Raw genomic sequence first — 111,141 nt, 5'->3', positions numbered from 1 at the left:
AGTTAAGATGTTTAACAATATTTTAAAATTTATTTATCTTTTCAACATCGATTTTTTTGTATTTTCACAATTATTAGAATTTAATCTCAAAAAGATTTCTTCCACACAATCTGAAAAATTAAACCTTTTCTACAGATTCTGATTTTTCAAAAAATGTTAAAATACAAAATAGAAAGTGGCATTCCAGCCTAATTTTTTCCAAGCACTGGCTTATGAGTTTATATACAATAAAGTAACTCTTTGTAATATCTTTACAAACCAAATATTACTCTATAAAAATGTACTTAAAGAATATAAAGACTAGGTGCTAATTCTGACTTTTTAACTTCTAGTTGCCATTGATTCTGACTTTTTTAACTTGTAATAGACTTCCTCATCTCTATAAGCTGAAGCCAAGTCATGTTAAAATCGAGGGATGAGCATACGATCTGATTGTATAATAAGACTTGACATTCGTCTATTGAGTTGACCTTCAAGGGAAGTTATACATTTTGCTGAGTTAAGTTAGAACTTTTGTTTACACCAAGGCATGCTTTTCCTTGCAACCTCGAATTTGATCCATGATTGAGTACCTTTGCTGACTCTCCCATCTCTCACGAAAGAGACTTTTGTCAAACCGAAAAGGTTTTTCTGACATTTGGGTTGGAGACATCAATATTATGAAATTGGTATATGATCTGAACAATTGAAATCCAAATTTTTTGGTTCAAAGTGTGGATAAGAGGCAAGAAATTCAGAATTTTTTAACACGCGGTTTAGAAAACACTCAACCTTTCTCTCTCCCCCCCCCCCCCCCCCCCCCCACCCAAAGAGAATTCACTCTTTGGTATTTGTCAAACATGAAATTTGAACTCATCATTCAAATCTACAGTTTTATCAAATTGAATATATAATATACATCAAATAAATTCGTATTCTTTTTTTCAAGGAAACAAAGTTGTTTAGGTAATAAGAATATTGAACAAATGAAAGAAAAAAAATAGTATAAAACAATATACTAGAGCAATGCGTATTCTTGTCTCTCCTAAGAGTGATTTGAGAGGTGTGAAGTGTGATTACCATAAAACGGCTCCTCACTCTTTACAACGATTCAGTTTTTACTCAAGGGTTCACCTTTTTGATTTCATACTTAAGTAATTTGACCGTCGCCCTGCCATCTATGGATATTGACATTGGTGACGATTCAATTATACTTCAATTATGTGATTTTGAGATTGATTTCAAGGAAAGAGGAGTATTGTTCGCATTCCACTTCTGTTACAATATATTTTGTTTCAAAGTCTGGAGAATCCAGAGCCATCATCAATACTAGTTTGTAGGATAATGCGATATGCATTTTTGAATCTCTTCAAGATAGTGTTAGCCAAACATTGGATTTGCATTTGAGTGAAGTCGATTTCGCAAAAAAAAAACAAGAAGAGGAAGATAACATATATCACCAAGACAACATATATAGTTAACATTCCTTTTTTTATATAGTTTTTTTTTTCTCTAGTTTCAATCTCTCCGTATAGTAAATGTTGTTGTAATCATCTGTATTTTAATGGTTCTGAAAAAAAAAATGAAAAAAGACAAATAAAACAGAAGGTGTCATCTGAATCTGAAGACATAACGACACAGATTCCTCAGACTTCGTTGTCTTTCTCTTCTTGTAGGGTCCCTTTAACCCCCAATTATGTCTCTTCCCTCATTTGTCCTCATCAATTTTTATTTTATTTTATTGTTTTAATAATTCTAGACTTATTAATGGACAAAAACAAAATCATTTAAGAGTTTTGAGTGAAAAAAAAAACATCAGTGGATACAAAAAAACACTAAATTATTATGACCCAACTTATCATCAATTATTTTGTATTTTTTCTTGTCATCGATTATTGTCTTATCATCAATTATTTTGTATTTTTTCTTATCATCGATTATTGTTGAGAGCTACTCGACTAATTTACTTTTTCCAAATTTATTAATATTAAGATGCATTCAAATACAGATGTCACATTTAGGAGTCTCATTCCATAAATCATAACATTTGATGTCGACCAAAAAACAAAATTTAATATTCCTGAAAAAATCATACATAAAATAGTTTTGATATTGTAAAAAAAAAAGTGTAAAAAAAGAATATTTACCATTTTTATTGTTAAAAGGGACTAAAAATATTTTAATCAATCTTTATTTGAAACAAAAATAATAAACCAAGAGATTACCAAAAAAACAATAAATCTGTTTGACAGAAAACAAAAACAATAAATCTAAAGATATATATAAATGGAATCAGTTGGCCAATCATGTTTCAGCTTATAAGGATTTAACGTGGGAGACAAAGCAAGCCGTGATGATGATGCCACGTGTACAATTACTTTTACGACTAATGTGTTGACTGGTTCTCCCACTACTTCCCGTAAATGCTGTGGTTGTGGGTGGTAGCGGTTGCTAATGATTGGAACCAATCACATAAAACGTTTTTAATCGCTCCTAATCGTTTCCAACCGCTTCAAACCACTAAATTCCAAAAACTGCTTTCCGCAAGCATTTGTGGTTGCGGGCGATTGCGGTTGGATTTTTTTTTTTGATAAAAAACTTAAAAGAAATCAATAATAATGAAATTCTTTTGTGTTATATCTTCTATCTAACCATTTTACTCATTAAAAATGGGAGAAAATGAAGTACAGATACGATTACAGAGATTATAAAATTAACAATTAGAAGAAAATAATATTTCAATTAACAATAACCCAGAAAACTTGATGTAAATTTAATGACACATCGCACATAAGTTCAAAAAAATCTAAATAAATATAATAATTCATCAGAAATTTTTTAAAAATAAGATTATTTGTGAAAAATATTAATACAAATCACCAGTGACTCTTCTCAACTCTCACTTGACCATTCCTACCGATGCAACTACTGACCCATGATCTAAGAGAAAAGAGAAAAGATCTATGATCTAAAGCATATGTTTTGTCATTTATCAAATTACTTGATTAAATTTTTGGTGAAAAGCCAAATGCATAAAGGAATAAGTATTTCAATATGAAATTTATTTGTTTTTTAAATAATTATTTTAGTATTTTTTAAATAAATTTAAATTATAAATCAAGTTTAATTAAAATTTTTGTGTTTTTAAACATTTATATATTATATATCACATTTATTATGTTCCAACCGCTATTGCACCCGCTAGTCAACCAATCGTAAACCTCCTGCAAACACACAAATTTTAAACCACCAAACCAGTCGTTCAAAACACTTAATAACGCTTGAAATCGCAATCGTCCGTTTCTGCAATCTTCCGCAACCGCAATCGCAGCGTTTGAACCAGTCAGGCCCTAAGTTGTCTTTAGCTGTCACGAGCGTAAGTTAACGAGTTGTCAACAGTATGTGTTTTAAATGCGCGTCGGGCGCAATATAGTCTCTCGCTCTGTCCTTGTCGTTTGGGCCCAAACCCTTTTTTAGTTTTGGCCCACTTTTATCAGTAAGCCACTGTTGTTCTTTTCTATTTTTCCCAATGTTACAAAGATATTTTCGTCCACAATATCATCAAATTGCATGATTTGGTGAGATATAATAATGGTAAAAGTTTGGGATGGGCACTAGTTGGACGTTTAAAATGGGAGTAGCAGCCTCTAACAAAAATTAGCTAAATTTAAATTTAACTGAATAATTTAATAACTAAAGTTTGTTCTATGTTAAATAGTTACGAATGAAATTACTGCAAGTATCAAAATTATTAAACAGATTCATAAAAATATATATTAAAAAAGACTGGTCCAATATTATTAAGAATATATCAAAATTTATATTAAAAAAATTAGTACGAATATGTCCAAATTTATATTCTCTAAAAATTTGGCCACAAAATATGATCCGAAAATGTCATTTAAAGTTTTTAACTAAGAACACCTAAAGTTTTAATGACTAATATATATTTACTTGATGTCATTAGATTACATTCATTCTTTTTGTTGGAGTATTGATGTTTGTGTGACCTGAAAGTGATATATATATATATACTTGGTTATGTTCGTAAAAAACACTTGAGAGCATTTTTAAATAATTATCCATAATGTTATAATTGTATGACTTTGGATAATTTAGAGAAGACTAAACAAAATGTTAGCATACAATTATATATATGCCATTTTGAGAGCTATTTTGGATAATTTTAGAGGAGACTTTCCACAATATATATGCTATTTTGTTGGTGAACATACGCATCATGTTTTCTCTTTGCAGGTGAGGGAGAACAAATATCTCACGAGCACTATTCTTAAGATGTGGAACTAGAAAAAGCTTTGTGGTTACCATTTTGAATCTTAATCTCCTTTTTGACATAAATCTTTGATCTCCGATCCTATTCCCCTACAAAAAGCAAATTTACAATGTTTTAGCATAGGTTAATTAACTCGGGACAAGATCATTAAATATTATCTAACCACATCAAGTATATATAATATTTGGAAAAGAAATGGTTGGCACCTACGATTTTATATTTTATATTTCTATGTAAATCAAAATAACAAAAAACAGATGTCACGATTATGCACATGCAGTTCGTCTTATCTTTTCATATGCAAGTTATAGCTTAAATTCTTTGATTTGATATGTCTCTCTTGTTTTCATTAGCAAGAAAACATAATCCACGAAGGTTAATCATTTAGGGGATGGTTTTCCAATATATCCCAGTTTTATCACAAACATATACTTTTGTTTCTTATGGGATTTTGTTGACCAATAAAGGAATTGTGAGGATTTGGAAAAAGAGAAAAAAAAAGAAAAATATTAGGAGTTAATGGTAGATTTAAGCAGTTGACGGTGAAACATGGAAAGGGACGTTTGGGAGGTTTGGTTTGGTTGTCTGAGCGGTGACGCTTCTATTTGATTTGGAAGGTTTGGCGGACAGTGACACAACAACTTAACTACACCCATCTTCCCTTTTGTCACATCTCATGTCTTCCAACCATCTATCTCTCTCTCTCTCTCTAAATAAAAGATTGTTAGGAACTTTAGGATTGAAAACTGATCATACAGACATAATTAAACTGTTTGAAACATACAAATTACAATTATACAAATGACATCGGGTTCCCTAGCTTTGACGTATGCGTTATAGCAGCTAATAGACATGACATAACAATCCCAACATGAATGATGTTAAAAAAAAAAAAAAAAACAAATTTCTAACATGAATAGAACTCCAAATACTAATATGAAATTATAGATTTATATTTGTCTATATAGCATGTTATTTTCCATTAGAATAGTATGACTTCAACTTGGTTTAATAGTGACCAGAGGGTCACATAAATATATTTATATATAAAACTCAAAATGTCTAGTGTTTTATCTCCAAGACATGTACAAGTCAAACCTTCTGTAATATAATTTTTAAACACAATATCTTCATCTGATTTTGCATTATCCATTTATCCCTAAAGAAATTATTTACATTAGAATAAATCTTGAATGTGAAAGAGAAAACTATTTTTGTACGTGTGATAAAATTAAATTTTTTTTTTTTTTTTGTCGTCAATTAAATTTCTTTCTGCATAGACAACTTACAAAATAAGAAGGCTATTAAGTATAGTATATAGATCAGGAAAGCCAATGTTAATAGAGCTTGGGTAAAGTAGTTTCATATTTTTATGTATAAGAAAAGTTGAAGATAGGGTTAGCTAGGAGTCATAGGACCAATGGACCATTCTATAATCATAATGCAAGACAACCAACTAACACAATATTTAGTTATTTACCATTCTAATTTTGTGTTGCTTCTCTGTATCCATGTCAATTCCACATATTAAATATATATACATTTACATACATCTACATGAATATCACAGTGTGTGTGTTCGAGATAAGATGAAAAAGTATATGGCTGAAATACACACTTGAAAGACAAAGAAACTGTGTGTCATGTCGATGATTTTATGTTTTTTTTTTTTTTTTTTTTTCACAAGTCATGCATTAATTAATCCCTTTGTTTTCTTCCTCTCTCCTGGTCCATGTATTCTCTATTAACTATTTTTTGTTTGCTCCTATTTTCTTCAACCTTGTTTGCTCATTCTTTGACAATGAACTTACACAAATATTTATTTACAATTTTATGTTAGAATAGTCATGTGATTTTTCTCTTCAAACACAAGTCGACAAAAAGAATTAGTTACTTGGTTTCGTATAAGGTCAATAGAAGTTAATATAGTCCTATCTTTACCTTAAGTCGTCTGCATAGTGTTTATAGAGTTAAAAGAGTAAATTCATCACCTACATACCACCACTATTTCTTCTCGTACCTTTAAATACTACAATTAGGTATCAGCAGCAAGAAGAGAACTCATAATGAATATTTTCTCTGGTTAAATGTGACTTGCATTTGTAGTTTGGTGTTAGGTTTAAATATTTTAACTTTGAAGTAAAATGGACAACCTAATAAGAGGGAAATAAAGAAAACAGATATTCTAGATTTTGGGAAACTAATTTCTAGTGATAATCAAGTGAAAAAGACGACCAAAATTTTTTTGAACTGTTTTTTTAAAAAAGAAGCAAAAAAAAAAAAAAAGATTTACCATAAAACGTTAAAGAAAAAAAAAAGAAACAAGGACCAAAATACGGATGAGTTGGGTGATGTTCGTGTCAGATTATAATTGGACAATATTGACCCGACAAAACAATCGACGAGTACAATTAACTTCAACGAACTCATCACACACACTCCTAACTCCGATTCCCTTTTTAACAGCCGCGTTTTCATCTCTTGGGTCAACCCCCCCCCCTACCCCCCACGTACGTACGTTATTAATATTATATATACACTCTATATTCCTTATTTATGACGTCATTACCATAACTCACACTTTGAATGTTAAAGTTTCATTTTCTTTTCTTTGATTGATTTTTTGGAATAATCTTCGTTACTCCCCATCTAACTCAAATTTCGATTTAAGTTTTAAAATATTGGTTTTATACTACCATAAAATCTAAAGTTACCTATATATATATATATATGAGAACACCAAGAGTCAACTATATTTTTAAAATATGGAAAAAAACATTTTATTGTGATGAAAGGGTAACTTAGGGATATGCAATGCAATTATTTATTTTCCTTTTCTATTTTTTTTTAAAGTAATTATTTGCATGAGTTTAACATATCTCACTTTTTTTTAACTTTTTACCCCAGTGTAGTACTGTTTATTTTTACACCTAGCAGAATTTGTTTTACCATGGGTTTGACCTATCCCCTTTTTTTTTTACTACTATCGTGTAATGGAACCCATCTTTCACTAACGGACAAAAACAAAAGGAAAAATAAGTAAAAAGTGAAAAGCAGAAAGTAAAATTAGCTGATTAGTAAAATGGTATAACAGTAATGAAATATTGAAAAAACTTGTTGGTGTGACTCAAAATATCGCGGCTCGTGATACGATAAATTGCTAATATAACTTGTTCTTGGACCTGATTTACAAATGAAACAAACAAGTTAGTTGCAAGTTTTAATCAATAAACACACAAATTTTATATATTTTTATTAAATACTATATGTTGTTAATTGTTATTATATTTAAAATAAAATAAAAGAAGTATTTAAAGTTTGTGTTTGAGATAATCTCTCCGGTTTGTTTGGTTCTTGTTTCTTCTGTACACATCATTTACTAAAGAGAAGATAATAATTATTATTATAGTGGTCTTGTCCGTACCTGATTATAACCTCTCTCTCTCTACTTCTTCTACGATCTGATCGGCCATTAAAGCTTCTTTTTTTTTCACCCTTCACTATGAAGTGATAAACCAAAAAAAAAAAAGACGAAACTTTACTGTTTCCCTCTGCTAATTTAAATCCACAAATCTCTCTCTTTCTCTTTCTCTTTCTCTTTCACTTCGCTTTCTCTATTTCCCCTGAAACGGTTCTTGTCTCTCTCTGTTTCGTCTTCCTCTGTTTTTTTTTGAATCTTTTCATGTTCTTGTCTTGAGAAGAAAAAAACTTAATAAAGGATTGATCTTTCTTCTGAGGGGATAACATAACTTCGTCTCCTTCGATTGAATTTTAAAGAAGAGAGAGAGAGAGAGAGAGATGGAGCAAGAGAAAAGCTTGGATCCACAACTATGGCATGCTTGTGCAGGATCAATGGTTCAAATCCCTACAGTTAACTCAACTGTTTTCTACTTCGCTCAAGGCCACACAGAACACGCTCACGCTCCTCCTGATTTCCACGCGCCGCGCGTACCTCCTCTCATCCTCTGCCGCGTCGTCTCCGTCAAGTTCCTCGCCGACTCTGACACAGACGAAGTTTTCGCCAAAATCACGCTTTTGCCATTACCTGGAAACAACGACTTGGATCTAGACAACGACGCCGTTTTGTGTCTTACTCCTTCTTCTGACGGTAACGGTAACGTTAACGTTAACGAGAAGCCGGCGTCGTTCGCCAAAACGTTGACGCAGTCCGACGCTAACAACGGCGGCGGTTTCTCCGTTCCTCGTTACTGCGCCGAGACGATTTTCCCTCGGCTTGATTACACGGCGGAGCCGCCGGTTCAAACCGTTATTGCTAAAGATATCCACGGCGAGACTTGGAAATTCCGGCATATTTACAGAGGTACGCCTCGCCGTCATCTCTTAACCACCGGCTGGAGCACGTTCGTTAACCAGAAGAAACTAATCGCCGGCGATTCCATCGTTTTCCTCCGTTCTGAATCCGGAGACCTCTGCGTCGGAATCCGCCGGGCCAAACGCGGCGGAATCGGATCTAACGGTTTAGGATCCGACAGTCCTTACCCCGGATTCTCCGGTTTCCTCCGTGACGACGAGACGACAACAACAACGACGTCTAAGCTGATGATGATGAAACGCAACGGAGGAAACGACGGAAACGCGGCGTCTGCGGCTGCCGCAACTGCGGGGAGGGTAAGAGTAGAAGCAGTGGCGGAAGCGGTGGCGCGTGCAGCGTGTGGACAAGCGTTTGAGGCTGTTTACTACCCACGCGCTAGCACGCCTGAGTTTTGCGTTAAAGCAGCTGATGTGAGATCAGCAATGAGGATAAGATGGTGTAGTGGTATGCGTTTTAAAATGGCGTTTGAAACAGAGGACTCTTCAAGAATCAGTTGGTTCATGGGTACTGTCTCAGCTGTTCAAGTCGCTGATCCAATTCGTTGGCCTAATTCACCTTGGCGTCTCCTCCAGGTTAGCTTTAAAGTCAACCTCAAAGTCCCCTCTTCCTTTTTTTTTTTAACAAGAATCATCGTTTTAAGTGTTGGTTTTGTTATAATATAGGTAGCGTGGGACGAACCTGATTTGTTACAAAATGTGAAACGGGTTAGCCCGTGGTTAGTCGAATTAGTATCGAACATGCCTGCGATCCATTTATCTCCTTTCTCTCCAAGGAAGAAGATTAGGATTCCGCAGCCGTTCGAGTTCCCATTCGACGGTACCAAATTCCCAATATTCTCCCCGGGTGGCGAATCCATGTGTTATCTGTCAAACGACAACAACAACAACAATGCTCCTGCAGGGATACAGGGAGCCAGGCAAGCTCAACAACTCTTCGGATCACCATCTCCGTCTTTGTTGTCTGATCTCAATCTTAGTAGTTACTCCGGTAACAAGTTACAGTCTACAGCGATGTTTGTATCCGGTTTTAACCCGAGGCATCATTACGATAATTTAGTGTCCCGTCAGGGTAGGGGGGATACAGAGAATAGTAATAACATTTCGTGTTCTTTAACTATGGGGAATCCTGCTATGGTTCATCAGGACAAGAAGAAGTCTGGTGGTGGTTCGGTTAAGACTCATCAGTTTTTGTTGTTCGGTCAACCTATTTTAACCGAACAGCAAGTTATGAACCGGAAACGGTCTTTGGAAGAAGAGGCGCAAGCGCGGGAGGAGAAATGTTCGGTGGCTCGTGGATTAACATGCAATTATGGTTTCCAAGGACTTGAAACGGGTCATTGTAAAGTTTTCATGGAATCTGAGGATGTGGGACGCACGCTCGATCTCTCGGTTATTGGCTCGTACCAAGAATTGTACCGGAAATTAGCCGAGATGTTTCCTATCGAAGAGAGGTCGGATTTGTTGACTCATGTTGTGTACCGGGACTCAAATGGTGTTATAAAACGCATTGGAGAAGAACCTTTCAGGTAAAAAAATCTCAAAGAACTCGTTTCAGTTAACGGTTAGTTTTCGGTTTTTTCTTCATTGATTGAATTGTCGGTTTTAAAATGTAGTGATTTCATGAGAGCGACGAAACGGCTAACGATCAAGATGGATATTGGTGGCGACAACGTGAGAAAGTAAGTCTTTTTTCAAGCATATTTCGGCTTTGTTTATTATGTACCGATTGGAATACTGATTTCGGTTTGGTTTTGCGTAGGACGTGGATAACCGGAATCAGGAATGGTGAAAATGGTATAGACGCTTCAACAAAGACCGGTCCGCTCAGCATCTTCGCTTAAAGCATTGAAGAAACAGTGGCCTTTGTTTTGAACCTAAACTAAAGTTTATTTTGCTCTTTTTATTCTCTTTTTTATCTTTCCTATTTTAAATCCGTTTTTTTGGTCTTTTGTGTGTAACAAACTATTTCCAAGTTTTAAGAAATTCCTCTAATTGGTATTTGAATTTATTTGGTTGGGTTGTAAAATTGTATATGATAATCAAAGAGCCTGCCATATCATTTGTATGAAGAAGAGACTATATATATCATTATGAGTAAAATGTGTCAAATATGGTTCACTTCTAGATATTAAATTATTAAGCTTGCTTAATGGAAATTATTTTTCTATTGAATTGAGTTTTGTAGCTAACTTTTTTTTGAAATAATTTTTGGAAATAATTTTTGTCTTCTTAAGGTAACTTTTTTTGTGTGCTAGCTAGTGTTAGCTAAATTATTGTTCCCAAAGCTTCCCTTGGTTATTTATATATTATTCTCTTCGTTTCAATATAAGTATCGTTTAAAAAATTTCACACAGATTTAAAAGTAAATAAATATTAAATTTTATTCTTTATTAATATATGTATATTTTTTCATTGATCAATACATTAAATATTATGAATAAAACTGAATAATTTACTATATATGTATCTACATTAGAAATACAAACGACATTTATTTTGACTTATAAATTAAAATTTAATATGAAAAAGAGAAAATATTGTTTTACAAATTTTGTCACCAAGTAATTTAGACTAAGATATTTAAACGCAAATTTCTTGCGAAAAAATAAACAGATTAAACATAATTATTAATTGTACATGGGATCTACATGAATTTCATAATTTGGTCTCCTCCCTCAGTCCTCCATATTTAATTAGTTCAATGAATAGCAGAGGAAGATCTATTAAATATTCGGTTTAAGATAGCTTCAAGTGTACTTAAAGTTAGTTGCTTTGTAAATTAACCACACATATTTTATTCAACAGTGTCACACACACACACGTACGTTTATACAACTCTCTCTCTGCTGATAACAAGAAAAAATTGAATCTTTAAACATCGACGCAAACAGTAAAAAGGATTAAAATTCACAGTATAAAATGTTTTACGGACTACTGTTTTTGTTATTTTTACTCAAAGTTTACTTGGAAACTATTTACAAAATTATATCATCGCAATCTATCTTTTCTTAAGTTCATACTATTATTACCAAATCTTGATGGATGGCGAACCATAATGTATGTACTCTTCTTCTTTTGATCGTTATTAAAGCTCAATTTGACGAGACAACATAATTAGGAAAAATTAAAGAAAGGATTTGGGGATCTGAAATGCGGAAAACATGACAGCAAAAACTTGACTGTCTCGGTGAAGTTGTCGAAAAAGTCAAAGGAAAAGTCATCAGTTCGAAACTGAAGAACACAACATAATTTTAGCCACTAGGGGTCCCTCACATGACACTGTCCTAGGTCCATCTCACGTGCGGTCCCATTTCTGCCGCCGTTTTGGTGCTTGTGCCACCTTATAAATAAAAAAAACAGTCATTCGAGAATAATTCATAAAATACAGAAAGTGTCCTGTATATATATATACTGTCTGTATCGTTGTCAGTTCTCTCGATTTTTCACAGAACTTGAGAAGAGTCGTTGGGTAATATTCACAGACAAGCAGTGAAAAAACATAGCTAGATCACTTACGCGGTTGAAAACATATAATATGGCATCATAAATGGACTATAATTGAAAAAATATAAGTTTGACATTCTTATATTATCTTTTTGGTTTCCCTTGAATGAAAAGTACCTTTTCCACTTTCTGAATATCAAATGCTATTGTTTTTTTTCTTTTTCCACGGTAGGTGTTTTATATTTTATATTCATATACATATATTCGTCAAATTGTATATATGTTCGTGAGTGTTTATTGTTTAAAATAAATTGAAAAAAAAAATATTTCTAGTGACAGGAGAAAAAACACGAGCGAGTTTAAAGCATTTACCTATCATATACAAAATATGAGGGTCAAATTAGATCCTTAAATTCAGACATATAACTTAAAATAGATATATTTGAATAAGAGATACATCTAAATAATTATATATATAACACTACCTTTTGTTGTAGTTAAACACAAACAAAGAAAAAACCTCACTTTATTCATTTACTTTTAAGTTTAAAACCTATATCAGTTCATAATTATATCATCCATGATGAAGAAACCAATCCAACTCTCATTCACCGTTATGGTTATCTTCACCATTCTTGTGCTAGGTTTGTATTTATATTTATTATCTTTTTTTTTCTATATTACATATGTTCTTGTAGAAGAAAATAGTTGCAGGTATCAATCATATTCACTCTTTGAAGCACCAGTTAAATTATTGTATGTTTCAAACTTTATACCGCCTAGTCGGAATATGCTCAGACTGATTAGTGATATTTTAGACATTTTTATTAATATATCTCCATGAAAACGGATAAATTTCATTTCAAATACACAAATTAATACTATTTTTATATTTTATGCATATTATTGTAACATGAGTGGTGGCAAATGAGGGGCTAGGAAAGAAAAACCAATGTCATGAAGTTCTAAAGCAATCCAATTGTGTTGCCGCAGACTGTGAGACTATGTGTGTGAAGAAGAGGGCGAAAGGAGCGGGTTATTGCAGCCCTTCTAAGAAGTGTTTATGTTATTATAACTGCCCTTAATGATTTTCATTTACAATAACAAGAGATTTATAATAAAGTAGTAGAATAATAAGTCGGGTTATAGCCTAACGACTGTAGTAGAGATATCTTCTATTTTTCATATTTTTTATTACACGTTAATTATGTGGACAAAAAATCTGAAATTTATTAGATATCTCTCCTACATTATAAAAATTCACAAAAACTTATCTAATTTTTAACTAACTAAATGAAACGTAAAAAAAACTAAATACAAGAAAATATGAGAGTGATGATGTTAACATAATTAACGAAATTAGTTTGGTTCATAAATCATAAGATATAAGAGTAAAAAATTTGTTTAAAAAAAAAAAGGAAGAGAGAGCGAAAGAGACAGAGATCTTCGATAACGTTGCACAGACGTCGCGTTCGTGCGGTAGGACCCAACAAGACACGTGTGTTGTTTTGTTCGGAGCGGTCTTGTTGTTAAGTTGACGTGGCTGTTACGTGTGTTTAAGCGTGAATGTCTCCCTCCCCCCCCCAAGTTATTATGCCACGTGTATGGTTTGTTTCTATCGTCACTCCCGTGTGGATCGATCGGTCTAGATTCATTCCTCTCTTTTTTTTTTTCTTTTTCTAATCCACTTTTCATCAACAATATTTTTGGTCAACGATATTTTCCAAAGATTTTAATTTCTCGCTTTTTATGATTCCCTGCAAAATCTAAAGGGATTATGACGTTTTTAATAAATGAATTTATATAAATAAATAATACTCTAAGTAATTACAAGATTAATAAAAAAGACACAAACGATATAAATTTGTTCAACTGACAAAGATATAAATTTGTATAATCAGAAACAAGTATTATTTGCGATGTATGACGGGTTGGTATGATCTGACCAGTACTTTATGTAGGATTTAATGATGTTTTTTTCTTAGAAACCAACAACTAACCCAAACCAAAAAAATACGTACATGAATTAAAAAAAAAAAATTCAAGGATTCGTGACAGCAACATTATTTTGTGGAAAAAATACTTATGTAAAACCAACGAAAAAAAGAAAAAAAAAACTTGAGTTGAAACGAATTATTATGAGTGGGAATAAAAAGAATGCTAAATGATGTGGAAACAACAACTGACAATGTCATTAAAATCAACTATCCGAAAACTATTAGTATAAATCAAATGTTTTGTTATGTATAATACAAAAACCAAAGTGGGACGTTCTTCTTTTTTACCGATGATTTCTTAAATACAAGTTTTTTTTCTTTCTGGGTTTTTTATTTTTGAGAAGAAAAAAAAAAGAGAACAATGTAATTTTTTCCCTTCATTTAATGAATTTTGGATTGTTTACGCAGTTAGGACTGGTTGGTCCTGCTTAAAAACCATATCGCCTTTTGTATTTACCGGAAACAAAAAACATACATGAACGCTTTTCATGTTTGGAGAAATTAGATTAAAGTTGCTGACTTGTTAAAAAAAATGAGACTTCTAATTATTAGTGTAAATCGTAATTTGACAGGAGATTTGGTTTTATTTTCAAAAGTCTGTATTATAAGGAAATAAAATGAGTTGGGATTGAAAATGTCCAGATTTTTTTTATTGGACTGTTTTAGTTTTCTAGTTGACACCTATTGAAATAGAACATGAGATTAGAAAAATATATAACTTGGATTAGTGAACGAATATTCATTATCGGGTTTAACTGTTTCACCATCTAAGCATTCTTGATTTGGTCGGAAATTCTATTATGACAGGTGATGTACTTGGACAATCCAGATGTAGCGACATAGCAATAAAATTGTTCATGAAATTTTGTATATTTGCATTTAATGTGGGATATCAATATGTTTAAATGATCTCTATAATTATGTCAATGATCAACATTCGATATTAGAACTTTTAAAAAGATGTTTTCATGGTATATGAATAAGGTGTCGACAATATTATTTACTCTTCTAAAAAGAAAAGGTGTCGACAATATTGTTTACTCTTTCAATGAAGTTCTCAAGTCATTTTTTATTACCACTGATATATTGTTGATTTTCCAGGAAAACATTATTATGACACTAGACAATATATGCTATATAGATTAATAAAATAAATATGGCGTTTATAAATATTTATTTTTAATCTTCAAATGATTATATTTATATTCAATAATTTTTATTGATAAAAAATTTAAACTAAAATTCTGCACAAATAGATATAGCAAAGAAGTATTATCTTCAACAATATATATGTTGTATGAATTAAATTAGTTTAGTGTTTATATAGATTTATACTCAAAAGTTTGAATAATTATATTTAAGCTCAAGTATTTCTACTAACAGAAAATATTTTACATTAAAATCCCGCGCATGTGTGAATATAAATTCTAGTACATCATAATTTGTCTAGAAAACAATCAATTTTTAAGTCCAATCTATATAAACCTGACATCATGCATGAGCTCAATACATGACCCAATTTTGACATATCTGATGTTTTTCTTGATAATTCATATCATTTATCAACTTAATATTAATACTGAAAAAAATTATACTATCTCACTACGAATATGATGTTAATTTTATAAGCGTTTATAAGGTTTTTAATAAGGTTTATAAAAGGTTTATAGAAGTTTTTTTATAAGATTTTTATAAGAGTTTTATAAGATTTTTATAAGGTATTTACAAAGTTTTTATAAGGTTATTATAAGCCTTTTTAAAGGTTTCTACTTATAAAACTTTATAAATATCTTATAATTTTTTTAAATCGTTTAAAACCTTATAAAAAACTTATAAAAGCCTTGAAAATGTTTTTCGAATTTTTTTTGGCGGGTAAATATGTCAAAAAAAATTTTGGCAGAAAAATATTGTTTTTCATTTTATTAACTAAAATATTTTTCAAGTATAGGTAAAATGGTCATTAAAAATTAAAAGAGAATAAAAAATGACAAAAATGGTATTTTTGAAAAGAAGTATATTAAAAAGAGTATTTCGGACAAATTCTCAATATACTTTAATATGAAAAATCAAGATATGATAAATCTGTAGTTAGAAATATTTATAAAAGTTCATATATGTTAAAAACAGATTTAGATATCCATAATATTTCATGTGGCCAAATTGTTTATGTAACCTAAATAAAGTAAACTAACATAGATATCAATTAAAATTTTAAAACATTCGAAGTAAAAATATAGCTTTCTTGGAATCCTATTTATTGCTGCAAATAGAGAGTAAACTCTTTTTGTGCAATTTTTTTGGATTTAAACCAAGTTTAGCTGTTAATCATCTCCACCTAATGATCTCTCAACCTAACGCGTTTTAATGTTTTAGTTTCTGAAACTTCTTCTTCTCTTGTCTTCTCTCAGTCTCACTCTAAAATCAGATGGAGTCACACTTAATATATACTATAATTTTCTCTCTCTGTGAAACTATGCCTTACACGCAAGTTAGCACTGCCACTGCCCGTCTTCTGGGACACAAGGCGACCGCCTTTGTTTTAGCAGTTTTTGTTATATCGTTTTTAGGTATTCTAGTGTGGTTTTTGATACCAAGGTTCTGTAAGAGGGCTATGTACTGTATAAGAACTCCAGCCGGTTATGTCTGAAGACTTCGGTCGTATATTTGACACGGAATGCGCCATCTGTTTGGAGGATATCAACCCGAGAGGTGATCAACTTGGGCGCACCAGTTGCCGCCACGCCTTCCATATGCGGTGTATTAGCACTTGGAGTAAGCACTAATACTGTTGTTCCGTCTGCAGGCGCACGCAGCAGAAGCCATAAAGAAGAAGAAATAAACCTATTATATTGAATAAAATATAACATTCGCGATTTCTTAAATTTTCATAAGATGTTACTGGATTTAATTTATCTCTGACCGGGGGACATGCGTGCGTCACAATTTCAAGACCAAATCCGGTTTAGGCAAATTCCTTATGGATCCTTCTTATGAATGTATTGGATGGAATTGGAATATTGCTTTTATTTTATTTTATTAAGTTTACATAAACTGGATAATATGTTATAAGATAAATGGATTTTGTTCTTTTCTATAAATGAAAATCGTAACATTTTTAATTACAAATTGAATTAATTTCCTACCTATAATGTGAAATATTTTATAAGAATTGTGCTTCATTAGATGTAGAATTCCTATATGCACATAATATCAACTAAGCAAAGACCTAGTTAGTGCCAAATAAAATACAAACTATCAAAAGATAAAATAATTAACAGAACATACATATATATGTAAGGTTAATGCGATTACCACATTGCCCAACAAACCAAAAAAAAGGAACAAAAAAAAGAAAAGAAAAAGAAGAAGCAGCTTATAGAATAATATCCTAAACAATCATGTAAGTGATTTATAATTATTAATCTTTGTGTTTAAAACTAACATACTTTAAAATGTAACATTTGTTGAGAAAAAAATAAACTTTAGCATAAAATTTATGTAGTTTAGTCATTAAAATATAACTTTGAAAACAAATACTATTGTAGGAATAAATAAGAGTGTAGAGTAATTAGTTTATTTTTCTAAGCTTAAGAATTTCTGTATATGCATCTATTAAATGATACATATAAAAATATAATAATATCACTGATTATCGTACATTAAACTTGAAAAATGCAGCTTTCAAAAAATATCATCTACTATTTCACAAAGAAATATTTTTCTTAAGAAGAAAAGAGATTGGATTTTTGTTGTTTTTTTGGTATTTTTACATAGAGTAATGTTGTTTATTACCACCATCTAAAATAGTTAGCAAATATATCATAATTTGTCTAGAAAACAATCAAATTTTGAGCCCAATCTATATAAAACAGACATCATCCATGAGCTCAATACATGATCCAATTTTGACATATGTGAAGGTTTTCTTGATACAGTAGAACCTCTATAAATTAATACTCGATAAATTAATAATACCTATAAATTAATAAATTTCTTTGGTTCTAAGTTGGGACTAGTGTAATTTTAGACATTATTTGATAATATAATAAGATAATAACTTTTTTGAAAATCCTTTGTAAATATATGGTCCCATCAATAATAGAAATTAATAATTATATAAAATTATTTACATATATGTATATATATTCATATTTATTTTTAGTATAGTTCATTTTTAGTATATAAAAATCTTTGAGTGATATCTTTAAAGCATGATAATTGTTATTTTCTTTGTAATTGAATTTATAAAAATATTAGTTGTAACGATTAAATCTTATTTTTAATACTTTTTAATCAAATTAGGAAAGTCTCTTTATAAATTAATAATTATTAATTTATCGAGAAATTAAAACTTCTATATATTAATAGATTTTCATGGTCCCAACATTATTAATTTATAGAGGTTTTACTGTAATTAATATCATTTTTTTTGGTCAAACTAATTAATATCATTTATTAACTTAATATTAATACTGAAAAATGAAATTATACTATCACACTGCGGATATGACGTTGATTTTTTTATTTTTATTTTTTTTTAAAATAGTGTAAATAGTATTCACGATTTAATTTGTTCGCTAAATCATGTACGATGTATCCAATGGTTCGTCAGTCCTCAAATCTAATACCAAGATTACATCACCTAGTTTTATTATAGGTTTATAGCTTTATAATCTCTTAACAATTAGATACTTTTGTGGTCTACCACATTCATATATCTAGCTACTATCGTCACACGGACCAAATTATCTATTGATACGTAGTTTCCAGAAAAAAGAGTAATACATATATTGATACACAAGCTACATAATCTCAAACATATGTACTAATAACTAATTTTGTAGTGTAAAATGGTTAATTCACCTACATTCAAGTCTCCACATGTAGAAACACATATATTCAAACCACCTCGTGATATTCTCACTAGAAACCAATAGAAAAAGTTCGACGACAGTCGACACGTTTATCTGAATTGAACTCTAATATCATTTTGTAATGCGCGCACGAGCTTTCAGTACACACATACTCACCCCACGATCAATATCAAAGTTGAAAGTCTGATGGACGTTGACTAATATTGGAGGCCAAAAACAGAGTAGAGACAAAACATGAAAAACAGAGGACTTTTGAGAAGTGAAAAAATAATAACTGACATGTAGAGAAAAACCCTGTTCGACTAGAGATGGTGATTGGGTCATGGCCTTGTAAACAAAACAAAACAAAAACTGCTATGTTCAGTTTAGTTTGTGTGTGTGAGAGAGAGCGAGAGACAAAAAACAGTACGAGATTTTTGTATGGTCTTTTCTTTTTTTTCTTCACCTTTTATGTTTTTTACTCCAAAACTGTAACTTCTTGATCAACCCTCCAGAAATTTGAATCGTTGAACTCTGTCACACCCGAATTCTCCGCTTGGTTTTCGTTTTCTGGAACTTTCTGAACCATATTCCGCTTCAACGGTCCAGCTTCACCGACTATCCCTTCTTTTAAAGCTTGCTCCATTGCTTTCTCTGTTCCTTCTGGTTCCACTCCCACAAACTCCACATCCTCTTCGAAAAGTGCTCGCACTGCAGGAGCTGAAGGTGATTTGTGTCCTGAGCTGCTGCTGCTTCCAGATGAAGTTGATGTTGGAGAACCATTTGGAATAACCGGTTCGGTTTTGACATCTAGCATTGGTACATCGATGAATGGGTTCAGACTGGAGCTAGTGACTTGCATCTCAGATGCTTCATCGATGCTTGTTGGGTCTGATGGTGATAAATTGTCTGGAGAGATGTTCTTCGGTTTCTCGGTTAGGTTATCGTCTTCTTCTTCTTCTCCAACCAGGACTTCATCGTCACTGCTGCTGCTATTGTTGGCATTTGAGTTCTCATTCATGTTCACATCTTCAATCGCCGTGTTGCTGAACCTGTCATCTTGGAATGTGAACCAGTCCGAATTTGTGAGCAAGCTGCAGCAGGTAAAATGAGACATGATCAAGTCTTCGTTGAATAAAAACAGTAGTTCAGATGACTGAGCTAAAGAACAACCCATATGAGAACACTCAATAAACCCACCTTCCTTGATCATCTCCAAGTCTCAAGGATGAAATTACTACTTCAGCAGATTCATCGTTAAAGTATGCATCCTGCATATAATATGAAGAATAAGTCCACTATTTGAATACGGAAAAATACTTTCAGGCTTACACCTTATCACATACCATGAAATCATATTGTGAAAACCGATATAAAAAGTTTTCTTCGATATACAAAAAATAAAAGAGAAGAAGTGAATAAGACTTACACTATCATCTCTATCAAGGGCATTGAGAGCATTCTGATCCTGACACCAGAGAAGAAAAAAGGGTTAAATTGTTAAACTGGTGTCGAGTAAACCGTTTAAGAAATTCAAGAACTATTAGCAGTAAAATACCTCTTCATTATCCTCGTTTCCATAGATTCTGTAATTAAATGCTTGGTTCAAATTGTTTGCCAAAGCTGCAACATCGTAATCCCTGTCTTCCTCGTCGCTATCCCTTGTTCTATCTTGCAGTGTAGTTGGACGCCTGTATTTGACATTGGTTTAAGATCATATATCAACTCCCATTATATATAAAAAAATGTAAATTAACAGGTCTTCATCAGGCAGGAGAAAATTTGTGTTTTGGTTAGCATAGTGCAGAAGAAGAATAAGAAATTTCATCTACATCTATCATTATGAACCAATGCTTTACAGTGATGAAGGAGAAAAAATTGATCAAATTACCCGCATGCCCATCTGTATACATTCTCAACAGTGTTGCGCTCCTTCAGAACACCATTTCGCCATTCGTTCCATTCACTGTTTTCCTAATGATTTGATAGAGAAAAGTCTTGTTACCAACACACCAAAAGTAGAAAGGAGAGCACTCTTAATGCTAGACCCGTTATGCGTGCAGTTTGATGAATTTAATGTAAGAACAAATTACGGTACATAAGATTGTTTGGTTGTAATACCAACCTGAAGAGATGTCTTTATCAGGCCATTGCTATCACTCAACTGGATAAGTTTATTCCATAGTCTTGTGATATGTCCAACATATCCGGCCCGTGGTGGTTTTTTCCCAGTGGCAACTACGGTAGGCTACATCACAGAAGAAAAATGGCAGACATGTTTGTTTACCTAATGATCATCTGAACAAGAAGACTACAACTCTTAACTTGAGCTGATTTTGACATGATACAAAACCATATACTACTAATCAATAAAAGTCTTTGTAAGAAAAAGCGCAGATGGTATACCAGGTTACTGCCAGAAAGAACCGAGTCTTTGTCTGATGAAAGAATTTTGCTAATGAGATTGCATTCTCGAAGGATATGGTTAACCATAGTTTCGCTCTTGTTTTCCAAACAAGAAAGTATTATACTCTCCACTTGGTGATGGAGAGCATTATTGTATGGGTACCTTCATAAGTTGAAGTATTTAGCTAATTAACTTCTTAAGTAAACTAAAATCCAAATCAAGAGTTTAAAGTTTAGTAGAAGCTTACTCGAAAAATAGTTCAAGGATCCTTTTAATTGTTCCAGAGCTCGCTAATTCAGTTCCAGCAGCTTCATTTCCAGATTTTAACAGAACCGCAATGAATTCTACTATCTGGCAAAACGAGCAACAATTCAGCGTAAATATCCAAAAGATGTACAAATCACTTATCAGAAATGGGTAAGTTTAGGATCTGACCTTTAAACGATGCTTTCCAAGAGGTGGCCTCAGCTCTCCATACGTTGTAGGCAAGACTTTGCTGTCAGACGCTACACTGAGAAGCACAAGCAAATCACCTGCAGCAAAAGACATTAAATCTTGTTATATAAGGACAATGAAGACTGAGGAGTCTATCCTTGATTTAACAAAACTTGCAAGACATATTTCCTACATATCCAAGGAAGGCTAAGAAGGAATCCCAACAAACATGGAATTAATGAACTCCCAATTTCGCACTATCCACATAAATCAAAATGGAACAGACCAAATAGAGCAATAGAGTCATGGGTCAGCAGAAACTAAAAAAAATAATCACAAAAGGTATGCATTGCAATGTGATTGTTTCATGTGCATCCAGCACAAACTAAGATAAAAGTATGATCTTCTTGTTTCATGGAAGATTCCGTAGCACCAGAAACCAACTTACCGAGTTTAGGTAGCATAGCACCAATAGTCTCCTGGGTCACTGGGACAGGAGACTCAAACATATGTTGACTTCTAAAAGAATTGAAGAAAGGTGATGAAGCAGCAGATCTCCTCGGATCTAACAGAGAGATACACACAGTAAGTGAATGAACTAGGCCAGATTTTGAATGTGAATCTTCAATGGCATGACCAAATATCCTAGAAACGAAGCTGCAGAAGAAGATAGAGGTTTTGCCACATCAGACTATTGTATATATCCGCAGAAACCAGTGACACTCAAATATGAAAGCAAAGATTACAAACCCAGGGCTAGAGAGTTTTGAAGCTAGAGCTGAAGGTGCATTTCGAGTAATTGCACATAATGTTTCTGCTGCGTTTGCCTGAACCGCAGGAGGACTCTGATTCAAGTTACAAAGGTTGTCACTCAGAAATAAAGCCTCAAGACTTTTTTTTTTTTTTGGAATAACCTAAACTTTTACTACTTACAGATGGATTTAGTTTGTCCACGATCATTTCAAGTAAATCGCTATCAGCCAAGTATCGCATCACATCCGGAAAGTTGGGATAGACATTATCATCAGCCCCAACCAAGCGAACCAAAACCTACATAACATCACAATAAGTTTCTTTGAAAAGATGAGAACTGAAGTGACACAAAGCTGAACAGGATCTCAGACCACCATTTACCTCCATGATGGATGTTATTCCAATTAAATCAACCAACTGGCTAAACACATTTCCATGCCCCTGCAATTATTAAAAGCTATTAATATCTCAAAAAGCAATCCAGATTATGACAATGTAATCGATGGTAGTTGCATCAAATGGAATTTGTCATAAGCTAAACTGAACAATTTAGTCACACAAAAGATAATCCAAACGCTAATGCAAGAAAAGATAAAAAGAAAAGAAAATTGTTATCAGCCATTCTATGATAGTGGCAGCATTACTTACTTTTATATAGCTCATAAGTGCTGCAGTCTTTCTGATCATCAGACATATGACAACCTAAATCAAATAGAGACATGTAAGAACCTAAAAATCAGTTGGTCTTTACACACACTTCTTACTAGTAAAATAAGAGACCTTGCCGAAATAGCCTGCCAGCAATGCACTATGAGGACGATTCGGTTCCAAAAAGGAGAATAACAAATCCATCAGCTGCAAAATAAAATGAGACCACATCAAATGAGATCAACTACAGTGATAAGACTATAGCAAAAGGAAACACGATGATAGAAAATACCTTCTCATCCTCCACCAAAGTCTTAAAAATAACATCAATTTCACATGTAAATATCTCGCAAGAGATGAATGGAAACCTAAGTGAAGAAGAACCCATCAATAACTAAAGACCAAAAAAAAACGAAAGATTTGCCAGACAAGACAAAGTCTAGTCACAATAAAGGAAGAACATATTACTTGAAAGCACGTTTGCTATCAGCATCGTCTTGAGGCTCTTCAACAACATACCGCAGTAGTTGCTCCACTTGAGCTCTATCCCTTAGACTACAAACACCAATACTCCCAAATCAAAAAACTTTTCCAAGTAAAAAAAACATCACAACCAAACTATTGTATGAACAAAATATTACAAATTGATGAGTCGGCTATTCAAAGCTTTGCATTCTTGAATAATCTCTTCCTCATCAAGAAGCTCTTCCAATGTGAAACTGTCTTTGTCTAGTATCGACTCCACCTATACATATGTATATTAGCAAACAAAACCAATGAGCATCAACTCATGAATACTCCCAATATTATCACACGTTCACAACTTTAGCCTGTAGCGTCTACACTCGATTATAAAGTTTAAGTCTTTTTCCAATCAAACGCAATCAAAAAGATGATAATTGTCTAATCTACTTAAGAGCCATTTCCAAATATTTATAACAGAATCAAGAGAAGAAGAAAGAAATGAATCTGTTGAACTCACAGGAGACGAAGCAGAGAGAGAGGCGAGCTTCCAGAACATGGTGGAGAGTGAGAGAGAAGAAGAAGTAGAAGAACCCAATACGCTGTGGGAATCAAAGGATGAGGAGTGGCGATTTTTTTTGGGGTGGGAGCTCTCTGAAATCGATCAAATCAGTAGTCAATGGTGATGTGATGAAGAGGAGATCCAGAGAGAGAGAGAGAGAGAGAGAGAGAGAGAATGAGATCGGAGTTCTCAGATATTTTTTGAAAAATCGAGGCAGATTTTGCAAATTCTACAAAACTAAGGACATTTTATTTTAAAATATCTGAAATACTAAATAAAAAGGGTTTTAAATAATAATACGGGAAAGGAATTTTCCTATTTTATTTTGTCTACACTTTTTCTTAAATATGATCTAAAGAACAAATATTACATAGGTTTCGGGCTTTCGGGGGAAGCAATTTACTTGGAAACGAGGGCGAACTGTTAGTACGACGGTTGCAAAACGTCTTGATAGGGTGTTGTGTTGCCCACATGCTCGTTTGAAGTGGGCGGAAGCTTGTGTCACTCATCTTCCGTTCCTATCTTCTGATCATGTTCCATTGTACGTACAACTATCCCCGGAGATAGCAATGGACCCTCGCTGTAGACCCTTTCGTGTTTTGAGGCGGCTTGGATGAAACATGAAGGCTTCAAAGATCTATAATTCCGAGATTTTTCTTAGATTAACTTGCTAAGATTATATATGAATTTCTCTTATAAATTTAAACGCTAATTGGTTTTAATTAGTTGTTTAAATTATACACTAATTATGTGAGTTGATTTATTTAGATTTTGTGGTAGGTCTTAATTGTTTTTGCTTTTTATGTGTTAATAATATCTTTTAATATTTTTTAACTAGTGTAATGATTATCAATCTATTTGGCTCCAATTAATTTTGAATTCAATCTGTTTGGCTTCAAAGATTTTACATATCCTTATTCATATTTGAGTCACATTTCATTGTAATAATTTATAACTCTATGTCTATTTATTAAAATTGCTTCCCTTTTAATAGTATACTAGGGATTGGACCCGCACATACGTGCGGGGTTAATTTTAAAAGTACTAAGCAATGTTCAAGAAAGCGGTCTAGGAGGCCGCCTAGGCGCCGTCTAGGCGCTAGACGCTCAGTAGACGCCTAGATGACCGCCTAACCCGCTTAAAATTACATACATTTTATTTTAATATTTATTTTTGATTTTTAAATTACATATAATTAAATTATTATGTTTTATATCTATATACGTAATTATAAACATTTATATGTTGTTAATATAACTTAAATAAATGTATTTTTCTTACCGTTGTTTATAAATTTTTTATTTTTATAACATATATTTTAATATAATTATATATATATAATGTTTTATGTTGTAAACGCCTAAATCGCCTAAAAACCGTCTAGGCCCCGACTAAGCGTTCTAGGCGCTAGGCGTTGGGTCACCGCCCAGATACCGCCTAGCACTTTCTTGAACACTGGTACTAAGTTTGTAATTAGGTTTGGATTATGTGGAGTTACATTTGTAATTATGAATGTTAAAAATGTTATTAACATTCATAACCTAATTTTGTACCAATTTATTTTCAAACGAAAGAAGATGATTAGTATAGATATTCTGATGGTGTTGAGGTAAATAATGAAATCGTAGGAGAATTAGGTCAAGCGACTCTTGAAACAGCCAGCATCTGTTTGCTCAATTGTGGTCCTACTGGCTCTGAGGCTCTCGAGAATCTCGTACTTGGTGGAATCACAGACACATTGATACTAAAAGACCAATCTTTCTTCTCTCAATTCACTCTCGTTGTCGCAACTCAGGTACTCCTCTTTCTTTGAACTGCCCGATTTATGCGTCTATGATAAGTTCTTTAGGATTACAGAGCATTGCCTTATTTTTTATTTTCCATGTGTTGATTGTAGCTAGTGGAAGATTCAGTGGTGAAATTAGATAGAATCTTCAGGGAAGCAAATGTCCATAACAGCAACATTCCCTCGACTCGACTAGGGAAGAGAAAAACGAATTTAAGGTATCCTTACTTTTTGTTACTCAGCAAACAGTTAGTAAACTTTACTTGTCTTGTGATTTCTTGTATGTATTCTCTCATTCCTTGAAACATTAGGCTTTAGTTAAGTCCAAGATGATATCACCGGATGAAGATAACTACAGAGAAGCCATTGAAGCCGCTTTCAAAGTTTTTGCTCCTAGAGGAATCAATAAGTATATATCTCGTCTGGCATTGGTTGAATTAAACTTATCCTTTCTGTACTATAATAGATGCTAAAATATTGCAGTCGGTTGGACAACTGCAAAAACTGTAACAAGGATCTTATTTTCTTATAACTCTGTGATTAGTTTAGAGACTAATGGATAGCAATTAATTTTTGAATGAGTTTTATGCAGTCAGTTTCTGAATGAGTTCTTGAATAAGATATATCATATATGGTAGTTTCATTTTATGTACTTTGAGTTTGTGTTGAGTCTCTGATGAAGCTAAGACTTGACTGATTTTGTGACAACGAAACTAATTTGTTTGCTAAATATGTTCATTGACTTCATATCCAAGCTACTCAAGAGATGCTAAAACAAGCAAGAGGAGGACAACAGTTTCTGGCCATGTACTCAAGTGTTGTTGACGGAATAACAACCAATCCAGCAGCGATGGTTCTTCCATTGGATGATCACATGAAGTGGCGGACGTAGGTTGGAGACCCCCCCCTAAAAATAGTAAAATAAATTGTTTTGCATGTAAATTAATGAAGTGTCAATACAATAACATTCCTAACCATTCTATCCATCAACCTAGCATAACTCTATCCAAGGTTTCAATAACATAATCATACATATCCAACATCACACAAACGAGATCCTAGATCATTCATGAGGCTGGATTTGTGCATGGGGATCTCCACCCCATGAATATCCTGTTTTTTTCACACTGAGGGAGGAGGATTAGAAGTGAAAGTCTCTGACTTAGGCATGACGAAGAACATAGGTGACAACAGTTGGTGGAGCCGTAACACACCTTACTTAGGGTGTCGAGAATTCATGTCACCCGAGTCTGTTTCCGACGGAACTACCACGGAATCACATGACGTATGGGCAGTGGGCGTGTTAGTAAGAGCAATGCTATCACCAGTCGGAAGTCGTAAGAAGACATATTCGGCCAATGAAACAGTCATGGATTTTGTGAACATCATAACGGACCCAGAGGCCAAAGACTTCGTGAGCCAATGCCTTGTAACCGATCCCAAGAGACGCGAGACAGTTAGTAATTTGCTGCAGCATGGATTTTGTATTTAGTGAAGAACAGAACATGATGTCTTTTGTGAAGAGAGAAGGGTCCATATGTATCAGAAACTTTTTTTTTGGGACGAAATGTATTCCAAACTAAGGTGACGAAAATATGAAAGGGAAAAAAATAGTCTTATTCTAGAGAGACTTATTAAATAAAAGCTTATGTGTTAATTTAGGTAAAAAATTATATGTGGATCCCTTGTTATATTTGTAGAATTCCGGAGCAAAATCCGACACCAGAAACATAATAACCTGTTTACTGGAAATTATTTAGGAGTAGATAAGAATTGCTAGATAATAATATTCAACAAACTAACAACATCCAAATAAGGTTACGACATCTATAAATGTTCAAACATGTGTCTAGACTCTAGAATATCTTAAGTTAACATAGTAATTAATAAGAAATTAAAACCCTTTCGGGATCAGTTCAGTGGCTTGGCGTGACACAGAACAACCTTCAGGGTTTCAGTTTTACAAAACGCTTAATGAGAGAATCCAGGGATGAGGATGAAGAAAGCCTTTCTCACTAATTGTGCATAAATAAAAATTGGTCGAAACGGACATAAACGCTTTTGCCTTGATCAAAGCTAATAAACAGGGGTGATTCCAAGTAGGTGGAAGCATTTCCGCATGACTATGGTCGTTGCTTCACAAAGTAGGAGACGGCTTGTCTCCTCTTTTGAACCAATGACCTTCAAAAGTTCAAGAAAATGATGAATATAACGGTGTAGGGTTGATTAGGGTAAATAGAAAAGCAGGAATTTTGGGGATGCTCACCTGACAATTGTTGTAGAATCTGGAGTACTGTTCGGACAAGCCGTAGAGGTACTCGCTCAGCACGTGCGGTAACAGTTTGGTGCACGCTTCCTCAACCGTCTGCAAATCATGCACACATGGATTGCAATTGTTACTACGAAAACTAAGCCGAGTATGAAAGTAACACTATCTATAATCAGCGTGTGTTTTACCTCGGAAAACCGAAGCAGGTGAAGCCCCAGTGCCCGTTCGTCCGCATGATCAAATACTAGCTTTCCTGCCTGCAATCATAAAATAGGTTCTCAAACGGCGCAATACACAGACTCGGTAGGTGTTGACGTTATGAAAAACGTATAAATCAGCAGGTTTACAAGTCCAAGAAAATTAGTGTCTCGGTTTCCTAGAGGACGGACAGAAGACCAAAAGAGGAACAAACGATTAGAAGAATTAAGTGATTCGAGTTCATGCTGCTACAATACCGTTTTCAGTTCATCTATGTCTTTGCCAGACTTTCTGATGATTGAGCAGATCCGAGCATGGGCGTAAAGAAGGTAAACAGCTGTTTTTCCCTGCTCATGACATGTGATCAAATATTCAATAAGCATGTGCAGATGACTGCATAAACCAAATATGTCGACTAGCTGCCAAATTCCAGTACCTTGTCACGAAGCATTTGATCATAGCTGAAAGAATAACTTGTCAATCTGTTGTTCTTCAGGTCAGCAAACCTTGAAAGAAAAATATTAAACAACACCACAAGTTAGATGTACAATACACTATCACCACTCACCAGCAGTAGAATAGAGATGATACTTACTTCAGCGCACCGTATCCAACTGCCTCAGCTGTTTCGTCCAGCTCCTTGGGTGTCCATTCTTTGTCCTTGCCTAACCAGAGAGGAACATGTGAGGGATGAGTTAAGACCACGTAATAACAGAACAAGCTTATAGATTTCAACAAAATCCAGGTACACAAAGTAATATACCACGCTCTATAAGGGCCCTTTTACTGTAATACTTGGCCACATCCAGCAAACCAACTAGGCTAAATGTTTCAGCATAATGACTATTGAACCGCCGGCCATCACCTCCAAGGACTGCACCAAAACCAACATGGCTAGCTCTAGGGTAAGTTGTATCATTGGTTGGAAGCCATCCTGCTTTTCTGGCAGCCTGATCCAGAGTAATAGGAAAACCAGAGTCATGGCTGACATTTTCAATCAAGGCATAACATTTCACAAGTCGGCCAGATATTAAATGAAATTAATAAATTCATCAAACCTACTTTGAATAACTTAACAAAGTGCTCACGCTGGCCAGCATCTGTCACATAAATAATCCAATCGGCTTTCTCTTCATTAAGCCGATACCTGAGCCAGGCAGATTTTTGCATAATATGCAAGTTCAGATTGAAAGTACCGACAAAAAGAAAAAAGTCAAAATACGTGAGGAAGATATATAGATTAGTAATTTAACCCACCAAAGAGCAGCCATATCTGTGGTGCTATAGGTGAAACCGCCATCTCTCTTGACAAGCATGAGTGGGCTCTTAAAGTCATGGGCCAACATAGGGGAAAAAACGGGCCATACAACTTGTGTATATATAGATTACATGAATGTAAGTAAGATTAAATAAACATTAAAAGGGGGTATTGGTTTGACATTTAAATTCTTTTTAAATGACTTTAAAAGTTACGTAAAATATGTTGTTATTAAATCAAGATTTTTTAAAACTCTCTTAAAATTTGGTGTTATTAGTTATGGATTTGTAAAAAGTTATCTAAAGTTTTCATAAATCTAGTGTTATTGGATTAAGAGTTTTATCAAGTCATTAAAAGTTTTATGTTATTGAAGTAAAACAAAAGAATATTAGATTGTTAATGAATTCAACTATTATGTTATTGTTTTAGGATTCTATACTATTTTCTTCATAAACAAAATTCATGTAAACTCTCTAATTAAATAAATAGATTGTGAATCATAGTCCATGACTTTTTGTTGTTCTTTTGTAGAAAATGAAGAACAAGAGAGCAAAACAGAACCAGAAAAATTAACAGATCAAGAGAGGGCAAATCGAGTAATGATTCCTCCACCATCACCATGAACAGTCACGTATGATTCCTCCACCATCACCAATTCACCATCATCATCTCGTTAAGCTCATCAAACCAGGAGTGTATTATTTCGTAATTATTTAATTATGCTGGGATTACGTACAATAATTATTTACCTACTCCAAGGACGTGGATCCATTTTAGTTGATGAGTTTTCTCAAATTGCAAATTCATTAATTGGTAACATATTCACTAATTGGTATGATCTTTTAATCTGTGAAAAAACCTGCAACATATATAATAATGAAAAAACTTCTGGTAACAATGTTTTTTTGACAAAAGTGTTAAGTAAACAAAAGAATATTGTGCAAGATTTTTTTGCAAAAGTTTGAAAGATTTGATGAGAGATTTTACAAGATTAGTAAAACAAATCAGCAAGATTTTAAAACACTTTCTACACAATCTTTTAGAATCTTCATTTTAAAGTCATTTAAATTCTCTTTAAATCTCCAACCAATATTTTTTTCAATTAAGCTCAAACTGATATTGGTTTAGTTACGCATAAACATATATGGGTTTGTGTGTTTACCTTCGAACGAACTTATCAATAACGTATTCTTAGAAAAAGAACCAACCTCATAACCTAAAAACACAGGTCCAGCACCAAAGACCTACCTGAGACAAAGCTTATCAAAGTCGCGTATATGCACACAAAACGCTAAAGCTTAACCAAACAAAAGTTGGGTTCGTACAGCCGTACAGGGGATATCACAACTACATTACTTACCGAGCTTTGTTTATGCATCAAAGTATAAATTTTTTCACAAATTATATCACATGTTTGATATACGTTGCTAAATTGCTATATAATATAAATCATAGCCATTTGTGACAATTTTATTAGAATAAAGTATTAAATTTAAATAAAGAAAGGGAAAATTTACGTAATTTTATTGACTTTAGTCACACAGAAAAAAAAACCTTCAAAATATTAACCAGAAAAAAATTGTAGAAAGAAAAATAGAAAAAATAGTTTGGTAGTTGATTGATTAAGCTTTTTATAAATATATGGTTTAATTGTAATTAAGCTCGTGTGGTTAAGCAAGCCATTTCGTCAAGCTCGACATTTTAATTCCTTATCCTGATCAAGAGAGAGATGACTCACTCTTCTCCTCTTCTCTCCCATAAACCTTAAAAACCATTTTCACGATCTGCTTGCTTAGGGTTTCCCCCCTCTACGGCTCTACCCCAAATCTCCCATGGCTGCTTTCAATTTCTCCATCTCTTCTTGATTCTCTCTCAGGTAACTCAATTCTCTCAACTCGATCTGCGTGCTCTCTTTTTTTTTGGATCTCGTCTTCTCCTGCAACCAAATCTAGTTGAAATCAGTCCTTGGATTAGTTTTAAGTTATCGCGAAACTGTTGATTCGTTGCTTGATTCAGTGTACTGAGAATCTAAATTGTGGCTTAATTTGGTGAATTTGATGAATAATAATGCTCTACAGGTGAATAGGGTAAGAGTCTTAGATTTGTTGTGTGTTCATCATCATCATCAATTGGGGAAAGAGATAGAGAGAGAGAGAAATGTGTTGAGTTTGTGTGTTGGTGGAGGAAAGAGAGAGAGAGAGAGAACTTAAAGAAGGAAGAGAAAATGAATGTGAGCCATGCATCGGTTCATCCAGTGGAAGATCCTCCACCAGCAGCTACAGAAGTTGTTAACCCGCCGAGGGTGAGGATGGATGATATGGAAGGCATGCCTGGAACACTACTTGGACTTGCTCTTCGTTTCTTTCAGTTCTTGTTTGCTGCTGCTTCTCTCTCTGTTATGGCTACTACTAGTGATTTCCCTTCCGTTACCGCCTTTTGGTTAGTCCCTTTTTCTATCATCAACTTCATTCTGTTTTAGCATTTTGATGGGATGCCTATGAACTTGAATATGTTATTCCATTTTCCTAATGTGCAATACAAAATCGGGCGTCAGGTTTGGCGATGAAGTTTGTGAGTTTATTAATACCGTTAAGGCTGAATCAGTACCAAATTAATGCCTTTTTGATAGAAATTGTATAGGGTTTTTTTTAAGATTTGTGTCCAGTGATGTGAGATTGCTGCTAACTAGATGAGCTGTATTTGAGAAGTTTGAACGTTGGATGTAAAGCTTATGTATGTCTTGTTTTCATGCGGTCATCAGGTGTCTGTTGATAGTTACTTCCGTAAGTTTTTTCTTTACAGCGCTGGTGTAATTTACATGTGCTAGACAAATGAATGTGATTTTCACCTTAACTGGTCATGTAAAGCTTATATATGTCAAGTTTTCATGTGGTCACTGTAGTTGGTTAATTTGGTTATTAGATATTTTGGCGTCAGGTGTCTTCTGGTGCTGGTGTAATTTGCATGTGCGAGACAAATGAACGTTTGTAGTAGACACGATGCGATAACAATTTTGTTCAATTTATGGGATGTGATGGGTAGTGTATAGGTTTATATCTGTTTGCTTCATATGACTTAACTAAGTTCGGTGACTACTGACTAATGGCTTTTGCTGAAGATTTTTTATTGTATTTGGTGATTCAGCTACCTAGTTGCAGCTACTGGTCTGCAGAGCTTGTGGAGTCTTACACTAGCCATGGTTGACGTCTATGCTATTATGGTCAAACGTTCACTACAGAACCGTCGTCTTGTGAGCTTGTTTGCAATCGGTGATGGGGTAAGAGATTATCACACTCTATGAATCATTTAGCCTCTCAATCTATCAAAATTGTATGAGAAAAAAGATAGATAATAAGCGATTTGTTTCCGTTTAAAATGCAGGTTACATCGACGCTGACTTTTGCAGCGGCTTGTGCATCGGCAGGCATAACGGTTCTGATAGACAACGATCTAAATAGCTGCGGACAAAACCATTGTGTTCAGTTTGAAACATCAACAGCATTAGCCTTCATAAGCTGGTTTGCTGCTTTGCCCTCTTTTCTCTTCAACTTCTGGTCTCTTGCATCTCGTTGACACGACGCTGTTCAGCAAGATGCGTTTTCATGGTGTGTTTTTCAGTGTATAGTAACTGATTTTTCTTCTTCTTTCTTCGTTTTGGGGGTTGGAACCAACTTTCTTCAAACCCAATACTGGGAAACTGGGAATTGTTTTGTACTTGTAGAACCTTATTCATCTTGTTGTTGTACACTGACAAGATTCGGTCGGCTTTGTACTTTGATTGAAGAAATCGAAGTTCTCAAATGCTTCATCAAGCTCCTAGTACTTGGAGCATTATTAAATTCTGTTCCCTTGCAAAGTGATACATACAGCTCGTGTTTTAGCTTAATGGGTTTACACACTGAATGGTTAGTCAAAGAACTAACAGTATTGACACTGAGAACAGTTTTGAACTTTCTATGCAAATGGTCGAGGTTGCAAATTTGATTTTTTTTAAAACGGTCCACTATGTCATAGTTGTTTAAGACAAAAGAGCTTGATACTCCTGGACTGGAACGACGATAGGTAACAGATTTATAGAAAAGGACACAAACAAACTGAATAGGAAGCGAAACTGATACAAATTCTACAATGCAGAGATGGTCATGTTCCTCCTAAAACTCCCAATATAATACAAATCTTTCGGATTATCAAACTACTCGATCCACCGAGTATAATATCGAACGATGATTACTAATGTAACAATTTTCAGAAACCAACCTCAAAAAAAACTAAACCCAGAGACAGTCATCAAGACATCAGATTTTTAGATTCTCCAGTCGCTCTCTTGCTATCTCCGGTTCTCCTTTCAAATCTTTTAATTCTGCTCTCTCTGTTTCCTTCGCCGCTGCTTTCGCACTCTCTGAAATTGGTTTAAGACTGTAGTGCTCTCCTTCATCTCCAATTTCAAGAGTATCAGGCAAGACTGGAGTTCTCTCCTTTTCTTGCACCAAAGGCATCCGGGTTTCTCCTACATCAACTGTTGGCTTCACAGCGGTTTGGATATCCACTTTCCTAATTCTAATAGGTGGTGCAGAAGCAAAAACGGGCACTGAGGTTCTGATTGTGACAGGTGGCGCAATTCTCACGGGCTGTGCGGTCCGCATCAGCGATGGGACATACGCAGAAGAAGGTAGCTGAGTGTTGTTTGTACAAGGTGGAGGAGGCATTGGAGGTGCAGAGAAGACTGGTACAGCAGTTCTGATTGTCACAGGTGGAGCCATCCCATGGCATGGTGATCTTAAATGCCTCATAGGAACATAAGGCGGAGCTGCTGTTCCTGGGTTTGCAAATCTCTGCTGTGGCCGCTGGTAGCTGCGGCTTTCCAAGGCTGCTGCCATAATCCTGTCAACACCGGCAGGTACTGCCAAGGATCGGCTGCTTCTAGAAGGTTGTTTTGGGCAAATAAAGGGTAAGATTCTCGATGTAGTTGCAGGAGAAGGCTGTGGACTTGTTGGTCTAGGGTTCTGCATAAAGAACCTCTTGGCAAATGGAACCGGGGCAGTTGAGGAGCTTCCCGTGCCAATATTTTCCTTGATTCGATAGTTTATCAAGGCTCTTGCTATAATCACCTGTTCTAGTTCGTCAATGTTCTCAGGCTCAGGCATTGAACTTGAAGTTTCTTTTGCCACTGTTACCAATAAGAACATCAGTCGCACCATGTAAGCAGAGTTACTTTTTCATCAACACTTTCGTTAAAAAAACCATACCAAAACTAAAGAAATCAATGAGGAAGAAAGACTCACATTGTTTTAGAGAAGACCAAGCAGCCATAGCAGCATTCTTCTCTGCTTGCTTCTTGTTCTTAGCTGGCTCTCCAGTGAATGTGATTCCAGCCAATTCTACAGTACCAGTAAACACAGGTTGGTGGCCAAGACCAGACCTGAAGGTTGTATATCGCGGTAGAGGAGCTCCAACTCTCTGAGCTATTTCTTGCAACAGGTTCTTGTACACACCAGTCTCATCCTACACGGTCAAGAAGCCAGGACAAGTATGATCAGTCATGCAACAAGAACCAGTGTGCTGCATAAACACTCAACAGAAGGAAGCATGCATCCAAAAATCAAAAGAGTTCATTCTTCTACTCATTTAAGTGCCTAATCAAATCAAAATGGGCAAGAACAAGATTCAAACTTTTGGATCCGTAGATCATCAACTAATCTAAAGCAACAGTGAATAAGAACATCACTCTCTCTAATTAGAAAACCCCAGAAACCCAAATCCCTAACTAAGCAAAGTCAGAGATCTCAGCACCGACCCTAAATAACCTAACCACAAGAACTTAAAAACCCCATCATGAAACATGCAAATTCAACACACAAAAGCTCAAAAAAAATTCCGAAATTAGAAAATGCCAAAAATGGTAAAAAAGGCGAAAGAGGAGGAGGAGGAAAACAAACCAAGATCCTGGCGGCAAGAGAGTGAGAAGGACCACGATTAGAGAGAGCATTGAGAGCAACTTCAGCAGCAGAGTGCTCAGCTTGACGAAGAGTAGAACAGTACTGAGGACTCTCAAAGATCTCGCCATTAAAGTTAACCGTAGCCTTGAATCGCGGCGCGTGGTCAGGACCTTCTCTGATACAAGTATACGAAGGTAGACTAAAGCAGCTCCTCTGAGCCAGCTCCTGTAGCTGGTTCTTATACATTTTTTTTTCTAAAACAAAACCCAAAAAAAGCAAAGATAAAAACTCCAATTTCGGAGAAGATCAATCAAAAGCTTCCTTTTTTTTTAGGGCTTTTCCCCCATTTCTTCGTCTCGATCTCTTCCAATCATCTATAATCGTTGGAGGGTTTTGCTTGGTGGGTGATTACGAAGCCGTGAATGAGATTGAAGATGGTGAAATCGGAGGAAATTTAGGGTTTTTGCAGGGAGAGAGAAGAGAGAGAGAGAGAGATGAAGAGGAGGAGGAAGAAGAAGAAGAAGAAGAAGAAGAAGAAGAGAGAGAGAGTGTGGGGTTTTTGCTTTAATGGAAGGAAAAAAAAAAAGAAGGGGAAATTAAATGTGAGAATTTATTATCTGCTTTTATCGCTGCTAGTCAACTGAACGTTAGCCTGCATGGATGTGATCTATATTTTATACACTATTTCTTTCCTTTTTTTTTTTAATATACAAATTTGTACATATGTGTATCTTAAATTAACTCAGTATTAATACTCTCATGAATTGATACGGGTTTAAGAAAGTATATTGTATGTTATTGATAATAAAAGTAAAATTATTAAGGAATTTTAGAGTTAAGATTTTAGACATCGGAGGTTTTTTTCTTAAGGTTATATTTACACACAAATTTTTTTGTTAATCAAATGATTTACAAACAAGTTTAGTTCTTATTTTATTAAGTTTTGCTTGCTTTAAATTTATGGAGAAAACGTTTAAATAAAGTTATAGAAAGAACGAAACGGCAGAATCTGCGGTTACGATCAGTGAAACGGTCGAATTCATAACAACATTCCAAAAATAAAATAAAGTAAAATAAAGTAAAATGAGTAAAATAATTCTAGAAATTTTGCGATATTTGAAATTATAAAATATTATATTTATCCGAAAAAGTAGTGTAAGTTTCTAACTAACCGTTTTAGATTTAATAGATAGTCATAGTTTAAATATGATTTTAATTTCTGTGAGCTTGTATTAATCATTTGGGGTTCATTAAGATGAGCTAGACTACCCGGTACACACTTGAGTTGAGTCCTATGCTGCTAAGTTGTAATTAGAAATACAGGTCAACTGAAAAAAAAAAAAAAAAAATATCATCCACATAGGTTATGGTTTTAGTCATATGTAATAAGTTTTTTAATTAAAAATAATAATAATAATAATAAGTTTTTAAATTTAATATAAAAAAATATGAAACGGCATAATCCTTAGTAACGTCTGGCAAAACGATTGAATTCATAACAACGCCCACAGAAAAACATTCTTGGCTATCAGATCTTTTTGGTCATCACATGATTCACATCCATGCCAATAAGTTTTGAATAGTTATCAAATCTTAATTTCTCTTTCACATTTTGAAGGACACTTTCAACTTTTTTTGCATTCAACTATTTATGATTTATGGAAAGATAAAAAAAATGCACCACAACATCCAGCAAACCAAGACCTAGCTTTCAATAGCTAAACTCACCATTTGTTAAAATCCTAAGAGGCTTTTAGGACACTTTCAACATCCTAAGAGGCTCTTTGTCTAATTTCTGGACAATGAAAAGGCGACCGTCTTATTCTTGGCTGGCGAATAAGTTGTTAAAAATCAGAGATGTGGCGTTTCAGTGGGTTAAATTGAGAGTAGGGAATGGACTTACGTGTAGGTTCTGGTCGGATCACTGGTCTCCTTTTGGTAAGCTATCGGAGTTTCTATCCTCTCCTGGGAATCAACGGTTAGGGATCCCTTTGACAGCCACCCTTCATCAACTCTGTTGTCAAGGACAATGGCAAATCCCCAATGCTCGAACTGAAAATCAAGTATCCCTCTCCATCTACCTTACCACTCTTTCTCTTGGGAATCATGATGATTATTATGAATGTGAACTGGAAGGAAAAGTTCACAACCACTACTCCACGGGTATGATATATCGCCTTCTTCGGGAAGAGTCGCCTCAAGTACCATGGGGGAAAATTGTTTGGATACAGGGAGGCATACCGAAGCACAATTTCCTCACCTGGCTACTGGTCCTCAATCGATGCCCTACTCGCGACCGTCTTCTAAGTTGGGGATTACAAACCAATCCTCTATGTCTTCTTTGCAACTCGCATCAGGAAAGTCGGGACCACATTTTCTTTACCTGTCAATTTGCATGGTTCATCTGGTCCAAAATTGCTCGCCGGTGCGGGATCCAGGCCTTTCCAGATTGGAGTGTCTCCCTCAACTACATGCAAGCTCTCCCCAGGCCTAAACCACAACAACGACTATCACTGCTAGCATGGCAATGTTCTCTCTATGCCATATGGACTGAGCGAAATCACATGCTCCATCGACAGAAGTTTAACACGACGGATGGCCTCCTGCGAATCATCGACTACACTATCCGGAACAAGATCACTTCACTTACTGATACTAATTCGGCTCTTACTTCATCGATGTTCCAGCAATGGTTCTCCTCCATCCCTTCAGATCCAAGGTGACGTTTCACTGTTCCATCGGCGACTTAGTCATATCTTGATTCATTGTAAACCTTCAATGTGTGTTTGGTTATGCGGGGTTTTTTAACTTATGGGCTTAAAGCCCAATATCTAATAACTCTAAAGCCACGCTGGGCTTTTGTATCTTTTTATTTCTCTTTTGCATTTTAATAGAAAGCCCTTTTCAAAAAAAAAAAAAAAAAAAAAAAACTCACCAGAAACAAAGTTACGTTTAAACCAATCCAACCTAGAATCGCTTTTAGTAGGCTATGAGCATGGTTCCATGAGACTTCAATCTGATGGCGATACGCCTATTGAATGCACCTCTTCGTTTTTCTCACTGCCAATGGAAAGTTGGGTTCATTTTTTTTTTTATGTTCAATACTTTGTTTATTTGTAATAACATCATCTTTAACTCATCTTATAAAAAAGTCTCGACTTACATTTGCTCCAACTCATTTCTATTCATCTCCTAAATAGACTTTTCCATTTTTTCTTTAAAAATGTATATTTCTATTTTATACTAAAATATAGAAATATCTACTTTTTAACTTTAAAATAAAATAGGTTTTAAGAAAAATATATCTCCAAAATAGAGTTTTTTTTTTGTCAACCATTGGGCCGACTCCAAAACAGAGTTATTCAATTTTAAAGAAGAAAAAAATAGAGAAATAGGTTGGAAATGCTTTAAAATCTCCAATTTCTTATTTGTATGTAACTAGGATTTAACATGTGGTACACCAAAGGATAATTTTTTCTTTTATTTATATAGATAATTTTTATGATTTTATATTATAATTGATTAAGTTTATGTGATTTTTAATATAGATGATGCAATAATGTATATATTTTAGTGTATTGGTAATAAAAGTTGTGTTATTGAATTGTGAATTTTTATAGACATTTCCATAAAAAATAACCGTAATTAAGGAATGTAAAGTTTTGTGGTTAACATTCGCGATTAAATTATATTACAAATATTCCATCTAAATTTTAATATTTATTGAAATGATAAAGGATTAGTTATGCAAATCTTACAAATAAAAGGTTAGAACACAAAATGTACTTAAAAAATGTTAATATAGATGTGAAATTGTTGCAACAAAAAATACATAATTGTTTTAAAATCATATAGTCTTGGTTAGAAAACAAAGTCCATAAAAGATTACAGTTTTAATCTTAAACATTGATTTATTTTAATTTCATAAAATAAATTCAGTTAAAAAAGAAGACTTGCTAAAAATTTAAGATAATATCATATACTTTTATGTTTCACAAAAATATCATTTGAAATATTTCACATAAATGAAACAAAAGGAGTATGATTTTTCTATTATTGAAGTTTAAGTATCAATTGTGATCTAATATCTTCTTCAATAAACAAAAACTAATATATAAAATCAAAAGAAAAAGGTATTCCTTTATTTTTCTTTAATTTCGATTTGGCTTTCATACATTCATTTTATTTTTATGCATGTGATAAGTTTCAAATTTTGGAGAGACTCTTTGTTGTTAGTCGATTTTTGACATTTTCTAATGTTAGCAAGTTCTAACACTATAATATTAGAACAAATGGATGCTCATCAAAGTTAGATGTTTTAAGCATTTAACTATAATTAAGTTTGGCTGATGTAGAATTTAAATTTTATGATATTTTGAATTTCAACTTTAAATCATGTCTTAAAGTCTGTGATTTTTTACTACATGATTAGAGTTGGCGAGTTAGTTCTTAAGATCTTGTCATTTCGGATACAAGCTAATGCATTGTCCATAACGTTTTTTTTTATCATAAGTGCAAAGGATATCTTTGATGCACAATGATTTGTAAAGTTTTCAAAATGATACGATATATTAAGTAGTCGACTTTTTTTTACGAGAAAATAAATATCTACTAAATATATCATAAGCATTTTATGTGCATTTTCAATTCTTAAAATACTAAATGTGGGCAAGCTCCACACTAAGTATCTATCCACATCCATTACAGACGCCACACCACACGTTAATATGGACTGTCGAGTTTTTAGAGTTCTATATTTGCTCGAAACACTTATGTTATTTTAATTTTTTGCACATCAACAAAAAAACTACCACAATGGTATGTGACACTAACTCATTTAGAAAATATCATTAGTGGAATGTACTCTAATTATCAAAACTCAAGACCGTACTGTTAAAAGAAATGAATATCAGGAAAACAAAAGACAAACGATCACATACCAATTAATAGTGGGTGAAATATTCAACAATTGAAGAGAAAAAAAGTCATATGGGAATAAAAAATAGAAAGGGGAAAAAAAGTAATAGAAAACAGCTTGAATTTTAAGAAGTTAGTGCGTCTTTGATTTTCATATATTAAAAATTAAATGGTCACACATATCTAAAGAATAGTTTAGCTTTTGATGAGTTTTGAAATCATGTCCACACAAGTCAATGGGTGGGAGAGAGGAGGAACAAATGACAAGTCCTGAATTACCGAAAAGCCTATGTTGGTTTGGAGAGAGATTAGTAAGATAAGGGGCAGTCACGTAATAAACAGTTTGAGTGTTTTGCAGTAGTAAAAGGTGCAATTCATAATCATAGTTAAGCTTAGTGGCCAACATTTACTTTTACATTTGTTTTTGTTTTTTTAATTTTAGTCTCCCGAAGTTGATGAAGTTTGACTGATCCATCACATATATTTTGTACTACAAGATTTCCTTTTTTCTTATGTTAGTATTTATTATCTATTTTTGTGGCATTACTTGGAAACAAATAAACTTAATTTACAAACATTGAGCTAGGTATTGTTATTTTTTTCTTAGCTACATATTAGTCCATAATGAAGCTTTTATATATTTTAAAATATGCAATAATTTGGACAAAGATCGCATAGTATATTGTGACGTACCTAGAAACACAATTTATACAACGGTTAGAGTATGTAAAGTTAAACTATGGTTACACAATTTACACAATGGTTAAACTCCATAATATACACACAAATAATAAACTATGCAATTAATGTTTGGATTGTCTTTAAAAGTTTACCTAGTACACGAATGGTAAAGTAACTTGTAATCTAAATATTGAAAGAAAACAAAAACAGAGGATGATGAAGACTCTCCCCTTAGTTACAATTTTGTTACACCAATATTTAATGAGGAATTAAATATGTATTAACTTCGTAATGAATGTGTAACTATATACTTGGTAATTAAGTACATTAACTTCGATGTCAGAATATATTTTATTAGAGAACAGGTGCATTTAAGCAGAGCATTTAATTAGAAGCACTGTATTAAACCCTTGTTCATCCGTAATGTCTAGAGAAGATAAAACAAATTTCAGATTTTGTCTGAAGCGGCATTGCATTAATCTTGGATTTCTTGGATTCGCTTTAGAGTTAAATACTAAGTCATAACTCATAAGAGAACTTGTCATACAAATAAAAAAAACTTGTCAAATATAGTAATGATCAACCAACTAAAACACTGGATATGTAAATGAGTGTTTTTTTTTGTTTGAGAAAGCATCACTCGGTAAATCGAATTTGGGTTGAAACAACAACCTTCCTTCGTGACTTCGTCACATTCCTACTAGCAATATCTTGCGACCAAAAAAAAAAGAAAAAACGATTTCGAGCTGCAACTATATGATCTGAAACACAAAAGAACTTGGCGAATCCTATCAAGAAATGATTCGAAGATAGATGCTAACGCCCTAGACTTTATCTTTTCTATTTTTAAGATAGATACATTGGTAAAATCTATAGTAATGTTTGGATTGTTCATTTTGTAGGCCGATCGTGCAGCCTGGTCTCTATTTCAGATCTTTTATTATCTTGGTTTTTTGAATTTGGAGTGTTCTATGTTTTGTTTTTAAAATGCTGCAATATTTTCATTTATTTATTTTTTAAAAACTACTGAAAATATGTAATTTACTGTTTTGCATTGGCATTAACAACAATACAATTTAGTTTTTAAACAAGTTATCATATATGGTATATTTATCTTCAAAAAGTATAACAGATTTATTTATGGATCAAATCGTAAATTCGTAATATCAGTTGACCATTTTAATCATCACAATGTGTTTAAAATACAAATATATTATCTCACAATTTCCTTAATTATAATTAAAACTTTTTATTATATAATGAAGACAGAACACAAATAAGAGAACGCAGGAGCATCACAGTGAATGAATTGGCATTTAAACTGAAACCACACAACATAACAACCAACTCTTTACTACCAACAACTCTAGTCTACATCCATCAAAACCTTAAATAATTGCTCACTACATCATCTCAGTTTTTGACTATTCAAGCTAAATTAATAACAATAAACGCAATGAAATAGTAGCTTTCTTTCGAGGGTTTCTGGGTACAATTACATTACTGCCTTATTAAGGTGGGTGGTGCTAGCACAATATATAGGTGGTCATTGGTCAAAATAAAAGAACGTACATATATTTAAGAGTGAATAGTAGTAATCTTTATCATCATCACCAAGAGAAAGGGCTAGCTCCTTGCAAGAACACCTCATTCTCCACATCTTTTACCCTTTGGCATACCTGATTGCATATCTTTATCGCCATCGCCTGCCATATAATTTCCATCAGTATTATCATTATCAGAGATTAGTGTTTTTCTACGATTTAAGCTATCTTTAACTTCATGGGAAAGTTTTGAAGAATCTCACCTTGTCTGCAAGTGGATCAAATGCTGCATAGAGTTCAAAATCTGGTGTCACCCAACATAGAAGAGCTGCAGTAAAAAAGATTGTCAGTTCGCAGCAAAAATGATTTTCATCTTTTTGGTAAACATGTGTTCAAATTCGAACTTACTGTAATTTTCATCTCTTCTATATTGAGTCTTGTGGGGTCCCAATCCTTTATCATGCATTGAAGCGTAAAGTTTCTGGTATGCCCGATATAGACTGCAACACAACATAACTACAACATCAGTACTTTTCCATTCCAAATACTAATCATTTGGTTTCCCATGGAGATTCGTGACTTTACCTTTTCTGTTGTCTATGACTAGTTACTGGAGGTGAGAATTCAGAGGAAATGTATTGATCTAAGTATATACTACGGTACATGAAATGCCAAATTCCAAAGGGACCTCCGGTTCCCACAGATACGTCGGGAACAGCTGTATCCTGTCCCTGATCGGTGGTAGATGATCGACGCCTGCGGTCTATTGGTAAATCTTCTACACGCATTCCACCTTCCGCAATTGATCTTTGAACCATACTTAGAATATCTGACTTGAGCAGAACAGCCTCAAGGCGAACCCTAACCATGCACAAGTTTATGGAACTCAATAACATGCTTATTAATAGTATTCGGCAATTTATCATGTAACAGAATACAACTATCTTCAAGCATGGAAGCTAATTTTACCGGCAATCTTTGAGATGATGGAAGGCATCTGAACGTGTGGTAAGCAATATTACATATGTATCATCCTGCATTACCGAGTAAATTAATATTTTCACATTGTGCACTCTTGATGAGTCTAAGATGCTCTTTACAAGTATTTGACTCACATCAAAGAAGTGGACATAGGCATGCAAAAAGGCTTGAGCGTTGTATCTTGGTAGGCAGATTGGTGAGAAAGATTCTGATGTCCTGCTAGCAGAGAGGAAGCAGTGAGAACAAGCTATACAAAACACATATGGTTCACTGTGGGTACATGAACAAAACATTTAGCACTTGCCTGAATGATTCTGATGACATGACAAAATTTGAGAGTAGAAGCAAGTCATCGGGATGGAGAGACGCTTTCTGTGCACCAGCAAGACTGACAACCTGCAAGTAAAACATACATACAGTCATTAACTATGATGGATATCCAGGCTAAAAAACTTTGATCTTTTGAATACGGGGGTTTTACCTTGTGTCTGCACATTAGTAGTGAGAATAAGACACCAGAGGCGCAAACCTCTTGCAATATGGTCCCCGTAGCTTGCCTTAACGCGAATTGAAGGGGAAGACAAGTATAGGCATGAAGAAATGTAGCTGGGTTCCTAAAAATGGGACAATCATCTCGAAGATTATTAGAACTTTTTTACATGAAACTCAGAGGTAGACAAAAAGAGAAAAGATTTAATGTATGTAAGAACAGTTTTACATCTGTAGGAAGGACAGTAAACAGACTCCAACAGCTATTACGTAGATATTGTATTATATACTTTGATAATAACTGGAGATCTTCGTCTTCCACAAATCATCTCTTATTATTTATGTTAAAAATATGTCTCTTCAATTATAATGTAGGTTTCTAACAGATAAAACTGATCCATGAAATAATATGACCTTTTCTAGCACCTCCAGTGAAAGTCGTGCGCATTATCCATTTTTTCTAGAGATCAGTAGCCTCAATCTCCAAACTAATATTCAGAAACAAAATAACAGGAAATAAAAGACAGCAGATTTAAAGAGTTGAAAATTAGAGACAAACCAGCTAAAAGAATGGACAAGAGATGAGAAGACAGCATCTGTCCCTCCAAGCAAGGGTGTCATGTCGAACTTTGAATTCTTCTCGAAACATCTGTCTATTGACTTTGTTAAAATTAGTATCATCTGCATCACCAATGTTGCATTTTGGTTATTTAAACCGCACACTAAAACGTAACAAAGTTCAAAAGAAAGGATATACAGCAGTCTATTGTTACCTGACCATATAGAAGATCCAACTGCCCCCTTAAATATTCATACGTTTCATCTGTACAGCTTATGCAGACCAGGTATATTGGCCCCTTCACCAGAAAGACAACCTGAATTTTCACCACGACATCTCATTTTAAAGATGTTTGTAATCTCCTTATCAATAGTGATCTTAATGATAAATTAGACATGACATTAGTAAATATCTCCAATGACAGTGTAAACGAACAAAACACTTCTCTAGCTGAAAATTTAATGCACCAGTGTATCTAGTGGTAGGCACTATTATAAGCACCCCTGCCAAGCTATATAACTGATAGTAAAGGGAAATTTTAATACCTGGTGTTTTCCTGCCTTGACTAAATTGACACGGTCACCACTAAAAAAAAACAATGGGTTAGGCATCAAACATGACAAAAATAACCATAAAAGAAACGAGCAACAGACAAAGCTTATGCATATTTTACTCATTCTCCACAAAAGAAATAATAGCTTGAAGAGTAGCTGAAAATCCAGCAAGCTTATGTTCATCTCCATATCTAAAAGATACGATGATTAAAACAAGAAACGCAACAAGAGTAAGTCAGCTAAAACGATAAAAACCCGCTATAATACTGCCATTCACTATCTGGTGATTCAATATGAAGAAATGGCTAAACCTGGAATATATGGGTTTGCCCGAGTTACTCAATATGAAGAAATGCTTCTTCCTCTTTCTCCATGAAATAGAAGCATCATCCTGCGTTTTCATATTAAAAGTGTGTTCTCAGAAGTTCCATCTACCGCTGATGAGGAGATAATCACTATTGATCAGTTCACATGTATTACTCACTACACATTTTCCACAATTTTTTAACATTGATCAGTTCAACCACATTCCTAGAACTTAGATAGAAACCACCCAATCTACTAATTCATCCTTGTTCTCTCCTCTAATGCAAGAAGCTTCATCATGAATATGGCACTAAAGTTAAGGAGCTAAATAAAACTGACCTCATCAACATGGCGTTTTCCAGGCAACCAAGCGGCTTCATGCTGCGAAGCGGTGTCAGCATCCACATTAGCTTCCCGAATCTCACCTTCGCTAGCATCATCAGCTTTATAAGTAGAGGTAGCTCCACCGCTACTCCCTCTCTCCCCATCGTAACCGCTACTAGTCGGACTCGGCGGCTCTTCCCCAGCCTCCATTTCCACAGGATTCTCCGCCTCTATTTCCTCTCCTCCGCTAGCTCCCGCCACAGCTTCATGCAATAAACCACCATTGCTAACTCCGCCTTCGTTCCCGTTGGCCGATGCAACCTCGTCGTTGTCGTCATCATCATCATCGCCGCCGCTGTAATCGGTGCGACTGGTGACATCAGAGACTTCGCTAGGTTGAGAGAGATTCATTGACTCCAATTGACTTTGAACACGCTCCGAATTCGTCTCGGGATCGGTACTAGGGTTTGGATCGGCGAATTCGGTGCCTGATGATGATGATGATGAAGGTGAAGAGCTCGAACCCGAAGTCGCCATTGCAGGAAACCGGTAGAGTTATTTTAGGGATTTTTCCAAGAGAGAGGAGAGGATTTTTCTGGTTGCCTCCTCTAATGGCAAGTCGTGTTCATTTGCTTCTCTGCAAATTTCACTTTGTCCACCACTCTCGCGTTGAGGAGGAGGATGATTCACCAACGGATCCGATCCAACTTTCAGTTGGATATATTCGACCCGGTTGGTGACCCGTCTCGCTGGGCTTTTTCGTGAGAGATAATCGAAGAGAGAGAGAGAGGGGGGCTCGGATCTCACTACTTAGTATGGGCCTTGGGCCTATTTTCTGCCCAATAGTGGAAGCCGATGGAGACCATAAAGTAATTAATTTTATTGGAAATTCTGAAATAACGTCAAATTTGTTTTATGTTTCCATAACTTAAAAATGAAAATGATTTAACCGAAAAATGATATATATGTACATTTCAAAATAGTTATAATACTGTTTTGTTCTACAATCTATAAATTTACTCTCTTTTCTTTACGAAAATTTTATAACCTTATTATGGTTGTCTTTGGACTGACCCAAAAATAAAAATATGATATAACCAGTGATTTTACTCAATCTTTGTTTGGTACTATAAACTTTTATGGTATTAAATTATACTCGACAATAATATTAATACAAAACAATATATATATATATATATATGTATATATATATATATATATATATATATATGTGTGTGTGTGATTTTAAGAGTCGAGGGAGACAACACACTATAGTCCGAACTCAAGATTGATGTTTTTGCATGTGTGTGAATTCAATCTATTGGAAAAGTTGATGAAGAAGAGGTTGGAAAGAATAACAAAACAATGGTTTATGTGACTTGTTACAAGAGCAATATATATGATCATATATTGTGAGTAAAATAATTGTTGTCACTAATGTGGTTCTTGTTAACGCTCAAGTTGTCCAACTACGATCAAACTCCAAATCTGATCCCTAGCTCGTCGGTTCAATCTATTAATAAAGTCGTGCAGATGAACGAACTTCACATTATCCATGTCAAACTTTTTGATTCCTTTTATTGTTTGGGCCTTAAAAACTCAACATTGACTTTCATTTTCTCAACTGTTTTGCTTCCATTTGACCAAATGCATTTTTATTTTGTTTTCGCCAACTACCAAAAGCTTTTGTATCTCTCTTAATTGTTTCTATAGTCAATATTTTGGACATGTGAGGGATGCATAAACTAGCTAAAATAAAACTAATAATATTATAACCAAACACGTGAAAGAGACGTACCTAAAAATGTCATAACGGCCGATGAAATTCTATTATTTTAAAACACAAGAAATTAAGAAATTCAAATTTAACATTTTGTGAATTTGGATTGTACCGATAATATACCAATTTATATTCGACTCGTCGCTTTGGTAAAAGCTAAAAAAACCTAGAAGGAGGAAAAAGACAAATGGAGTACAAAAACGACAAGACCAACGCACATAAAACGCCGAACGACTCGACTTGTGTGTTCAGTCATCACTTACGTTGGGAAATACTATTAAGGATTACGGCATCGCATCTGTGTGGGGCTTGCACTTGAGAGGTACGTTTACCCGAATATTACCGCTTTGACACCGCCTTGGTTACGTTTAGAAATTGACATTGTCCATTACCAAACTAAACATGGCCACGAGCTTTTCTTTTTCATATACGCAAACATTTTTAACCGTTTGTGCACATTACTAGACGTGTTTTTGTATTATATCTTCAAATCAAAAAGAAAGAAAACAGAAAAAAATCAACGTGTTATGTATATACTCGATAAAAGAATATATATGAGATGATTTTTTATTTATTTTCTTTTGAAAAAGGTTGAAATCCATGGTTAAAAGATATAAAAATCCTATTGTTTGTGTGTTTTTAGAGGTAAAAATTTATTTATTAGGTAATTCACTTATTACGATATGATATAGTATGTGATCAGTTGTATTAACTTGTAGAAGTTTAAGATTTGCCTTCCACACTACAAAAAAACAGCCTAATTTCCGACTACCATTTCCGACCAATCCGGTAGTCCGAAAAATTCCAACCATTTTCTGACTAATTTGTGACAAATTTTCAACAAAAATATATTAATCAGAAATTAATCGGAACATTTTCAAAATTTCCGACCAAATAACAATAGTAGGAAATTAGTCATAAAATTTGGTCGGAAACGTTGTAGTTGTCGGAATTTTGTCGAAAAAACAATTTTTTTTTTGTAATTTTTGGATTTGATTAAAAAAACAAAAAACTTGGTAGGAAATTAGTCGAAAATTTCCTACCAATTTCCGACTAACAATTTAATTACTTAATTATATTTTTATTTTTATTTTTAAATAATATTTGGTAGGAAATTAGTCAGAAATTTTCTACCAATTTCCGACTAACAATTAATTTATTTAATTATATCTTTAATTTTATTTAAAATAATATTTGGTCAGAAATTAGTCGGTAATTTCCGACTAATATCCAACCAACAATTTAAGTTTATATTGATTTTTCTTTTAAAATAATATTTGGTCAAAAATTAGTTGGAAATTTCTGACCAATTTCTGACTAACAATTTAATTATATATCTATTTTTATTTTTTAATAATATTTGGTAGGAAATTAGTCGGAAATATATAGGATGGTCGGAAATTTGTCGGAACAATATAGGATGGTCAGAAATTCGTTGGCAATTTTATGATTTGATATGTTTCCGCTTTTGTAATTTCAAATAATTTGAATTTACCGCCTTTGTGATTTCCAACCAATTTCCGACGAAAATATAGTCGGAATTATTTTCTATATATACCTAATGAATACTCACCCATTTCACAATAACACACACCAAACTCAATTTCTATTATCTTCTTCTCTCTACTTTAAAAATAATTTTTTCTTATATATACCTAATGCCACAATCTAAACACACACCAAACTCAATTTCTATTAACATCTTCTTCTCTCTACTTTGAAAGTAATTTTCTAATTTTCATCATTTTTCTCCTCTTTAATTTATGCAAATCTATTAATTCATTTTTAACTAATTAAATTTTGTTTCTCGTTTGAAGATAATAAATATTTAGTTATTTGAAATTTAAATCTAATACTCTTATTTTTGTTTTTTTTAATAAAAATATAAAACTGTCGGAAATTGGTCAGAAATATTTTTTAAAATATTTTTATTTATTTAATAAAATGGTGGGAAAATGGTCGAAAATATCCGACCAATTTCCGACTACTATATGAACTTTCGTCGGAAATTTTCCGACTAATTTCTGACCACCATTTCCGATGAGTTTCCGACAAGATATATTCGTCAATAATTTCCAACTATTTTTTGACAAATGTTGGTTTCTGACCAGAAAATTCCAACTATTTTAAGTTGGTCGAAAATTTATCGAAATAGGCTATTTCCGACTAATTTCCTACCAATACCATGGTGGGAAATTGGTGTGTTTTCTTGTAGTGCCACGTATATTTGTCAGTATCATATTTAACAAACATATGAATTCTTGGGAATTTAGTAGATAATAGAACGCATGATCGTGTATGTTTTTTGATATGCATGGCCTACTACTTTTAACAAAAGGGATTATAATTATTTCTACCTAGTTTACTTGAAACACTTTCTTTAATTTTATAATGTTTTCTAGAGAAACTAGTTGTGTTAATCCTATTTTCTATGTAGTTTATGCCAAAGACTAACAAGTAAACAATCTATTTGTCCTAAAGAGTTATTGATATAATTTCTCAATCAAGCTGAGTTATAGTTTGTAAATATTTTATAAGTATCTCATAATGAATATGAATCAATTGATAACAAATCCGGGTCCAGGCAAATCAATAACAACTAACAACTTTTATATATATACTCTTAAGTCTTAAGCCATAACCTAACACTTATATCTTAGAACAATAGCATATCATCCCATGCATGTAGCATGTGGTTGTCGTCACTCTTCTTTAAACTTTTCAAAACTTGAACTAGTTAGAGCGTGCGTAAGCCAATCTCCGGTAGGACATCACATCGGTACTCCAAAGTGATTTTGTCATCGCTCGTGGTGTAGTCATCTTCCGAAAATGTCGAAGAATGAGCTTGCGAGTTATATATTAAAATTCTACTGTATATGAACAATTTTAATTCCAAAACTAGTAAATGATCCATTTTTTTTTTTAATATATAGACCTAAAATATCTGAACACATAGATTATTTTCAATGAAAGTTTCAAACATTTATAAGAAGCCATTATCGGTATATTTACTAGATTGTCACAAATCATTCATTTTATGATCTCCTTATACATGGCTTGAAACTGCGAGAACATCGTTCACGTTTTTGACATTGGCTTTAACTGTATATTTTACTTGTATAGTACTCTGCCATGTGCCATGTGTTAAATGAATGTTAATACTTGGTAACTTGCACAATATCAATCAAAACATTAATAGAACAAGTGTTACAAGTTAAAACGTATAACATGGATTTTGTATTGTTTTTAGATATTCCTTTTTGTTGATATTATAAGAATAAAACCCTTGAACCAAAATAATAAATATTATAAGAATATGGATACCGTAAGAACATTTTTTTATATATTATATATTACATATATGTATATATTTCTTTCAAATGAACTCAAAAATTTTAAAAGTTTTAATCGAAATTCACTTCTTAACTGTAAACCTCAAATAAATAGCCGAAATGTTTTTCATTTGCATTTGTACTTTACAAACATGTAATGAAATAATATAAAGTGATTTTTTGGACAAAAAATAATATAATTGTAAAATGTAAAATTTGTGTTTTCTATTTGACATACTATTTTAATTAGTTACAATAAAAGCAAATAACTTACACTGTAGCAAATACTTTTTTTTGGGGGTAAATATATATAGTTATTTTAAATTACAAGATCTAGGTTTTAAATATAATAAGAACATCTACCTAATGGAGTAATTGTTACGTCAATGAAACGTTAAAGCTATAGTAATATGTGTAACTAATTAGTTGGTTATCCAGATCGATCTTATCCAAACAAGTGATCTATCCACATAAAACGCCTAACATTATGTTGTGCGTACTCGATCCAAGACATTTATCCAATATTATTATCGTCTGATCTACTTCATTTACTCGTAAATATAATAAAAATTTAAGGGATTAGTTTTTTCCACCTAACAAAATATATACGCGAAAAAAGTTAAAGAAAAACATTTCATTACTCATAAGGTATTAATTAAGGTGGTAGTAATATAGTATATGGTAATATTATACACACACGAATTCTTATATTGATTTACCAGAATGAACCAACCAGATTTGTGTTTATACTATATACACAATTACGAATAATTGGATTAGCTGATAAGAAATAAAAGAGAGAGGAAACATATGCCGACCAAGAACTGTATGATTAAAAAGACAACGCACCATGTCTCCATTTGTCAAATAATCCCAAATCCGCAGCCACATGATTAACTAATAATTATTATTAATCCTTCGTTAACCCACTCAATAAATAATAACAATCATAGTCATTGTAAATTGCCTCTCGTTGACGATAATATTGTTCTTCATCATAAATAATAAACCAAGGGGGAGAGAAGAATCTAATTAACGACTATAAAAATAAAAATAAGTTGACGAAGAAGTAAAAAAAATTATATAAGAAATACCAAGTCAAATTTCATATTTGTTGTCTCAAAATTTCAATACAATCTTCTTAAGTAAAAAAAAAAACGAAATAAATCCAAATAGCTCTTACAAATGTTTCGAATTTTAGTCCCTCATGTTTTCTATATGTAACCAACCTCCCAATTTTTTAAAAGATAAATTTAATCTTCGATCCCTCTAATTTTAAAAATAGTATTCCGCACCCTACTCAGATCTCTTCCTTTCAAAGTCCTCCCAGCACCTTCATGAACCGAGAACGAAGCCATCCTCCGGTTCGCTAGCAATTCATGCGGCGGAACACGCCGTGCACCTCCCTCCACTTCTTCTTCTTCTTCCTCATTCGAAACCTGACTCTGTCTTTGACTCTCTTCCCCAAGAATCTTAGACCAGTCCGGTACGTTGACCGGTAACGAAGACGCAGCTGTACCAGAAACCGAATCTTTCCGGTTAGTTCCTGTTCGACCGGAAGTGATCGTAAGATCACTGAAGCTGAAACTGGGAGCTGAATCAGAACCGGTGTTGTAAAGATCCCATTCGTCTAGCTCGAAGTCTGAAGCTGCGGTCACGTGTTGGTCGGTGGTGAAGAAACGGTGGCTTGGCCGTTGATAGTAGCACTTACTCGTCGCCATTTCAAGAAACAGAAGAAGAAGAAGAAGAAATGAACTTACCTTTTTTTATTTTTTTGGGTTTAGTTAAAAAGTTTTTAAGATTCTTTCTCTTTCGGCTTTGGTTGCTTTATATATATAAATACAGGACTGGGCTTTGGTGTAAAGGTCAATGGATAGACTTGAACCTCCTTCGTGTTAATTTTATTTTCTTGATGGACTCACAGTTTTCTACAAAATTACTGATATACCCTTGGAACTTTCGTGGAAGTTTAAAACATTTTTGTTTGCAGTTTTTATCTAAACGAAACGATGACTGTCAAAGTCATACACGAGGACCTATAATTTTTTTTTGTTTTTTTTACTTGAGGGTAATTAGATTTTTGTTTTCTTTGTAATAATATCGTGAATATTTGAATCATGTGTTAATTCTAATTGTATAATAGAAAAGAGTTTATTAGCATTTTCTTTAAAATATTGTAGGGACGATAGATTAGTTTCATCTAAAGATTGAGGTTTAGGACATTTCCAACAAAAAGATATCGTAATTTCATCATCCAATATTGGATATTGTATATAAGATTTAATACCTAGTCTATGATGATTTTCATTAGTATTGATCAGCTTAATAAGTTTTAAATTATTTCCTTTTAAGACTAAATATATATACCGGAATCCTTTGCAGACTCGTTAAGATCATATCAAACAATACTTTTAGACAAATTAACACGACTTTAAACAATATTTTTAGGCAAATTAACATGATTTCATGTATCTTATAGTTTGAATATTTAAGATTTCTAATTATGAAATTTAGATAATGTACCGATTTTCTTGTTTAATTTAATCTATAATAATATTATTTTCTTTATATCTTTCTTAATTTTATAGTTTTATGATTCCAATGGTTGCAAATGTTGGAGTGTACAAATCAGTTTGTAATTTAAATTATAATTTATAAATTATAAAGCATCATATTGAAAAATATATTTAAAAGAAAACTACGGCCATATTATATCAATTAGATTTTACAACAATAACGACAACTTTCTGTAATACTAATCAATTATTTAAATCATCTTAAAGCATTTCATTGTCTAAATTAGTTTAGGGTTCCCATTTCTCAGTTAGTTTTTTTTTGTTCACATTATAAATTGTATAGAGCTTTCCATCGAAAGAAAATCATTAAACATTCACACCACACAATATAATAAAATAAAAAACTATTGAAATTGCTTGGAGGGAGGGATTGAGAAAACAAAGAATACGTTTACGCGTGTTGAGAAATTGACCATGACACTAATTCACGAATACACATCACTAATCCGTAAAGTAAACATGGATGAAACTGTAATTTCATCACAGCAGAATTGAAAATCCAAAAGACAGGACAATGTATTGTACGATGAGATGGGAGGTGTTTTCAGGTTCACTTATCCGAAACCTGACAAAATAGACAAAACAAGACAAATTCTAAAAGCGGTCCAAAAGGACACGTGGCGATACCATCATCGTGATCCACGTGGAGAGATGAGCTTTCGTGTACGACTCATGGCGTGTGATGGGCACGTGATTGCTTCAACCTAATTGGTGGAGAACGACGTCGTTATCTGGTTTTGCGAATTACAAAAGCCTTTCGCATTCTTCGATAACTCTTTACTAAAGACAAAATAATTATCGTGTTTCTGTTGTTTTCTAAAGTTACTTGTCTTTGCTGTAATAACTTTGAATCTCCAAAATGGTCTCTCCATCTCCATGTATGGATGAAGATATGGTTTGATTTATAAAAGGAACTTTTTGGAAAAAAAAAAAAAATAAAAGACAAAATAATTCGTCGGGGTAACGGCAAGGGTGTGCGTAGTAGCTCTCTACGTGAAGAAAAAAGAGAGCACATGTTAATCAAATGCGTGTATTAATGCTTCTGACTATTGCAATAGGCCCAACTCGTTTGAGTACTAGCCCGTTTAGGTCTATATAGAATTTTCAAAATTTCTCTTTTTTTCAAAAGCAACACTCATAAATGATCTATAGAAATCTTAAATCAATAGGGAGACATGTCAATTCGAAGAAATAATTTGCATCATCTAAGTTAATTGATTATTGGAGAGCGCATTTTCGTAACGCCTTTTACCAGTATTGGAAACTATTTATATATAGTGAACATAATATAAATGTTTAAGCTAGAAGGCACAACAAGTTAAGTTACTTTTATTACATGGCTCTAATTGATTAGGAATTACTTCAGAATTTATTGTAATATGAAAATAATTTAAGAGCGGCAATGAAAAAGACATCTACACTGATTTACTCCTTGAACTGATTCATTCGATCTTGTGCAAATAGCGCCCGCCTTCTTATACTTCTTTATACACATATCTATGCACTTACTGGTTACACAATTCTGGAACGGATAGGTCTTGTGACACTGACGTTTTCTTCCTTGGCTCACGTCTCCCACCACTCCTACAATAACAACAATATTGTTTCAAACGTTATATCTTAATTTCAGTATTTAAGAGGATATATATATCCAAAAGTTTTGTTTTGTATCCATAAAAAGATCTGTGTTGAAAAAGTATCGTAGGGACGCAGGCCCGGCTCTATGCATATGCTGGGGGTGCAAATGCATAGGATCCATTTAATTTTTGGGTTTTTTCTTTTGATTTTAGGGTCCATTTTTTTTTTTTTTTTTTTAACATGAGAAATAGGGTCCAAAATTTTTTTAGTTCAGAGTCCAGAAAATATTTGAGCCGGGCCTGTAGGGACGGTATAAGTTATTAACTTCTAGTTTATATGCAGAAATGTTTTTTTTTTAAATTATATAAATTTACATCAAAAACTACATAACATCAGAATTTATGAAATATCTATCTTAAAATAGTTGTTTACCATATTACAAAAAGAGAACAATTATTGAAGAAAAATAAATAATATGTTGTGAGATCAGTTCATGTCACAATAATTCTCAATAATATAATAAGACTTTATAAAGCAGAGAATTTCAAAACAAAATATTTAGGTATCAATGTGGTATATAGGTCTAGCCATGGTATGAATTTGGCCTAAAAGGAGCCAAACCTTATATTATGGAATTATGTTTTGAACAGAAGAAGGTTTGACACATATTCATAGAGCATATAGCATAAGCGAATTGGTATTTTAAAGAATAATGTTAAGTAAAACTCTTTTGTCTGTCAACTGGATTATGACAAATTAATTTTTTCTCAAACAATTATTATATATAATAGATTAATTTTTTTCTAAATGTAAGTATAAACCTATCACAAGAATGGTGAAGATAATCAGAATTGTGAATGAGAGTTGATTGTGTTTGCTCATCCTAGATGATAAAATTGATTTCTTTTTTTGAAATTGAAAAGCAAGAAGGAAGTAAGTTATATCTATATAAGTTAGATGTCTTTAAATATTTTTTAAAAATCTAATTTAAGCTATCACCCACCTTAAATTCCGAATTAAAAGGATCTAGTTTGACCCAAATTCGAGATCATTTTAATTATTTTAAATAGTTACTCTCTCTGTTATATTATTAAGAGTTTTTGGCTAAAAAGTATAAGGTATAAACACAAAGATTAAGAAACAATAAATGTTTTATTATTAACAAAATTCAACCAAAGCATGTATAATTTAAATAGTCAAAAATATTATGTTAATGTTAAAAAGTGCATAGAAACTTGAAAAAACTTTAAAAATATAACAAATAGAAAAGTCTAAAAGATTTTATATACTGGGACAGAGGAGTATTATGCAATGATATGACATACAATGATTATTATACTAGGTTAATATTATTATATTTTTAAAAATTGTAAATAATTTTTTAATCTAGTTTAAATTTAAGGTATAATTTTTAACATTTGTTTTGTAGAAAATATTGATATGATATTTATTATTTCTTATAATTTGATTGGTTATAACTTATATCATTTAAATGATGTTTCAGTTTCTTAAAATCCATAAACACTGATGTAGAACAAAAAATTATTATTATTGGTTGAAAAATATGAGTTGTCGTAAATGAAATGTTTATATTATATGATGATTTTAATGATGTATCACTCTTAAAACACTCCAAAACTGAGGTGTTATTGCTGCAGAAACTCTTAAAAGTTTTATTGTATTGATTTTTCTACAAGTGCTTCTAATTTAAAAAATCATCATCTAATATAAATATTTCGTTTACGACAACATAAAAGTTTTATTGTACCGATTTTTCTGCAAGTACCTTTCATCCTGACTTTAAAAAATTTCTAATTTATTTTATTTATTATCCTAATTTCTTGAAATTCCAAGTATTAAGCTAAATTTTTTTCCAGTCAAATGATCATCATTTTACTAATAAGTATATCAATTTTCTCTGTCAAATTATCATTCCTCAATTCCAACAATCACACTTTTTTATATAAATTTGGTAATTAATATTTCTATTTTATGTGATTAAAATCATATTGGTCTGTAATTTTTTTTCTTTTTCATACATGATATTACTTAAATGTAAACAAAATTTTGATGTCATATATGAAAATAATGTTTTACAGTTCGCTTAAAGCCTTCGAAACCGTTTGGACCGGCCCTGCCACTAACTATGGCTACATGGACAGAAAGCAAACGGAGGCGAGGGCTAGGAGAAAGCCCATGTTTCGTCTTCTTTTCCACATGAATGAGTTATCTTATTTTTGTTTACGTTAGGATTTTAGCTTGGTGAATTTTCTAAACCATTACCTTCAATTGAATCTTATTCACTAAACATTGTTAAATGTTAAATTTAAACAAATTCAACCAACCTATCGTCTTCAAAACCACATCGCTATATTGGCCTATGAATTAATTAAAAAACTTCTGCTAGTGTTTTGATTTGAACAAAAATCACGCGAGCTCTCACGTGAGTAATGGGAAACTTCAAATTCAATCTTAGATGTCTTTTAACGGACGAGAGAACAAATCCTGTGAAGTGTGAACAGTGAAAGCTGAAGAGAAAAGTCACGTTATGGACCTTATGGTGGTACATGTGAAACCAATCAAAACCCTTAATAGTTATAACAACCCCTCAAACTATCTTTTCACACATGAAACTGCATGAAACAATTAATAAAAATTAGAAGAGGTTATCAATTAATCAATAGTCCCTAATCTATACACTCAGGTTGATGGACGTAAAAATGAATCAATACAATATTTAAAAGAAACAAATACTATATGAAACTGATGACGCGGCTAATGAAAACGGAACCCAATTGTATTTTTGTTACAAATTTATACATGGTAAATGCCAATTCTTCTGATAATGTCGAATTGTTTTGCAAAATCTCAATATAGTGAAAATGTGGAGTTTGAACTCATATGTTTAAGGATATGCAGAGGTGGCAATGTTTACTTGCTCTAAAAAATTCCAGCAACTTTGTCTCCGAGGTTTGGTTTCCCAATTTAGAGTTTAATATAAATTATTAAAGTTGACAATATTAAAACAACAACAACAACATGATATGTAATCAGTGCATTATGTGCATAGTAATATATTCCCAATCAGGAGGATACAAATGAGAATCTGAGACCTTTTTTAGGGTGATTATTTCATAAAAACGCATAACAAACAATATTAATATGAGAAAAATATTTAGGTTCACCCGTAAGGGTGAACTTTTGTATTCACACCCCTTTTCAACCAATCAGAATGTTATATCTAATATTTTATTTAAAAATAAATTAAAATTAAATTAAAAGTAAAACAAATTAAAAAAAACAAATTCTGTATACTTTTATTTAAAGAAAGTTAAATATTCGCTTGTTTAAATTTTACAATTAAACGATGTTATATATTGGTTAGGGTTTACAAATGAGAATTAAGGTTTAGATTTTATAATTAAAACGAAATTATATATCAGTTTGGGTTTACAATGAGGTGGTTATGGTTTAAATTTTACAATTAGAACAAAATTATATGTCGATTTGGATTTACAAATGAGATGGTTAGAGTTTAGATTTTACAATTAGAACGGAATTATATGTCGGTTTGGGTTTACAAATGAGATGGTTAGGGTTTAGATTTTACAATTAGAACTGAATTATATGTCGGTTTGGGTTTACAAATGAGATGATTAAGGTTTATATTTTACAATTAAAACGAAATTATATATCAGTTTGAGTTTATAAAAAAGCGGTTTAAGTTTCTAATTTTATAATAACGTATACAGATTTTATTTACTTATTTTGTAAAGGGTGAACGAAAAGATTCACCCCTAGGGGTGAACTTAAGTACTGTCCTTAATATAATTAAACCAATATTCTTAACATACCTAATGAAATAAAACGTAAGATACAAGATTCAATCTCGTGCATCAAACTCACAATCAAAAATAGAAAGCGTGAAGGGAAGAGATGCATGCCTGACCCCTCTTGTGCCATTAATAGATTAGAGATCGATGTTGTGTTTCAATGCAGGTGTGTTATTATTACACTCACTCACATATAACTCTGTTTGAATATTAAAAGTTATATATATCTATTGTTGCTGATCCTTTAAGGGAAGACGAACTTGAATTTAATTATAGGATGCTAAAGTTTAATGATGGTTCCTACTTCTCATCTACTACGTCCTAATTATGCCTTAATAGTTTTAGGATGGTAATTAACAAGTAACAACTAAAGGTAGTGATTAAGTATTATGGGACCAGATCTACTCATATTTACTAATTTGCAAATATTTAGGCGAAGTATAACTCAGCAAACCTTCGTAAAACCAGTCTTTGTGGCATTTGTTTTTTTTTGGATCTGGAAAATAACATCAAATAATAACAAAATTTTATTTCCGATTGTTTTGTGGCTTGGTTTGGTTTGGGTTAGAGACTTAAGAGCAACAATATCGGTAAGTTCTTAGGGAGGGGTTTTAATTTTTTTATGAATTAATTTTGTTTGATTTTGAATATAAGAATCCATGATCTCTTAGTTAAAATTTTATCAATTATCGGTAGGTTCTAATTTTGGGTCTCTTATTTTTTAAAATATTAATTTTTTAAATTTAAAAATTTTAAATAGAATAGAAGTGGTATAAATGTGTAAATATTTAAGATTTTATAAAATAAGAAAATATTACATTTTAATTAATTTTCAAACATACAAAACATAATCAAAACATTAATACATATTACAATAGAAGTGCAATTCATAAATGGAGAGAATAACTAATTCTAATACTGATTTGCTCCAAATTTTGCCCAAATATTCTCAACCAAATCATCTTGCAAGCATTTATTTTTTTCTCGATCACGAACATCCTTTCGAAGTTTGAGCATAGTAGAGACACATGAAGGCCTGGTTGTTGGAAGCGTGTAGTCAACTTCTGAAGCTCTATTTGACTCCAATTGTGCGAATTCAGTTTCATCAAACAGAGTGTACCCATCTCGTTTGTCCTCTACTATCATATTGTGCAGTATGATACACGCTCTCATTATTTTCCCAATTTTTACCTTATCCCAAATAAGAGCCGGGTTTTTTGACTATGGCAAATCGAGCCTGCAAAACTCCAAAAGCACGCTCTACATCTTTACGCACAGCTTCTTGTTGTCTTGCAAATAAAGAGGCTTTTGGAGTTTGTGGCAGTGGAATAAATTGGATAAAAGTAGACCATTTTGGATAAATACCATCCGTCAGATAGTAAGCCAAGTTATACTCATGTCCGTTGATACTATATTTAACTTTAGGAGCTCGACCATGCAAAATATCATCAAAGACTGGAGATCGATCAAGAACATTGATATCGTTTAATGTACTTGGTAGTCCAAAGAAAGCATGCCAGATCCAGAGATCATACGAAGCCACCGCCTCTAAAACGATTGTGGGCTTTCCAGATCCACGAGTGTATTGACCTTTCCATGCGGTGGGACAATTCTTCCAGTCCCAATGCATACAATCGATGCTTCCTATCATGCCGGGAAATCCGCGATACTCGCCAATGTCGAGTAGTCTCTGAAGATCTGCTGGTGTGGGTCTTCTCAAGTACTCATCTCCAAATAAATTTACGATTGAATCTGTAAAATTGTCCAAGAACCATATGGAATGATTATAAATCGGGTAGTCGGAGGTATTCGTCAAACGCATCAGCTGCAGAACCATATGCCATCATACGAATTGCTGCTGTACACTTTTGCAATGTAGACAGACCCAACCTTCCGGTAGCATCTCTTCTTTGTTGAAAATATGGTACTTCATTTGCGAGTCGTTCAACAATACGAATGAATAATGCCTTGTTCATTCTAAAACGGTGTCGGAAAATTTGGGGAGTGTATGTTGCATTCTCACTGAAATAATCATTCCACAAGTGCTCATGACCGACTTCTCGATTTCTTTCAATGTAAACTCGCTTTTTTCTTGGTTTAGCTGGTCGTTTTTGTTGAACTGGTGGAGCCATAAGATTTTGTCAAACTTGGTTGCTGATTTGATCACATGTTTGATTATAACATTCATCAATTATGTCATCAACATCATTGTGGGAAGAAGAAGCCATTTGAAGAGAATTTGTAAAGAAAGGAAAGGTGTTTTATATTTTGGTGTTTGGTGTGAATATTGAGAAGGAGTAGTGTTTGGTGTGAATATTTTTTTGTGCTTGCTTCTGCCATTATATAAGAAATTGTGTTGTCAAAGTAAGAATACAATTTTGTGGTACACAAACATTGGATACATATGTGGTCTAAAATGGTAGACAAACATGTGGTAGAGTACTACAATACAAAAAAATTGGTGTCACGGGGCTGGAGTTGCTTTGGGTGTCACCAAAAAAATTGGTGTCTACTTGTACAAACACGGCTTCTTTTGGTGTCACGGGTTCTGGTGTGAATTTTGGTTCATCCTGTACAAACACGGCTTCCTCTTGTTGACCTGCATTAACATAACAAACTGATTAATAATACATCCAAAGTACAAAAACATAACCGATTAACAAAGCATCCCAAGTATAAAGCATCCCATGTATCATAAACAAACTGATTAATAACAAATACATCCAAGTACACAAACATAAACAAACTGATTGTTTATGCATCCCATGTATCATAACTGACCCGATTTATAATCATTCCAAATACACAAACATAAACAAACTGATTAAAACATAGTTATAACAAATACATAAACACAAACAAACTGATTAATAACATAGTTATAACAAAAAACACAAGGAAACATCTTTTGACAATTCATCAAGATGACATCATGTCATCAATTAGCTTATCCTTAAGAGCTTTTTCTGATTCAGTTAGTGAATCCTTTTTAGCAGTCAGATTATCAAGCATCACATGCTTGATATACTCCTTCTTCATAGCAAACTCCCTCTCTTTCAACTCGAAATCCTTCTGCTTCATCTCATACATCCTCGACACACGCTCCAACTGAAACTCCAAGTAAGCTTTCCCATCTTCCTCCACATCAATCGGTTGGGTGTTAGAGGATTTTTTGGACTTCTCCTTGGCAGCCTTAACACCAGGAGGACGGGGCAATGATTCATCCACATCAATCGGTTGGTGTGCATCCTGTTCAGACCCATCAATATTCACTCTTCCCCTTTTCACTCCATTACCTTTACTGATGGAGGCACACCATTTTTTATCGTATCTTAAGTGAAGCCATGCATGCTCAAGGGTAAACTTCTGTCCATGATCATTAAAGTAAATCTGATGTGCTAACAAAATCACATCATCTTCATTCTGTCCACTAGACTTCTCCCTAGTCGCAGCCTCGTAACAGCCAACAAACTTGCACACCAAGTCGCTTATCCTCCCCCACCTCTGCTTACATTGACTCGCCTCTCTCTTGGGTCGACCAACAGAATCCAGACAGGAGTGAAATTAATCGGTTATCTTCCCCCAAAAGGCTCCACGTCTTTGCTCATTGGAAGTGACCGGATCCTTGCTAGTATTGAGCCAAGCGCTTACCAACATGATATCATCTGTTGGTAACCATGCTTTTCTTGACTTGCGATTTTCTTGAGGGGATGGAGGTTCAGATGGAATTTCAGAAATTGGACTATCAAGAGGAGTGTATTCAAGGTTTTGGTTATCAAGTTGACTGTGCAACAGGTTCATATAGCTAGAGGAGGGATGATATGGATTCATGGAGTCATTTGAATCCATATCCGTGATCAAGAACAAGTGTGTGTGTTAAAAGGAAATGAATCGGTTGTGTTAAAGAAAAGCAACAGGTTTTGTTAAAGGGTTTTGTTAAGAGATTTGCTAAAGGGTTATGTGTTTTTACTATGAAAAGGAATGAGTTGTGTTAAATAAAAGGAATCAGTTGTGTTAAAGCAATTAAGTGTTTACCTAACACAAACCAGCAACTAATAACACATTTAACACAAAGTAACCCACATCAAACGTATTAATGACATCAACCACCAAACAAAAGCAATGACATCAATCACTCAATGGACTCATACCTAAACTAACACCAAATAAATTAAAAAAGAGAAGGATAGTAAATTACCTTCACTGATGGCCTAAGAGGTAGCTTCAATCACACACTCGACTCATCTTGAATTATTTTTGCTGTTAAAGAATGAATAAAAAGAAAAGAAAAGAGTTACAATGGAAAACAAGTATGACTACTTAACTAAAATACCCTAAACATATTCATCTTGAACTTTTCTTTTACCTGATTGTGCCAACATGAATGAGAAATTGATGCCAGCCACCGCAAAAGGATATTCTCATTCGGCTCTTGTTCCATCCTGTCATAACGAAACATTTAATCTTGTTAGAATCATAGCGAGTCAGAAGAGATAATAATCCCACTATGTATAAATTCATTTTTTATGAATTAGGGGCATGACATAACTCAAATATGTGTAGATGTGAACTATAGATGGCATCACCATATACATTGCATATACGGAATTCACATATACAGAATCAAGCAAACAAAGAGAGAGAGTCCATGAGAACACACTTACCTTATGCTCCATTCGACATCCATCAAATGGGATTTCTATTCTTCGCTTAATGTTTCTCACCCTTTTATTTCTATTCTTCGCTTAATGTTTCTCAGCCTTTCTTCCTAATAAGAGGTAATAAAATAGAGTCCAGAGATCAAATTGATAGTGACAATGGATAATAATTAACCGGAAACAAAATTATAAGGAACAACAAGAGACTTATTAGATGCACCAAGCATCAACACACTATGATAACTTCTCTAAATTCTTTTATCTATTTGTCTTCCAGAGTTACTAATTCTTCCAAATAATGCTAAGACGAAGAACCTAATGTGAGAATGTGACCTTCAGCGAGATTTGGTATTCGCCACTAACAATATCAAATAAAATGATCTATTTGGGACACATGCACAACAAAACCCCTAATTTTCCAACAAACTTCAAATAACCCTCATTTCCGATCCAAAATCAAAGAACCCTAATCATAAAACAATTTCCGATTTCAAACAATTGTACTAAGAAACTTACCTTTCTAATTCGAATTGAATCAATCTCTCTTCCGATTTAATCGACTCCAAATTCAAACCGCATCCATCTCCAACTATTAGTCGATTCTTTCTTTCGCGATTGCTTCCAAATCGCCTTCGCTACTTATTTCTTTCTCTCCACTCCCTGCTTCATCCCTTCCTCTGATTCCAAGTTCTCCGATTCAAAACCTTCAAGCTTCTGATTCCAAATTCTTCTTCTGATCCCAAATTCTTCGAGTCGGTTTAAATCGCATCTCTCTCGATAGAGAAAGAGAGAGAGAGAGAAAGGAAAAATGAAAAAATCGATTATGCAAAAAAAAATTCTTCTTTCATATTTTTCTCTCATCCAACAAAACGCTCACACGTAGCGCCCCTTAAACCAACTTTGAGTCTCTTATATAAGGGGAGATCTTACAGTTTATTTTCATTTCTGATTAATTTTTTGGAACCAAAACTTTAAGAACTCTATCTATGAACCCCTATGAACCCCCGATAGGGAAGGTCCAAGAGTTCGGTTCAAGTTTTGGATTAAAGTTAATTTGAATTATATCACAGATGTTTAAATTACTTAATAAGTTCGGATAGATAAATTTATTTTGATGTTTTTTGTCCACCACTAGTTTTCAAGCTCGTCAAAACCAAAATTGGTTTAGCAAAATCTGAAGACCTTTGGGGTTTCAGTGAGCCAAAAAGATTCCAGGACCATAGAAGCAGAAAAAAGGAAAAATATATGTTGGGAAAAGGTAGAGAAATCATGAGAAATCATATTGTTCCCATCTGTAAATGTCTTTTTATCTTTTTCACCACCCGATTTTTAATTAATCCCAAGCAACAACAACCACTTTATTTCACATCACCTTATAAATTAGCTACCAACCTTCTCCTCAAAGTCTCAACAAAACACACTACACTAGCTCCACCACCTGCTCAAACTTACAACTTTCAAGAAACCAACGCAAGCTGACTTAGAGAAATGACTTCAAAAACTTGCCTCCTCTTCTTCTTTTCTTCTCTAATCTTCACAAACTTCGCCTTAGCGCAAGACCGAGCTCCTCACGGATTGGCTTACGAGACTCCAGTGGCATTTTCACCTTCTGCATTTGACTTCTTTCACGCGCAGCCAAAAAACACTGATGCCACTTTTGACCCTTGCGCAGAATCCGGCTGCTCGCCTCTCCCCGTGGCTGCAAAGGTTCAAGGAGCTTCAGCAAAAGCACAAGAAAGCGAGGTAGCATCAATGTCAGTTGGTTCTAAAAGCGGAATAGGAGCTGGTGGTGTGGTTGGGATCATCTTTGGACTTGCGTTTGCTGTGATGATGTGAACCATGATAGGGCATATAGCTAGACTTTGAGTTTTAATGTGTGCTTTTGCTTTCCCTTTACTAGAAGCTTGTATCTAAATATCCATCTGCAGTGGTTAATAGCAGAGTATTTTTACTGTTTACCATCAGGGCCGTGTTTGAAGGGTTAAATTTGTGGCTTTTAGCCTCAGACTCCCAAAATATATCAAACTTTTGGAAACCCACTTTAGTTAAAAGTTTGGTTTAGCGTATTGGTTAAAGTGTGTAACTCTAGTCTATGTTATAGATTTGAATCCGATTACATCTATAGAAAGAGTTTGGTTAGAAACCTCGAGTACAAAAGTTTGGTTGACGATTTTCTTGAGAAAAAGAAGGGGATTATTATGTCTTAAGACTTTTTTAAATACCATTTTCAATATTTTGTATCGTTTCAGAACCAAATGAAGAAAAAAAAAAACTAGATTGAAAAGGCCCTCATTTTTATTATACTTATACTAGTCCAAATGACCCTCCCTAGCCATAACCATGTTTATTGCATTACCATTATCAGATCTAATAGTAGAATACTATATAGGCTCTCAATTCTTTAATTGACCATACTAGGATTTAACCCGCAGTACACCAACGGGACAATATTTTTAATTTTAAAAATTTAAAATTTATATTGTATTTATTTGTTATTTTATTATTGTTTAATTAATTTAAAAAATATAAAATTTTACAGATATTTGATATAAGTATTCAAAGTATAGGATTTTTGTAGTGTTTTCAAGGTCTTAACCCGTGTGGTATATGTATAGTCTAGTAATACATTTATCTCCTGGTAAACATCTAAAAGTGTTTTAAAAAAAAAACAATTCCACTTAACTCCCTATATAGGATTAATGCCAACCCGTCTCACCAAAATCAAAATAAATTTTTGCGTAAAAAATAATCAAAATAAGTTTGTTTATCAAGTTTAATTATGTTAATTGTTTTACCAAATTAGCATACTTATATAGTTTATAATTTTTCCATGTCAATATATATAGTTTATGATAATTAATAGAATTTTAATTTTTTTGGTAATTCCTCAAAAAAAAAAAACCAAATTATATGGGGGTTTTCAACATGTTTAATGTGATATTTTATAATTGGATTTTCGGTTTAGGAAATTTATTAATGTTAATATAATTATGGATATTGTAATATTTTGTTATAGAAAATCTGTTGTATATCATTTAAATTTGAGAGATTCTAGCATCCATACAAATAGTTTTGGAGATTTAATGAGTTAAAACTTTAATGGGTAGAGTTGTTTTTGGAAAAATCGAAATGTATAGATGTTGTTAAGATTTTATGGCAATAAATGTAACAAATGTTGGTCAATTTAAGAAAGTTTAGTATTTGAGTTTCTCTTCAATGTTATTTATAGAATTGTTTTAGGGGTTAATGTTGTAAAAAAAAATTAATTAACAATTAAAGGGCATAAACCAAAATGTACTTCAAAAATGTTAATCTAGATTAACCTATAAAAAAATATATTAAACATATTAATAGAAAACTAAACAAACTAATTTAGTTTTTTTTGTCAACTCTAGTCTAGTTTAGTGTCATCTAGAATCACACACATATATATATATATATATATATTTTTTGGAGACATTTATGAAATAAATCCTGAAGTTGGAACTTATTTACAAGAAATGCCATTGTGTTTAATATTTCATATTTAATATTTAATCTAAAATGTTTAACAACCAAAATTTACCTTTAACAGAAATTTGTACATTAACTCTATATTCACATAATTAATTATCGAGTGTAAGATCTCCTAGCCGAGATCTCGGCTTTTCTTTCTCTTTTACAAAATGATTTTTAGAAAAACAAACTAATTGATTAGATTTAATATATTTCCAAAACAGATTTTACAAGATATCTCCTTCCATCTAATTACTCACCAATCACCACATTCAATTACGAAGATATTTCCATCTGATATGTCAAAATCGAAATATATAAACAATGATAAATGCCAAATAGTCGAATATTCCTTAAAATAATTTTTTTGGCCAAAGTGATTAGAAAGATTATATACCTAATTAGTTGCTAAAGCCGGGATTTTTGGCATCGAATGATTATAAGGATTATCTTATAAATACTCTACGCCTACACACCAATTAGCATCACCAACAAAAAAAACACAAAAGCTTACTTAGAAGTTAAACCCATTAAAATCACCTTCGTTCTCTTCACAATGATTGTTATTTTTGTCTTTGGAGGGTTCAAGTGAAGATCCTCCATTCGTGGCTGTCTGTACATGCAAGCTACTGGTGAAACTCTCGAGATAATTTTGTCTGATGATGTAGTTAGATCGCTTTTTATCTATTTTTACAAATGGTGAAGTTTTGCCTATTAATTCCGACTACTAATATACTTTTTCATTATTCATTTCAGGGTACAAAAATTCATTCTTCAGTGAAGAAGGATTTGGTTTTCAAATATTTGAAACAGCGTTATCATCCTTGCAATCATATTAATTCCATTTTATACAAAAAAAAAAGAAACAAAATATATGTCTTAAAGTATGTAGTGTTTTTATTCCATTCTTTCAAAGGACTGTTTTTTTATGTTTTATTTTCAAAGTATAATTATTATGAAAAAAAATTGTCACCACTTTTATTTTCATTGCACAAGAAAAATATATATATATTAAAGTGTTACATTATTTATTTATGAAACAAACAAAATTACAAACCCAAATTATCTTTTACTGACATATTTAAATTTAACAATATAATTTACAATTTAAATACTATTAACTCAAAATTCAAATATATATATCTACGAAATTAATACTTAATAAACTCTATGATATAGTTTATATATTTTAAAACGGTAAAACTCAAACATAATCATTGTACACTCATAATATATAGGTATAATGGTTGTATAAATACAAAACATTATCCATATATATAGTAAGTCTACTAACAATAACATTTAACTTTTTAAAACAAAAATTTAGTCTCGCGGTGTAATGCGGGTTATATATATATCTTATAACGGTTGAAACATTTCATACTTAGGTAAATTATATATTAATGGTTAATTTTAGAATAATTTTTAGGAAATATATAGAAACTTTGTAAAATATGATGTTTCAACAAAATAAATCCAAACTTCATGAAGATCAGAATTTGAAATTATATTTTAAAAGTGTGGATTGAAAACACTTTGTAAAATTAACTGTTGAAAGAAAAAAAGGGATGAATTTTGACACTTTGTCCATTTGTGGAAACAACATTATTGAAGACAAAATTATCGCTTTTACGTCTACCTTCTTGTGTACAAACTTTTATGCAATTGGTTATGTAGTTGTGTGCGTGCAATATGACTTAGAAATATAGGGTTGTACGTTCGTAGGTATATTGTAAAAGGTGGATGATATATCGATGCGTACGTAATAAATACATTTTGTTAACGTATCATGAATAGTATACAAAGATTCATTTGAACAAATAAGTGAAAAGCAAGTATCGTAATCACTTATAATGTCACAAAACAGTGTTTTTATTCTTAACTTTATGTTTTAGTTATAATGATGATTAGTATTAAGTATTAACACAAAAGCAAAATTAAAAAAACTCGTTTCTTCACATACTAATACCCGCTCTGTAGCCACACTTGTAATAGAGTGGGTAGATAAGATAAGTGTTGCCGCTAGACATCGTCCCTCTGCTACGGTTTGGACCTAACATATATGCCCAATAGAAAAATGATGCGAAGGTGTGTGAAGAGTGACACGTGAGCGATATGTGTGTTCATACATGCAAGCTCCCTATTCAGGCGTCCGTCACGTGTCCTTCAATTAGTCCTCGCCGCTCCCGTTTTTAAGGTACTACTATCAACTTTCTTCTAGACGAAGTAAAAAAAGCTGCGTCTCGTCGAAATCTTATGGAGAAGAAGAAGAAAGGTGATGATGTATCAAACTCGAAGCCGCCTTTAATGGCGTTGAACCATGTCTCAAGGCTTTGCAAAGACGTTAAAAAGTCTTTGGAGTTCTACACGAAGGTGTTAGGGTTCGTGGAGATAGAGCGTCCAGCGGCGTTAGACTTCGACGGTGCGTGGCTCTTCAACTATGGTGTAGGGATCCACTTGGTGCAAGTGAAGGACGAAGACAAGTTACCTTCCAACACGGACCATTTGGACCCGATGGATAACCACATCTCTTTCCAGTGCGAAGACATGGAAGCTTTGGAAAAGAGGCTTAAGGAAGTGAATGTGAAGTACATCAAGAGGACGGTGGGTGACCAGAAAGATGCAGCCATCGACCAGCTCTTCTTCAACGACCCCGATGGCTTTATGGTGGAGATTTGCAACTGTGAGAATCTCGAGCTTGTCCCACGCCATTCAGCAGACGCCATACACCTCCCAGAAGACCGACACGCACCTCCAGTTGCCCTCAATGGCTCATCCGACCGTAAAATGCCCCAGCCCAATTCTTAATACTACTCGTTTCGTCTCTACTTAGTCCTGTGTTTGTGCTAAGCACGACTCTATTAGTTTAAAAATGTTTGTTTGGGACGCGAAATCTTTCCAACCATGAGTGCTGCTAGTAGGCAAGTCATTTTGGTTTTTGTTCCAATTCGGTTTGGGTTCGGTTTTAATAAAACTTTTTCAGAACTCAAACCAGAATTCTTTTAGCTTTGCTTTTACGTCTTGGTTAGTTTTGTTCAGTTTGGTTTTACTTCGGTTGGGTTTTCTATATTGTTAGGTTTGTTTGAGTTTGTTCCTTACAACGTGAACAAATTCTCATGTTTTTCTCAAACAAGTTTTGAATAATCTTTACCATAAATCTTAAAAAAACACAACATTTTAGATCAACAAGACAATAACAAAACCAAGTTTGGAATAAACATTGATGTTTTCGATTTGGAGTAAGTTGAGAATATCGATATAAATTAAACAAGTCTACACGTAGAGGTTGTACATAGACACTGGCTTGGTTTGGATTTGTAAGGTTCGCTCGGTTCAGTTTGGCTAAATTCTGCTAGAAACGGCCTCTGTGGTGGGGGCAGCGATTTACACCAATTTATTCGCACAAACAAAGAAACGCGGGAAAGCTACGAAACTGTTTGCACAGTATCTGATTAACTTTGAAAAGAAAAGAGTGAGGAGAAGTGATCACCTGAAGTCCTGAACAACTTAAGTTTAGTCAGTAGAAGTAGAATTCAGCAACTGCTTTCGCCATCTGTTCAATATCTGTGGCCAGGCCACTTTGGCCTCATCGGATCCAATAGAACAAACCTAAGTAATTTCAGGGAAGAAAGAGAGAATCAAAACAAGAACTAGGCTGGAAAAAGAACATCAACTACCATTCAAGCCAATGAACAGAAGAAACAAACTTGAACAATAAGCCTATAACCTCTACGATTCTTTCATTATTACTCCAATCCAATGAAACAGAGAAAGTAGAAATACCTACAATGTCCATGCATTTGGCTTCTTTCACGCTCAACCTGGAAAAACTAGGATGCCAATTTAGACCCTTTCGTTGAAACCCTCTCGCCGTGGCTGTAAAGGGATAATCGTAAAGGGATAATCGCAGAACTTCTATTTGCTGTGCTGATATGTACTTATTCCAATACCATTTACCCTGTTGTTTAAACTTGATACATGATATAGCAAACAATTTCCAACTGCACTGCAGTGGTTACTAGCAGAGCATTCTAATGTTTACCGCATAATCAAATATTGATCACCTGCCAATAAAAGATCAAATCTAGCATAATATAATAACTAACAAGTGGTACGCCACAGCATCTCAATCATTAAGCCAAAACAATAATAACCTTTGTTAACATTTTCAGTAGAAACACAACAACCCTCAAGAAAATAGACAAAACAAGAATCGTGCTGTATTCAAGATAAAGGCCATAACAACTGAGTTGTCTAGATCTCACACTCGTAGTATCAAGAACACTACAACAATCGAATTCATGAGCCTTGTAGAAGTTTCACATTATCAGCAAAAGAACTTTTATCCATCTCTACCATTTACGAGAACTAAGATACTCAATGGCAGGTTCAAAAGTCTGATCCACAGCTTTGTTCCACAGAGATGCAAATTCCATACGATACTTCTTCCCGAATATGCGATCTCTCACCTGAGAACACAAAGCAATCCTAAATTTCAACTCAAAGGCTCAAAGCTACTAGCACCATAAGTTCATCTAAGAACCTTACAACCCCTAATATATCAAAAGGCAAACTCCAAATCCTAATATCAACCCCTTAATGTTTTCAAAATTGGAACCCTAGATTCCTCATCAATTCAAGGTTAAATTGAATGATAAATTTAGGGATTTGTAAACGTTTGCGACAAATAGATAGGAAAGATAACCTGAGATTGATCGACGGATTGAGATTTAGGATCAGAAACAGATTCATGGATGAGCTTTCGCTGCTCGTAAACGAGGAACCCAGTCAAGGCGCTACCAAGAGTGAAACCAAGAAGACGTTCCTGTATAAGAATCGTTTAAAACCAACGGATATAACAAAATCAATTATTAGAAGAAACAAATAAAGGAATCTGGAGAACGAGAAGAAGAAACCTGAGCGAGAATGCTGATCATGGTGAAAACTCTCTAATTTGATTTTTGCTGGGATTGATTTGAGGAAGACGACGATGCAACGAGACGAGAAAGATACGTATAAAACTGGGCCTACTATGGGCCTTAGCCCTTAACAGTTAACCTTTTTCTTAATTTTTTTTTTCTTTTAAAATCTTGAAAACATTATAATTAATCGAAAATACTGAGCCGTCTCACAAAAAGTCACTCTAAAACAAGAATTTTTTAAAACTTCCTCAATTATATCTTTCGATATGGCATAATTAAATTAACGTACTTTGCATGTAAATATGAAGTTTAACCATATAAAAAAAAAGTCATACAAGAGTTCCAAAATAAATATTCATACAATTTTTGGAGTTTTTCATTTCATTTGCATAAAATGTTTGTTCAAACTAATTTTTACTATATTCGTCTATCAGCGATTGTCTGATTATGGAGAGTAAACTTGGTTTTTATACGTAAAAATCTGCAAACTGTAAGAAGATAATTAGCAATGGTTTAGATAATTCTTTTGAAAAATGTGCTAAATTGCCCAAATATTCCTCGAAAATTCTCATATATTTTGATAGATTAATTTAGCCACCTCGAGTATTATGGTTATGTTGCTGTTATTAGTAGACGACTATTGTTGGTGGTAACTTGTTGCTACATCTGAAAAACACCGAAACAATTATGATTATTTCGTTTTTTGTTATTTTTTTAATTTCTTGATAACAATTTCTAAAATATATATCATTTCAAAACTAAATATTTATAATTCAAATTTAAAAATAAAAATTTATTAGATAAACGTTTATAAATATTTGAAAAATACATAATTGAGTTTCTATATCACATTTGAAATATTTTTCTTAGAGTTTTATATTAGATATTTTGAATATTAGAGGAAATATAACTTAAAATAATAAAATCAATAGGGAAAATTGGAAAACATAATTTATTATCATTTAGGGATATATTTTGTGGCATATCATTATAAAATTTTTGTCTTTCGGTAGCTGATCAAGTTGTGGAGGAAGTTTCTTTCTACACTGTTTCAGAGAATAAGAAAATACCAGAAACCTCTCAAAGATTTCAACAATGGACATCCCTTATCTACAAAAGGTTGTTGTTCCCTCCCCTCTACAAACAGCATCATGTTTCACTCTTGTACCAAAGTGAACCCGTGGAGCTTACCTTGGAGCAAGAAGAGATGACCACTCTCTTTGCCTAGCAAGTGGATCACTGTCGATGGTGTTAAACGGGAGGCTGTTAACTTCAAGATTGAGCCAAGCAAGATTTTCATGGGTTAAGGAGAACTCCCAAAGGTAAGATTTATAAAGGCTGAATATATTTCCTAATACATGAATGCTGAGATCGAGATCAGAGTTTGGTCATAGTATTTGTAGAGACATAGGACACATGTATCTTTGTATTTGATTTATGATGGTAGATAGTGTCATATAAGAGTTCCAAAATAAATATTCATACAATTTTTGGAGTTTTAATTTCATTGCATAAAATGTTTGTTCAAACTATTTTTTTCTATATTCGTCTATTAGCGATTGTCTAATCATGGAAAGTTAACTCGGTGATTTTATATGTAAAAATCTATAAACTATAAGAAGACAATTAGCAACGGTGTAAATAACTCCTTTGAAAAATGTGCTAAGTTGCCCAAATATTCCTCAAAATTTTCATATATTTTGATAGTTTAACTTAGCCACCTCGAATATTATGGTTATGTTGATGTTATAGTATACGACTATTGTTGGTGTTAACTTGTTGCTACATCTGAAAAACATCGAAACGTCTATGCTTATTTCTTTTTTTCTGTTATTTTTTAATATTTTTTTATAACATTTCTTGAAATATAAAGTGGAGTTATTGGTTCTATGATTTTAATGGATTTGGAAATCCAAACAAAAAACATGTGTTATTCAATCATTGATTTTAAAATACTTATCAAAATTATGTGTTATTGGTTATATGATTTACAAATACTTGTTTAAATCCCATGTTATTCATTTAATGATTTGTTTTTGGATTACAAAATCCACATTATATTTTAAATGGATTAAAAAACTAAATATTTCTATTTCAAATTTCAAAGTAGCAATTTATTAGACAAACTTTTACAAAATATTTGAAAAAAATACATAATTTCTGTATCACATTTGAATTTTTTATTTTAGATTTTTATATTGAATTTTTTGAATATTAGAGGTAATATAATATTCAAAAAAAAAATTAATAGTGAAAATTGGAAAACACAATATATTATCAATTAGAGCTATATTTTGTGGCCTATAGCTATAGACCTCATATTGGTTTGGAATGATATAATTCAGAATAAATATATGATTTACTTTCTCCAATCTATATATTTTTAGTAATTCGAACTGAGATAAATGAAAACTAATTTCTTAACAACTAATTTTAAGAACAGAATCAATATTATAGCTCCAAAACTGGTTTTCCTACCAGTTTAGCATTAACTATGGGGAAAACATTTTTTTTTTTTTTTTAGGGGGGAAACATTTGTTCCGGTTGTATCTATATACAGTAAAACCTCTATAAATTAATACTCTACAAATTAATAAACACTATAAATTAATAAATTTTGCTGGTCCCAAGTCGGGCCAGTGTAAAAATTAACAATATTCGATAAAATAATAAGATAATAATTTTTTCGAAATCTCCTTATAAAATATGGTCCCAATAATATCATAAATTAATAATTATGTAAATTATATATATATATATATATATATATATTGATATAATAGTGTATGTTTCTCCTAAAGCTCAATTCTATAGAACAATTGTAATGTTGTATTTTCAACCTATAATAATATCTCTAAAATATTTTATAACATGTCATACAAATAATTAAAATTTAAAGTTTTAATTTTTAGATATGCATCATTTACAATTTGATAATTTGACAGATTATTAAAATAGGAGAATTGATATTATTATTCATAGATTTGAATTTATGTGTCTCATGTGTATAAGTCAATTTGTCTATAATATTTGTAATTTATTGTAAATAGTGCTTTCTAAATATTACAAGTTCAATTCCTAAACCATAAAATTTATAACATCCGAAAGTTTAATCTTATTTTGCTATAGTTGTTCCAATTCATAATTTTTTAAAAAATAAATAATTAAAAATATATCTATAAATTAATAATTATTAATTTATACTACAAAATAATAATTATTAATTTATAAATAAATTAATATCACTATAAATTAATAAAATGTCTTAGTCCCAATATTATTAATTTATAGAAGTTCTACTGTATATATATATATATATATATATATATATATCACGACTTGTTGATTTAATAAACAGACAAAAAAAAAGATTAAAAAATGGCATAAGTACATCTACAAGTGTTATAAATAGAAAGGAGAAACCGAGAAAGAAAAAAAAGGAAAAGACATGCATCCAAGTTTGAAATCTGAACGCTGCGTAATGCGTTAGACATGGGTGGATCAAACAAAATAAAATAATTTTTTACATATTTGTTAATAGTACAATTCAACAGAAACATGTATTTGTTTATTTTGATTTAGCTTCTTTCACAATCATTCTCTCCCTCCCCTTTGTTCTTCCGTAACAAGAAAAGCAATTCCCCAATTGGTGTATTGATCAATCCACATTGTATCACAATGGCGAAAAAGCTCGGTTTCATTGTTATGCTATCAATGTATCTCCTCCTAACTGTCGAATTTGCGCGCGCTCAGGAGGATTCTCCGTCACCAGCTGTCTCGCCGGGACATGAATCTTTAAAGGATTCTTCTCCTTTGCCACCAGCTTCATCACCGGAAGCAGATTCTCCTCTGCCACCGTCTTTTTCACCAGAAGCAGATTCCCCTCAGCCACCGGTTCCATCACCTGAATCCTTCGCAGATTCTCCATCACCTTCACCGCCACCTCCTCCGCCGGAATCTCCCTCGGCTCCGTCACCATCTCCTGGACAAGCACCCGCTCCTGCTCCATCTGACGACGATGACAACGATGATGATTCTGACCCGGAAACAGAGTATGCTCCTTCTCCAGCACCGGAGATGTCAAATGACATCAAAGCAAGCGACGAGGGCGGCGATGAATTCGAGGACACAAATGGTGAAGATAGCGGAATGAGTGGATTGAAGAAAGCCGGAATCGCCATTGGAACAATATTGGGAGTAGGAGCGATTGTTATCGGCGCTCTTGTTTACAAGAAACGAAGAGATAACATGACCAGAGCTCGTTACACTTACTTTACGGAAGGAGAGTTCCTTTAAAGAGCCATTTTATTTTTTGGATTTATAAAACTTGTTTCACTTCTCAAAAATGGAAAACATATATAATCCTTAAACTGTGTTTATGTAAAACAAAAAATAGCTGTTGCTTGTTCTTTTGGTGCTACATCATTCTCTTAAAAGAGTTTATTGCATATTCTTACCTCTCAAGGAGCATTACCATTTCACAGTGGTCAGTGTGGGGAAAAAGGTCAACGGCCATAGCTTTGACAGGTCTAAAAGGCTCAGAAGTTGGCATTGACTGGGCTCTACGTCGAGCCAAACCGGCAATGCCTATTCTCTTGTTCCCTCGGTAATTTTTGTTTCCTCTATCCGCTTCAACGAAAGATGGCGTGCAAAGCTCTATCGCGTTTGCCACTAGCGTTTCGGGGTTGCACGAAATGTACCTGCGTCAAAGCAAAGATCGGCAATTCTGGTGTTAAAACAAAGAGAGGAAACAGAGTCGAGGTAACCGAGTTTGTGGTAGTGAGTTTTTAGAGAAGGGACTAACACAAGCCTCTTTAGCCGGGGATGGGTTCTTAGAGCTTTGATTACAGCTGGATGAAGTCCAGAACGAGGTGGATCAACTATAGCAACCACATTTTTGAACTGTGGTTTTGTAGATTTTTCCGGTTCTATGGACGAGGAATCCTTCTGTGCATTATCTTGAAGGTCTTCAACTCCAGTGTTTGGAGGAGGTAGGTTTTGATCAGCTACATGCTTTGAGTTTGACATTTCTTCTGTTGAGGGAATTTGTTTGTCGTTAGCATTACTTAAAGGGTTAGCTTCTTCCATTTCAGTCATATCTAGGTACTGTTTCAGTAGAGAACTCATCACACTCTCTGCCTGTATAACACAAATTCAACAAACTACCATGAATAAAGATTAAGATAATGGAACCAACTGAGATATGTTATTGTCAAATACATGCCTTTGCGCAGATGAACTTGCAGTTGCTAATGCCATTGATCGTTGCATTCCGTTCAGCATCTACTACAGCCGAAGCATTCATTTCTATGCCAATTACCTGTAAGAGCCTAAGAGGTTAGCACCAAAACCTTTGACACAGCACCAGTTGTACCACTTTTATAGTTTTGGTCACCAGATGTAGTTAAACAAAGTATAATTGCTTCAACCAAATCAATAGACACGGTAAGGATTGGTACTAATCGGTTTTGCAAGTTCAAATAGGAGAGTATTTACCATGCCAACACGATGTGCCAGTGTAAGCCCGATTGTTCCAGTTCCACAGCATACATCGAAGAGTAAAGTGTCGGGACCAAGGTCAGCCCAGTCTCCAGCAACTGAGTATAACTTCTCTGCTGTGACAGTATTAACCTGGATATTTAGTTTTCAAATCAATTAAACAATATTCAAAGGAATTTTGAAATGTATTGTTAGTGAAGATCCAGTTATTACCTGAAAAAATGCTGTGGGAGAAATGCTGAACCGAAGGTTGTTAATATGATCATGAATCCGAGCTTCGGTCAAGACATTGGTGGCCTGCTCCTGATTTGTCCCATTATCTGACATTGGAATAGGCAACACTTGCAGTGGAGCATCAGGTGGTGCAACATTTGATATTCCTGTGTGGTTCTGAGAAAGAAGGATAGAGGCAGTTAATAACAAAATGGGACTGAAGAGCTAGGAAACTGTATTATACATTTTTTAAAAATTTGATTAAATAAAAAGTGAGGAAAAGTAACCACCTGAACAACTAATACAGTCAGAGGAAGAGTTGGAGAGCTTGCTCTAGCTCCTTCAGCAAACGCTTTCGCCATTTCTTTAAACTCAGTTGCCACTTCTGCCTCATCAGAACCTGTTAAACATACCTGAATAGTTTCACACGAGATAGAGAAATTAAAACAAGAAATAATAGTAGGATGAATGAAAAACATCGAACACCATGCAAGACACAAACCTGAACAATAAGCATAACCTCCGCAATTCTTGTAACAGCATCTTCATCATTTGAAAACACGCCGGGTTTTCTCCCTTCTCGAACCTAATATAATTATTTTGAGCAAAGTATAAGAAAAATAGTAATTATGTAAAGTCATGCTCGAGCTATAACATAACAGCATTTCCTGCAATACACATACCGTGAACTGTCGCCAAAACCCACTATGGTGAAACCTATTCCAAACTTGGAGCTTTGATTTTTCTATAACCTTCTGAAAGATTGAAGCATACTGAAGAGCAATTTTAGAGATGTTGGGGCAATTCACAGGCTCCTCGACTGCTGTCACACCCGCACTAGAAATATCTTGCATTAGTTTTTCCCGTGACAATATGTAAAACGCAAGTTTCAGGGAAGAAGAAAGTATGTCTACCAAAAGTTTCCTAGACTGAACCCAACAGTTGGCTTCCCCAGAACAGATAATCCAACCGAGAACTCACACTTGTTCCTGTAGCCATCTGTAATCGGTGATTCTATAATGCCCTCGAGATTGCATGAAAGACCACCTAAAGATTTTATGTATGAATTAGAAAACCCACCCAATCAAAATGTGCAATTAAAAACTTCAAAGATGATATACCAACCAACAGCTAAGAAGTGTAATACTAAGAACTGATCAATGGATAGTTTTCTTACCTCTGTCTCTAGACGTAAGGACCCATACTGGAAGTGAACCCCCATTTGGACAAGCTTTACGCGCACTCCTCGCCTGCCAAGAATTTACATTTCCAATTAAAATCAGTCTGTTGAAGATGAAACTTGAAACTTACAAAACCAATGCAAATAAAACATGAGAAAGTTCCTGACAAGTTTTTTCAGCATTTGCGCTACAGAAGCCTTTTTTTGTTCAAGCTGGTCCGCATAAGACAAGTCAGCCAAGGGTGTCACAGCTTCACGAGCACTTTTAACTGATTTTTTTGTTTCCTTCTTGTCGAATGTACGGGGAAGAACATCAGCGATCTTCAAATTATTGCTATTAACAGTTTTTCCATCCAAAACCTACAAAAAACAAAAAAATCAACAGATTAACGAAACAACATTCTCTAATAAATCTCGAAATACATAAGCTCAACAAAAGAAACAACCTCCACGCCGCTCTGCAATTGTTCTGCATTCTCAAATGTCACGAAACCAACCATCATTCCTCGTCTTTTCTTTGCAGACTTATAGTGAACTCCCTGCATAGAGATGAATGAATGAATCAAACACTGAATTCGCAAACATGACCACATTTGATTCAAATTCCCCAAAGACTAAGACTTTACCTGCTCTCTTAAGAAGGTCTTCAATTCATCTGATTGCCATTTTCTAGGTAAATGCACCAAACATTTACTAAGCGACAAATCAAAAACACTACCATCATCATCGATTGATTCCATCATCTGCTCAGTGAACAAAACCTCTTCGTCTTCATTCACTTCTTGCTCAGTCATCTTCATCGCCTTGGCCTTCTTGCCACGCTCAGAAGTCGGATCCCAAGTATTATCCGGTTTCATTCGGAGCTCTGCCTCACCGTGAGCGTACTTACACTCGTTTCCATGGCTACACGAAGCCTCTCGCCTAAAGTAAGAACAAAGACTCGTCTTCCACCACGGCGAAAGAGTAACCTTCGTCTCCGACGATTCGAGATCGGTCTTCTCGTCATCGGCGCGTTTTCGTTTTTCTCCGACGGCTTCGATGTTATCCGTTGGATTTGAATCGGACGATTGAATTGGCTCGACGGGAGCAGGATGAAGATCTTCGATTGATGATGTCTCCATTGGAATTGGCTCGACCGGAGCAAGAGGTGTTAGGGTTTTGGTGGCTGATGGAATCCCGTTGATTTCTATTGACGATGTTTCCATTGGAAGAGGCTCAGTGGTGGTGGAAGGAGTCTGGGAGGTTAGGGTTTCGGCGGCGGACGAAGGAAGCTCGTCGATTGATGATGATGACGCCATTGGAAGTGGCGGTTGATGCTCGAGAAAGTGAAGGAGTTTCAAATCGTATCAGAGATTCAGAGTTTCAGACCATAAACCCTACCCGGTTTAGATGGTCCAATCCTCTGATTAATTAATAAGTTTCGGTTTAGTTTTACAGTTTCTATACCAAATTTTAGTCTCCCAATCCTATCATTTGTATGAGTTTTTTACTAAAGTTAGTAAGTTACCGACCGACACATAGTATAAACCTTTTTGTTTGGTGTAAGAATCTACAAATATTGGATTCAAAGACCATATAATTAAAGCTATATTATTACCCATTTCATTTCATTTGCTTTATTTTCAACAATTACATATTTCATTAGATATCAAATCTGCGGGAGGTAAAGGAACCAGGGGACATCATGAACAAGAAGCTTCAACAGCTAAGCTCATCACGACGCCGCGACAAGGTTCTCCGAAGACTCTAGTCGAGACTTCAAGATTGCAACTCCTCAATCCAATACATGCCTGTCACACTCCAAGTATGAATAATCAAGAGGAAATAAAAAAGAGTATAGAAAAAAGTGAGATTAAGACCTTTTGAACAACGGAGAGAGAGCGAGAGCTGTTGCAATGGCCGCGGGTGAAGCTACCGCAAGTACCTTTTGGTGTACCAAAGCTTGCAAATTTTATAGAAGATATGACCTGAGTGGAGACAGGACACTGTAAGGAAAGAACCGGTCTGGTTCTCTTTTTCTTCGAGATTTTAGAGTCGGAAGTCCATGTGTCCACAGGCGCTGGATGAGACTGTGACACCATTAGACACAGGCTGCTTCCTGTTTGTTTTTTCGTGAATGATATTTGTGTTGGATCTCCTCCCATCTCTTCCAAGAGAACAAGTGTGTTCCCGCTCGGTTTTAGCCACGAGCGAGGTACGTGATACCTACAAAAGACAATTACTACCTAGGCTTGTGGAAGCGTTTAATACGGATTAACCAACGTCTGTGAAGATCACTACTTACAACGTCTGTGAAGGTTTTCCACAGTTCTTGAGGCATTTGTTTGCACGGTAAGATCCTCTGTAGTCACATGAATCTGTGCAACCATTGTTTCCTGCGATACTTGTTGGCCAGTACCTACCTATACTCTGTCCATTCACCCACGCAATACCCTTTCCTGTACCCGTGAAGTCTATCGCTACTGGCTCACTTCCAGAAGGAGCATCAAATGTTGTTTTGTACCAAACTAGTGGCTGTTTAGTGGGCAAAGGAGTCTTTGAAACCCATTCAGGAGAATCTCCAGTTGTCAAACCTGTGTCTTCCCCTTTGAGGCCAACCTGATAAGTCCATTGCTGTGAAGCCAAATCAATTGAGCTACCACTTTTTGCGCTTTTTAGTGTCACAGGTCCGGTTATACCCGCTCCCACTAAGTCAAAGAAAGCTCCATAGTTCTGGGGAATAAGTAAAATACATTGGTTGAGTTAATACTGCCTAGTAAACATCTTATGCAGTAATGTTGAGTTTTTCCAGTGCCATCATTCTTACGCAAAACAAAAAATGTTTTGCAGATTAGAAAACGAAGATAACGTACCGCAAGCCCTACGGTCACACTAAGGAGATCAATTGTGTTCTTCCCGGCTACAAGATCAATCGGGATATCTAAAGTAATCTTTTGTTTGCCATGTCCGCTTCCTGCAACCGCAAAAGTTTGTATGCCATACATTTCATTGGTATCGTTAAGAAACTCAGTGCCAAACTTAATTTCTACTGCTTGTGATAAAGTCAAGAGTAATAATGTACCTGCAAGTTTTCCATTTATAAAAGCATAGACCACTTGACCAATAGATTCAATGTGAAGGACAGCTTTAGATCCTTCGTCAAGGAAAGTCTCATCGCCTTTAATATCCATCCTGTTAGAGATTGAAACACACAGAAAACCTCTGTTAACTAACATAAAGAACGAAAGAAGTAGGTCTATCTTTTGCAAGAGAGAAATTACTGAGAAAATGGCCTAGGTCTACTCTACCTTAGCGAGTACCACAAATAATCGCTTTTGTCAGCTGTTGTGTTGATCTGCTCTAACAATCCAGGTTTCAAGAATGCATCAGTCTTTGAAATACCAATAGGTTCTTTAATGTAACTCCATTGTGAACCTAACTCCGCAGATGAGCCACCATCAGGCTTCAATGATTGAAGGGCAAATGCGGTAGACACGGTTGCGGAATTTATCTAGAAATGCAGAACAGATATCAAAATTGGTCAGTTGTTCCTAAGGGCAATATGGTAGGTGGCAATGAGCTTAACAGTTTTAAAGATACTACTGAACAGACCTTTGCGGTGTTGAAAGCTACATTTTTGCAATCCGGCAAGATGCTTACGGACCATGCAGGCAGGTGATATGATTGTCCATTGAAAGTCACAGTTGCATCAGATTTCGTGCCAACATTTGCAAGAAAAGCAGCACATGATCCAGATGTCTTGTATACAGCAGCCTATAAAGATAAAATATTACATATTATTTAGAATTACCATTTGTTCTGGTTAAAATCAAAGCATTTTTAAGCAGCAGAGTGACATGAATGTAATATTACCTCCAAATTTGAACCCAAAGATGTAATTGTTGGATCTGTGGCAATCAATGAATCTTCACAAAGCTTGATAGCCTTGTGTAAATCTCGCAAGTGTCCCCATTTTGGTTGTCTAAGAAGTCCTGCAACAAAATGAATCACATCTCTTCAGTTATCCACACACTTTTGTGGTAAACAAAGACGTCCCCAGTGGTAGAATCCATACCATACTCATCAATTGGAGCATCATAGTCATAACTAGTAGAGATCAAGGGTCCTCCACTTGTTCTATCAAAGTTTGTTCCACCGTGATACTGAAACAAAACAAGACCAAAACAACTTATCTAACCACTTTGCTCACTAGCTATTTGCCTTGTGGAACTTAATTAAGAAAACAATTGGCTTTTGTTTTGTTTATTACCATGTAATAATTCTGGAAAGTTCCACCTCGTTGGTAAAACCGTGCAACTGCGAATGCAAGATCTTCAACTGGTCTGTAAGGGGAAGGATCTCCAAAACCAAGGAACCTGGTACAAGAAAGTAAGTCAAAATGCCATCTTTGGAAACAAACAAATTAGTAGGGTAAAAAAAGACTCACCATCCACTCCAGTTCTCTGTCCACATCTTGGGTTTATTATTTGAGTTAGGAGTAAACTGGTCACAGTAGAAACCATTGCATGTGTTGATCTACCAAGAAAGAAAAAAAAAAAAAGCAAACAAACAGCAAGAAAGTCTCAATCAGAAAGACTAACCACCACCACAAATTTTGACACACTACCTATCCAGGAACTTACTACTACCACATTCAATTAATTACTCTAGTAGTTAGAATCTTTAGAAACTCACCATGGGATCAGGAGCATCTGCTTGCTGACACATGTTCCAAGGTACTCCAGTATCTAGTGAAAGAGCCATAGAAGCAGACCACTTGATATAACTTTTCGCAGCAGCACCATACGCTGAGTCAATATTCCCGTATTCATTCTCAATCTAACATCCACAAAAAAAAAACACAAAAATGAGAATCCTAAAGAGATGTTACAATACAACAAGTAGATTTTTCAATTAGTACTCAGATAAATAATAACCTGAGAGAGAATGATTGGACCTCCTTGTGATGCATAAAGCTTTTCTTGCTTCATCAAATCAACAATCTTGGTGGTAAATCTCTGCATTTCCGCCTGCAACACACATAAACCAAACCCATCTTCTAACAACTAAACTATACAACTAAAGAAACCAAAAATTTAAATGACACATCACCTAAACCATTACCTTAAATGGCTCATTATCAGTTCGAAACTTAATTCCAGGTACGAAATGCAGCCACACTGGGAAACCACTGTTGCACACACACAGAAACAAAAAACAATCACTCAACGTAATATTAACAAAAATCGCAAAATTAATTAAACCGAATACAGATGTAAACCGGAGAACCCGAATTTTTTACCCGTAATTCCATTCAGCACAGACGTAAGGACCAATTCGTAGATGAACATAGAGACCAGCTTTAGCAGCTAACTTGACAAATTTCACTAAATCGTATCTTCCTTCAAAATTATACTGCAAAACAAAAATTACAAAATCAGAGAAAAAACTCCCATAATCCAAATAGTAACTCCCAAAAATCCAAAAAAGATAATAAAGGAAAAATACAAAAAAAAAAACCGAACCGACCTTGTTTTTCTCCGGTTCGTGACCACTCCAGAAGACGTACGTCTCGATAACATCTAAACCACCGTCTTTTGATTTCTGTATCAGGTCTGGCCACATCTGCAACACCAAAACCAAAAAAAAAAACACAATTAAATGAAAAAAAAAAAAAACAAAACAGAGTTTGTTATTACAGGCTGTCACATGCGTTACAAGAGTGTAAATGTGTAGTAGTTACCTCAGGAGTACTCCGAGGATAATGAATAGAGCCAGAGATCAGAATCTTCCGTTTCCCATCGATTACTAAAGCACGGTGGTCGTACGTTACATTCGCCGCCGTAACCGCCACCACTATCTGAAGAACAAGTAGTAGTAACATCATCATCATCTTCCTTCCTCCTTTAACCATTATTTGCTTCCTTTGAGAGATCGACCGATGCTGATTCGATTCCGTTGCTGCTCTTTCTAAAATCTATATATAATAAACACGAATTTGCTTGTAAACAGAGATAAGCATCTTTTTTTTTTGGCTTCACCGCTTTGTGTTACTGCATTATCTCACAAACAAACCTACACAGATTTCGCCAAAATAATTATAAAAAAAAAATGGTGAAACTATTGCTTTCGCTTTGGATATGGTAGAACCTATTGCTTCACTGTTTGGATTTTTGGATGTGATTATAATGATTTACCACTTTTCTTTTTTTTTGTTTCTTTGCTCAAGCGTATACGCATTGGGATTGCATCATTGTCGTCTTGTCGGATTTAATGAGATTAATGGCGAAAGATTAGTGTTTTAATTAATTAAGATTTTGTTTTTAAGAGTGATGAAGAAGACGCGGGTATAAGTAGTAGTAGTAGTAGCCGAGAGAAGACGCAAGAGTTATAAAAGGAGAGAAGAAGAGGAGGAGGTGGTGTTGTGGTGGGGACGTTATCGAGTGTTTCTCAGCATTGTTCTGTTACAATGGACCGGAATGAATGATTTTAATTAGTTGGACAGAACGAGACACGTGGTGGGTTCAATGGTAGAGAAAGCTACAAGGGAAGGAAGTTGATGGCGTAGACGCAGTGACATATCCTGTATAATAAAACAGAAGTACACATTCTACTATAATAAGTTGGTTACAATTAAGTTATACATTAATAATTGATTAATTAGTTATAAATAGATTTTACCGAAAATCTTAAAGAGAATATTTTAAAGAATCATATCATCTAACATACCATATTAATTCATTTATTAAATTATTCATCAAACAAAAATTTTTGATATCTAACTTAACATATTAATTTGTTAATTATCATTATACTTTATTTCTCATTTTTATATATGAGTATATTTTATGAAACAAATAAATTATCATATTATTTATTATAATTAAAAATAGTTTTATTTCTGGATATACCATAAGCTGAATTTTTAAAAAGAAATATAAATTGTTCAATCTATAACATATTCAAGCTTTAGTAATATTATTCTTTAAAAATAATATCTATTGAATTAAATAAAATCTTTTGATATCTAACTTAAAATATTAATTTGTTAATTATCATTATATTTCACCTCTCATTTTTATATATGATTCTATATTGTGAAACAAATAAATTATCATATTATTTATTATAATAAAAATAGTTTTACTTCCGGATATACCATAAGTTGAATTTTTAAAAAGAAATATAAATTGTTCAATCTATAACATATTCAAGCTTTAGTAATATTATTCTTTAAAAATAATATCTATTGAATTAAATAAAATCTTTTGATATCTAACTTAACATATTAATTTGTTAATTATCATTATACTTCACCTCTCATTTTTATATATGAGTGTATTTTGTGAAAAAATAAGTTATCATATTATTTATTATAATTAAAAAATAGTTTTATTTCCGGATATACCATAAGTTGAATTTTTAAAGAGAAATATAAATTGTTCAATCTATAGCATATTCAAGTTTTAGTAATTTTATTCTTTAAAAATAATATCTATTGAATTAAATAAAATCTTTTGATATCTAACTTCACATATTAATTTGTTAATTATCATTATACCTCACATATCATTTTTATATATGAGTCTATTTTGTGAAACAAATAAATTATCATATTATTTATTATAATAAAAAAATAGTTTTATTTCTGGATATACCATAAGTTGAATTTTTAAAAAGAAATATAAATTGTTCAATCTATACCATATTCAAGCTTTAGTAATATTATTCTTTAAAAATAATATCTATTGAATTAAAAAAATTATTGAGTACCGGGTCAAAATTTGAATATTTAAATTCAATTTCATATTTTTGGTTAAATTTTATATTTTTATATAATATAATAAACTTTCAGTAATTTATTTTGAAATATTTTTAATATACTGAAACTTGATATAAAAGTTAGAAACTATAAACACTCTAAATTGATTTGTTATAGCAATGTTAATAATATGTCACTATAATATAAAAGAATTTCAAGAAACCAAGTATATTAAAACAAAAAGTATAACAATATATTAAATTACTCATAATATAATAACTCGCTTTTTAAAAACCAAATTTACAAAATTATGTCTTATAATGACATTCAAGTTATGATGAAGAATATACATTGTTGAAATAACTTCACATATATAACCTAATACAACATATTAAATTTTATTTTAAAATATAAAATATACAAAATTTTGTATAAAATAAAATTTGTTCAGTGTTATAGCACGGGTAATTATCTACAATCATTAACAATATAAAACTTACAAACTATAGTAAAACCTCTATAAATTAATAAGGTCGGGACCACGAAATTTTATTAATTTATAGAGGTTTTAATTTATCGATAAATTAATAAAATATTAACTTATGAAGAGATTTTTTTTTTCATAATTTTGAAAATTTTATATTACAAAATAAGATACTTTTGTTATGATTCACATTTTTATAAAATTTTCTTAATTTATAATATTGACTATCATAATAGGATTGATGTTAATAGTTTACTTAATTATCTAGGTGAAAATGATAAATGTTAGAAGTTTAGAGTTTAGAAGAAATTGTTGGTATTATCTTTCATGGTAATGATAAAGTCGAATAACATATTGCACTGCCTTTAAAATCAATTACATGTAAAAAAAAATTACCGCAGCTAGGACTGTCCTCAATTTTTGGATCCGATTTGAGAAGACAATATTAAAAAAAATAATACAATAAAAAAGATTAGAGATGAGCTCCAACTAAAATGCAAATTCAAAAATAGACAAACAACAATAGAGTCATATTTCACTAAATTTTCTTAGATATATATATATATATATATATATATATATTTAGTTTATATCTTTATTAATTTATGATATTGTTGGGACTATATTTTTACATAGGATTTTCAAAAAAATTATTATGTTATTATTTTATCGAATTGTGTTAATTTTTACACCGGCCCAACTTGGGACTGGAAAAATTTATTAATTTATAGTGAGTATTAATTTAAAGAGTATTAATTTATAGAGATTCTATTGTATGTGTTTTTTCAAGTCATCATATTTAACATATGATTTTATTGCATATAATTTTATTGCATAATGTTTTATCCAAAAAAACTTTTAAAAATAATCACATAAATTATATTTTATATAAATAAAATAAATTTCAAACTTGTGCTCGTGCTGCTCTTAGGTTTATTGATTTTGGTTTCGTTTTGGAACCAATAAATTAGGCTAAGGTACTACTAATCTATGGAGTAGTGATCATTGAACCAGACCGGACCACACACACAAAAAAAACTCGATATATTTTGTAAGCTTATAGTATAGTCATATATAGAGTACATAATTTTCAACTGTCCATCAATTCCAACAACCACTATTATTAATGATTCGAGAATATTAATAGTTTCAACATTTTTTTCTTAATGTTATGTCAGTCTACCAAAAACAAAATGTGTAATCAGATATTTGCATATCCAAAATTCGCTGTCGACCTATTTTCTACGATCATTGTGATAACTTTTTTCGATTTGAGGTCTAAATAGTTTCAAAGTAATTTTGGAAAATGACTTAAATCGCTTTTCTATAGATGGTTTTTTTTTAACGATAGATGACAGTATTTAATCTTATAAAAATCTAAAATTAGTTCAACAAGTCTTATTTATATGTGTTTCTTAGTGCACATCTGACTATTCAACTTTTAATTATAATTTTAAAAGAATATCTTTAAATAATAGTATGATAGAAATGATAAATTTCATGATTTATAATTGAATAAGTTTTTTATTTTATTTTATTTTTCTTAGCATGAAATTAAAGACTTCTGACGCATATGTACTGATTGGATAAACACCCTCCCATATATATATATACATATATATATATATATATATATAATTTATGATTAAACACCCTCCAATAGTCCAAATTAAGTTACTTATAATTAGATCATCATGTACAAAAAATTACAAAAACAAAAAAAAAACTAACATAATTTAATCATATGCTTAATGCGTAATGCGTAATGTGGCGTTGGGTGCCGATGTCACCGTACCATCACATAGGTGTTTGTTCCAACGACTTAAATGGAATGTGGTGGTACACTGCGTCATAGGCTCTCAGACACACAACAATATCACCCACTGCAACCTGCTTTCTCTTAAAAAGAGTAAATGATTTAATCGAAAAAATGGTATTTCAACGCACGTCAAAAATCTAGAAAAAAGAAAGAAAAAAAAAACATATCGACTTCCAAATTTTCAACACGTTAATAATTATCTGTCGGTGCTTATACTATTTTGTCTTTTTATATTCTCGTTGTTAATAATGTGTATGTTGGTGTCTAATTATTAGGTTTTATAGTATATGTTTTTAATTAGTATTCAGAAAATAATAGAATTTGCCTTTTTAAATAGTATGAGAAACTAGGAATGTGACATGAACAGTCAAAAATGAGGAAAAAAAGGAGACAACAGAGAGCAATAACTAATTTGATGCTGTACAAAATTGATATACTTTGACTAATTAACTCTCTATTATAAAAATTTCTGCTAAATAAACACCTAATAGTAGCTATAACTGTTGGAAGAGACATTATATTAAGATGTCTATTTCCGAAAATCTTAAGATGTTTCAAGTCAAAATAACTTTTGGAAGAAAGATTTGAAATATCCTTTTTTAAGTGTTTATAGTTTGTAACTTGGTTACCTCATAACGTTTTTATTTAATTTACAACAACAACAAAAAAAATCCAAATTTTTGAAGATTCTAGTGATTAATACAGTATGTATTTCGGTATGAGATTTCCTAATACAAAAGAAAGGAACATAAGACTCATCAGTCAATTAATTTCACCATTTAAGTTTTTTAAATTTCGACATATCATGACCTTAAACTTCTGTTTGGTATAGATCTTTGCTAGTTAGCTTCAATTTGTAGCTAATATGTGATGCAGCGCATCTTTGCAACGACCACGTCCACCGACGGTCAGTGTCGTAGTCGGGCCTTTTATTGTTATTCGTTTAGGATATTATTCTTATGGGCTTTATTTAGGTTTTGAGCTTTAGTTAGATTCTTAAGTATGTTAGGGTTTATTTTATGACTTCTATTTAAAGAGCAGCTAAACTCTATGGTAAAGTTTAATTGATTATTGAATAAACAAGTTTTATAAGAGCTTTGTGTAAAGCCTAGAGAGGAGGACTCTCAACCCTAAAAACTTGTGTTCAAGCCTTGCAAGGAGGACTTGCAAAACCACGTCGATATCGTTCCTGATCTCGACCCTATCCTTATCGCTTCTTCGTCAAGTTTCGACGTTCTAAACAAGATCCGTTCGTGAATCTGAGTTCTCCCGGAGATCTTGCGTTCTCGTCCGTTATTAAGCTTCCGCTCTCTATCAGTTGGTATCAGATTCATCACGTTCCTGGTGGTTTGATTTCCTTACGATGGATTTTAAGTTGGATATTCCAGAGTTCCATGGTGGATTTTCTAGTGATTTATTACTAGATTGGCTTGTGGATGTTGAAGATATTTTGGAGTTTGAAAGCTTTTCAGATGATCGATTTGTTTCGCTTGTGGTTAAACAATTTCGAGGACAAACTGCAGCATGGTGGCAACATGTGAAGAAAACACGCAAGCAAGCTGGCAAAAGCCCTATTAAATCTTGGGATAAACTTAAGCAGAAGCTATGCACACACTTTTTACCTCGTCATTATGATAGTTTGGTGTATAATCGTTTGCAGACTTTAAAACAACAAGGACGGTTTGTGGATGATCATGTGGAGAATTGTTCCGCGCAAGGGAAAGACGTCATCGGTGAGCATGTGTACAATGTTAGTAGCTATGAAATTTCTACTATGGAACACGCCCCCTATGATGATTCACAATCTTCTGTGAAAGACGATGTAGTTGTTGTTGTTATCAACAGGGAAGACCAAGTTCAAGACGATGGTGGTCCGATATGTGACGTGTATAGTGACGGGAATACTAATGTTTATGGTGAAGATTTTTCCAAGTTGAATTCAAGAGTCTTTTTGAGCTATGGCGGAAGGTCAGCCAAAAGAAATTGGACCTCACGGAAGATAACATGATGATGGCAAGTAAGATACAACATATTGAGGCACAACTGTTTGTACCGGGGATTACACAGTTTAAACAAATAAAGAGTTTGTGGGAAAGAGCGAGCAAGTTCTTTATTAATCGGAAAAAGTGAGATCGTCACTTAAACAAATCGTATTAGAGCTTGTTAGTCCACAGACGAACTAGTAAGCTTAAAATAACGAACTGAAAACAAGACGAGTTATACGAAAGATAATAGCAGTTTTCGATGCAAAGTATTGCTCTGGGGGTATTGTCCGCGGGTCAGGATGATGATCCCAATAAATGCCCTCTCCTTTTATAGGAGACTGTTGACCTAGGAGAGTTTAGGGTTTCCTCTACGAATTCCCGAGATTGCCCTTCTGCGGGAATTAATGACCTGCTTCCAATCTTGCTGGGCCGAGAATGCAACTAATGAGTGTCGTTGGGCCGAGTGGCATATTGGGCGTAGCCCATATCCAACAATAGTCCCCCCCTTAGTCCGGAGAGTGGCAGTCTTTCTGCGATCGGCGGGCATGCTTAAGTTGTCCGTAATATGCCTGCTCGGCACAGATTGTCTTGGTTTGCCTTTAGGGAAGAAATTGCTGTAATAGCTCTTCTTGTAAATGCTGGGCTCGTCTTTCGAGAGACGCCGTGAATATCCGACGGTCCTTCCTTTGAGCGCGGTATTCGATGGATTTCCGGAAACGGGGCGTATCGCGGATCGAGGTGACGGATTACGACAGTAAAATTTCCGTTTTATTTACTTATTTATGTCTCCCCTTCTTCTCCTTTTTCTTCACTTCCTCTTCTCCATAAAAAGGTAACTTTCTCTCTCTATCCTTTTATTTTTTATGCTTTTACTTCTTTCTCTCTCTACTTTTCTCTCCCCTTTGTTTGGTCACATACCCTAGAAGACCTAGCAGCCGCCGCCGCCGAGCTTCTAATAAGGGGATCGTCCATGGTCGACGGAGAGGACGAGGTCGGCAGAGAGAACGTCGGAGGTCGGCGCCGTATGAGTTTCGCCCGCCCGGCCGAGAAAGGCGGCGTGCTCGAAGTCGGTCGATCGGCGGAGATCGAGTGTGGCGCTCGGATGGTTGGAGATCGGCGCCGTATGGGTTTCGCTCGCCCGGCCGAGAAAGGCGGCGTGCTTGAAACCGGTCGATCGGCGGAGATCGAGCGCGGTAGAGAAGACGAGGTCGGAGATCGGCACCGTGTGAGTTTCGCCCGCCCGGCCGAGAAAGGTGGTGTGCTCGAAGTCGGTCGATCGGCGGAGTGCGGCGCTCGGATGGCTGGAGATCGGCGCCGTATGGGTTTCACTCGCCCGGCCGAGAAAGGCGGCGTGCTTGAAACCGGTCGATCGGCAGAGACCGAGCGCGGTAGAGAAGACGAGGTCGGAGATCGGCACCGTGTGAGTTTCGCCCGCCCGGCCGAGAAAGGCAGCGTGCTTGAAACCGGTCGATCGGCGGAGACCGAGCGCGGTAGAGAAGACGAGGTCGGCCGAGAGAGCGAGGTCGGCCAGGAGAACGAGGTCGGCAGCTTACGCGATAGTGAGATTGGCTGACCTCGAGGAAAAAGCTTGTGTGGCGACACGGAGGTCGGCACTCCGGACGATGCTGAGGTCGGCATCGCCGAGACCGATGCTCGGATCGGCACTCCGGACGACGCTGAGGTCGGCGTAGTTGAGGGTGTTGGTCGACTTGATTCCTGTTTTGTTGATATCTCCCACGAGTTTCATTCCGACGATGGCGACTCAGATCTTATGATGGGAGGGAGCCGAAACACGGAGATATTGGGAGGTCGGCGTGATTCGAACAAATCCGACGCTCGCGATATTGGATCGATCGGGGGAGATCACATTGAATTCGACTTTCGGGAGAGAGAGCGGCCGAGAGCTGTGGTCGGCCAAATATCGGGGATTGAAGATCGGGCCGCGTCAAGACCACCAGTTTCTGTATGTACGCGTGGCAAGACTCTTGCAGGAATCCAACGCGCTTTCTCCAAGGAGTACGGGGCCTATAAAGATGTTTTTGATGACGTTGGTGTCGACATTGGGGCAGAGTGTGGAGATCTTGACAGTTTGGCCAAAGACTACAATTTCGCCGATATTCTCGAGTTCAGCGAGGATAGCGATAGTGGTTCTGGTGGGAGTCCTATGGATGTCATCCCGACTGAGGGTACTGGTCCTCTTTCGGCTGTCTTGGGTTTCAGTGCTGCGCCGATTGCTGCTAATCTTTCAGCTGGTCCGGCCGATCACGGTCCTTCGTTGTGCACGTCAGATAGTATCGCCGAGATGGCGCGGTGGTGTAAGATGCCCGAGGGACTGGTTTTCCGGGTTCCTGAGTCGCACGAACGTCCTTGGACGCCTCCGACAGGTTTCATCGCGCTTTTTGAGCATTATTTCACTGAATGCGGTCTGTGGTTCCCTTTGCCGGAGTTTCTGATACGTTATTGTGCGAGGCGTAAGATTGCCATTTCTCAGCTTTCTGTGGGAGGTATCCGTAACGCGGTCGGTTTGGCGATACTTGGTACCAACTGTGGTATAGAGGTTGACGTGCATTTTTTGGAGGAAGCCACCAAGTTCACGAAAGTTAGAGGTAGTCCGGGATACTTCTACACCAGTGCCAGATCGGGTCATCAGATAATCGTCGGGGCTGAGAAAAATATTCGTCGTTGGCAGCGTTATTTTTTCTTTGTCAAGCGGGACGAGATTTCGTTCGACGATCTTGATGTGTTTTGTGCTACCGAGTGGAATATGTTTCCCGGTAGCTTCATAGTTTCTTACTCATACTTGTTTGATTGTAATTTGGCTGGTTCCTGACCTTTTCCTTATTTTCGTCGGTGTTTGCAGAGCCTGTCGTTCGTTTGCGCGCTCATCCTCCTGGTTTTTTTGATAACCTCAGACAGATCCGAATGCTAGGGGCGCTTCATTGGCCTTCGATTACTCAGAGATCTCGTGAGTTTCCTCTTCATTCTGTTGTATCGATTGTCGCTCTCCTTAATGGTTATTGGATTGTTATACTTTCGTTTTCCTTTTTAGGTCTACCGCGCTTAGGGATGGGAAAAGTTAACACTCGTCTTCCTCGATACGCCGATCAGTTCAAGAAGGCCGTTGAAGCTGGGTCTTCTTTGCATGCTACAGACACTGAAGTTGTTGACCCGTCACCGGGTGGGGGTGGCGATCCGCGAGTTGCAGGAGATCTGAGGTCGGCGGAGGTTGGCGCCACCCGTGTCGACAAAAGGGCTGCCAAGGTTACTGCTGTCGCTCCGCGCGGGCAGAAATCACGTGGCGAGGCTTCTGATGCTCTAGCGATCGTTGTCGCTGATGCCGGGCATCCTACTCCATCGAGGAAGAGGGCTTCTCATGGTGAGGTGGTTGTTCCCGAGCCCGAATCGTCCAAGAGATCTAGGAGGGATGGTATTCCGCGCGACACCACTGAGATTGACGATTCGTTCTCCTTTTCTTACAAGACGAAGGATGAGTTGTTCATCAACAATGCTGCTGCTTGTGGTGAGCTCGCTAGCAAGGTTCGCGGCTCCTTTGACCCGCTCCCTTCTGTGGCTTCTCTCTACGATCCCGAGCTGTATAGATCGTGGGCTCGAAAACACTTCCAGGTTGGCATTTGTCTTTGTGTTCTTGAATGAATTTTCTCAATTATTATCTTAATTCTTTATTCCTTGCCTTTCAGGATGGTGGTGGCGTGAACCGCATGGTCGTCTCGTACGAGCGTCGCATTGCCGAGCTGGAGAAGCAACTCGCTGATTCTCGCACTTCTGAACCATCGAGGAGATCGGCTGAGGAGCTTCGTCAGGATCTCGATAAAGAGCGAGGGGTTTCTGCTGTTCTCACGAAGCAAAATACCGGTTTCAGGAAGCAAGTAGCCGATCTCAAGGCTTCTCTTGACGCTTCCCGCTCTCGTCTCGAGCAGTTCGAGGTTGATCACGCGTTTCAGAAGGCGCAGTTGCAGCAGCTGCAAGCGGAGCGTCATGGCATCGATGTCGAGGTTGCTGGCTACAGGTCTCGTATTGAGAGGATGAGGAAGCATATTCTTGACAACAGAGCGGCGCAGGAGTCTCTTCTGACCTTGAGCCAGGTGAGCGGCACCTATGATTGTCTTTAGGAGTTGGCGAAGAGTGGTACGATCGTTCCGTCGAAGACTTTGCTCGGCTTGGAGGCTGATGCGAAGATGTGGGAGGACAAGGTTCTTGGTTTCGATATCGCCGACGTTCTGGACAGCGACCTCGAGGCTCTCCCAGAGACTGCGATCGTTTCTACGAACCTTCAGGCGGCGGAGGTTCCCGTGATTGTAGGAGAGGAGGTCGTCATGGCAGGGGCACCTGCGAGATCAGACGCTCAGGTTGCTGCCGAGCAGTGACTCGCTTTTATCTTGTTGTTTTATTAGAACCTATTCCCGTTTGTAACGGATGTCGGGCCGTTTAGGCGATGTATTTTTCTTTTTGAACCTTTGCATTATGATTGGACTTGCTTTATGTGTTGTCTACTGGTTTTATGATATGTGTCCGTCGTTCTATGGATGTGTTTTTCGAGAATTGCAGTATTGATTGCTTTGCCTCGAAAATTGCACTCTTTGTTCTATAAATTGGCCTTCAAGTTGCCCATTTCTCATCATCCTCCTTTCTTGTTTTAAAGATAAATCTCTCCTTTTGAAGGGTGGTTGAGATCGGTAGTATGCCTGTGACAACGAGGTCGGCGTGGCTGAGGAGGGCGTTCCGAGATGGAGTTTTATCGTGCTCGGATCCATAGGTTGAGAGCTTACATTCTCGCTACGCGTCGAAAGTTTGAGCGTCATTTCTGGTTTCATCGTGTTGACGGAGTTATCGGATATCTTGAAACTATGATCGACGAGGGATTTTTGGTCCCGAAATGGAGGTGGGATCGTTTGTTGGAGGAGCGCTCTCGTCGTGAGGAGTCAATGGCTGAGGTGGAGATTCCCGTCCTTGAACCGGACGATCTCGATCCTATTGGGAGCAGGCCCTTTGAAGGTCGGCCGGAGCTCAATGCATGCCGGACTCAGGTCGACGTATTGCGTCGTTATATTATTCAGTTAGAGTGCACGGACCATTTCTTCGTTGAAAGCAACCGTGCTGAGGGGATTCGCTCGTATCTCGAGGAGATGGCTGCTAGGGGTGCGAATGTCCCGATGGACACGCTGGAAAGTCTGCGGAGGGAGTGCCAGGTCTGGCATGTGAAGATTTGCGAGCTCGAGTTTGATAAACCCTCCGATGCCGATCTGGGATTTGAAGACTAAGTTTGCACTTTGAGACTTGTTCGTTTTGTTAGTTTTGTGTGCCGAATGTGGCTTTTCGTGTTTGGCTTTCGTTGCCTTGTCTTTTGTGTTTTTCCGGAATAAGGATGTTTATGGAATGAAAATGTTTTGGTGTATTTCCTATCTTTGGTATCGAGTTGTATTTTACGGTGCAAGACGTCTCCTGGCTTATCCTGTTACGTGTTTCGAATACCAAATGTTTAGGGTGGTAGTTGAGATGAGCTCGTCGTACCTTTTAGGTGCGGCTCTGGTGTCCGGCTTACCCTGTGTGTGCCACGAGGTCGGCAAGAGAGTGCAAGTAAGAACTTGGCTTATACAAACTTAACCGCCTGCTAGCTGAATGCGATCTGGGTCGGCTTATTTATGCAGATTATTTCACTGCTGCATCCATGAGGAACGCGTTTTAAATCATTCCATTGGCCAGAGGGTCGATGTAAGAGCTGGACATCTCGCGGAGACGGACTCGTTCGAGAGAGCTCGTGTGTTTTGATAGGTTGAAACTTTTGTTTTTAATTTTTTGGTATAGCTGTGCCGTGTGAGGGGCTGCCTACGTACCCTTAGAAAAGGGATCAAGCCATTCGTAGTTCGTATTACAAAGGGAGAGCTCGGTAGTACGAGCGTTCTTTTTTTTTTTTTTTTTTTTTTTTTTTTTTTTTGTAAGCAAATTCTAATGGTAATAGCGTTTAAGGTTGCCGGAATTCCATGAGCGAGGGATTGGTGTGCCGTCCATGGCGAGCAGCTGGTAGACGCCGGGAGTGACGACCTTGGAAATCAGGTATGGGCCTTCCCAATGAGCGCCCATTTTTCCTGCGTTGAGCTCGGCCGTGTTTTCAAAGACTTTGCGGAGGACGAGGTCGCCTTCGTCGAAGTGGCGTGGCTTCACCTTCTTGTTGTAATATTTAGCGGCTTGCTGTTGATAGTTCTGGATTCGAAGAAGAGCCTTGTCGCGTTCTTCTTCGAGGGTATCGAGGGTATCGAGCATCATCTTAGCATTGAGAGTAGGGTCGTGCACGAGCATTGAGCGTCGTAAGGTAGGTACGCCGATTTCCTCTGGTGCGAGGGCTTCCATTCCATGCGCAAGGGAGAACGGTGTCTTTCCTGTTGATCGGCGCGGGGAAGTTCGGTGCGACCATAGAACGCCATCTAGTTCGTCGGCCCAGAGACCTTTCTTGTCTTCGAGTCGTTTCTTTAGTCCGTCAATGATGGTCTTATTGGTCGCTTCGGCCTGTCCGTTGCCTTGTGGGTAGCGGGGGGTCGACTTGCTCAAACGGATTCTCCACTTCGCGCAAAAACCTTCGAATTGGAGCGAAGTGAATTGCGCGCCGTTGTCGGTGACGATCTCATACGGAATTCCGTGCCTGCAGATGATGTTCTTCCACACAAATTTTGGACTTCGTTTGTTCCGATTTTTGCGTAGGCTTCGCCTTCCACCCATTTGGTGAAATAATCCGTCATAATAAGAATGTATTTCTTTTGACGGGACGCAGGGAGAGGTCCAACGATATCCATTGCCCATCGCATGAAAGGATATGGTGGAGAGGTCGTTCTCAATAGTTCGGTTGGCACGTGGATGATCGGAGCGTGGCGCTGGCATTTCTCGCATCTAGCGACGAACTTATCGCAGTCGTCGTTCATGGTCGGCCAATAGTGTCCATTATTGCGTATGCGTTGTGCGAGCGCGCGACCTCCTGAGTGATTACCACCGGAACCTTCATGAACCTCTCTCATTACATCGTTGATTTTTTCGGGACCGACGCAAGTCAAAAGTGTACCAGATGCTGTCCAACGGAAGATGTTGCCATCGAGAAGTGTGTAATGCGCGCAGCGAGTTCGAAGGCGCCGGGCCTCCCACTTGTCTGAAGGGACGATATCGTCTGCGATAAAACAACGGATTTCTTCTTGCCAATCGTGTGGTCGCTCGTGAAGTTCAGGATTGGGTTGAGCATGCGATGATGACGCTCGCTCGTGAGATGATGACGATTGTCCCTGAGACGACGAGGTTCGTCCTTCGCTGGTTGCGGATCCCTGCTTGGCCGAGCACTCCACAGGTGGCACATTTGCCGGTGGTTCGATGACGAATAGCATGAGTATGGGGTCGCTGTCCTCTGTTCTTTGCTTTTTCGAGACTTGATCGCTGAAAGTCTCGTGCTCGATGAGCTGTTGTTTCTTTTTCTTATCTTGGATGCTGGGCTCGGCGTGCGCGAGGAGATTGATGCTTGGTCGATCGATGCTCTCGACAGGGATTACTCGGCGTAAGTCGGGATCGGAGGTGGATGCGAGGACGGCCAGAGCGTCGGCCGGTGCGTTGTCACTTCGGGGAATTTTGTTCAGCTCGAATGTCTCAAAATTGTTGGACATATCTTGGACAACTCGGAGGTAGGCATCCATGCGGTCGTTCTTCGCCTCGTAATCGCCGCTAAACTGGTGAGTTACCAGCTGTGAGTCACAGAAGACTTGTATCTTTTTCACTCCTATCCCACTTGCCAATCGCATTCCGGCGATTAGGGCTTCGTACTCGGCCTCGTTGTTCGAGGCGAGAAAGGCGAGTCGGAACGATTGTTCGAGTACTTCACCCGTTGGTGAAACGAGGTGAATGCCGATCCCGGAGCCGTGGCGAGAGGATGCGCCATCCACGTGCAGTGTCCACTTCTCCTCTCGCGGACAGCCGAACTCTAGCTCGGGGGGAAGTTCGATCAAGAAATCAGCGAGCACCTGAGATTTTGCACAAGTGCGGTTTTTTTATTCGATGTCGTACTCGCTGAGTTCCACTGCCCACTTCGCCAGGCGGCCCGATTGACTGGGGCTGTGGAGGATGGTTCGCAGGGGTTGGTTGGTTAAGACTTCAACAGTGTGGGAATGAAAATACGGCCGAAGCTTCCTAGCCGAAATTACTACAGCGTAAGCGAGTTTTTCCAACGTGGGATATCGGAGCTCGGCTCCGTCTAAGCTTTTGCTCACATAGAAGATTGGGTGTTGTTCTCCTCTGTCCTCCTTAATTAGTACGCCACTGACCGCCGAACCGGAGACAGCGATGTACATATATAGAGTTTCGCCCTGATCGGGCTTTGCTAGGACAGGGGGAGTAGCTAGGTAGTGCTTGAGTTCTTGGAAAGCAGACTCGCACTTCTCATGCCATTCGAACTTTTTGTTGCTACGAAGCAACTGGTAGAAAGGTAGACACTTATCGGTAGAGCGTGAAATAAATCTGTTCAGGGCAGCGATCCGCCCGGTGAGGCGCTGAACTTCTCGGGTGTTGCGTGGAGATGGAAGGTTGGTGAGCACCGAAATTTGTTTCAGGTTAGCTTCGATTCCTCTCTTCGTGACGAGGTATCCTAAAAATTCTCCAGAAGTCACGCCGAACGAACACTTGGCTGGATTCAGCTTCATATTGTATCGGTTTAGCACTTCAAAACACTGAGCGAGATGCAAGACGTGATCAACGGCCTGGGTTGACTTGACCAGCATATCATCGATGTAAACTTCCATGGTTTGTTCGAGCTGCTCGGCAAACATGCGGTTGACGAGGCGCTGATAGGTTGCACCAGCGTTCTTGAGGCCAAATGGCATAACCTTGTAACAATAAGTTCCTTGATCGGTGATGAAGGCCGTTTTCTCCTGATCGTTCTTGTGCATCATAATTTGGTTGTATCCGGAGTACGCATCCATGAATGACAAGAGCTCGTTCCCCGCGGTTGCCTCGACTAGTTGGTCGATGCGTGGCAGGGGAAAGCTATCCTTTGGACATGCCTTGTTGAGATCGGTAAAATCGACACACACTCGCCACTTGCCGTTCTTTTTCTTAACCACTACAGGATTGCTCAGCCAGTCAGGATACTTAACCTCACGGATGGATCCAGCCTCGAGTAATTTCTTGACCTCCTCGTTAACGGCGGCAGTACGCTCCGGTCCGAGCTTTCGACGCCTTTGTTTGATCGGTTTGAACGTCGAGTCCACATTGAGCTCGTGGCATGTTACATTTGGGTCGATGCCGGTCATACTGTTCATGCTCCATGCAAAGGTCGCTGCGTTCTGGCACAGGAACTTTACGAGCTCGTCCTTGATTGGTTGTGGTAGGTCGGCTCCGATTCCCACGCATCGAGTTGCGTCGGAAGAGTCAATGTTTACTTGGACGATTGTTTCGGAGTTAGGGCGAACGCGACCGTCTGGGCGCTCGGCTGAGTTCGAAACGGTGAACGTCCGGGCGTGTCGTTGTTGACGCTCGATGATGAAGCAGGTTCGTGCTACCAGCGGGTCCCCTTGTAGTGTAAATATTCCTCTAGGAGTTGGGAACTTTACGCACTGGTGGTAAGTTGACGCCACGGCCTTCATCTTATGCAACCAAGGAGTGCCGAGGATGACGTTGTATACGATCGGCTTATCGACGATAGCAAAGTTGATACAATGCATCGTCCCGCCCACATAGACCGGCAGCATGATCGTACCTTCCGTCATTACTGTGTCGCCGTCGAATCCGGTGAGGGGTTGAACATTGTGTTCGGTGGTCCGCAAGTCTATTTCCATTTGAATGAGCACGTCTTTGAAAATGACGTTTACCGAACTTCCTGTGTCGATCAAGATTTTGGTGACCATGCTCTCGCCGATCTCCATTTCGACCACCAGTGGGTCGTTATGAGGTCCAGTGAGACCTGATGCGTCGGCTTCTGTGAACACGATTGGGTCGGAGTTCGTAGTAGGTGGCGTGCTTTGAGCTAACCATCCTCGCTTGGCCTCTAGTCCCCGTCGATAAGCTTTGATAGAACGGACCGAGTCGCGGCAAGTCGCCAGACCACCCATGATCATGTTTATTCTTCGGCGTGGAGCCGGAGCGTTGGCATCCTCAGTTCGCTCGGGATTCCTTTTATGGGTTGGTGGGGGCGGAGGTAGAATTTCGGGTCTCGGTTGTGGTGCGGGAGCGGCGTTATATTGCTTGCTCGGGTTTTCGTTCTCAGGATTGAAGAAATGGTTATCCCCGTGAGCGGCTATTTGTCGTCGCTCGAGATCGACGTCAATATGGCCTTCTTTAAATTTGTCGAGCAATATTTGTTGGAGGGTGCGGCACTCTTCTGTTGAGTGTCCTGCTCGCTTGTGGTATTCGCAATATTTGTTGCCACCCTTTCCTGATGGGTCTCGGACCCACTTGTTATTCCAGGGCCTTGATGAAGATGCCTTGGGATCTTGATTACTAACTGCAAACGTTTGGACTTTCTTTCCTTTGTCCAACTTGTCGGCGTATTCTTTGTCGAAGTGTTGTCGAGGCTCGTGATGCTCGTCTTGTGCCTTCTCTTTTCCTTTGGACGATTTAGGGGCCGGGGGTTCTGGACGGTTTGTCCTCGATGCCTTCTCTTCGTCTAACTCTATGTATCTGTTAGCGCGGTGTAGTGCGTCATCCAGGGTCAGGGGCTTGTGTATTATGATGTCTTCCCTAAATCGGGAGCCGTGAGCGAGAGCATTTCGGAGAGCCGATATTGCTGTGTCGTCGGCAATCGAGAGCTTTAACATGATTCTTTTAAACCTCTCCATGAAATCTCGAAGAGATTCGTCGTTTCGCTTTAACATGTTCCAGAGATCGGCGTTCGACGCGCCCCGAATCATGAATGTAGTGGTGTTGGAGAAAGGCGGTGGTGAGCTCGTGATAGCTCCCTATCGAGTTCGGCGGGAGCCGGGAGAACCACCCTAGAGCCTCATGGGCTAAATTCTCAACGAACAGCTGGCAGCAGCCAGCCTCGTACTCTTCGTCACTGAAGTGAGCTCGGCTGATTGCAAAACTTATTGACGTCAAAAATGGTTTCGGATCGTCTAATCCATTGTACGGGGTGAACTTGAACTTGTTTACGTAGCGGACTTGAATGCGAGAGATTCGCGCCGTGAACGGTGAGCGTTGGACTTCTTCGAGCACTCGATCGAGGTTGGGAGCAGAGCTCGTGGCTCGATGGACTCTGGAAGAGAGTTCGTGGACCATCGCCTCTAGGCGTCGTATGGTTTCATCCTTGAAGTCGGCTTCGGGCTGTTGTTGGATCGGCAGTGTCGGAGTCGGCGGGCTACCGCTCCTTTGGTCATGGCCGTCTCGCAGCTCCTCATTTGGCTCCTCTCGACCGCGGCGATCAACAGATCCTACGATAATGGACGGCGGGCGGCGTCTGTGGCCGTCGTATCGGTCCTCCACAGAAGGTTGCGCTGGGGGAGGATTCTCGTTCTCGTCGGCGGGACTGCTGTCGTTTCGGCGCTCGCCCCTCCTTCGTTGGAGCCTGCTGATTTGGTTCTGCGAGGCCTCTTGTGCGGCTGGGATGGCCTCGAGCCGTTCGTTCGTTCGTGTTTCCTGGCCATCAAGACGACCGAGAATGATCTGCATCATATCGTCGAGTCTGTTTCTTTGTACAGGTAAGGGAGAAGCGGCGCTGGGGGGAACGGTAGCATTGGTGAGAGCGGCGGTTAGGAGGGCAGCGGCGCTGGTAACCAGCTGGTCTGCGACAGGTCCGGCTCCGGCGTGCGCAGCTACGGGAGGCTCGGAGGATGTGTCAGGCGCCGGCGGAGAGACTGTGCTCGGCAGTGGGCCCTCGTCTGGGCTCGGCAGGGAGCTCGGCAGGGAGCTCGGCAGGGAGCTTGGCAGGGAGCTCGGCAGGGAGCTCGGCAGGGAACTCGGCAGGGGAACAGTTCGCGTTCTCGTTCGCCCCCATCGCTGCCCCGTTGGTTGCTCCGTTGCTTCGTCGAAGTTTTCGCTGGGGTTCGTCATGACCTTCGAGATTTCGAGAAAGTGAGGATCGTCGGTTTTGAGTCGTTAAAAGAAACGCTTTACTCTTGCCCCACGGTGGGCGCCAATTGTTTGTACCGGGGATTACACAGTTTAAACAAATAAAGAGTTTGTGGGAAAGAGCGAGCAAGTTCTTTATTAATCGGAAAAAGTGAGATCGTCACTTAAACAAATCGTATTAGAGCTTGTTAGTCCACAGACGAACTAGTAAGCTTAAAATGACGAACTGAAAACAAGACGAGTTATACGAAAGATAATAGCAGTTTTCGATGCAAAGTATTGCTCTGGGGGTATTGTCCGCGGGTCAGGATGATGATCCCAATAAATGCCCTCTCCTTTTATAGGAGACTGTTGACCTAGGAGAGTTTAGGGTTTCCTCTACGAATTCCCGAGATTGCCCTTCTGCGGGAATTAATGACCTGCTTCCAATCTTGCTGGGCCGAGAATGCAACTAATGAGTGTCGTTGGGCCGAGTGGCATATTGGGCGTAGCCCATATCCAGCTTACAGCATCTCAAGAGTGAGAATCAAGCTTACAGCATCTCAAGAGTGTTTTTGTGCCTTGAAGAATGCGGATCAAGATGTTGTTACCATTACAAGACCACAAGCTGAACTTGTGGCAAAAAAAAAAAACCAGACGATTGGAGAATGAACTCATGGAGCACAAAAAGAATTTGTGGATGTTGAATAGTGGAACAAAAAATCTTGATCAAATATTGAGCATGGGACGAAAAGGAAAAGTAAGATGGGGTCTTGGTTATCAAGGAGTTCCATCTTCGTCCAAGAAAGTTTTTGTTCCAGAGTCTTTATCCAATTATAGTGGGATTAAGGATCAGCCAGATTCGAGGCCGAATCATTTTCTACAAGGGGGGACTGATGCAGCACATCTTTGCAATGACCACGTCCACCGACGGTCCGTGTCGTAGTCGGGCCTTTTATTGTTATTCGTTTAGGATATTACTCTTATGGGCTTTATTTAGGTTTTGAGCTTTAGGTTAGATTCTTAAGTATGTTAGGGTTTATTTTATGACTTCTATTTAAAGAGCCGCTAAACTCTATTGTAAAGCTTAATTGATTATTGAAAAAACAAGTTTTACGAGAGTTTTGTGTAAAGCCTAGAGAGGAGGACTCTCAATCCTAAGAGCTTGTGTTCAAGCCCTGCAAGGAGGACTTGCAAAACCACGTCGATATCGCTCCTGATCTCGACCCTATCCTTATTGCTTTTTCGTCAAGTTTCAACGTTCTAACCAAGATCCGTTCGTGAATCTGAGTTTTCCCGGAGATCTTGCGTTCTCGTCCGTTATTAAGCTTATGCTCTCTATCAATATGGATATGTTGGTCAAGAGGCTACATGTACGATTATGTTGGTCAGGAGGCTACATGTACGATTAGGCCATAATATACATAATACACAATTCTATGTTGGTATTCGATCTTCTCCGTTCAAGAACAACAAGATTTTGCCTAGATATTGGAACCAAACCTATAACATTGTAAATCATTGTTAAAATTAAATAAGACAGACCCTTTCACTTTCGACTATCTATCCATTCAACTTGTTCAGTGGTTTGATATATTTCTATAACAAAACCATCTTTTTGGATCCATTTTAGATATAAAATTAACGACCTAATCATACGCATAGCCTCTCAACCACGATATAAAACACCACAAAAAATAGTTACTGTTCATAAATTTAAAGATTTGTGAGTCCTTCAAATTAAAACCAAAAAGTGTTCACGTTTTCATCAACAAAATCCATCATAATTTCATATTCATAGTGGTCGTAAGCGGTTGACCAAAATCCGAACCTAAAAAACGGTGAAAATAAAAAGAGAATAATAGTATAAAATAAAAAGGGAGTATAAATTGAGAGTGTTTGGGATAGTTGTAAACTTGTAATTGTCGTTGTCCTAGACTAAACAAGCCAACAACAACATGTGACGCGCGTTTCCATAAACTCGTCCGTGTTTGGTACTATTGGCGTAACGACCTCAATGCTCTCAATCTCATCATTTATAAGTCGCTCACCTATTATAATTAATGTTATATTTATTTATTTTTCTTTTATTTATACCATGTCAATCGTATGCAAATCATTTACCTAATCCAAGATCCGAGAGAAGTGATCATATAAGTTCTGTGAGGTTTGAACTCATATAATTTGATACCATTTGCATGTATTTTTGGTCTCTTGGATCAATTTACACATTCTTAGTTATAAAGTTATCACATCACATGTTATGTTCGCAAGTCTTTTTTTGTTTACCTTTCTTCTACTTGAATCTGATTTTTGGAAGCTAGTCAAAGATACAGATGAAATAAACTGGAAATATTTAAAGACTTTTGTGCCATAAAGAAGTTTATTCTACAACGTAGCCAAAACTTGTAACGTGATCTATAAACCAAAGTTTCTATATGTCCAATTAGAGTCTAGATTTCAGTTTCAGACAACTCTTCCTTTGCAGAAGCAGAAGAAGAAGAACCATTATCTAATATTTCACAGAGCTCTTCATCTTCATCTTCGTCTTCTGAATTAGCATCAGTGTCCGAACTATTAAGATAAAGCTCATTCTGATGATGATGATTACGTGATTCCGATGGAGAATCATCCAATATCGAAAGAGGGTTTCTGTTATTCGGGTCATCGTAAAGAGCAACATGCCTGTAGTATAGTTCAAGTTCCTTCTCTGCAATTGCTATGAAGTTTCTCACCGATTCAAGAGATTGTTCGTACTTTGATTTTTCATACGCCTGCAAAGGGAAACATTAACCATGTTAGGAAACTAGCAAGCAAAACATATCCCCCAACCAAATGAAGAAGACTTCAGAATGATATATTGATCTCTAATTACCAAAACTGAATAGAAACAAAGACCCCCTAATAGATTTTTCCTCTGGTTTCTATAAGACACGCCTATATGCACAAAGCGTAACCAGGGACGGTTTTGCTTCCTATTCATCTACAGTAAGATGTTCCAAAACAAAAAGACAAAATGAGGACTTACCCTTTTCTTCGATAATGTATCGATTGGAGACATAAGTTGTGGCTGCACATAACCCTTCCCTCTATAAAATATGATTGTATCATCGCCTATTATGTTAACAGGCACACCACCACTCAGTTTAGCAAGCTCCTCTGCAAATTGCTGCACTTGGCCTGGCTTACTATTATTGCATATAACCTTAACGGTTTCATGTTTTTTCCAATGCAAATGCATGTTTAGAATAACACCACCAAACACTCCTCTTCTCCCAATCGGTACATAATTAGATCTCTTCTGACCCATTTTCTTCAAATAGAAACGTTCTTCCCCAGTGATCTCATGAGGTCGAACCTCAGGTCCCTGCACTTTCGCAACTTCATACCGTTTCAGTTTCTCAATCAGCAATGCTTCTTTGATCTTAGCCTAAATACAAGGAGCAGCATCACAAATCACACATCGAATGAACACTTAAACTCATCAAATTCTATCGAATTAGACTCTCAAATACCTTTTCAAGCTTGTACTTTATTCTTTCATCCGCACTAGCAAACTTCTTCTTCTTCCCTTTAACAGTAAGTCGCCGTGGGTCTTTCCTGTTAGCTGCGTTCCTTTCCTCTCTTTCTTTCTTCCTTTTCAACTTCAGACGTTTTTTCGTCAACCACTTATACTTCTTGGGAGGATCAAGTTCCCGAGTTTCAAACTTTGGTTTCCCTTCTGATATCACTAGATTCACCGTACCGTGACTGAAGTTTCTACATATTGGCCTTGAGATCGTTGTCGGTAAAGAGAATGTCAATGTCAACTCTTGCCTTTGTGGAAGCAACCTAGTGGGAAAACAATTGACAAGAGAGTATAAACACATTTTGAGACATAACTTGCTAAACTGTGTTGTATAGTCTCAGATGCACAAACCTGGAAGAAATGAGAAGTGGATATGAAGATTTAAGTAGAGATGAAGCTTTTCGAAACCCACGAGCAAAAGCAGTTGCCATAATTTGGCTTAATTCGAGCTCAAGAATCTAGCTTTTTGTATAGTCTGCTACAAAATGCAACATTTTAGAATAACGTTTACTCAAAAGTAACCATATTGAGGCTAAACATATTAGCCAAATCTTCGAAGCAGCATTTCGTCGAACAATTGGTGCGCATACTACGAAATTACAAAATTTACTACAAAAGAACTCATGAAAAATGAAATCTCGAAGACATTCAAATCAATCATTATCCACATCGAAGATAAAGATTGGATAATTGAATACCAAAACCTTTACCTGAGAAAGCTCATAGAGCTGGGTTGAGAAAGCCTTTCCTGTGAAGGACTCGAAGATTGGCTTCCTAAAATCAGAATGATAGAAGATTGAAAGGAGATGAAGTACACTGATTTCGTCCCGGCGCCGTGGTTTAAGGAACCAGTAACATGCTTCGCCGGAGGTGGTGGTGATGGCTCGGCGAGAGAGAGACACAAAAAAGAGAGAAGGAGGTTTTAATATTTGGGCCTGGGCAACCAAAAAGCCCATTCGGTGTTTGATTTTTAAAAAATAAACTATGGGCTTTAAAGTTAAGGGTATGAAAGTGGCATTTTATGCTCATCCCCAAAGATAAAAAAAGGTCAAAGCTTTGAGATAAAGTTGCCAAAAATAAGATATGCTCCCAATTTAATGTTATAGTTAGTCAACCTTTATTATCTTGATCTTTCCAACAATAAGTTAGAAGGCAAAAGTACCATGTTGCTTGTGGAGATTGAATATGCTAAAGCTTTCTCAAAGAGTTTTGAAACTCCTACAAATCGATCAAATCAAGTTCCTTCCAACACTACGACACATGTCCTCAAAATAATAATGATACAAAGAATCTTAAAATTAATATTCATGTGGTTGTGGAAATTTTTTTCTTTTTTTTTTAAACCATTCCTTTATGTATATCTAGATTAAAAATCTGACTTCACGGTAACTTTCGACCAAACAAGAGATAAGCGATTGTGAAGAATGGACTAAAACATAATCTGCTTAGTGGATTACCTTTATTACTGTTATTTTAAAGTAACAAAAACACACATCCGTACATACTCATAGCTAACTACATACATAACATTCAAAAAGAAAACCTTTCGCACATTCCTCAAATAAGGCGACCGAAACCATTGCGCACAGTCTCACTGACATGCGGAGGAGCTGCCGATGCAGTAGGCAGAATAACAGCTTCTCTTTGTGCTTCGATGAACCTCCTCATTGTCTCTTCGTCAACTCCAAAAGCCATTGACAACGACGTCACATTTAGAGTCGTGAGTAGCGAGTTCGATCCAACCAAGAACTGAGGCCGATTCTTGTGAGCCGACGTGGTGAATCCTACAAACTCGAATGGTGCGGTCCGAGAAGCGATCTGGCAAAAGGCGAAGTAGCGAGGGATCCAAAAGACATCCCCTACGGAGACCCTTGTGTTCAAAGCAGAAGTTCCGTTTGGAAATACAACTTGGATCTCTCCAGAGCCAGCTAAAACGATGCCATATTCTGTAGCTGTTGGGTTCATATGCGGAGCCATCATTGATCCCTAACAAAAGTTTGAAATTTGATCGTGTTAAAATCACGGTTTAGTATTTTTATTTGATTTTTTCTGAACTATTGATCGGTAGATAACAACTGATTTATATACCAATAGTTCTTAGCAGGTCTAGCTAGTTATCCAAGAATTACATAATGAATTTAATTATCTAGAGCTTAGTTAATTAATGACAATTCACAACTAGTGGTTGTCATAGACTTAAAGTTCGCTAGATGTTGGTAATAAAATAAGAGATATGAATCATACCGCGGTGAGATTAACTAGAAAAACACCGATGCCCGAGTGTTTAAGAGGCTCGTAATCCTCATAATCAAGAGCTGTGCTCCATCCATAGTCGTTTCTGAAACTAGGTTTCTGATCATAGATGTTGTACGAGTCTTGGCACTTTGAAGATCCTGACCCTTTATTCTTTTCTTCTATTAGATCCATAAACGATCTTATAATAGTCCTCCAAGACCACCCTGAACTGTATTGTTGGTCTTGAGGGGATCCTTGTTTCATCTCCAACAGTTTCTTGAGATGACTTCGTTTCTCTTCCTCTCTTAACCCCAAAAATTGGGTCCATGTCGTCGTCGGTTGTGGGCCTTCTGGTCCTTCCATGACGTGTACAATCGGGCCACGGAATTGACTCCTCATCATTTCTTGCAACTCTGGTCGAGAAACCTAAAAATGAAAAAACTGATATGAGATTGAGATTGAACAGAAAGAGCCCTAACTAAATACTAATATGGAAGTTTTTAAACACCAATTTCTACCATTCCTCTAATTAAGATGCATTTGTGCATATAATATTCCTATAAAATTTCTATAAAAATAGTACGATAGCTTTGTGCATTTTCACCTTTGGACACATGCAAAGACCAAACTCCAATTTATCAAACAGTTTGTTTTAAGGTTGTACTTTCATTCGAGTAGAATTTGTTTTTTATAAAATGCACACAAACAATATAAACATTAATAATCACTTAGGTTTGAGTACTAACGTTAAGTGCTGAGGTTAAAGTGTCGGGGTCAAAGCCAGCGAGAACGGAAGACGGTCCTCCACCTATATAGAAAGGCTACACACACAATGAACTAGTTAGCCAAATGCAAAATTCTGTAAGTCAATGTGATAATAATGAGTCCTAAACGTTAAACATGAGTACTTGGAAGGTTTCGAAACCGAGGCTTTGGGTAGGATCAATGCTGCAAATGACATGAAGGCGTTGGCCTCGGCCTGTGTTGTGTAAATAAAAGACAGAACCAGCCGGGATCCAGTAGATGTCTCCTGCTTTCAGTCTCCTCTCTCCGAATTCGTCTTTGCATATTACTCCAAGCGTAGCTTCACCTGCAAGTAAACACATGTTCTTGAGAGAGTGAGACACATGTTGAGAGAGAGAGAGAGAGAGAGAGAGAGAGAGAGAAAGAGAGAAAGGGAGAGAGGAGATACCTTGACGAATGAAGATGAGGAGGCTTGAGTCGAGATACTGAGGGACAAAGAGGGTTTTAGGTTCCATTGTTAGAAACCCAATGTGCATTGGCTTCTCAATGATTCTTCCTCTTGGAGATATCACAACTCTCATCTCTCCACCTTCTGATTTGATCACTTTCCTTGACTCTCTCATCATGAACCATCCTCTTCTTCCTCCTCCTCCCTCTCCTCCTCCTGCTCCTCCTTCTCCTCCCCACTCTCCTCCTTCTCCTCCCCAATCTCCTCCCCAATCTCCTCCTCCTTCTCCTCCCCAATCTCCTCCTCCCCACCCTTCTTCTCCTTCATACCCATTTGATCTCATCACCATTACTCCATGGATAAGCACCAACAGAAGCAAAAACCCAAATCTTCTCATGTTTTTCTCCATCTTTCTCCCACCTTTCCGATGATTCACAATGTTTTACAATCTTTGTAAGAAGGGTGCATGCATATATGTGTTAAGTAGGATGAAGAAGGACGACACGTGTGCAACATGCAAAAATTTGGAGCCTTCGTGTCTACCTACACTCAGTGTCTTTTATTAGAGTTTGATGCATAAACGTTTTCTTTCCACCACCTCTCGTTTCATTGTTTCTTATGGGCTTCAGAAATATTATAAATTATTTGGAATCGGAGAAATCATATTTTTCCTAAGAATCATGGAATATATATATTTTTTTAATATAATTTAGAACTTTTTCCTAATATCGAAAACGCTGAATCTGTTAACCCAACAAGATGATGTTTTAAATATTTCTTTTTTTTTTTTTTTTTTTCACATGATTTTAAATCATAACACGTAATGGACCTAATGGTCCTAACCAGTTCGTAAATTTTGGACATTTCATGAGACAGCATCGTATAAGTGAAACAGTCGAAATGGCTCCGAAGTATGCAAATGGCCGTAAGTAATGAGTTCATACCCATGTAACTAAAGAGATAAAACTGAGTAATTCTGCGTTTGAGAAGAATTGATTCCTAATCTAGACCAATAATACAACTCTTCCACCAAAATTAGAACTACTAGTCCACCACCTT

General features: G+C 35.7%; 17 protein-coding genes, 2 long non-coding RNA genes and 2 pseudogenes across 25 annotated transcripts; 8 read left to right on the top strand and 13 right to left on the bottom strand.

The window, feature by feature from the left end:
* Positions 1–7,620: 7,620 nt before the first annotated feature.
* Positions 7,621–10,714, top strand: LOC104786880 (auxin response factor 10). Its single transcript, XM_010512333.3, has 4 exons — positions 7,621–9,178; positions 9,269–10,131; positions 10,219–10,284; positions 10,365–10,714. The coding sequence occupies exons 1-4, from the start codon at positions 8,072–8,074 to the stop codon at positions 10,444–10,446; spliced, it is 2,118 nt and encodes a 705-aa protein (XP_010510635.2). The 5' UTR covers positions 7,621–8,071; the 3' UTR covers positions 10,447–10,714.
* Positions 10,715–12,558: 1,844 nt separating this feature from the next.
* On the top strand, positions 12,559–13,308 carry LOC147941022 (defensin-like protein 149). Its single transcript, XM_087456440.1, has 2 exons — positions 12,559–12,693; positions 12,968–13,308. Exons 1-2 carry the CDS (start codon positions 12,630–12,632, stop codon positions 13,132–13,134), a joined length of 231 nt encoding a protein of 76 aa, XP_087312566.1. The 5' UTR covers positions 12,559–12,629; the 3' UTR covers positions 13,135–13,308.
* A 5,847-nt stretch (positions 13,309–19,155) lies between these two features.
* LOC104700693 (uncharacterized) lies at positions 19,156–24,538 on the bottom strand. 2 transcript variants are annotated; one of them, XR_015561701.1, is made up of 19 exons: positions 24,125–24,426; positions 23,784–23,887; positions 23,611–23,697; positions 23,435–23,510; positions 23,275–23,349; positions 23,143–23,196; positions 22,876–22,935; positions 22,675–22,791; positions 22,492–22,586; positions 22,190–22,398; positions 21,742–21,839; positions 21,554–21,657; positions 21,306–21,468; positions 21,025–21,197; positions 20,791–20,873; positions 20,458–20,590; positions 20,329–20,367; positions 20,100–20,170; positions 19,156–19,993 (listed from the first exon to the last, which is right to left on the bottom strand). XR_015561701.1 is itself a non-coding variant. In XM_010416233.3 (19 exons), the coding sequence occupies exons 1-19, from the start codon at positions 24,161–24,163 to the stop codon at positions 19,378–19,380; spliced, it is 2,346 nt and encodes a 781-aa protein (XP_010414535.2). In that variant the 5' UTR covers positions 24,164–24,538; the 3' UTR covers positions 19,156–19,377. The 2 variants fall into 2 exon arrangements, 1 of the variants encoding a protein (XP_010414535.2); XM_010416233.3 differs by having other exon boundaries at positions 21,025–21,147; positions 24,125–24,538.
* Positions 24,539–25,930: 1,392 nt separating this feature from the next.
* On the top strand, positions 25,931–26,395 carry LOC147941021 (uncharacterized). Its single transcript, XR_015561702.1, has 3 exons — positions 25,931–25,961; positions 26,064–26,170; positions 26,264–26,395. It is a non-coding gene; the product is annotated as an uncharacterized LOC147941021 (long non-coding RNA).
* A 1,270-nt stretch (positions 26,396–27,665) lies between these two features.
* On the bottom strand, positions 27,666–29,674 carry LOC104700692 (arginine--tRNA ligase, chloroplastic/mitochondrial-like). The gene is made up of 8 exons (XM_010416232.2): positions 29,482–29,674; positions 29,183–29,369; positions 29,015–29,084; positions 28,856–28,925; positions 28,677–28,766; positions 28,410–28,478; positions 28,219–28,317; positions 27,666–28,133 (listed from the first exon to the last, which is right to left on the bottom strand). The coding sequence occupies exons 1-8, from the start codon at positions 29,587–29,589 to the stop codon at positions 28,029–28,031; spliced, it is 798 nt and encodes a 265-aa protein (XP_010414534.1). The 5' UTR covers positions 29,590–29,674; the 3' UTR covers positions 27,666–28,028.
* A 1,587-nt stretch (positions 29,675–31,261) lies between these two features.
* LOC104700689 (CASP-like protein 5A2) lies at positions 31,262–33,516 on the top strand. Its single transcript, XM_019227555.2, has 4 exons — positions 31,262–31,553; positions 31,756–32,116; positions 32,822–32,954; positions 33,059–33,516. The coding sequence occupies exons 2-4, from the start codon at positions 31,902–31,904 to the stop codon at positions 33,248–33,250; spliced, it is 540 nt and encodes a 179-aa protein (XP_019083100.1). The 5' UTR covers positions 31,262–31,553; positions 31,756–31,901; the 3' UTR covers positions 33,251–33,516.
* A 231-nt stretch (positions 33,517–33,747) lies between these two features.
* LOC109124701 (double-stranded RNA-binding protein 2) lies at positions 33,748–36,336 on the bottom strand. Its single transcript, XM_010416231.3, has 3 exons — positions 35,614–36,336; positions 34,960–35,179; positions 33,748–34,844 (listed from the first exon to the last, which is right to left on the bottom strand). Exons 1-3 carry the CDS (start codon positions 35,857–35,859, stop codon positions 33,973–33,975), a joined length of 1,338 nt encoding a protein of 445 aa, XP_010414533.1. The 5' UTR covers positions 35,860–36,336; the 3' UTR covers positions 33,748–33,972.
* A 1,079-nt stretch (positions 36,337–37,415) lies between these two features.
* On the top strand, positions 37,416–38,336 carry LOC147941020 (uncharacterized). The gene has a single exon (XM_087458351.1). The coding sequence runs from the start codon at positions 37,416–37,418 to the stop codon at positions 38,334–38,336; it is 921 nt and encodes a 306-aa protein (XP_087314477.1).
* A 4,323-nt stretch (positions 38,337–42,659) lies between these two features.
* On the bottom strand, positions 42,660–46,723 carry LOC104700688 (vacuolar fusion protein MON1 homolog). Of its 2 annotated transcripts, XM_087457968.1 has the most exons (14): positions 45,984–46,723; positions 45,650–45,729; positions 45,458–45,529; positions 45,330–45,369; positions 44,999–45,100; positions 44,785–44,906; positions 44,218–44,350; positions 44,041–44,132; positions 43,871–43,952; positions 43,725–43,789; positions 43,341–43,616; positions 43,164–43,255; positions 43,019–43,083; positions 42,660–42,917 (listed from the first exon to the last, which is right to left on the bottom strand). In XM_087457968.1, the coding sequence occupies exons 1-14, from the start codon at positions 46,503–46,505 to the stop codon at positions 42,822–42,824; spliced, it is 1,839 nt and encodes a 612-aa protein (XP_087314094.1). In that variant the 5' UTR covers positions 46,506–46,723; the 3' UTR covers positions 42,660–42,821. The 2 variants fall into 2 exon arrangements, with proteins under 2 accessions (XP_087314094.1, XP_087314095.1); XM_087457969.1 differs by lacking the exon at positions 45,458–45,529 and having other exon boundaries at positions 45,984–46,634.
* Positions 46,724–52,164: 5,441 nt separating this feature from the next.
* LOC104700687 (protein S40-4-like) lies at positions 52,165–52,913 on the bottom strand. The gene has a single exon (XM_010416225.3). The coding sequence runs from the start codon at positions 52,799–52,801 to the stop codon at positions 52,334–52,336; it is 468 nt and encodes a 155-aa protein (XP_010414527.1). The 5' UTR covers positions 52,802–52,913; the 3' UTR covers positions 52,165–52,333.
* A 7,066-nt stretch (positions 52,914–59,979) lies between these two features.
* Positions 59,980–61,295, bottom strand: LOC147941019 (uncharacterized; annotated as a pseudogene).
* Positions 61,296–61,986: 691 nt separating this feature from the next.
* LOC104704425 (glutathione S-transferase T2-like) lies at positions 61,987–62,916 on the bottom strand. The gene is made up of 2 exons (XM_010420519.2): positions 62,719–62,916; positions 61,987–62,595 (listed from the first exon to the last, which is right to left on the bottom strand). The coding sequence occupies exons 1-2, from the start codon at positions 62,914–62,916 to the stop codon at positions 61,987–61,989; spliced, it is 807 nt and encodes a 268-aa protein (XP_010418821.2).
* Positions 62,917–65,119: 2,203 nt separating this feature from the next.
* Positions 65,120–65,760, top strand: LOC104700686 (uncharacterized). Its single transcript, XM_010416224.2, has one exon. The coding sequence runs from the start codon at positions 65,214–65,216 to the stop codon at positions 65,559–65,561; it is 348 nt and encodes a 115-aa protein (XP_010414526.1). The 5' UTR covers positions 65,120–65,213; the 3' UTR covers positions 65,562–65,760.
* A 3,661-nt stretch (positions 65,761–69,421) lies between these two features.
* LOC104700685 (glyoxylase I 4 pseudogene) lies at positions 69,422–70,211 on the top strand (annotated as a pseudogene). Its single transcript, XR_015561698.1, has one exon. The product of XR_015561698.1 is annotated as a glyoxylase I 4 pseudogene (transcript).
* Positions 70,212–70,377: 166 nt separating this feature from the next.
* Positions 70,378–71,137, bottom strand: LOC147941018 (uncharacterized). Its single transcript, XR_015561699.1, has 3 exons — positions 71,004–71,137; positions 70,711–70,829; positions 70,378–70,585 (listed from the first exon to the last, which is right to left on the bottom strand). It is a non-coding gene; the product is annotated as an uncharacterized LOC147941018 (long non-coding RNA).
* A 216-nt stretch (positions 71,138–71,353) lies between these two features.
* Positions 71,354–72,271, bottom strand: LOC109125607 (uncharacterized). The gene is made up of 3 exons (XM_019227556.2): positions 72,137–72,271; positions 71,926–72,045; positions 71,354–71,689 (listed from the first exon to the last, which is right to left on the bottom strand). Exons 1-3 carry the CDS (start codon positions 72,155–72,157, stop codon positions 71,573–71,575), a joined length of 258 nt encoding a protein of 85 aa, XP_019083101.1. The 5' UTR covers positions 72,158–72,271; the 3' UTR covers positions 71,354–71,572.
* A 3,290-nt stretch (positions 72,272–75,561) lies between these two features.
* LOC104700683 (uncharacterized) lies at positions 75,562–76,592 on the top strand. The gene has a single exon (XM_010416220.2). It carries the CDS (start codon positions 75,821–75,823, stop codon positions 76,436–76,438), a length of 618 nt encoding a protein of 205 aa, XP_010414522.1. The 5' UTR covers positions 75,562–75,820; the 3' UTR covers positions 76,439–76,592.
* Positions 76,446–80,552, bottom strand: LOC104700684 (zinc finger CCCH domain-containing protein 24). 3 transcript variants are annotated; one of them, XM_010416221.3, is made up of 13 exons: positions 79,661–80,552; positions 79,481–79,573; positions 79,203–79,394; positions 79,032–79,104; positions 78,769–78,901; positions 78,538–78,691; positions 78,357–78,440; positions 78,145–78,267; positions 77,855–78,031; positions 77,639–77,773; positions 77,367–77,462; positions 76,947–77,281; positions 76,446–76,842 (listed from the first exon to the last, which is right to left on the bottom strand). In XM_010416221.3, exons 1-13 carry the CDS (start codon positions 80,330–80,332, stop codon positions 76,596–76,598), a joined length of 2,514 nt encoding a protein of 837 aa, XP_010414523.2. In that variant the 5' UTR covers positions 80,333–80,552; the 3' UTR covers positions 76,446–76,595. The 3 variants fall into 3 exon arrangements, 2 of the variants coding, with proteins under 2 accessions (XP_010414523.2, XP_087314091.1); XM_087457965.1 differs by lacking the exon at positions 76,446–76,842 and having other exon boundaries at positions 76,947–77,277; positions 77,363–77,462; XR_015561697.1 differs by lacking the exon at positions 76,446–76,842 and having other exon boundaries at positions 76,949–77,277; positions 77,363–77,462; positions 77,639–77,757.
* Positions 80,553–80,610: 58 nt separating this feature from the next.
* Positions 80,611–85,616, bottom strand: LOC104700681 (beta-galactosidase 8). Of its 2 annotated transcripts, none has more exons than XM_087457963.1 (18): positions 85,211–85,616; positions 84,757–85,088; positions 84,543–84,638; positions 84,316–84,428; positions 84,138–84,204; positions 83,951–84,043; positions 83,709–83,852; positions 83,461–83,549; positions 83,284–83,389; positions 83,089–83,176; positions 82,887–83,005; positions 82,626–82,787; positions 82,322–82,524; positions 82,096–82,205; positions 81,887–81,987; positions 81,319–81,746; positions 80,894–81,239; positions 80,611–80,824 (listed from the first exon to the last, which is right to left on the bottom strand). In XM_087457963.1, exons 2-18 carry the CDS (start codon positions 84,925–84,927, stop codon positions 80,717–80,719), a joined length of 2,544 nt encoding a protein of 847 aa, XP_087314089.1. In that variant the 5' UTR covers positions 84,928–85,088; positions 85,211–85,616; the 3' UTR covers positions 80,611–80,716. The 2 variants fall into 2 exon arrangements, with proteins under 2 accessions (XP_087314089.1, XP_087314090.1); XM_087457964.1 differs by having other exon boundaries at positions 84,757–84,990; positions 85,211–85,476.
* A 19,804-nt stretch (positions 85,617–105,420) lies between these two features.
* Positions 105,421–107,648, bottom strand: LOC104700680 (uncharacterized). Its single transcript, XM_010416216.3, has 5 exons — positions 107,366–107,648; positions 107,007–107,130; positions 106,603–106,918; positions 106,116–106,517; positions 105,421–105,861 (listed from the first exon to the last, which is right to left on the bottom strand). Exons 2-5 carry the CDS (start codon positions 107,084–107,086, stop codon positions 105,541–105,543), a joined length of 1,119 nt encoding a protein of 372 aa, XP_010414518.1. The 5' UTR covers positions 107,087–107,130; positions 107,366–107,648; the 3' UTR covers positions 105,421–105,540.
* Positions 107,649–108,085: 437 nt separating this feature from the next.
* LOC104700678 (vicilin-like seed storage protein At2g28490) lies at positions 108,086–110,693 on the bottom strand. The gene is made up of 5 exons (XM_010416215.3): positions 110,083–110,693; positions 109,799–109,980; positions 109,637–109,711; positions 108,900–109,316; positions 108,086–108,641 (listed from the first exon to the last, which is right to left on the bottom strand). Exons 1-5 carry the CDS (start codon positions 110,489–110,491, stop codon positions 108,213–108,215), a joined length of 1,512 nt encoding a protein of 503 aa, XP_010414517.1. The 5' UTR covers positions 110,492–110,693; the 3' UTR covers positions 108,086–108,212.
* Between the last annotated feature and the right edge of the window lie 448 nt (positions 110,694–111,141).

The sequence above is a fragment of the Camelina sativa genome, chromosome 7 (genome assembly GCF_030686135.1).
Source record: "Camelina sativa cultivar CO46 ecotype springtype chromosome 7, ASM3068613v1".
Classification (NCBI taxonomy): domain Eukaryota; kingdom Viridiplantae; phylum Streptophyta; class Magnoliopsida; order Brassicales; family Brassicaceae; genus Camelina; species Camelina sativa.
Note: the sequence above shows the minus strand (reverse complement) of the source record. Positions and strands in the feature narration are given on the sequence as shown.

What these genes read in the sequence shown, in the direction of transcription:
- LOC104786880 (XM_010512333.3), top strand. Translation starts at nt 8,072, where the DNA reads ATGGAGCAAGAGAAAAGCTTGGATCCACAACTATGGCATGCTTGTGCA. An exon ending in CACCTTGGCGTCTCCTCCAG is followed by an intron (nt 9,179 to 9,268) that starts GTTAGCTTTAAA and finishes GTTATAATATAG; the next exon opens with GTAGCGTGGGACGAACCTGA. An exon ending in GGTGGCGACAACGTGAGAAA is followed by an intron (nt 10,285 to 10,364) that starts GTAAGTCTTTTT and finishes GGTTTTGCGTAG; the next exon opens with GACGTGGATAACCGGAATCA.
- LOC147941022 (XM_087456440.1), top strand. Translation starts at nt 12,630, where the DNA reads ATGATGAAGAAACCAATCCAACTCTCATTCACCGTTATGGTTATCTTC. An exon ending in CTTCACCATTCTTGTGCTAG is followed by an intron (nt 12,694 to 12,967) that starts GTTTGTATTTAT and finishes TTGTAACATGAG; the next exon opens with TGGTGGCAAATGAGGGGCTA.
- LOC104700693 (XM_010416233.3), bottom strand. Translation starts at nt 24,163, where the DNA reads ATGTTCTGGAAGCTCGCCTCTCTCTCTGCTTCGTCTCCT. An exon ending in CACTTATGAGCTATATAAAA is followed by an intron (nt 22,936 to 23,142) that starts GTAAGTAATGCT and finishes TAATAATTGCAG; the next exon opens with GGGCATGGAAATGTGTTTAG. An exon ending in GAATAACATCCATCATGGAG is followed by an intron (nt 22,792 to 22,875) that starts GTAAATGGTGGT and finishes GATGTTATGTAG; the next exon opens with GTTTTGGTTCGCTTGGTTGG.
- LOC104700692 (XM_010416232.2), bottom strand. Translation starts at nt 29,589, where the DNA reads ATGCAAAAATCTGCCTGGCTCAGGTATCGGCTTAATGAAGAGAAAGCC. An exon ending in ACATAGATGAACTGAAAACG is followed by an intron (nt 28,479 to 28,676) that starts GTATTGTAGCAG and finishes TTATGATTGCAG; the next exon opens with GCAGGAAAGCTAGTATTTGA. An exon ending in GATTCTACAACAATTGTCAG is followed by an intron (nt 28,134 to 28,218) that starts GTGAGCATCCCC and finishes GAACTTTTGAAG; the next exon opens with GTCATTGGTTCAAAAGAGGA.
- LOC104700689 (XM_019227555.2), top strand. Translation starts at nt 31,902, where the DNA reads ATGAATGTGAGCCATGCATCGGTTCATCCAGTGGAAGATCCTCCACCA. An exon ending in CCTTCCGTTACCGCCTTTTG is followed by an intron (nt 32,117 to 32,821) that starts GTTAGTCCCTTT and finishes TTGGTGATTCAG; the next exon opens with CTACCTAGTTGCAGCTACTG. An exon ending in TGTTTGCAATCGGTGATGGG is followed by an intron (nt 32,955 to 33,058) that starts GTAAGAGATTAT and finishes TTTAAAATGCAG; the next exon opens with GTTACATCGACGCTGACTTT.
- LOC109124701 (XM_010416231.3), bottom strand. Translation starts at nt 35,859, where the DNA reads ATGTATAAGAACCAGCTACAGGAGCTGGCTCAGAGGAGCTGCTTTAGT. An exon ending in CTCTTGCCGCCAGGATCTTG is followed by an intron (nt 35,180 to 35,613) that starts GTTTGTTTTCCT and finishes TTGACCGTGTAG; the next exon opens with GATGAGACTGGTGTGTACAA. An exon ending in TTGGTCTTCTCTAAAACAAT is followed by an intron (nt 34,845 to 34,959) that starts GTGAGTCTTTCT and finishes TATTGGTAACAG; the next exon opens with TGGCAAAAGAAACTTCAAGT.
- LOC147941020 (XM_087458351.1), top strand. Translation starts at nt 37,416, where the DNA reads ATGAAAAGGCGACCGTCTTATTCTTGGCTGGCGAATAAGTTGTTAAAA.
- LOC104700688 (XM_087457968.1), bottom strand. Translation starts at nt 46,505, where the DNA reads ATGGCGACTTCGGGTTCGAGCTCTTCACCTTCATCATCATCATCATCA. An exon ending in ATTTCTTTTGTGGAGAATGA is followed by an intron (nt 45,370 to 45,457) that starts GTAAAATATGCA and finishes GTTTTTTTTTAG; the next exon opens with TGGTGACCGTGTCAATTTAG. An exon ending in TGGATCTTCTATATGGTCAG is followed by an intron (nt 44,907 to 44,998) that starts GTAACAATAGAC and finishes TTGGTGATGCAG; the next exon opens with ATGATACTAATTTTAACAAA.
- LOC104700687 (XM_010416225.3), bottom strand. Translation starts at nt 52,801, where the DNA reads ATGGCGACGAGTAAGTGCTACTATCAACGGCCAAGCCACCGTTTCTTC.
- LOC104704425 (XM_010420519.2), bottom strand. Translation starts at nt 62,916, where the DNA reads ATGGATTCAAATGACTCCATGAATCCATATCATCCCTCCTCTAGCTAT. An exon ending in CAACAGATGATATCATGTTG is followed by an intron (nt 62,596 to 62,718) that starts GTAAGCGCTTGG and finishes GGTCGACCCAAG; the next exon opens with AGAGAGGCGAGTCAATGTAA.
- LOC104700686 (XM_010416224.2), top strand. Translation starts at nt 65,214, where the DNA reads ATGACTTCAAAAACTTGCCTCCTCTTCTTCTTTTCTTCTCTAATCTTC.
- LOC109125607 (XM_019227556.2), bottom strand. Translation starts at nt 72,157, where the DNA reads ATGATCAGCATTCTCGCTCAG. An exon ending in TGATCAGCATTCTCGCTCAG is followed by an intron (nt 72,046 to 72,136) that starts GTTTCTTCTTCT and finishes ATTCTTATACAG; the next exon opens with GAACGTCTTCTTGGTTTCAC. An exon ending in AATCCGTCGATCAATCTCAG is followed by an intron (nt 71,690 to 71,925) that starts GTTATCTTTCCT and finishes TTGTGTTCTCAG; the next exon opens with GTGAGAGATCGCATATTCGG.
- LOC104700683 (XM_010416220.2), top strand. Translation starts at nt 75,821, where the DNA reads ATGGCGAAAAAGCTCGGTTTCATTGTTATGCTATCAATGTATCTCCTC.
- LOC104700684 (XM_010416221.3), bottom strand. Translation starts at nt 80,332, where the DNA reads ATGGCGTCATCATCATCAATCGACGAGCTTCCTTCGTCCGCCGCCGAA. An exon ending in AGGTTATGCTTATTGTTCAG is followed by an intron (nt 78,268 to 78,356) that starts GTTTGTGTCTTG and finishes GAAACTATTCAG; the next exon opens with GTATGTTTAACAGGTTCTGA. An exon ending in TGACTGTATTAGTTGTTCAG is followed by an intron (nt 78,032 to 78,144) that starts GTGGTTACTTTT and finishes CTTCTTTCTCAG; the next exon opens with AACCACACAGGAATATCAAA.
- LOC104700681 (XM_087457963.1), bottom strand. Translation starts at nt 84,927, where the DNA reads ATGGTTAAAGGAGGAAGGAAGATGATGATGATGTTACTACTACTTGTT. An exon ending in TGTGCTGAATGGAATTACGG is followed by an intron (nt 84,205 to 84,315) that starts GTAAAAAATTCG and finishes TGTGTGCAACAG; the next exon opens with TGGTTTCCCAGTGTGGCTGC. An exon ending in CTTTGGGTTCAAATTTGGAG is followed by an intron (nt 82,788 to 82,886) that starts GTAATATTACAT and finishes TTATCTTTATAG; the next exon opens with GCTGCTGTATACAAGACATC.
- LOC104700680 (XM_010416216.3), bottom strand. Translation starts at nt 107,086, where the DNA reads ATGGCAACTGCTTTTGCTCGTGGGTTTCGAAAAGCTTCATCTCTACTT. An exon ending in CCACTTCTCATTTCTTCCAG is followed by an intron (nt 106,919 to 107,006) that starts GTTTGTGCATCT and finishes TTTTCCCACTAG; the next exon opens with GTTGCTTCCACAAAGGCAAG. An exon ending in ATACATTATCGAAGAAAAGG is followed by an intron (nt 105,862 to 106,115) that starts GTAAGTCCTCAT and finishes TTCCCTTTGCAG; the next exon opens with GCGTATGAAAAATCAAAGTA.
- LOC104700678 (XM_010416215.3), bottom strand. Translation starts at nt 110,491, where the DNA reads ATGGAGAAAAACATGAGAAGATTTGGGTTTTTGCTTCTGTTGGTGCTT. An exon ending in TCGGTTTCGAAACCTTCCAA is followed by an intron (nt 109,712 to 109,798) that starts GTACTCATGTTT and finishes TTGTGTGTGTAG; the next exon opens with CCTTTCTATATAGGTGGAGG. An exon ending in CTTTAACCTCAGCACTTAAC is followed by an intron (nt 109,317 to 109,636) that starts GTTAGTACTCAA and finishes TTTCATTTTTAG; the next exon opens with GTTTCTCGACCAGAGTTGCA.